The sequence below is a fragment of the Pogona vitticeps genome, chromosome 9 (genome assembly GCF_051106095.1).
Source record: "Pogona vitticeps strain Pit_001003342236 chromosome 9, PviZW2.1, whole genome shotgun sequence".
NCBI lineage: Eukaryota > Metazoa > Chordata > Lepidosauria > Squamata > Agamidae > Pogona > Pogona vitticeps.
This window is the reverse complement of record NC_135791.1, coordinates 7408968-7553146: the sequence shown is the minus strand read 5'-3', so window position 1 is coordinate 7553146 and position 144179 is coordinate 7408968. Positions and strand designations below refer to the sequence as shown.

The window sequence follows — 144179 nt, the reverse complement described above, 5'->3', positions numbered from 1 at the left end:
TTCTACTAAAAGACGCTTGTGTATATTGTAAGTCACCTCAAGTTTCCTCTGTGGCCAGAAATCCTGAATGGAAATATTTGAAATAGATGAGGGAATGAAAAAATCACTTCTATGCCGTCTAGAGAAGAACAGAGTTAAGCCCATTTAGCCTCCATTTTCTGCTTTAGGGAAACTGATCTAAAAGCTACAAAGAATAATGTCTGAAGGAATAATATGTCACTATCTGTAACCCTGCTGGCTTTGGGATTTGGAGAGTCACAGTTTAAAAATTACCTTTCTCCATATCTGAATTTCCTTATAGCAAATTTATTTTTGTGCCCATTTTTCCTGCTATAACATGCAACAGGTGAAGCTTCATGCCTTTATGCCTACTGCTGATTTATTCATAACTATACTATAAAAGCTAAAGGCTGGGAAATAAAAGGTGACATGAGTGTTTTGAAAAAGATGCAGCTTCTAGAGTCTGCTGTGCACGTCAAGCATCAGAGCTGTATCTCCCACTGCACAGTGGCTGTTTGGTTTCCTGAGTCATTAGGATCCTAATTTGTGCTATATCTGGCTCGCTTTGTATCAGGGCACTGTGACTTACCACGTTGCTATTTTAGTTATCGTCTAGCTTGGTTACAGTGCAATGTTGGGTGTTGTTTATGTTGCGGAATACTGTTCTCATTGATTTCCCATTCTGAAGATCCTGGGTGGGTGGCTGTATGGAGTTCGCAGTGCAAAGAGGTAAAAGTGAATGGATGGGGTCCTGGGCTATTGTTTATTGTCGGCCTTTCCCTGCTTTGCTGAAGAACTGGAGAGGCATTCTCTGGCCATGGGGGAAAGAAAACCCCACCTCTGTGATCCAGGAATGTTGCTCTCTCTTCTTGAAAGGCGGTGGCGTATGCTAATTCAAGCAATTAGCAGTGGCAACTTCCTTCTCCTCTCCTCCATGGTCAGTGGTTGAAAGGGGCCCTGCCACTTCAGCACACCCAAAATAATTTGTTGCTTGTACATGTGCCTGAGGATTAAAAAGCTGGATGTGTTCCCAAGCTTTCGAACTTAGTCACACAGACCTGTTTTATCATTTATATATTGGAGAGTTCAGGCATCAAAATCTTGGCTTTTTGTGTGTGGGAGAGAGACAGAAAGAGAGGTTTGAAAGCAAAACGTTGTTTGGAAATGACTCAATAACTTTAAAGACTCAGAATCAACAATGTCAAACAGATTAGAAAAAGAGGCAGAGGGGGAAAGGCTGTGTCCTGGTTTCCTGATGATGATGATGATGATTTTAAAGAAGTGCTTTAGGTTTGCAATGTCCTTTGAACAGCAGCCTTTTCCAATGTGGTCCACTTCTGATATGCCAGACTGCAAGTTCCATGATCCTCGGACAGCATGCCTATGCTGATTGTGGATGATAGGAATTTCAGTACACATCCACAACACAACCCTACCCTTGGAGGTTGGAAAAGGGCCTGTTAGGGTTTGTACATGGAGGTACCTATATATGAAATATTACATCTCAATGGATAGAAATAAAGTGGTACCTCGCAAGACGATTACCCCAAAAAAGTTTTTCCTATGGAGGATTTCGCTGGATGATGATTTGGTCCGTGCTTTGCAGACTGTTTTTTCACAAGACAATGATTTTTACAGCTGATCGGCAGCTTCGCAAAATGGCTTCCCTATGGGTGATCTTCGCAAAACGGGTGTTTTCTGGACCGATGCTTCACAAGACAGCAATTTAAACAGCTGATCGGCGCTTCGCAAAATGGCTTCCCTATGGGCAATTTTCGCTGGATGACGACTATTTTCCCCGTTGGGATGCATTACACGGGTTTCAATGCATTCCAATGGGGAAATGCTTTTTGCTAGACGATGTTTTCACAAGATAGCGATTTCAATGGAATGGATTAACATCATCTAGCGAGGCACCACTGTATTAGTCGTTCCTTGTAAATCCAGCTGGCTTACCCGGGACTGCCAGAAAGATGAACAAGTGGGTCCTAGAGCAAATCAAGCCTGGACTATCTCTGGAGGCAAAAATGATGATACTATCCTACTTTGGGCACATCATGAGAAGGCACGATTCACTGGAAAAGACAGTAACATTGGAAAGGATAGAGAGCAGCAGGGAAAGAGGAAGACCAAATGAGAGAGACGGATAGACTCCCTAAAAGAAGCCACAGCCTTGAATTTGCAAGAGTTGAACAGAACTGTTGAGGACAGGATACATTGGAGATTGTTCATTCACTGGGTCAGCTTAATTGAAGGTGACTTGACAGCACACGACAGCAACAACAAACTAGTCAGTAGATGTATTTATTTATTTATCTGTTTAGTTTCTATACTGCCCATCTGGGAACCCAGGTCACTCTGGTTGGTTTACAAAATGTAGATGTAGATATAGAACATGACCAAGATCCTACTGAACATTAAGCCAGGATTGCTGTCATATCCTGGCTTTTGTTGAACAAGCTTGTATATTCACTCCTTCTGTGTTTCCCCGAAAATAAGACAGGGTCTTATATTAATTTTTGCTCCAAAAATGCATTGGGGCTTATTTCCAAGGGATGTTTTATATTTTTCATGTACAACCATCTACATTTATTCAAATACAGTCATGTCATCTTCTTCTGGTTGCTGCACAATGGTGGAGGATAGAGTTTCACTCAACTGGGGATTATTTTTGGGGTAGGGCTTATATTACGAGCATCCTGAAAAATCATACTAGGACTTATTTTCAGGTTAGGTCTTATTTTCAGGGTAACAGGGTACTTGGTTCCTTCCACTTTCCTGAGTAAGGAAGCAAACCAGAGATTGCTTGCTTCATGTTATATGTGAATGCAGGATCTGGGTTTGTTCCTTCTCAACAAGCAAGGGTTTGCTAGCCAAGAAAGAAAAAGATTTTTTAATTCTTATTTATTTGATTTATGTGCCACCCCATTAGTGTTAGGACTACTTCGGGTGGTTTACAGATTCAAACTAAAACGCTGTACAATTGTGACAACAAACCAGGAATCTGGGGTTAAAAGACAAATCATGTGTCTTTGCTGGCCGCACGCGGCCCTTGGCCTAATTTCACATGCTCTCTAGAAGTGATCAGAGCAGATTCTGACTCGGAATTTTGTGGACCCATTTTGACTACAAATCCCATAACGCCCAGTGGCCAATGTTGGCTTGGGGATTCTGGAAGATGTAAAATTTTCCAACATCTGGTCTCACTGGGAATAAGGGACTTGCTATGCTGTGTTATGTACATTTTTTTTCATTTAGAACAGTAAATACTGTCTCATGAATTTGAGGCATGATGTGAAAATAGATGTGTCATAGGTTAGCTATTGTGACATTTAATGCACAAATTCAAGATACTTGTCATTCTATGGCACAATGCACTTGTTCCTTTGTTCAGTTCATGGTATTTAAATCTGCCCACCGACCCCCACAAACTGGAACAACAATAATACTAGCAGCCTCTGTCACCACTGCTGTTACACGGACTTTGCAACATGTGATCATATGGGATGAATACTTAATGATCACTCTTCTTAATGAGAAATCAGCTGGTGTATGCCACAGGTAGTACAGCCAAAACAGGGACACTTAGAATCAAGATTCCCCCAAACAGACAATGACTGAAAAGGGTTAAGAGATGTGGAATGGTGGAACTGAAAAGAAAAATGAAATAGAAAGGGCTGGTTTGCCTTCCTTGGAAGGAATGACAAGTGAACAGTGAACAGGAACTGTGTTTTTTGCCAGGGACACGTGCTATAACACTTGTTGAAGACCCCAGTTGTAATGCCTAATATATACATAGCATTTTCTCCACATCAATGTTTCCCAACTGGATCCTGTTGTGTCAGAATCCGTCTCTCATTGTGCTGGGTAGAAAGGATGGGCTTGCAGGTCTCTTCCAACTTAATCATTTTATGATCCTCTGGTGGGCTTTATGGTCCCACGCATCTCCAGATCTCTAGATTGACTGTTCTACATTTAAAAAAAAATATTTTGGATGCAATAATATTGCGATCTTTATGATCCTAGTGGCCTGTGAGGCAGGCCAACACGATCACTCCAAAGTGGCATAGTGGGTGGGTTGTGCTGAGTCTTTGTGGCTTGCCCGAGAGAACGTGGCCTATGTGAATTTCAGTAACTGTTGTGATCAGAACAGAAGCCAAAACTATGTTGTACCTTTGGAAAGCAAGTATTTAAATGCGATGGTCATGTTATACATAGTTTCCACTTTTTAAAAATACTACCCTTTTGAAGGCTTAGCCCCTCCTGGGCTTTTTGTCCAAAGTCACCCAGGAAGTTCACATGTTATTGTCTTGATGACTGCACTGGGCTTTTCTCGTTGTTGTTGTTGTTGTTGTTGTTGTTGTTGTTGTTGTTGTTGTTGTTGTTGTTGTTGTTGTTGTTGTTGTTTTTGTTGTTGTTGTTGTTGTTGTTGTTGTTGTTGTTATCCTAGTTATCAGTCAAACAATAAGTAGCTTCTAACACCAAAAGTGGAAAGCACTCAACGGCCAAAAAATTATCAGCATTCTTATGAATTGCACTGACACCCTCTTCTTCCTTCAAGGAGCTCAATGATGATTTTCTCTCCTTGCACTTAAAGGATTCCAACAGTCCTGTGACACAGATTATGATAACAGAGTATGACTCCAGCAACAGATCACCCAGTAGCCCAGTGTGGATTTGAATCTAGGTTTTGCAGTGGTCTCTGAACTTTGGGTGAAGAGTCTTTACTCTTCCCGATATTTAAGACCACAACTTCTGCAATCCCTCACCATTAACCAGGCGAGGTGGGACTGATGAAAACTGTAGGTCAAAATGTATGGGAAACCAATCATTTCTGTTCCGTTCCACTAACTATTGCACTATCCTAGTTGCATCTGTGAAGAGTCTCTAGGATAGGGAGTCTTCTTTGTTTCTAACTAGAATTCTGAAGTCCTTGAAAGAGAACCAGGAGCAAAATAGAGGACCAGGCGGATGTACCTGAATTAAGGATCTGGATGTCTCTGAGTTACTGTATTTTTCGCTCCATAAGACGTACCTTTCCATAAGACGCACCAATTTTTTAGGAGAACAAAACAGGGGGAAAAAATCTGTTTTCTTCCCTCCATAAGACGCACAGATTTTCTACAGCCCTGTTTTGTGGAAAAAAGTGTGTCTTATACTGCGAAAAATACGGTAAGTGCTCAACCCAGAAATGCATGACCCGGACCAGAACACAACTCACCAAGGCTTTCACATAAAAATCTATGTCTGCTTTCCCCATAAGTGCTCTTTTTCATTTATTCAATTTGTAATGAGTCCTGGACGACTTTCTAGTTGGCTTTTGCTTAAAAGTTTGGAGAACAAAAGTGGCAGAATAATGGAGTAGGAATCAAAAATGATGATTTAAATTCCCTAACAGCTACAAAACTTACTGGGTGGTTTTAAGCCAGTTTCTCTCTCTGACTGATCTAACTCACAGGATTATATGGGTAAAATAAGGAAGAGGTGAGCCATGTATAAATTCATTGGAGGAAAGATTAGATATAAATGTGTGTGATTTTTAGGTGTATTGTCATGTGTTAGTGCTTTGATTGGAGTTTTAGTACTACTTTTCTTTTCCATTTTTGGGTTTTTCATTTCTGAGTAACATTTCTCCCCCCCTTTTTAATATTTGTATACTTAATTGTTCTTAGATGTAATATTGCCTTTTAATGATGGAACATGTCTCTTTATACGGACTGTTCTTAGCTTTAAATATTGTCTTAACTACTATTGTATAGTCATTGTTTTCAACTTTAAATGTTGTCTTTCAGTATCGTAAGCTGCCTTGTGTCCTTTTAAAGGAGAAAGGTGGGCTAAAAATATTTTAAATAAATAAATAAATAATAAATAACTACCATCATTGTCATCATCATCATTATAACTGTGTCGTCAAGTGGTGGTGATACGGGAGAGGGCCTTCTCTGTTGCTTCTGCCAGACTCTGGAACTCCCTCCCACAGGAAGCCAGGCTGGCCCCATCTTTACTGTCCTTCCAGAAGCAGACAAAGATCTTTCTCTTCAGGCAAGCTTTCCCTTCGTGATTGGCTGTCTGGGAAGGGTTTTTCAACGGAGTGTTGTGCATTGTTGTTTGGAATCTGTTTCTGGTGTTGATTTTTGTGTTTTTACGATTTTTAAATTGTTTTTTGTTTGATTCTTTTTAATATTTGTATACTTCCTGTATTTAGATTTTAAACATAGTCTTTTAATGATATACACTGCCTTGGGAATTTTTTAGGAGAAAAATGGGGTAAAAATATTCTAAATAAATAAATCAACAGAGTGCTGTCCTCTGAAGATGCCGGCCACAGAGACTGGCGAAACGTTAGGAAGAACAACCTTCAGAACACGGACAAAGAGCCCGAAAAACCCACAACAACCAAATAAATCAACAGTTTCCGACTTGTGATCGCCCTTTCCAGCCTTTTCCAGGTAGCGAGTATTCAGGAGTAGTTCACCATTCCCTTCTTCTGGGGGCATATTTAGACTGTGCAGCTTTCCCAAGGCTACCCAGGCTGTTTTTTTCCCCCCAGGAAGCACAATGGGGGAATCAAACACCCAACCTTTGGCTCCACGGCCAGATACCTAAACTACGGAGCTATCCAGCCAGATAACAACATATGTAATAATTAATGATAGCTATATATCAGCAAGATATGGGCGAGTAGATACCGGTCTGTCTTCTGCTTCCCCTCTGTCCTGGGGAGTAAGCCAAGTTAAATGCTTTCTCAGCGCAGCCAGGCACACAAGAGGAACGTTGAGACTGGCCCCATACATCAGAGGTGGCGGGTTGAGAGATGGCCACATTGGTTGGAGAGAGGGGCCCTCTTAATCACAGGCATTCTCCTCTCCGGGAGAGCGGGCTCTTGTCTCCTAAGGGCAAATGGAGGAGCCAGGCGGTACCTTTTCTTGAAAGGGCAAGGGCTGGGAGAAAATGCAGAGATAATCAAACCATTGTTTGCAGGGTCATCTCTCCCTGAGATTGCTAGTAGTTAGTCTAAATTCCTGGGAAAGGATGGATGGAAGACCACCCTCTTTAACTGCGAAAGAGGATGGAATTACAACAAGTCCCAAGTAAAAAAAGGGGAATCTCCATGCTGTCTATTTCTTAGTGGGCTTTTTCCAGAAATCGTGTGTGATATCTCTGTGATTGGCAGTTCAAGTCTCCAGTGAAATTTTTGAGACCGAGTTCAACTATAGAATGCCATAGCTTGAAATATTTAGCCAAATGCATCAATTTCCATGCCCCCACCTTCCCTGTTTTTTTTAAACCTTTATGAAGCATTCTGGAGCATATTGAAGTGTGCACGTTTTGTGGATTTAAAGTTGATCCAGGCTTCCCGCTCCCACCTATCAGTGCAAATTCATCCAATTCAGAGCTTTAAAAACATTATTATTATTTTTTAAATTGGGCTGGGATCTGAAAGAACTGGAAGATTTTCTGTTTGTGTTCTCAAGTATGCTCAGAACACGGAACAGTTATTTACTAATAAGTCTTCTTTTTAGTACCTATTTTGCTTGTTATGAGCTACAGTAATGTGGTGCAGTAGATACAGATTAGAATACATAAGACCTGGGTTAAAATCACTGCTTGCCCATAGACAATTTACTGGTAAAAACCACTCCTCAAAGATCTCGCATTCCTAAAAACCCTTTTAGGGTTGCTGTGAGTGAGATGAAATTTGAGAACCCACAGCAATAGCAGTGTCTTGCTAGAGGGATTAACAGGGGCTTTAATAATTGTGTGTGTGCCTTGTCATAGGAAGAACCAAATTTAGCGGAATTGTTTTGCTTGTTTTCCTCATTAATTTCTGTATGGCCTAGAAGAGAACTCAGCAAATGTAGGCCATCCAGATGTTTTCAGCTGTCATGATCCTTGTCACTGATTCTTCTTTCTAGACTGATAGGAATTGTAGTCCAAAAGCAGCTGAAGAGCCACTGTGGCCCGCCTTGGGTTAGAGGTCCTTGTAGCATGCATTGAATTCTCTCTTTCAATTTTTTTTGCACTTTTCTGCACAGTAAAATAATGTGGAGATTTTTGTCTGTATAAATTGTGTCAATTGATCTCTGTTCTGCTTCCAGCTAATCCGTCATTCCTTATCTTCTGAATGCATGTCATTTCCTTGCCTTCTCTAACAACTTAAAACCTGTGCATGAGTTTAACCGAACTCTGAGGGGTGTGTCTTCCACTATAGGCTTTCCTGCACTTTTGAGATTCAGATGAGAAGCCCCAGGTCTCCATGGCAAGCTTTCCCTGAGTGACTGGCTGCCCTGAGTGGGTTTTTAAAATGGATTTATTTATTAAATTTATACCCTGCCCATTTAGACCGAAGTCTACTCTGGGCGTCTATCTGGATGGTTGTACCTTACTGCTTTGAATGCGTTTTGCTGTTGGTTAAGTTTTTCTCTCTCATGATATTTGTTTGATCCTTTTGTATTTGTGTACTCACTGTTGTTAGCGTTAAATACTGATTTTTAATGATGTAATGCGCCTTGAGAGAGGCTTCTGAAGGAGAACAAACAAACAAATGTAGTTATACTTTATATGGAGTTGCGGCGGCTTTTCAGGTGTGGCACCTCAACCGTTTCTTCATTTCTCTTTTCTTTTTCTTTTGTGTGGTTGTGGTCTTCTGTTTGTTTGAATAATAGCTGCCTCGTTTTTGTTTATGTCAAAGGCCGTTTACAGATATTTTAATAAACATACACAATGAGGAAAATCACATCTCCCAAGCCTGGCATTTTTCCTAAGAGAGTGTTCTCTTAGGAAATGTTTCCTCATGTTAAAATGCAGTGGCTTGCATGTGGAAATCTAGCATCTCGAGAAGAAAGTTAGGATACGGTCTCTTTATTTACACACTTGCTTTTCAAAGACAGGGTCACATACCTTCTTAAGCTTTCACTGAGCCAGCAATGCTACCAGTGTAAAATGCTGCTTACACAACGGTTGCTGTTGTGCAAGCCATGGCCGTTTTGAAAACCACTCGCCATCTGCACACTGGCAACATGAGAAGGAATGTGCAGTTAGTGGAAGGTCAACAGGATAATGGGGAAGCATTTTTTGATCTCGATGAGTGTGCATTTGATTAGGGGATTATTCAGTCACATTCTGTACTGATAATAGACGGATACGAATCTGTGCCATGTGTTATTTTCTCAGACCAGTTGGAGGCAAACCTTCTGCAGTTTAAAATGGTGGGTTGGCTATGTACGGCTGAAGAGCTGGTGCTACTCTGAGCAACAGGCTGTGTGTCATGACTGAGTCACTACTTAGTACTGTCGTGATGAACCAGATGTGCATTCCTTAAGTATATTTACTCATTGGGGGAGTTCATGAAGGATGGAGAATACTGGGACAAATGAATTTCTCAACTTTCTCTCCCAGTTCTCCCTGGTCTGGAAGGCTTCCACGCAAAAGTACCATATTTTTCCATGTATAAGACTATACTTTTGTCTAAAATCTTTAGACTAAAAATTGAGGGTCATCTTATACACGGAAGTAAGCTGAGGAGAGAACAAAAACAAGTGGAGGGGAAAGCAGGGATCAAAGCGATCCTGCAGCGCTTTGATCACTTTCCCCCTACACTTGATAAGCCCCACTTAGATTTCTTAATATTGGATTTCTTATACACAGAAAAATACGGTAGTTTGTAATATTTATTCTGTGTTGTCTTGTAAGTCTCAGGTACTAGGATTAGGAAACTTGCGTCCTTTGAGTTCTGGAATATTTTCTAACTCCACTGAAGTGTACTGAGGTTTGCATTGTAATTAAGATTTATGTATATTTATTATCTTTCCTGAACCATTGGAAATGGTTCCACTGTCCCCAACCCCAAATGGGGCCAAACCACTCAGAACCAGAGTATGTCACTCTCGTCATAAACCACACATCATCCCACCCTCTTACTGGTCTGAATGCAGCCACGAGTCACCTGGTGGGACAGTCATAAGAAAGGAAGAATATTTTCGGACAGCCATAGCCTTTGCTCATTTTATTGCTGACTAAACATTCATATATCAGTCTAAACTTGGATCCATCTAAATTTAGAGATTATTTTCAGAGCTTGAAAAATGTATCCCCTTGAACTATATATCCCATAATCCACCAACTGGGGATCTGGGAGTTTCAGCCATGCTAGCTTGGAGATTCTGACTTAATGCATCAAAAAGAAACATTTCCAAGCTTCGCCCTCTCTTCTGTGTTAACCAGATCTAGGTCATACATTTTAAATAAGAACAACCAAGAGACTTGTGGGACCTGGAAGATGAACAAGTTTCATTTGGCATATACTTTCACCTTAGCTCATGGTTTCAGGTGTGAATTTTTGTTTTTGATATCCGTATCCCATAACAAGATTTTGTCCAGATGAAGACTTCCAAACAGAGGTGGGTGAGCGGAAGGCCTCAGAGAAGGGCCACTACTTCCACTACTTAGATGACCTGCAGCAAGAAACAAAAACAAATGCAACATTTAATCTCCAAAGGTCTGTAGAAGGACGGAACATTCAAATACAACCAAAGGAAGATCTCCCACTTTGGGGCAGGATTTCCTTAGTCCCTTTTCTTCCTCCAAAGCCATGTTTTCTGATGCAAAGGAAGAAGGAAACACCTCTTTTGTTGTCATGATGGGAAGCAATTTTAGGAACATTTATTCAGGTGGCAGCCCTCTCCCTGTGAGCAGCTTATATTCCCTCCTGGCATGTTCACAAAGCCTGTATCCCCCCCATCAAAACTTTGCTCTTTTATCAGGAAAAATATTAGTAAATTGACCACTAAACAAGGACATTGTAGTTTCGTTATACTGAAGAGTTTGGCTTCGAAGAGCATAAGGCTGTTTCCTGTCCTATGTAGGAGATGACAATAAGACCTTTCCACCTTTCCTCCCATGACTTGGGTGAGATGCATCGTCAATTGACATGGTTGTGTGTCCACCAAACTATGATGGCTCCTACACCCTACCCTTTGGAAACAGAATTGATGAGGCTGCTGGTAATTTTCCACCAGAGACTCTTTGCCTCACAGAACTCCTATTCCCAAGAGTCCACAGGACAAAGAGAAGGACAATTAAATCCTCTGTGGGTTATAGCAAAGGTGGAGAGGGGAGAATGTGTGTATCCCAGGGATTCAGTACCCCATTTTCACACACATACCAGGCTACATCCACACATTCTTTGAATCTGGAAGCTTGTTTCTAGTTGTTCAAAATAAGTAGCTATTTTGGGCCTAAATGAAGGCAGCAATTAAATGGAAAACTCTGCTCCCTGGAGGCCTCGGGAGCTGTGAATCTGCATTTTTTTTAAAAAAATAAAACAATGACAGGGCTGTCCTCGGCCACACACAGCCCACAAGCCACTCTTGGGTTGTACCAAGCCTCGCAAACATGTTTCATCTTTCCTACAAACATAATCGTTGCAGTTCCCTCTTCCAAGGACAGTAGGAATTGTAGTGTGCTGAGAGAGGTAGGGGCATAGCATGATCTTTCTGAACAGAACTACGGTACATTTCCCGGAATTTCCCCTGGAAAGGGAATGGGTGCTAAAATAGCCTGGATACACTTTTTCTGATTTTAAGTGATATTATACAATGATGTGAATTAATCTGGGAAACAAGAGCATCCTCTTGAAAGATGATGCATCCATCTTGAAAGATGATGCTGTTAAGGTGCTACATTCAATATGCCAGCAAGTTTGGAAAACTCAACAGTGGCCAGAGGATTGGAAAAGATCAGTCTACATCCCAATCCCAAAGAAAGGCAGTGCCAAAGAATGCTCCAACTACCGTACAATTGCACTCATTTCGCACGCTAGCAAGGTTATGCTCAAAATCCTACAAGGTAGGCTTCAGCAGTATGTGGACCGAGAACTCCCAGAAGTACAAGCTGGATTCCGAAGGGGCAGAGGAACTCGAGACCAAATTGCTAACTTGCGCTGGATTATGGAGAAAGCCAGAGAGTTCCAGAAAAATATCTACTTCTGCTTCATTGACTATGCGAAAGCCTTTGACTGTGTGGACCACAGCAAACTATGGCAAGCTCTTAAAGAAATGGGAGTGCCTGACCACCTTATCTGTCTACTGAGAAACCTATATGTGGGACAGGAAGCAACAGTTAGAACTGGTCATGGAACAACTGAGTGGTTCAAAATTGGGAAAGGAGTACGACAAGGCTGTATATTGTCCCCCAGCTTATTTAACTTATATGCAGAATACATCATGCGGAAGGCTGGACTGGAAGAAACCCAAGCCGGAATTAAGATTGCCGGAAGAAATATCAACAATCTCCGATATGCAGATGATACCACTCTGATGGCAGAAAGTGAGGAGGAATTAAAGAACCTTGTAATGAGAGTGAAAGAGGAGAGCGCAAAAAATGGTCTGAAACTCAACATCAAAAAAACTAAGATCATGGCCACTGGTCCCATCACCTCCTGGGAAATAGAAGGGGAAGATATGGAGGCAGTGTCAAATTTTATCTTCCTGGGCTCCATGATCACTGCAGATGGAGACAGCAGCCCTGAAATTAAAAGACGCCTTCTTCTTGGGAGGAAAGCGATGACAAATCTTGACAGCATCTTGAAAAGCAGAGACATCACCTTGCCAACAAAAGTCCGAATAGTCAAAGCTATGGTTTTTCCTGTCGTGATGTATGGAAGTGAGAGCTGGACCATAAAGAAAGCAGACCGCCGAAGAATTGATGCCTTTGAATTGTGGTGCTGGAGGAGGCTCTTGAGAATCCCCTGGACTGCAAGGAGAACAAACCTATCAGTTCTAAAGGAAATCAACCCTGAATGCTCACTTGAAGGACAGATCCTGAAGCTGAGGCTCCAGTACTTTGGCCATCTCATGAGAAGAAAAGAGTCCTTGGAAAAAACCTTGATGTTAGGAAGGTGTGATGGCAAGAGGAGAAGGGGACGACCGAGGATGAGATGGCTGGACAGTGTCTGCGAAGCAACCAACATGAACCTGACACAACTCCGGGAGGCAGTAGAAGACAGGAGGGCCTGGCGTGCTCTGGTCCATGGGGTCACGAAGAGTCGGACACGACTAAACGACTAAACACACACACAGAGCATCCTATGATCAGAATAAGGGTCAGATACCCCACCCTTGAGCGAAGTTCTTGTGCTGTGCCCAGAAATCAAAACAGGATGAGGTCAGTCACTGCCAACTATCTTTTTTGTAGTAACTTTTTGCCTTTACCAGAAAATAACGATGAAGCCAGCAAAGACATGAAATGTAGGTAAGGATGCTTCCTTTGGTGCTTGAAGTACTTGCAATATAACTCCACACCAAAAGATACCTGTGTCTTGATCACTCATGTTTCACATTGGCAAGACTACAGTCATTTATTTATATTGGAATAAGTAAATACATTCATTTATTTTGGAAACGTTACTACTTAACAGGGCTTACTTGTCAGTATAGCATTGCACATTGGATCTGCCTCTTATATTTCCTACAAGATGTATACCAAACTCTACAACAGTGTAAAGTTAAGAACAGACACAAGTCTTTGTAGTTGTACTTCAAGAATAAATCTCCCCATCCCCCAAAGGCAGGCTGCTCTATCACTTTTACAGGACTTAAGTTCTGGTAGTATTCATTCTACCACCAGCAGGTCTTTTGTGAAGTCTGAGGATCTTTGTTGCCAATTCAAGACCAAGCCACCCTCAAACACTTTGCATAATGCCATGGATAGATGATATTGTTCCTGGGAAATATCATCTCCCCCTAACTGTTGCATCGGTGCTTGGGGAAGTTGCAGACAATGTCCTGGCAAATCAAAAAGTCCCAGTTTTTATACCTTGCAATCCTTGGCCCCATTACAGTGGGGTCTCTCTTAAGAACTTAATCCGTATTGGAAGGTGGTTCTCAAGTTGAAAAGTTCTTATGTTGAATCTGCATTTCCCATAGGAATGCATTGAAAACCATTTAATCCATATCTGCTCTTTTCTGTCCATAGAAACTACAGTGGAACCTCTACTTAAGAACTTAATCCGTTTTGGAATGGTGTTCTTAAATGAAACGTTCTTAAGTTGAAGCAAAATTTCCCATAGGAATGGACTGAAAACCAATTAATCCATTCTGGCTGTTTTTTTGTTATGTAGAGGTGCGTTTGTACATTGAAGCATTAGTTCCCATAGGAACTAATGCAAAGCTGGTTAATACGTACTCTACCACTAGAGGGAGAATTTTTTTTTTAACCTAAGATGACCTAAGGTTAAAAAAAGAGCAGGAAAGGTTTTTTTTCCTGTTCTTATCTTGGATTTCTGTTCTCAAGTAGAATCAAAATTTAGCAAATGGAGCTGTTCTTAAGTTGGATTGTTCTTAAGTAGGGACGTTCTTAAGTAGAGGCCCCACTGTACATGGCTGGTATTCAGGCCTCAAGTATGCTCTCTGTGTGTTTATTCTCAATCTCTCTCTCTAACAAAAAGGAAAAGCAACATGCTCTCCCAGAATATTGAAGAAACTTGGTCTTGCATTCATTGATATAGGAAGTTGTGATGTTCACTAGGCACCAGTTGATGCAATGGTAGTAGTCCACCTTTAAACCTTTGATCTCTGCCTTCAGACGAATCCTGGCCCAACTTGTCCACATGCTCCAGATGCTTCAAAATATCTGAAGTGATGTTGTGGTGATGTATTCTGATGTATCATGATACATGGCGGTGGTGATGTGTTGATGTATTCTGGGGTAAACAAGTCTGGAACCCTCAGACACCGCACTGCAGTTGCTTTCCACATCATATGCACAGCTCTGAAGGAGATCAGCTTTCTTGAAAAATCTTGCACTGAGCTTGGACAAGCAAGGAGCAGGATGGCTCTTCTAGACTTCCTCATGCTTGGAAAAGCCTCTGAAGCCGTCATCTTGGAATTGCTATGCTAGGTGCCATCTAGAACGTGGACAAGTTCATCTCCTAGACTTCAGCTCTTAGAATTCACCACCACCAACAGGAAAAGGAACATTTTCAAGATTTGGTGTAGTCTAGTGTGGGGAAATTGTAGGTTTTCAAGCTTTTATACATCCTGTGATGTAGAGGTCATCTGACGCCTTTGATGATGAGGTATGGGCTTACCAGACCTCACAGTCTTTTAAGGAGGTATCACAGGATTGCATAAACTTTATCAGGAAGTCTGCTCAAGTCACTAGCCTGAGCTCTTACCTTGGTCATGGGGCAAAGCGAGCGGTTTTCCGTAAGGCGAGCAAGGAAAGGCAAAACTGCTGCTTCCTCTGAACGGGCTCATTAAAATTTTTGACTCCCATTAAGTAAATTGGGGGAAGGCTGGTGTTTCAGAGATGTAAGGGGGCCGAATGCAGTATCCGAGACCTTCTAAGCTAGCACAAAGCTGGCTGGAGATAAATGAATGAGACAAGAGAGTGACAGGAAGCGATGAGGCACAGAGGAATTGAATAAATGCAGGAAGATCAGTGGAGTTTCACATGTTTTAAATGTTGTCAGAATTTTAGGTGCAAAAGGTTTTGAATTCTACAGTTCTCCAGATGGGTATGTTTGTTTATCTGTTTGTTTCTTCGCTTTATGGAGCTGAAGGCAACATATGTGGTTTGTTCTTCTGCCCCATTTTAGCCTTTAAAAAGCCCTGTACGGTCAGTGGCATTGGCAACAGTGATGGAGGCCATCATTACCCAATGGGCATTATAACTGTGTGTGTATGTGCATATATGCCTTTACTTTCAAGACAGAGTCTCTCCAGACCTGGCCTAATATCATACTCACTACAATGCACAGGTTTTAGATTATAACGGGCATGGGAAGAAGAAAACTGGGGGTGATGGGAATATTAGTCCCACATTTTTAGAGGGCTCCTGGTTGGCAAAGCCTACTGTGTAAAGAAAAGTAGTGCTGTAAATGCTTTGAAGTACAGTGGTGCCTCGCTAGGCAGTTACCCCGCGTGACAGTTTTTTCGCTAGACATTGGCTTTTTGCGATCGCTATAGCGATTTTCAAAACAGTGATTCCTATGGGGGAATTTCGCTGGACAGTGTTTGGTCCCTGCTTCACAAACCGATTTTCACTAGACAACGATTTTGACAGCTCCCTCCACGCTCGCAAAACAGGTGTTTTCGAGACCTAAGCTTCGCAAGACAGCGATTTAAACAGCTGATCGGCAAAGCAGCTTTCCTATGGCTGATCTTCGCTAGACAATGGCGATTCTTTCCCATTGGAATGCATTAAACAGGTTTCAATGCATTCCAATGGGGAAATGCTTTTCGCTAGACAATGATTTCGCTAAACAGCGATTTCAGTGGAATGGATTATCATCATCTAGCGAGGCACCACTGTAGTTCACTACACAACTCTTTTGATTCCTTGCGGCACCGCCTGTCTGTCCTCTGCGTTTTGTGGCTTGGCACTAAATTTAGCAAAAATCCTGGGAAGACCTGTTGTTTTTCTCCTGGCTTGTCAAACTGGCAGAGGTGGAAAGCATTTCCACCCTGGCCAGAATAAACAAAGATATGGACCTCCACCTCCTGAACTCATTAGGTAGATGTACATTCCAGAGTGTATCGACAAGTAAAGGAAATACAAAGAGAAAGAGATTTATTAAAAGAGGACTTTAGTATGAAGAGCTAGAGCTAGAAGAACAAGGTACAATACTTGATTGGTGGGAACACAAATACATTCAAGATATACAAGAGACAAAGCAGTAGGCTTTTGTAAGGAACAGATACCATTAGGTAAGATACTTCTGAACGTAAAGGAAAAACTGATTAAAATGTTGTATAATTATCTACTAGAATTAAAAACGCAAGATGAAATAGTTAAAGAATGTATGATAAACGGGGCCCAAAATGTGGGCCACAATATTAACTTAAAGTCATGGTCACAAATATGGGAAGGTAATATTAACCTAACAAAAGCAATTAATTACAAAGAAAATATGTATAAGATGTTCCATAAATGGGAAAGAACTCTCATGTCCTTCTGTGGTGGACTATCCATAGGAAGCTGGTTGGCCACTGTGGGACATGACTGCTGGGCTAGATACTCTGCTGGTTTGAGCTAACAAGTATCTTCCTATGTTGTGACCATATTGTGTGTCTTCCTAGCTCCCAACCCTTGTAGGCAGTTGTTTCACGATCCACTCCATCCTGGTTGAACATCAGAAGAAAAGAGAATACTGTAATATTTTTCAAATCACTTGCTTATTGTTCAACAGAGCACAGCACACTGCAAAAATATTACTTCTTTCCCCAGAAGTAGCCAATGTAGCTTCTTTGTATTGTGTTGTCGTTTGAAACAACAAAGGGTATCAAAATCGCATCCAATGTCCCTCCTGAAGGGAACAGTATTTTTTGAAGTGCACTGAGCATTTCTGAAAAGAGTAAACACAGGGCTTTTGAGAAATATTTTTTTCTCTTATGGGGCGATCCTCCATTTTTCTATTGTCCTGCTAGCAAATGTGAACCCCAAAGGGTTCCTGTATGGGGAGATAGCAATTCTGGACCTCTGAAGTCAACATGTATATTCTGGATCCATAAGAAAAAGTTATTTCTGCAAGCAGCAAGGTTGTGGAGAAATGCAGGTTACATTTCTAGAATTGTAATGTATGGTGCAGCCATTTTATTTATCTCTAAAGATCATTCAGATTTATTTTCTCCCATATTTGACATAAGGTAATTCTGATCCAAAACAAACTGAAACAACATCTTTACCACATTCTTTTGAACCTGGATCTCCCGTGTGTTAGTCAAACACTGTAACCAGCTCTTATTGTGCATGGCTCTCATGGGGCTAGTAGGGATGTTAAAAAAATTCCCCCAAATCTATTTACATTTGACACACTGTCTGCCGAGGATTCTCAAATTACCATGGAGTTCCTGCCTGCAGCGGAAGAGGGGCACCCCAAGCGCCTCCCCTCTGTAGAATGTGTACAAAATGTTTTTAGCAATTGGTCAAGCTGAGTGCTTGGAAAGATGCAAGCTACCTATCTCATGCTTCTGCTTTGAAAAAGTTGATGCAACAGGACAGCAGGTGTTGGTATTTCACATTTTATGCAATTATGCAAAAAAGAAAAAGCAATCAGTATCACAAATTATCTCTTGAGACTGATAAAAAACAAATCGTACACATTTATCATGAGGTGTTGAAATTTTCCTCTTCAATATGGTAGGCCCCATTTAAGTTACTGTATTTTTCGCACCATAAGACGCACTTTCCCCCCACAAAATAGGGGGGGTGAAAAGTCTGTGTGTCTTATGGAACGAAGAAAACAGATTATATTTTCCTGTTTTCTTCTCCTAAAAAATTGGTGTGTCTTATGGAAAGGTGCGTCTTATGGAGCGAAAATAAGGTACATTGCTAGTGGCCATGGATGGAGATGTTTCTTCTCCATCAAACACCATCAGCAGTTTGTATGTAGCCGAGATGGGTATTGCCATATGCAAGTGAATCCAGCTATAAGAGTTATCATCAAACACATCTACGGAAACACAGAATTACAGGCCTGGGTTCCTTAGTTGGTCTGGGCATTTGCATTTAACCACTAAAGTCTTTCTGTTTTAAAGTTATTTTAAAAAGTTTAAAACAGCTCTAATCATAGCGCTGTATTGCAGTTCCTGGATAATCTTGGTGTTTTGCACCATCACTGGGTTGAGTGGCTAAAAACATTTTCTGCCAGGGAACAGATCCCTGCCATTCACACACGGCCAGTTTCTCCTCCTCTAAAATTTTTGGAACTCCTGTAATTTGGTCATCCCCATGAACAGGGCCAGCTCTTTGTTTTCCGGTGCCTAGTCCTGGTGGCTAAGAGCAAAACCCCTCCCCTTTGCATCCCAAATCTCTCTCTCTCTCTCCTGGGTTTTGCTTTGTTTTATTCCTTTTGGACAGGGGGGAAAGGGGGGAGGAGTGGTGGAAGTGTTTTTGGAGAAGGCCTGGGAGTTTTCCTGCTTTGTGTGTGGTGTGTGAGGATGGGGCTTTGGGCCTCTTCCTTTCAGATGCAAGGGGGGGTGCTATTTGACTAATTCAATGGGGCTTCAGTTTGATTACCTATCTGATAACAGAGGAATTTGAACAATGTGTGTGTTTTGGGAAAGAGGGAGGGGAGAGGGGGCAGGGTTTGGGATGCTTGGGAGACCACCAGCTTCTTTTGCAGGTCACTTCAAAAGACCCAGGGCCAAGGGAGGGGGGGAGGGAGGGAGGCAAAGGGAACAGCCTTCCTTGCAACGTTCCCCCACCTTTTCCCCAAGGGAAAAGAAGATTGCTTTCTGTTGTTGGTGGTATTGGTTGGCCGATCTTTCAAGCGCTCCTCAAAATAAACAGTGGTATGCTGTGGCAAGTGTGGAGGGCGATATGCCTTCCCAACTCCCCGTGTTTACCAGAAATGCATTAGGATATTCCCGGCCCTGCAAATTATTCATCTTGTTTTGCCACTGGAGGCGAATCTTTTGATAATGTTGCACATGTAGTTGTATGTAAGCCCTGGGATTCTTTTGGCTTCCTCAGCCTCTCTTGATCGGTAGTCTCTGCGTTTGGGTTGTGTGTGGACCAGAACTTTGGAAAGCTTATTTCGCAGCGCCCTCCCCCCCCCTTGAAATATACCCTAAAAATCCTCAAAAATTTATCAATGCCTTTGTCAATGAGAAGGTCAGTAATGGCGGACAAGACAATTTCCCCCTCAGGTTCCAGACTGGTTTGCGGCCTGAGGCGGATCTATAAATGATCCCCTCCCTTCCAGAAGGTGAAGGTATGTACTGTAATGCACAAAGCCAGCCAAGCTACGTTTGTTACGAGCTCCAGAAATTCCTACAAGCATTTCTCTCAGTTCTTGGGTTTGAAAATACAATGTTAACTAACAATTTTATGACCTTTTATGACACGTCATACCCTCTTCTTGAGGCAACTACCTCACTCATTGTTAGGAGCAGCCTTGTGATAGTATTCACGGGGAAGTTTCTTCTGTGACATGCGGCTCTAGACATTTGTGCAATGCAGCTGATTCCCAAGCCATGGGTAGGCCCCAACGAGTGTGGCCAGTGCCGCACATGAGTGCGTATATATCCTGAAAATGCAACCCATAATCGAAGATATTCTCCATGGACCATTTGATGAGGAATGAATGAGTTCCCTGGAGGTGGGAGTTCTGAAAACCATTGTTCTGATGACACCTGGGAACACGGCTTGCGTTTTTCCAGGTTTTGGTGCTGCAGATAAACTGGTAGATTTATTTTGCATTGTTTTTTGACGGTATTACACAGGAAACTGCTTCAGGTTACTGGTCCATCTGTCCGTTTTTTCTGTTGCTGCCTTTCCTGCCCTGGTGCCTTCCAAATATGTTGTACGACAACTTCCATTGTCCCCAAATCTTACGACAGGAGCCTTTCCCAGACCTATTGTGGGAATTGCTCTGTGCTTCCCAATTAAGCTACTGCCACCCCTCTTTTGTTGTTATTCGATCTGTTATTGCTAATCGTTCCAGATATATTTATATTGAAAGAATAGAATAGAGATTTTTTTTAAATGGTGGTATTGATGGCAAAATAACAACAATCCCTCGGTTTCTTGGGGAGGGAGAAGGGGAACTAGTGAGACACTAGCAGATGCCTGCTATTTCTGAGATCATGGAGGTCCCAGTGCATAAGACCAGTACCAAGGTAGGTAGGCATCCTTCAGTCTCGAAAGTCTATGGTAATGTGCTCTGTATGGAGGACTTGGAACAGTGTCTAGTGTGGCTGAGGAGGCCAATTTGAGAGTGACAATCCCTTCCACACTGAAGACAAGTCCAATCTGTCCCCTGCCCAGCTCCCTGGTTTTGCTGCTTTTGTGACTTCCTCTTTGCCTCGGCCTGCTGGACAAGGGTCTCTTCAAATTGGGAGAGGCCATGATGCAACGCCTGCCTCCAGGCTGAACGTTCAGACGTCAGAGTTTCCCATCTGTTGAGGTCTATTCCTAACACCTTCAGATCCCGCTTGCAGTTCTCCTTGTATCGCAGCTGTGGTCTCCCTCTGGGGTGATCTCCCTGCACTAATTCTCCATACAGACCAGTACCTGACACCTCTAAAAACCATTTAAGGAATTAAACCGAGGTTGGCATGTTACTTGTGAAGTGCCAAGTCTCACTAATCAGTTCCATTGTTAAAGAAGTAAGAGCCAGTGTGGTGTAACCAAGAGAGTCTTGAACTAGGGCTCAGGAGACCTGGCTTCAAAAACCTGTTTAGCTAGGGAAACTCATGGAGGAATAGTAAAAGCAGTCCTTAAATATCTCAGCTGGGTGGATAGCTCAGTGGTTTAAGTATTTGACTGCAGAGCCAGAGGTTGGGAGTTTGATTCCCCCACTGGGCCTCCTGCTAGTAGAGGCAGCCTGTGTGGCCTTGCGCAACCTGCACAGTCCCAAGGCTGCCCCCTAGAGGAAGGGAAGGGGAAACCACTGCTGAGTATTTTATACACAGTACCTGAAAAACCCAGAAAAGGGTTGCCAAATTGATTTGACAGTACATGATTATCGGTTGGCAATCCTTGTTGAATCTTATTTTTAAGCAGCCTTAGAAATGCTTAGAAGAATGATGCATGCAATTGCACATGTACACCAATGCTGGAATCTTGTTTCCTCTTCATGTGCACCCCCAAACCATCCATCCAGGTAGCAAGTATTTGATTATAACTTTTTTAAAAAGGGGTGGGGTGGGGAGACCACTTAATGTGTGCCTTCCAGAAGCTGGGGCGGGGGGCGGGAATCTTTATTTATTTATTTTATTTATTTATTTTTGGACTTATATACCGCCCTATAGTGCTACAAGCACTCTCCGGGCGGTTTACAATTTCATTATACAGGCTACACATTGCCCCCCCAGCAAGCTGGGTACTCATTTTACCGACCTCGGAAGGATGGAAGGCTGAGTCAACCTTGAGCCGGCTACCTGGGATTTGAACCCCAGGTCGTGAGCACAGTTTTAGCTGCAGTACAGCGTTTTAACCACTGCACCACGAGGCTCTTTCTTTGGGACTGGAATCCCCAGACTTTATCTGTCATGCTAGGTGGAGGATTCTGGGTATTTTAGTCTAAAAAGGTGCTTTTCCAAACGGTCTTGTCTCTTTCACAAACTTATGTGGGACAGTTCTTGCAGAATAATTTGTTTACTATAAAAGTTAGTGCTTTCAGTGGCCCTGGGGCTCAGTATGGCCTGAAACCCCTCCGTGGGGCACGGCGGGGCCCTGACATGGCCATTTTAAAATTCTGTACTGAAAATTTTGTTCTGAGCTATGCCTGTAACCTTTCCCTCCAAGTTCTGCCAGTAGACAGGATAGTATGGGAAAGCTGCTTGTGGCCATGGGTGAAATCCATTACAATGGATTTGAAAATCATTTAATTGAACCTTGTGGTTTGACATCAAAGGAGCCAGCTTGATACAGCCTTGCTGACCTTAGTTTGTGAAAACAATGGCGAGATACACCAATCTCCAGCAAAGATTGTGTCTTTGTGGGGCCTCAATAGGTTGGAGATTTACCCCGATTCATGATTAAATTGGAATGATTTTTATATGAACTGATAGGGGAAAAGATTTTTGCCCTGTTTTCTAAGTAAGCTGATTTCCCAGATACTCCTTAAATATCTGGTGAAAGATAGAATAAAAATGTGTGATTCATAGGCCTGCTTTATTACAAGGAGAGACTAATATCCTTGTTCATGCTGGCTCAATGTAAAGTTACACTGGCATAAATGTGTCATTGCGCTTGGCAACAAGGAATTGCACTCTGCCATTGCACAATCGGTCATGTGTCCCTGGCATGACCAAATTGCACAATGCACGGCAGAAGTCCTTAGAGGATAGTACTTCTGTCTCAGCGCATGTGCAATTACCACAGGCTGAGAGCTGATCGAAGTATTTTGCCCACTGACACACTGCCTGTGAGAGGTTTTGAAGCCTACTTTTAAAAAGTCGGTAGTTACAATTACAGCTTAAAGGAATAAATCGCTATAGTTAACAGTTGTAAAATGACTTGTTCCTTTCTTGGTTTTTAAGCATGGTTAACAACCCAGGACGTCATCTCTGTAGTTCCTGCAGTTGCACAGAATATCTCTAGTATCTTTTCCTTTTCTGTAGGTGAGCAACATATACACAGAGCAAGCACAAAGAAGCAGACTGATTGGTCCAAAAGATACAAACAATTAATCTAGTCCTGCTGCTTTCTCTGTTGCTGCTCAGACACTCTGGAACTCCCTCCCACTGGAAACCAGGCTGGCCCCATCTTTGCTGTCCTTCTGCAAGCTGGCAAAGACCTTTCTCTTAAGACAGGCTTTCCCTGAGTGGGGTTTTTTAAATGGATTGTTGTACCTTACTGCCTTGAATGTGTTTGGTGTTGCTTACATTTTTATATGGTATTTGCTCGATCCTTTTTAGTATTAGTATATTCACTGTTGTTAGCTTTAATATTGTCTTTTAATGAAGCAAGCTACTTTTAATTTCTAAGTGTCCATAATGTAACTTCTGACCTGCAATACAAAAGACATCGAAGTAGTGATACCACATATAAGTGAAAATGTATATGTTAGAGGGCGCACACACAGAGAATAACTTTAAAAGTAACTAAAACAGTTATAACGTGAACCGAGGTACACATCCCTTGTGTTACACTATAGCATATAAAATTGCAATGTAACTTAATAGTTACTTATTATTACAACTTATTATTTTATTTAATATTATAAATATTGTTTAAAATATATTGCTTTCAGGTTTTGCACAAAGACAAAAATTCCTGTTTTCCCAAAACTCAATTAAGAATGTCCACTTATTTTAATAGTGAGATTTTATTCTATTTTATAATTTGATAAGGACAATATTTTGGTTCTTAACTAAGGTATCCGGATATTACTTTTGTTTCTGTTAGAAAGTTGAGAGTTGGAACTGAGGAGTGCCCAATTTAAATCTGATTTCAGCCAGAAACAGTATGTCAATGCTCGCATCTCTCACCTCAATGTTTCATCTTTAATCTGGGGAGAAATCATTTTACGAATGCCATTGTGCTGGTACATTCTAAGCAGTCTGAGATAATGTGTGCTGTGGTTTAAGCACTCTAAAACGTGGTTATACTGAGTTTAGCATTCCCGTCTCCTTTTCTCTTACAACAGTAAAATAAGCTTACAATAGCAGGTAAGAAAGGAGAGGTTCAAAAGAAGCAAAGCATGCGTCAGTACATTATTGCAGTGAATAATAAAAATATTATTTCGGTACCAGCAGTAAAATTTTAATTATTTAAAAGTAAGAAACAGAAAACTGCAAACCAGAAGTCAGGTGAAATGTAGTAATTGATTGAAGATGGTTGGAGAGAGAACTTGGCAATTTTCTAGTGGGAGGAAGTTCCAGATTCCACCAGTGGGAGAGGCCTATATTTTTCAGCTTGGCCATTCGAACTCCTGTTTCGAGGATGTTTCTGCTATCTGCTCCTGATCCTTTTACGCTGGAGGTACTAAGTTGCAAACCGAGACCAACAAGCCCACCCCAGGCGTGTTTATTTAGAGCTTTGGGAGCCCTCAGGGTTACAGAAGTGATAAACAAATAATTTTATGAAACAATCAGCACAACAAATGGAATCAATATTCAAAAGTAACCATTTGTAAGCATTAAAGGACTACAGCTGCAATCCTATGCATAATTGGGATACTGTATGAAGTAGGACCTCATGAGACCCTTTTGACAAGAACGCTTAAGGATTCAACCCTAATATCCTAGAAATGGTTGATAGCCACCAAAGAATAATTTATAAAGAATAAACTTGGCACTGACACACACACACACACACACACACACACACACACACACACACACACACACACACACACACACACACACACACACACACACACACACACACACACACACTTTCATAGAAAAAAGGGAAATATATTTTAATGCATGGATTTCCATCAGGTTTCCTGTAAATACGGAAGTGGTTGGTCAAGGTAGAGATTTTTTTTTTGTGTGTAATTATTTTGGACTATGATTCCTATATGTTCTTGCCATTTGCCACTCTGCCTGGGGTTTCTTGTAGTGAAATCTGAAGTATATGGTAGGTTCTTCACCTTAATATTAGATCTTGTGCACATACCCTGAACAAAGCAATAGAACGTAATTGATGGATACTGTGTTGAATGTTTTATGAAGGAACAAGAAAAAAGAAAAAAAGAGAGAAAGTGCCGTCAGCTAATCAGATTTTTAATTGCGTTAACGAAGTCAGATGTTCACTGAGGTTTTTTGATCTTTACCAAAATAAATATATCAATAAATCCTGCCTAATCTGTTTCTTGAGCTTCATCATAACTGATACCCCATTCATGAACAGTTTATGTTGAGATAACTAATTTTAAACCTCAAACTCTGTAAATAAGTAAATACAAAATTATAAGGGAATAAGCTAGCTGCTTAAAATGATTTAATATTATAAATAAATTGAACAAGCTGTTTCTTTTCAAGAAAAATGTATGAGAATTTTTTTAAAAAAATACATGAATAAGAATTCTTTAGATCTTTAATATACATACCAGTTAACCATGTACAGATTTAAAAGCATGTAAAAAATAAAATCATTTCTTGGTGGCTTTGAACATCATACAAATTTTACCATAGCAACTTGAATTTGTGCTAGATATACCAGTTTCTCCAAGGCAGGTTTTGTTAACTCCTCCAAGACAGATCTTATTTAAAACGATAGGTGGGAAGTATTCAAATTTTAGGCCCATGTTAAAGAAAGACAGGATAAGGTTTGCTGGAATCCCAAAATTAATTTGCTTCTGCAAAGAATTTGTGAAACATTCAGACTTCGTATTATTCTTCCCGAACGCTGCCACATGACACTGGAAGACAATAAAACCACTGAGTTCTATAGAATGATTGAGGGAGGGAATGGAAGATAGTGCTGATCATAAAACTGACTTTGTACAGTGCAAGGGGCAATGTAAGCCTCAAAACTGGACACTGTTCACTTTGGAACAATACGTTTCAAGGCAAAGCATCATCTTTGGTTGGCACCCACGCAGAACAAAAGATAGGAGCACAGATTTGAGGGTGCAGACATGGGAGGGAATTGGGCTAATCTAGGGCATATTTGTTGTTGTTCCATCCTGCTTGCATTTTGATTGTAAGGGGCACAATATTTGTGTGTGTGATGATGATAAGCATGTCCTTATGAGCCTACTTAAGGCCAAAGGGATTTGGGGAGTTGTATTTTAAGCAGGTAATTTTTATCTTTCCCATTCTGCGAATGTTGGAAGGTATGTAAGGGTCTTATCCAGTTATGAAATTTGTACAGGAAACAAGGACACTGATTTTTCCTGGCCAATCGGATCTTCTTCTGTCAGTTACACCCCCCCCCCCCAAATATCTCGTTGGGAAAAGCTTAGTTGATAGTTATATTATGGAGTCCAGCCTTTAGACGAGTCTCTTATAAAACTCCCCTTGCCCTCCACCATGAGAGAGCGGTTGGGGGCTGTGCCACTGAGCACTCAAGGGACAAAAACAACATCCCATTGATCCATTTTTATTGCTGAGAAATGGATCGGGGGAAGCGTTAGGGAGTAGCCCATAGAGACCTGATCGGGGCACTCTGCAGATGTTCCAAACGACTGCCGTTCAATCAAGACTTTCAATGAAGCTGACTGAGTTTTAATTAGCTGAAGTGTGTGCCTATGAGTCCATGCACGCATGTATTTTGATTCTGATAGGCCTGGGTTCTGTAACTACAATATGATAGAGAAGGGCGAGCTACTCTCTTCATGCTCTCTAGGGGAATACCATGTGAGTGCATTGCAACATAACCAGGTGTCTCCTGGCGCCTGAAACATGAGCAGATTTAGGCTACGGTCCTGTAACTAGTTCCTATTGAATTCAACAGACCAGAGCCTCTTTTCTGTAGCTGTCCATAGGATCATGCTGTAAGGTTGCAGTCCTCAATGTGTTTACTAGCAAGTAAGATTCACTGGCTGTGTTGGCAGAGCATTCTGGGATTTGTACTCTAAAAAAGTAATTGCTTTGATCTATGTACCTGAGTAGATCATCTAGCAGATCAAGCTCATGAAGAGATCCAGCCATTGGGCATCAATATACATCTCACCACACACTAGAATATTATCATTTGTACTGAGCAAGGTGACCTGGATTGGATTAAGGCCTAAGTAATTGTGCCGACGCTGCAAAAAAACCTGTGGTTTATTAATCCCATTCACATATATGGAGTTGGAAGGAGATAAGATAAATTCTCTGTGTAGGCTGTATTCTCAGGCTATGGAATGGCTCCACCTGCCTTAGTTCCATTCTTTTTTGTCTCAGAAGTTGGAAATAAATACCTTATTGGTCAGTGGTACTCAGAAACTATGGGAGATGTAAGTTGGCACATCTAAACAAATCCAGAAGCTCTTTCTTTATTCTTACAGGAGTTGGAAGGGGCCTGTAAGGCCACTCAGTCCAACCCACTGCTCAATGCAGAAATCCAAATCAAAGTGTATCTGAGAGACAGTTGTCTAATTTTCTTTTGAATGCTTCCAGTGTTGGGGGCACTCACCACCTCCTGAAGCAATTGGCCCCATTATCATACTGCCCTGTTAGAAAATTTTCCTGATATTCAACTGAAAACTGGCATCCTGTAACTTGAGCACTCTGGGATGTTTGAGAACAGATCCTGTCCCTCCTTTGTATGACAATATTTCAAGTGATCTACAACAATTCCAAGATCTTTCTTGCTTGTAGTGTTACTGAGCCAAGCATTCCCCATCTGGTAACAGTTCATTTGGTCCCCCCCCCCCCAGCCACACGCCCAATGTAGAATTTTGCACTTATCCTTGTTAAATTTCATTCTGTTGTTTTCAGCCCAGTGCTCAAGCCTATCAAGATCTTTTTGAATTTTGATTCTGTCTTTCAAGATACAGTATCAGCTATTTTACCCAAATTTATGTCATCCGCAAATTTGATAAATATTCCTTGCATTCCCTCATCCAAGTCATTAATAAAAGCATTAAACAGCAGCAGGCCCGGGACTGATCTTACGGTACCTCACTTGTTATCTCCTCCTAGTTTGAGAAGAAGCCATTGATAAGCAGTTTCTGGGTATGGTTCTGTAACCAACTGCATATCCACCTGACAACTGATCTATCCAGCACCCATGTTATTAGTTTGCTAGTCAGAATATCATGGACCAGTTTGTGAAAGGCTTTGCTGAAGTCAAGATATATTATGTCTACAGCATTTCCACCGTCTACCAGGGAAGTTAACTCATAAAAAAATGGAATAAGATTCATCTTGCAGTATGGTTCTTGACAAATTTGTGTTGGCTTCTAGTTTTTACTGCATTGTTTTCAACGTGATTGCACAGTGATCAGTTTATAATTTGTAGGAATTTGCTACAGTTAGTTACCAAACTGGAGCTTGGTAACTAAAGTTAGTTAACGCTGAACAAAAGCAACCCCAAAAACACATTCAAAGTAAAGAATCTCATTCTGGCAGGTAGTTCCTAAGGGAAAGCTTGCCTGAAGAGAAAGATATTCAGTGGTTTGCAGAAAGCCACCAAATGTGGAGTCAGACTGGTTTCCTGTGGGAGGGAGTTCCACATTCTGGGTGCAGTGACAGAGAAGGCCCTCTCCTGTGTTCCCAACAAATGCACTTGTGAGGGTGGTGGAGCCAAGAGAAAAATGTCTCCTGATGATCTTAACACCCAAGCAGGCTCATAAAGAGAGACATGATCCTTGGGATAACTTGAGCCCAAGCTGCTTAGGGCTTTATAGGTTAGAACCGGGCAGTGGAGCTGCTATAACAGGGAGTTTGCGTGATCCCTGTGACCAGCCCCAGTTAGCAATCTCTGAAAATCTCAACAAGTTTGATCCTATTGTCTCAGGAGCTGATTACAAACTGCCTTATACTGAGTCAGGCCATTGTTTCAGCTAGTCTCATATTATTGATACTGATTGGTAGGGGCTCTGCTGGATTTGTAAGAGTCCAAAAGATTTCCCCCCCCCCCCGAACTCTGCTCAAACTCCATGGACAGGATCCAGCATCTTGCATTACGCCGATCTACCTTGATTCATAGGCATTCAGTGAGGTTTTATTTCATCTGAGTTTTGTTTCATCACTCCGAAGTTTACTGTGGATACCCAACAGGTGATGAGATTGGAATATTCTACCTTGGGAAGTATTAGATGTAAACAACTGTGACAATGTAATCAATTGGATTTGTTTCTTCTCACCTAACTCCAAAGAGAACCACCAAACCTACTCAGCTCCTACCAGCTGACCTTCTCCAAAAAGTGTGTTGAAATTAAAAAGCTTCTGGTCTGATCAGGTAGAATAATTCTTGCCTTACCTGAGTGGACAGCTTTCTCACCGATAAGGCTGCCTTTGGAAGAAAGGGCTACCCAACAGACCGAGCATTAAAATGGGATCAGGAGCACATGGGTTGAGTTCTTCCAGTGATCACATAGCTGATCTTGTTTGGGCAGGTCTCTCATCCCTTTGTCAGTGTCCTATTGTGACCCTTTGACCCTTCCTTCCTGACTCTGAAGTCACTCGAGATAGTAGACCTTGTTCTCACCCTCACTTTTAACCTCACAGAATCTGGAAGGAAAGGTACAGTAGTTGCGAAGGTGACTGGCCAAATCACCCAGTCAGTTTCATGCTTCAGTGGCAACTAGAATCCAACTCTTCCCGATCCTACTTCGATAGTCCACCTTATATTGTGGACCCAAAGAGAAACATGAGTCTTCATTAAGTCTAGCAAGATACCAGTGGTGTGCAGAGATGCACCCAAACATTCTCAACATTCTCCTTTGCAGGTGTTCCTTGCAACGTCTACCGTAGCTGACCTCCTTTCTTTTCTGCTTCTTTTTTTTGGTCTTTCAGAGCAAGCTCCACATGGAAGGCTTTCGCAGCCTGAAGGAAGGAGAGGCTGTTGAATTCACCTTCAAGAAGTCCTCGAAGGGTCTGGAATCCATCCGAGTCACTGGCCCTGGAGGAGTCTTCTGCATTGGCAGCGAGAGGAGACCCAAAGGGAAAAATCTCCAAAAACGCAGATCGAAAGGAGATAGGTAAAGCCCGGCTCGGACACATCTTCAGGAATTTGACAAATGTGTAGGCCTTTCAAGGAAATACACAGCCGTTAAACTTTGCCGATGACTGGATGTTTTGCATGCCCCAGTTGTATGTGGTAGCTGCATGCTAGTGGGACAGAGGTGGGCGGAAAGAGATTCTCTTAGTCATGCTGGCTGAGAAGGGTGGAAGAACAGCAGGATAGTGAAGGCTGCTCCATGCTGGCTCAGGGATTCTGGGATCTATGTTTTGCATATGTATATGCCACAGAGAGCTGCTCAAGGTTTGTACATTTACATAACCACCAAGAAGCTTTTCAGCAGGTTTTGTGAACCATTTCCACCCCGCTGCTAATAAGTGCTGAAATTTGTTTTAAATTCTCCCTTCCCCTGCTTTATTCCTTGTGTGTTGTGTCTCAGATTTGGGTGTAAGCCAAGTCTTATCTTCAGAACCAGTCTGGGGATAAAGAGCAGAATATATGTGCTGTAAATAAATACTGACATCAACGCTGGCATGAAAATCTGCAGGCTAACCAGCCTGGAAGATGCCACTCTGCCCACGTTTGAACCAGGAAGCTCCAGAACCGATGTACCCAAGGAAGCTTCCCTTCACATGCTGTACGTGGGGGACTGTTTTCCCCTCACTTAGCTTTGGATGGGATTGGCTGGCAGTCCATTCTTTGTATGAGATGCTTCCTCCAAGCTTTTTTTTTTTCAAAATGAGCGGCAGATGCAAATTTTCAAGGAAAGGGCAAAAAACTCAAAGTAAAAGGTCACAGGTCAGAAACACCCGGGGCTGAATAGCATGGACCAATGCCTCCATTCTGTGAACATGTGTTTGCTGGATGGCGCCGTGTGGCCGATCGGTAAGTTTTCTGCTACTAACCCCCCCCACCCCAGCCTATTCCTTTTGTGCAGCCAGGTTCTGCAGCTTAGCAAAGAGAGAGAGAGAGAGAAAGATGCCATAATGGAGCCTCTCCATAGGAATATGTATAAAGACATGCCTTGTATTGAGTCTGTTGAGACCTCATTGGAATCTGTTTAGCTCAGTATCATCTCTTCTAACTTGCAGTTGTGTTCTGGTGTTTTTAAGCAGGACTGTCACTACTGTGACTCCTTTTAAGGCATTTGGAAGAAAAGGGAGTATAGATGGGAGAGAATGTTCCCATGCAGATAGGGTTAGAAGGATGTACATCTGTTGTCTTACATTAGCTGCCCATAGCCTTCTAGGAGTGTTGAGTGTCAACTCCTATCATCCCCAGCTAGAGATGATGGGAGCTGCCACCCCACAGATCTCGAGGGTCATGGGATGAGGGAGACTGCCTAAAATTTGCGTTTTCACCATCCTCATATGTGCCTTACCCAATGTCGTTCAGTGTCTTAATGGAGTAGAGCATGATGTGCATCAAACTAATAGGTGGGCCAGACTGGAAGGAGCGGCTAATATCACGCAAGACAGAATCAGGATTCAAGGTTACCTTAAATGGCTGGAGAACTGAGACAACCAAGTGAAAATGAATTTCAGCTAGAATAAATTTAAAAGTTCTGTATGAAGATTGAGAGGGGGAGAGAGAAATCCGTTGTACTAGTACAGGCTTGGTCCCAGTACATGTGAAAAAGATCTGAGGGACTTCAGTAAACCACAGGCTGACTATGAACCAACAGAGTGATATGGCAGCGTAAAAGCTAATGCAGTTCTGGGTTGCATCAACCAAAGTATAGTTTTCTAAATTAAGAATAAGTCATATCAAGGAGTGTCAAGAAGAAGGTAACCAGGATGGTAAAATATCTGAAAATAAAGCCTTACAAGGAACAGTTGAGGGCACTGAACATGTGTCGCCTGAAGAGGAGAAGACGGACAGGTGTTATGGTAGCCGTCTTCAAAAGATTTAAAGAGCTGTCCCATGAAAAATGGAGGGAGCCTCTTTTGGCTGCTGCAGGGGGGGTATGCCCATGCCAATGGAAGAAATGACAAGAAAGGAGACTTCCAACTAAAAGTTAGGAAGGACTTCCTGAAGAAAAGAGCTGTTTGATAGTAGAACAGATTACTTTCTTTCACTGAAAGGTTTTTAAAAGGGGCTGGGTAGCTACCGGAGAAGGATGCTTTAGCTATGGAGTTCATACACTGGTGGGGTGGACGTGATAACCCTAAGATCCCTTATGCCTCTACAGTTCTGTGATCAACATTTCCTCTTGCAGACATGTACCATCAATTTCTGGACTTTTGTCTACAATTTTCCCCCCGCTGTACTTGGGGGAGTTGTGCTAAGCCTGAAGAAGTGGAATTTTATCCACAAAAGTTTGCGATTTGCTTAATTTTTAGCTCTCCAATGAATAAAGGTGTCACCCGCTCTTCCAGTTCTGTGATCAGTCGGTCTGTCTTGTCTTTCCACAAAAGGTGGAAATAAACTGGGATCTGACCTGTTATTAACAATGTCATGGCAAAGCAGGGCTGCCCTCTAGCGGCATTCCTATTCGTACTTCATTTTTTTTCCTATCTAAAGTTTTGAATCAGTTTATTTAAGGAGCAACATGGCATAAATCAAGCATGCATTTAATATTTTTAATTTCAATGGCTGGACCTTAGCAGAAATGGAAAGTGGGACATCCTCAAGGCAGAGTTTTAGAAGGTTCACAGGAAAATGGCGCACACACTTACACAGGTCTGACTTCTGCCTGTCAGAATTTTTATCCATGTGTATATTTGGCAGTGCCTATTCTGGGGTGGGGCTAAATATCGGTAGCTCTCAAAAAATTCTCAACACTCTTGCAAAAAGACTAGTCTGAGGGTGGGGGAGGTTGTGGTAAGGAGGGAATAACAGCAGTTAAATCCGGCATGTTGTGAGAATGGATGATGGTCAGATTCCAAAAGATCTCCTGTATGGTGAATTAGTGCAGGGAAATTGCCCCAGAGGGAGACCACAGATGTGATACAAGGATATCTGCAAGCAGGATCTGAAGGCCTTAGGAATGGACCTCAACAGATGGGAAACCCTGACATCTTAGCGTTCAGCCTGGAGGCAGGCGTTGCATCACAGCCTCTCCCAATTTGAAGAGACCCTTGTCCAGCAGGCCGAGGCAAAGAGGCAGTCCTGGAAGCAGCAAAATCAGGGAGCTGGACGGGGTACAGATTGTATTTGTCTTCAGTGTGGAAGGGATTGTCACTCTCAAATTGGCCTCCTCAGCCACACTAGATGCCGTTCCAAGTCCTCCATACAGAGCACATTGCCATAGTCTCTCGAGACTGAAGGATGCCTAACTAACTATCCCTCAACTGCTGTCACCTGAGAGGTTGTTCCTGGAGTCCTCTGCTTTGGTGCCCTCCATATGTTTTGGACTGCAGCCCCAGCTAATATGGCCAGTGGCAAAGGAGGCCGAGCTCAAGGACATTTGAATTTGGAGAGACTGGGTTCTGTGGCAATGGAAATTCTGCTGTTCTAGTACCCCACAAAATATGCCATGGCCACAAAAGATATGCCAATGCAACTGCCTGGATGTGGCAGAAGAAGATACATTTGGTATGTCTGTGGTGTCTCTTTCCATCCACCCAACCTCAAGCTTAAATGGCATCTATAGGATTGTTTGTTAAAAGTTAGTGCTTATGTGCCCTTCAGTTTATACTGCAATGTTAAATAATGGTTGTAGGCAAATTGCAAAAGCTCATTCAGCCACTGAAGAGAACCAGGATGGTTCTTACGGTAGGAACGGTATCAAAGGAACTGTGGGGCAGTCCATCAACTTAAGAAATAATTAGTACAGCGTTTGCTATTCACTGTGCTGCGTAAAAGTTGACGGAACGGCATTATTGAATGCTCTGGCACTTTCTTTCCCCCCAAAACATTTCCTAAGGAAAGTCAGCATGGTTAGCTATCTTCCTAACCTTTCCGTAGTAGGAAATGTTTGACCATGGGAGGCCTGCAAAGCTACATTCTGAAAAGTCCCAGGCCCAGGAGAACTTCACGGATGTGCTTCTTTTAATTGTGTAGCATGTTCTTTTTAAAATTACGAAATCCTTGATTATTGGCTATGCTGGCCGGGGTTTCTGGGAGCCAGGATCTGAAACATTTAGAGGGACAGTAGTCGAGATTTAAGAGGATGATCCTTCAGCACCCGTCAGTCCTAGCTAGCACGAAAATGAATCAAAACTGATGGGTGTGGCTGTCCAGCAACTTCTGAATGGCCATAGGCTCTTAAGCCTTGCGTTGAGACTTCAAATGAATGGATTTAATAAATTGTCTTGTGTAATCTCATTATGATAGCAAACTACATTACAGCTAGCTTTTAAACAGAAGCGGGAATCATCAGCGTTCCAGGACTGAAATCCCACTTTCAAACAAAGCCTGTGTTTAGCTTGAGAAGACCGGTCATAAAACAGAGCAAACTATGGGAGTTGTGACATGCTCCTGCTGTGACAATTGTATTTTCTTCCAGCCTAGTAACACATCAACTCTAATGTCTAGTTTTGGCTCTTAAGACAACAAGACAGTTGAGGTTTTCCCCCAGTTTCTAATAAGCACGCCTAACCTGCTTCTTCTTCTCCCACCTACCTGCTTTTTTTCTTCTTTACCAGATGCTACAACTGCGGCGGCCTGGATCATCATGCCAAAGAATGCAAGCTTCCCCCGCAGCCCAAGAAATGCCACTTCTGCCAAAGCATTGCCCACATGGTGGCCAACTGCCCTGTCAAAACGCAGCAGTCGCCCAGTTCTCAGGGAAAGCCCGCCTACGTCCGGGAGGAGGAGGAGGAAATGCACAGCTCAGCCCTTCTTCCGGAAACCAGGGAATGATGTCGGGAAACCACTAAGGGGTCAACGGGATTTATAGGCTTCAGGGCATCAAGTCAGCAAAACGGGGGAGCAGTCACCAGCCTCTGCCTCCAGATATAGGGAAGGCAGGCAACGGGAAGGTGGGCAGCAGCTAACCCCAAAATGGGACAAGTATTCAGCAGAGGGGAGACTGGATATTGTTCGCACAGGGTCCCTCTGCCTCATTTAGTCTTGGGACGAGATCTGTGGGCCTCATCTTGAAATAGTCCGTTCTGAGAAATTGGGGAGGCAATAGCACCTTCCACAGCCTTTGCTTTGTCCACCAATCAAAAGATTCAGACTTTTTAAAAAACATACAACCTTGAAGATGTGTGTGTGTGTGATTGAGTGAGAGATAAGAGACAGAGATTTAGCACAGCCATAAGGTAGTTACAGCTTTTTCCAAGTCCTTCAGCCGATTCCTAAGAATTTTCCTAAGAAAACGAGGCAGAACAAATAGCAATTCTGGCAGCCTTCCCCATCCTGGCATTCTCCGGCACATGGTTTCCCTGTACTTAGAGCTTCAGATTTCTTGACCTACACTTCCCAGAAGCCCTGCTTTGAGAACCACTGCTCTCAGTGGAATGGACTACAACCCCGTTGCCCTTAGCTGGTGTGACTTTGCTAGTTGGACTTTATAGGATTGTGGCCCAGTCCATTTGGAGCATGCCAAGCTCGGGAAGGCTGCATTCTGCCTAAATTAAAACTTCTGAACTCTCCTTCAAGTGACAGAAAGAAATGTGTTTTCCCTTCCAGACCTAAGGAGTTAGCAGGCTGTCCGGGACCCTGACTCTCACACTTTGCTTAAACTTCACATCTCTGGTGGGGACAGCACAGTTCAGACATGATATTGTTCCTTTTTCCATCCAGACAGAGTTGGCCAAAATATCTCCTCTCTCCCACACAAACACACTATCAGCTTTACTGGGATTTCCTAGGTCTATATGGACAGCTTTAAAACTTGAGCTTTTGAGGAAATGTTATTGGCTCTTTTGTCAATGGAGAGTTTTAAAACAACTTCTTACTATTTTCTTTTCAGCAGCCTGTTTTCAGTTGTGAGGCCTAAATTTGACCACTGGCACGTTGTGCTTTGTGTGTACACCTCAGTACACCACTATATTCTCCACCTGTCTGTTTCTCTTCTCTCTGTCTCTCTGTCTCTCTCTCACACACAGACACACACAGACACATACAGAGAGACACACAGTAAATTTGTTTTATTGTTGATCATCTGAGGCTTCTAAAATCCCAGAGCCAAATTCAGCACGTGACCCACAGTATTGACTTTAAACATAAGCACAAGGGCTCCGAGTTTGAATCTCCCCTCTCAAAACCAAACCAAACCAACTGCTGCTGCCTTGCCCTGCCTGGTTTCTCTACCTCTGCCTTTAATTTATTTTGCTCCCGCGGACAGCTGGACTTGCCGTGCGAGACATGGGGAGTGGGGTTAGGGCCTCCCTCTCTGCTCTGAAGCTCTGTGGAGTAACCTGCACTACGACGTGCGTGTATGACGTATCTTTGGGTTTGTTTTCTTTTCGTTTTGGTAAATATTCTTTTGGTTGTTGGTTTTTTTTAAAAAAAAGTATAAATATTCTGTTTTGTATTTTTGTATATTTTAATCTTTAAGAGAGAAAAAAAGAAAAAGGAAAAAAAAATAATAGAGGACATGATTCCTGCAATGTATTCTCAGGTATTCTAGCACATCTCAGGGATGAAGAAGCTCAGCAGCCTCTGGGGTGGTACAGTTGGGGACCTCTGCCAGATTTTGTTTTTGATGTTGTTAACTTTCACAGCACAAAGAACAAGTCTAGTGTTTTAAAACTGTCGTTCGGCTTTGCTGTGCTTACATGTGGATGATGTTTAAAGATAATGGCATTTCAGCTTTCTCCAACCTGGTGCCCTCCGAAGGAGACTGGGGAGCATGGGAGTTGTAGTCAACCCATCTGGAGGGCACCCTGTTGAAGAAGGCCTGCTGGGTTTTGATAGCTCCCCCAACCCCATGTTCACATGAAGCTGAAAGGATTTGAGGCACGGTTCATGGGGAAGGGGGTACAATGTCCTCTTAAGCTTTGCCATCGAAATGCAAACTCTTGTTCCTTGCAGAAGGGCTTATGCCAGAGAGCATCCTTACGGGGTTATCCTCGGGGGCAGCTGAAGACAAGTGAGCAAACAATAGGAGAGAATGATTAAGATGTAAATCTAAGGCGGCACTATCTGTGTTTCTTCATAGTTTCAGCGTCTAGGACGGGACACCTCTTCCCCCATTTCTGCTTTCAAAATTCCATCCATTTTTAATGTTTGTAGCATTTCTTGATTCACCAGGTAGTTACGTATACAGTCACTTTTCATTGCCACACATTTGTGAAAGAGCAGGAGTAGGATTTGGATCTTATGCTTCAAGTACCAAAATACTTGAGGGTATTCATTCTGTCCATTTCATCTGTGCCCAAGTACAGCCTTCCGATGGTGTTTCTCGGTGCTGTTAAGAACATCACAAGAGTGTCGTTCTACTGTTGTAGCCAAAGAGTAGACATGAAAGGCAGAAGAAGAACCTGACATGAGAGTATCCAAGGTGTCTGAACCATAAGCCTCCATGTATTGGTGATGTATCATTATACTCTTGCTCCATTCTCTCTTCTACCACTGAGAGCAACTGGCTGAGATTTTCTCTTTAGTTGTCTGTGAAAAATGACCAGGTTTAGCTAGCCCATCTAATAGGCAGAGTTAGGCAGCGGCAGAAAACTGTTGTCTGTCTTTACCTTTAGATCCCTCTTCCATTGGATGCAACCCATTTTTAATTTACCAGCTGCAGCGGAGCTTAAACCAAACTAAATATCAGCTGTACCCATGGGATATCTCATTCTTTCAGCAATGCCTTACTCTTGTCGGGGTTCCACCTAGGCTCCAGGTCAAAAGATTCCACGTGAAAAAACCAAGAAGAAGGAATGGTGAAGCTGTTCCACAAAATCTGTTTGAGCCAGTTCTCCCCATTCTGGTAGGCCAGCCAGTGGTGACACTGTGTTGGCTGGTGATGAAGAAAGTTGTAAGCCCGGACATCTAACAGGCATTGGTCCTTCTCTCAGATGTTGATGCAACAATAAGCTTCCACTCTTTTAAGCCCTGGATAGTTATTTGGCTATGGGAAGACTTTATTTTAACACTCTGAACATAGAGTAAAAGTTTAAGGTCTGTTGTTTGGGAGGAGAGAGAAGAGTAATCAAGTCACAAATTTTGTATTGGATATGGAGAACGTAAAACATCAAAGCCAAACATAGACTCTTGGCTACTCTTGACTCATTTCTCCTGGGTCAATCATCTGCCATGGTCCAGAATTCCTTACCAAAGAGATTGAATGGCTAGCCAGGGTGTAAGACCATGGCCATTACTAATTGCATTGAATTAAGTAGAACTGAGATCCATTAAAAAAAAACACAAGTTGCTTCTGGATTTAGTTGAACTTAAAAAATTGATCCAGTAAATTCTGTGGGGCTTAAGTTAGACGTTGATTTTCATCTTGTTGATTCCCATATGCTGACCTTTAAATCTTTCTGAATCTAGAACCAACTCGATGTCTTGCTCAAACTGGAGTTAAACATTTTCCCCCTTGCTGCATAGACTGCAAATATCTTGCTGATAGATAAGAAGAAAAAAACAACTTAGCTGAATTTGAGAGAAAATACATTGACTAAGATTCAAGTGCCAAAGGCCGGGAATGCCCCTTGGCTGCCCATTTTGCAGGAATAATGCTTGCAGAACGGGGGGACAGGAAACAGACAACATGTTGTTTTTGACAATGTCGTAGGGGGGAATCTTTACCGTATCTACCTCAGGATAAATTCTCTGTGCCATTTGGGTGAAGTGCAGTAGAATACCTTGGTTTATTTACTTTGCTCTGGGTTAACGGAAGACATGATAGTTTCTCTAGGTATAACCAAAGCTGAAAATGCCACCCCTTCTACTTTTGTATCAGTCTCTCTCAAAAAAAACAAAACCCACATATCATTGTTTCCCCTATTTCCTTCTAAATGTTTAGGATGTGTAAATATTTTATGTAAATTTTTCTGGTATCTTTCCAGTTTCCTCTTGGACAATTGTTTACAAACTGGAGAGAAAAATATAGCCAAAGCGTGTGATGGATATTTGCAACAGAATGTAGAGGAGTTGGAAATGTACCTTTATGAAGACTGAATATCATAACATGATGCAACACAAAGCTTGGCCGGGGTGTGTGTGGAGATTACCATTTGGACTACGACTCCCAGAATCCCTAACCAACATGGCTGTGGCTGGGGGTGGATGCTAGGAGTTGTGATCCAAAACCATAAATTTTACGTTATTTTTTTCCCTGTTACCTCAGCAATATTCAGATTAGGCTTTGTGAGCCAGAGCGCGTGTAGCTTAGCTTATCATGATTGATTCCTTGTCCGATGACTACAGCATGATGTTGTATTCACTGTTCTTAAAAGTGAGCCACTTTGTACCTTGCCACTTTTTAGCACTGCCACATGAAAGCTAGTTAGTGGGCCCCTTTCCGATCTCTTCCCGCAACGAGGATGACCGGGCTTCTCAGGTAACAGCGATTTATCGGTCAGCGTTGTTGGGTGAAGAGGTGAATTCTGCTGGTACTGTGACAGGGAGTTCCTCTGCCCTCCAGTTTGCAGAATCGTTTGGGAGTCCTTAGGGATGTATCCTGGGCAGTGATGAGGAAAGTTACTTTGAACAACAACTCCCAGAAGTGATAACTCAAAGGTAACTTCCATCTCCGGCTCTGGGACTGAAAAGAGGATTTCTAGAACTCAGGTCTTTTCAAATCAATCGCTAGCGTTAGACAGTGATGGACACTATGCATTTGGGGAATACAGTGTGAATTGCAGGGGGGGCTAGTGCTGTTCCTGCACTCAGGGTCACTGTGGAATTATGGGGGGCATTGAATGTATGGGGGCGGGAGGGCAGGGGGGGCAGTGATTTCTTGCGTGGCTACATACATGAGTGTGTATTAGGAGACAAAACGAATGTAACTTCATGTTTACTGCTAGCAACCAAAGCTTCTTTTGTGTCAGACTCTTGAATTTTTATGAAGCAAGGAGTGGGAAGGGGAGGCGGGGGGGCGGGCCAGGGTTAGACTAAGAGGGTTGACTGTGTTGGGTTCTTTTGGATGGGGGGGTGGAGGATCGTGTCTGGGCTGCAGGACTCTGTCCGAAGAAGCAGCTTTCCTGCTGATTATGTCTTGCAGTGATGTCAGAAACCCCCGTCGCTGCATTTTATTTCCTCTCCCTTATTATCATTTTTTGTACTAGTAATGGAAAACGATGGAAACCAATAAAGTTTGTGGAGAATGGACTCCGACGTTTCTCTTCCTTTCCGCCAAATGTTCAAGACTCAAAGGCGTCGCCCAGCGTGCAGGGTGTTAGATCTGGGCATAGAATCAAATCTTCAGACTTAATTGGGTAGCCTTTTGGCAGAGCTTGAAGAAGCTCAAGTTTTGGGCTACAGCTCCAGAGTCCCCCTGCCGTGATGGCCAACAATTTTTATTTTAAAGGTAACATTTCCAAGCTTTGTCATTTGGAATGCGGGGGGGGGACACATTAGCAGAAGTACAGTCTCATTTGCCTAAGCTGAGATGGAGCAGCTTCAGTTTATTTTTCAATTCCAGATGGAAGAATCTGGGATTCAGCTACTTCTGTGTTTACAAGTCTTCATCACAGTTTAAAAAAACTTTTAACTCTGTTTCCGAGATGGAGGCTTCTCCTGTTCATTTCTTCTTGTAGTCACCAGAAGTTCCTGGCCTTCTAAATTCTTTTAATTCAAAATGTGTGTCTCTTGCACCAGATACCAGTTGCTTATAGTTGGGATTCTACTAAATGTAGAACCAAACAACTTGTCTTTGAATTGCTTAAACCTTCTGCTTGTTTTGAGATCTAATAACATGGGACTGAGTAGAAAGTAGCTTAAGGTCCGTGCCTGGGTTTGTAACTTTTATGAATTGTGCTTCCCAGTATATCTGTGAAGATTCTCAGTCATCCAGGTGAGGTTACCTGGAAGTTGAGTCATGGCAACTGGACTTCTTTCTTGTCGGGTTGAAATGTTTCACTACTCACCCAAGTAGCTTCTTCAGACTGAGGAGAGTTGATATCAGGGGCCTTCCAGATGTACTTCCCAGTGTCTCCCAGCATTTCTGTTCTGGATCTGCCGGAATAACAATGTTTACAGCCAGCTGGTGAGAGTTACTGATTTCGAAGCCACTGCACAAATACTCTACAGCAGGCTGCCCTTGTGCTCTGTGCTGCCCTGTCGAAATGGGGAAAGCTTCGGGCAATCAGGGGTATTTGCATGAAAAGATGAGGAGTTCTGTTCTATACACATATGTAGCTATAAGTTGGAATCAACTTGACAGCATGTTGTTTTGTTGTCCTTGTTATTATACAAACAGCTACCAGATTTAGTTATTTGTCCATCAAGACCTGCTTGGTTTGCTCAAACTAACAGCAGCTTTCAGAGACCCTTGCTATCATCTACACTGACTTCTTATTAAAGATAGATGCCAGAGGTTGAAGCTGATACCTTCTTTCTGCCCCACATGTGTGAAGGCCGTGAGCTATAGACTCTCCCACAAAACCTGGCATGAAGGGCTCTGCTTGCAGTCATTTTCCAGAGATGTCAAGCCTTGAGGTGTTTAAAAGATGAAACTGTTGCTGTCCACAAAGGGAAGACAGGTGGGGAGAAAGAAGTTAACCTGCCCTGATGCAGACCTTTTGCAGGAGAAAACAGTTTTGGTCCACAATGGACATGAGTTCCAACTATTTCTGCTGTTCTTTGCCATGGGCTTAGAAAAATGACTCTCTAAGACTACAAGCCAGAATCCTCTAGTCCAGTGGTCCCCAACGTTGGGCCTCCAGATGTTCTTGGACTACAACTCCCAGAAGCCTTCCCCACCACCTCTGCTGGCCAGGATTTTTGGGAGTTGAAGTCCAAGAACATCTGGAGGCCCAAGGTTGGGGACCACTGCTCTAGTCAATATGGTTATTAGCCCTGCTGGTCAAAGGATTATGGGTGATGTCAGAGAAGCTTTGAAGCTCTGGGAAGGCCTAGGGTGGAAACTTCCCATGATGGGGCTCAACTTTAGAGGTGGCTAGGTGCCCTGTTTTACAGAAGTCAAATCTCTGCTTGAGAGCATTTCCTTATCCAAAGAACTGTTCAATTCAAAATCTGGTTGTAAAGAAAGACAGAATGTTAAGCAGTAACAGCTGTTCTTTCCAGATGTGAACTTGTACACGGAAATTCATAGAAATTCATATTCACATTTTATTTAGGAGGATGCATTTCCTCACATTTCAGAAAACTGCTTTGTTTTCTCTTAGGTGCAGAGTAGTCTTTGCAGGAGCCTTACAGGTGTCTTATGCAGGAACCTCGTGGCACAGTGGTTAAACTGCATTACTGCAGCTAAAACTCTGCTTACAACCCAGGTTCAATCCCAGATAGCAGGATCAAGGTTCACTCAGCCTTCCATTCTTCTGAGGTTGATAAATTTGAGTGCCCAGCTTGCTGGGGAGTGGGCAATGTGTAGCCTGGAAAATTAAATTGTAAACCACCCAGAGAATGCTTTAAGCACTATGGAGCGGTATGTAAGCAGCATGCTGCAGTTTTTTTAATGCTACCGTTCCACCACCACCACCTATGCTCCGATCTTCCCAGTCTTCTTCTGTGGGAAACGTCTGCTAAAAGGATGTAGCTGCCTTCTGTTCCAGTGATGTGCATACACTCCTGGCAAGAAGCAGCAGCTGCCAGCAGGCGGGGTAACCCCTTATTCTGCCCTTTCACTTAGAGGTAGATCTTATGATCAATGGGTTATTTCGGCTAATCCTGATTACGATTAGGTAACTAGTATCCTATCTGTCTCTCTCACAACATACTATGCAAATCATGCTAATAAAAGACCTCTCGGGGCGTTGCCCGTAGACTCCGCTGGCTCGGACATCCGTTTTTGACTCCTTTGTTCTCTCTATAAGGCAATCAGCCTTCCTTTGTTCCGTGATCACCCACATTCTTCACGCCAAGGTCTGTTCTCACCTATCTTTGTGATGTGCTCTAGATCAGGCTGAGAGACGTGTCTTTTCAAAGCTTGAGAAGTGCCCGCTTGGAACTGACCCCCCCTCCAACCAGCCCCCGATTAGGCTGCTCTGCTCTTGGCCTCTCTCCCAACCAGGCACGCCTGGATCTGTCAGCAGGTGTCACACCTTCACCCGGATCCTCCCCAGGCAGGTGGGACTCCTGAGGCCGAGGGAGTGAAGGCAAACACCAAGTGCTTCTGGCTACACAAAGCAGGTGACAAGGTTTGCCTCAGCTTGCAAGCAGAGCATTATGAGAATAGTTTCGGCTCGTCCTCTGACTCCTTCTCTTTTCCTGCAAATGTTCCTCGGGACCATCGTCAGGATCAGCCTTCACAACGGGTGGGCCTGATGGCCACAAAAGAGGCCCTCAGGCAGCGTCTCTCCCACCTCTTCTCAAGGAGGGAGGTAAGCCTGAGGGAACCGCAGGAGCAGGAACACGAGGAGGGCCGTCCCAGGCGGATGGGAGCGAGAGACCCTCACCAGGAGCGCGACACAAGCAAGAGAAGGAAGTCGCCAAGAAAGCAAAAAGCCGCCCAAGGGTGAGTATTGAGGGGCAGGACCTCAGCTCTCCAGACAGGCCCGGCAAGAGAACTTCTTTGTATGCAATTGAGAGTTCGTTTGATGTAAACACGTGTTGAACAATGCACTCGATCATGTGTCATTGGTGGTTGCACATTTCTAGTGTTGCGGAGTGTGCAGAATTTTGTAACTGGGGACTGACAGTCGCTCATCAGTAGAACACAAGCTGTATATGAATCGGTCCCAAACTCATTCCTCCCATCTCCAGAGTTTCTTGTTTGTTAAATTCATAGAACTGTATAATAATTGAGTTGGAAGGCCATTGACCCCACCCCCTGACTCAATGCAGGAATTCAAATCAAAGCAGATGTGACAGACGGTTGTCTAATTTTCTCCTTAATGAATCCAGCATTGCTCACCACCCCACCTCCTGAGGTAATGCGCTCCATTGTCATACTGCTCTGACAGTTAAGGATTTTCCCCCTGATACCCAGCTGAAATTTGGCTTCCTGTAGCTTGAGCCCATTATTACCTCCCCTGCACACTGGGATGAGAAAATACATAGTTTGAGGTCACCCGATGAAGTTTCACACTCAATGAATTTAATCTCCAACCTCTCTTCCCATATACCTCCCAGCACTCTGTTTACTAACATGAAAAACGGCTGTCAATTTGTATAGCCAACATTGTGTAGGCATTACCTGGTGTAAAGTAGCTTCCTGCAGTCCAGGAACCTTGTGGCACAGTGGTTAAAACTGCTCACAACCCAGGTTCAATCCCAGATAGCTGGCTCTAGGTTCACTCAGCCTTCCATCCTTCCAAGGTAGGTAAACTGAGTACCCAGCTTGTGCAGCATGGGGGCAACATGTAGCCAGCATAATTAAATAATGAATTCCCAGATAATCCTTTAAGCACTACGGGGCAATAAGTTTTGCTTTTTAGTATATACAGTTTAGAAAACAGTGAAATATTTTTTTCATAGCAGTTCCAGTTATGAAATGTTGCAAGTAGGGTCTCCCAGTCATCTTACTTTGGGGGCATCTGGCTGGTTCCTCTGGAGGGCAGGGCAGTGGTAGAAACTTAACAAATGCACATAGCATGCATGGCATGGGGTGCCTGCTGGTGAGCACAGTAAGAAAACTGAATGACAATTAGCTTCCATCCTGATTCACTTGCTAAACTGTTCTCTGTTCCTCTTAGAAGCATATCTTTGCCAGTCTAAAACAGGAAGAAATCCTGATCACACTGACACATAACAGGGCATTGATCTTCCTTGCAGAGCTAAGTATTGTTATGAAGGCAGACAGCAATATCCATATGGTGCGTGGCTGTAATAGGAATGTATGTCTGGATGTTCTTTAATTTGAAACTGGTCGATGACTTTTTTTGTGCATTCAGAAACTCATTGAACAGTTTAAAACTCTCTAAATTCAGACCACTGGAGAAAAAAAAGTTAAGCTATTAGTTACTGTTATTTTTCCAATACCAGAAAGCAGCTAGTGACCTTTCTAATTTCTGCTTATTAATTTTGCATTTATTTCTTAAAATATTCATATCCTACTTGACATCCTGCATCTCATGGACATGTGCAAGCCCTGAAATATTACTAGGTGATTTAAAATAGTTTTAAGACAATGTGAAACCAGAATGTGGAACACTTCAAACAATTTAAAATCATGTGCTTTATATGTACAAAAACAGATGCTTTTGCAAGTGACTCTTTACTTTCACAGTTCTTTAAAGCTGCAAAAATCAGACCTAAACCACTGAGCTATCCATCCGTTACCTCACTCAGCGAATGAAGATCATAGAATGTTAGAACTGGTATTAATTTGATTTTATTCTTGACCATATCTTTACGCTGCCCTCCCCAAAAATGTGATGTTTTCTGGGAATTTAGCAATATAATTTAAAACCATAGAGATTAAGACAAGTGAGAAAGCCCAAATAGAATATAAAGGCTTTAAATGTAATGTAATAATACAAAACAACAAAAATAAAATTTCTAAAGAGATATCTCTGATCGCATACATAGCAAAAATAGAACAGCAAGTACAATAAAAAAGAGAAAAATACGGCATTTTTAGGAGCATTCTGGGAGAACTATATTTTAGCGGCATTCAGAAGCACGAGACTTTTCGTTTTTAACAGCAGTGACAACAACAACAAATACGAAGGGTAGGGATCTAAGAGCTTTTGAAACAAATGCGAACATGGGGGTCTGCATGTGGCCCACACCCAACATACAACTTACAACTGTGGATGAAAGTGTTAGCATGCATGGGTTAAGCAAAGTTTTTTTTCCCAAGGCCGGTGAGTCATATTTTTGTCCTCTTTCCCTTTCTCCAAGCAATTTTTGGCCCTTCCACTTGCCCCACTTCTGGCTCTAATACCTCTTTTTAAAAAATAAATTCACTGCAGGGCAAGCGTGGAGGAGGATGTGAGTTCTGGGCCTCTGAAGGTTGCTCCAGTAGACTCCCCTAATTCCAGCAGATCAAGGAAATCAGGATCAAAGGTGAGAAGCAAAGAACACTCAGCTTGGAAGGATGACTGATGCCGGCTGGGGATGATGGGAGCTGGCACCCACCACCTCTGGAGGGCATCCGGTTGGGGAAGTCTGAACTATATTCTCATTTATATCTGTTTTTGTCGAGGCTGCAGTCTTGTATCCATTTGGATTTAAGGTCTCCTTTTGCCTCTAGAGTTGGAACTGCTTTGGGGCAGATTTAACACAAGGCCTGTTAGCTGCTGACCGTAGAGCAAACTCTTATCTCAAATAAAATAGACAATTACTCCATATCTCTGCATATCAAAGATTATGAGGAGAGAATAAATGGTTTATAGAGTAGATTAACTGGGAAGAAGTAAAATGGCACATTGCAGCGTATTGTCTATAAATGTAATATAAATTTGTGGCCTCCAGGCCCAGAAGATCTATTCTGCACTTGTTAACAACAGCTCTTCAAAGTTTTTGAGAGCAGCCATTCTCAACGGGGGTCGTACGACCCTCCTGAGGGGCCCTAGCATCTTTGAAGGAAGCCACAGACTGGAGACAATTTTTCACACACCACCTTATGAGGTTTGTTATTATGTGACTTATACAAATAGACACACAACCAGGCACACAACACCGATCCAGAGAGGGGAACAAAACTTTGCAACCAACCCAGATGCCACCTGAGTCCCCATATCTACTTTGGCAATCTCTATGCAAGGGAGTAAACAACCACAAATCTGACATCAGAAATGAAAACACAAACAGCCCGTTTCAGAACATTTCAACCTCCCAGGACAATCTGTCGCTGATCTAAAAGTAATTACAGTGGTGCCTCGCTAGAAAATTACCCCGCATGACAGTTTTTTTGCTAGACATTGACTTTTTGCGATCGCTATAGCGATTCGCAAAACAGTGATTCCTATGGGGGAATTTTGCTGGACAATGTTTGGTCCCTGCTTCGCAAACTGATTTTCGCAAGACGACGATTTGCTTTTCGCTAGACAATGATTTTGCTAGACGGCAATTTCAGTGGAACAGATTATCATTGTCTAGCGAGGCACCACTGTACAGTATTGTGGAGAAGAGGGATGACAAAGAAGGGTTTGAGGGAGAATCAGGGACGTGGCTGTATTCACAGATCACCTGGGACTTTGAAAGGATTGAACAAGGACCAAAGATTCCTAACATGCGATGGCCAGAATCCTACTGATGATTTATGTATGCAAAGTGAAATTGTGTAAACAAAGGTACTGACTTGCCACTAATTAATGAGATGCTGGTTGTATTCCTAATCACTCTTCTTGTTGCATGAGAGACACAACCAGCAATGCAACCGACACCTTGTTAATTGTGACTTGTGCGGTTATACAAGTGTAAATTCTCAGTAGGGTTCCAGCCAACTATATACTCATATTCTAGACTCATCCATGTTCTTGGGTATAGCTGTCGCCAAACATTCTCTTCCTTGATATAATTCTAACCATATCACATTTGCTAAAAACCATACACTTTAATTATTGGAGGTGTTAATAATGCCACTGCCATTTTGAAACCCTTTCACGAATATATATATTGCAATATATTTTTTTAAAAATCACACTGAAATAAATCTGTTTGCTTTTACTTGTGTTATACATTTCCTGGAAGGTCTTAAAATTTCACCCCTCAGAAAGTGAAATACTGTCCTAGCCTGACCCATAGGGGGTTAACGATGGTGACATGTCCTTCCATGTTATTCCAGATTAATAAGAATAAGCATGTGTCCATCTGTGTTAGGTTGCCATAGGCAACATGGCTTCTCTTTTCATGGATGGTGCTGCCCTCTGATGGAAGTAAAGTACAACTACAGGCGAGGCTGCCCTTTTCAGCAAACTTCCTTTGGGAACTCTGCTATCCATATTTCTAGTAAAGTCCCTTCAAAAGTAAAGTGTGCAAAACCAAAACAGAAGGAAAAAATGTTTGCCATATCAAAGACATGTATGTTGCATAGAGAAGGAAAAACGCCTGTCACTGGCAACAAGAGGAGCCTCTTTTCTCTGAAGGAGCAGTAAATGGCACAATGCAAAATGTAGCTGTTCCTTTGGAGTAATTGGTAGTTAGTTATAAAGGTTTCCACTGGATAATCCCTTTATTGATTCAGTAAAACATTGTAAGCAAGGCGAGCTTTTGAGTAGCCCAGAACTCTTCACGGGGCCAAAATGGGGTAAAATTTGGTGTTGAGGCAAAAAGTACTAACCTTGGTCCAGATGGAATGACTTGGTCAGCAAGGTAGTTTTATTTATTTGGAGGGTGAACTACTGTATTTTTTCATGTATAAGACACCCCCATGTATAAGACGCCCCCCACTTTTCTAACCCAAAATTAAGAAATCTAAATCAGGTTTAGCAAGTGTAGGGGGGAAGGGATCAAAGCACTGCAGGATCGCTTTGATCCCTGCTTTCTCCCTTCATGCTAAGACCCGCGGGGCATGGCAAAAGGAGGGGGAAAGGGATCAAGCAATCCTGCCACTGCACAATCGTTTTTATCCCTTTTTCCTTTATGCAGCCACAGGATTTCATTGATCCTTTCACCCCTCCTTTTGCTAAACCCCGTGGGATTTAGTAAGCAGAGGGGGAAGCAGAGATTAAAGCCATCCTGCAGCGCTTTGATCCCTGCTTTCCTTTTGCTAAGGCTTAACAAGTGGAGAGGAAAGCAGGGATCACTTTTCACTTTGATCCCTGCTTTCCCCTCCACTTGTGTTTGTTCTCTCCTCAGCTTACTTCCGTGTATAAGACAACCCTCAATTTTTAGTCTAAAGATTTTGGACAAAAGTATAGTCTTATACGCGGAAAAATACGGTAGCTGCCTCCCTCATTAAAGTGCCTGAGGAAGCCCCACCCACCCATCCAAATACAGGTGTCCAAGGATTTTTTTAAGAAAAATGGGCATGAAGGGAAAGGTATTTTGATCTGTTAATTAAACCCAGTAGACACACCAACCACCACAAAAAGGTTTCTGGCTGCTGTAGTTGTCCCTTGTCAGCCACACAGGAACCAGTTGGAGTGGATTATGACTACATGAATTGGAGGCTTTTTGAGTTCTCAGGAAACCCCACCCAGAGTTTGGAGGAAGGTGAGCTATGAACTAATTAATCCAGAGGCTGAAAAAAACACTTTAAAAACAGCTAGCAAATACATGTTTATTTCCATTTTGGCAAAAGGAAGTTTGTAAGCTGCAAGAGGGCTTGTGGCAGCTCTGCCTGAACAAAAAGGTGACACCTGAAATAAGGGAAATCGGCCTTTGTCACAAAGCATGTGCTTTGCAACCAGCACGTCCCATCATTCCTGGCTTTGCCAGGTTGGGCTGGGAAAAATCCCCTCCTAAAATCCTAGAGAAGATGGATTGGCAGCTTCAGTCATGTCAGGCAGCTTCTATGGCTTCTGCTTAAACTAGCGCTTTGCCTACGAGGAAACGTCCTTGGATTTTGCTGTTGTTTTGCAAGAGGAAGACGACAACCCAGTGAAAGAGCACCTCTTCAACGTGGAGTGTGAAATCTGGCTCTTAGCCTCTCTATATCGGGCTAGGAAAGAAGCATACTTTGGTTCCATAAATCTGACCGGGACTACACCTCCCAGCAGCTGCAGCTAGCATGGCCAGTGAGCAGGGGATGAGGGGAGCTGTAGTCCGATGACATCCGATGACCCAAGACAGAGCAAAGCTGCAGAATCTGCTTTATAGTGTAGACAAGACTGAGCCAGGCGGATCATTGCTGTGACTTGGTATGAGGACACTTTCTATGCTAATTTTATATCAGAGCATCCAGGAAGCTGTAAAATGTGACTGGCTGTTCAAATCAATGTGTGATTCTTTACCTCAGCATTATTCTTTTTTTTTTTTTTTAAATCTGTAATCTTTCACACAACTCTCTCTTCACTCTTTACCAGGGTTTTTTTTTAAATTTCTTCTTGAACCGCAACTCTACTGATCCTGCTGACTTGGGTATTCTGGGTTTTGCAGTCCCAACACATGACTTTTCCTAGTTTTCCTCAGATTCCGCTCTCTCGTGGGCTTTTCTTCTATTAGAATAAGTGCAGCAACGTTGGTGTGTCTGTGTATGCGAGGGAGACAGTAAATGGTTATGTGAGACTGGGCACGGCGGCCACTCTTGCCTGTCTGTCGGTGAGCCCTTGTTGATTGCTGCCCCTGAGGCCACTTCCTTGTGGGTCTCCTCGTTTCACCAAGGCAACTGTTGCTTGCTTGTCTCTTGCCTGCAATGGTGGGCTGCAAGATGGTGCTGGTTTCATCCTCCTTGATCTGGAGTGGGGATTTTTGACCGATAAATGTAAATATCTCTCATCTTAGCCCAAGTGATTACACCAAATTCACAGCCACCGACTCCACTTTACTAGCTGGCTGTACTCTGTTGATGTGTTTAATGCCAGTTCCTCCATTGCCTCCGTTCTTCCTCTGGAGAGCTCCCCTTTCCAACCTGCTATTGACGTGGGAGGCTGCAAAGATCCAGGTCTGCCAGACTGAGGCCTGGATCAAGGCATTTTGCAGCCCCGAGAGAACAGACAAGATGGCCGTGCAGGGCACGACCCCATCCCATACTCCAGGATAGAACATGGTTGGACTGGTAGTTGAATCTTCCTTCATTTCTGGTGATGGGATGGCGATTGCCCTCACGCCAGAAGCAAAAGATGAGCTTAAGGATCAAGAACAGGTTATGTGGACACATACATCTGATTCCTCTGAGCGTGGGGAAAAGTTACAGTCTTTGTGAATAGCAACCAAGAGGTTGTTGATCTCCACCAGGTGGTCACTTCCTTATGGTAGAGCCGGCTTTGCTTCTTCTCTTTGGCTGATGGTTTTTTCTATCCTTTCTTTCCTAAGTGCTTCTTCGCTTTACCTCATTAGTTCTATAGGTACAGTGGACCCTTGACTTACAGACGGCTTGACTTACAGACTTTTTGAGTTACAGACTTCTCTGGCCGCAAAATTTAGGTTTGACTTGCAGACTGAGATTTGACTTACAGACCAGAAAAAAACCAAAATGGAACAAAAACGGCCTGTTACGGGATTAATTGGTTTTCAATGCACTGTAGGTCAATGGAGACTTGACTTACAGACTTTTTGACTTGAGAACCGCCTTCCAATACGGATTAAGCTCTCAAGTCAAGACCCCACTGTAAAAGTAAAGGTTCCCCTTGGCATTTAGTCCAGTCGTGTTCAACTCTAGGGCACGGTGCTCATCCCCGTCTCCAAGCCATAGAGCCAGGGTTTGTCCAAAGCCAGTTTCCATGGTCACGTGGCCAGCGCAACTAGACACAGAACGCCGTGACCTTCCCACCGAGGTGGTACCTATTTACTCGCATTTACATGCTTTCGAACCGCTAGGTTGGCAGGAGCTGGGACAAGCGATGGGAGCTCCCTCCATCGTGTGGATTTGATCTTACGATGGCTGGTCTTCTGACCCTGCAGCACAGAGGCTTCTGCTGTTTAACCCGCAGCGCCACCACAACCCCTTCTATAGGATCCAAGAATCTCAGCCAATGGCCTTGCAAACAAGCTCTGCCATTACAAGGCCTCCCAGCCCATCCCAGCTGGAAGCTATACGACCCCAAAAGACATTCTGAAGTGTGTGTGTGTGTGTAGAACATTTCTTTGACTAGGCCTTCTAAGCAGAGAGTTTGGAACAGTTCCTTTTTTTGGATAATAACTCCCACTCTCCCCTTGTTAGTGGTCATGCTAGCTAGGGGATTATGGGAGTTGTAACTAAGGTCCTTGATTGACTCAAGAAAGGAAGCTATGGTCTTTAGTTTGCAAGACCTGTGCACGGCTGTTAACCATAGGGCCACCGTAATATGGAAGCTACATGAAAGCACATGACAATTATCAGCCAAGTTTGGCTCTCGCAACCATGCCACCTGTTCACCCTTCCTCCCACTACCGGGTATATTTGGGCCGTGTTTCCTCTATAACTGGAGGCCACAGCTTCCTTCAACGACCAGGGGGTAGTCGCCCCTCTTTTCAATTGCTGCCCTTTGCAGAGGCCGCCCGCTTGTTAACCCAGGGTGGAGTAGAGGCATGATTGGGTGGCAGCTGTCATCTTGAAAGGCGTGTGTGGAATGTGCACAGTTGGCTGCTTATTATCTAACAATTTCCTCCTTCGTCAGCAGCTCTGTGGGGTGGAGCATCCTTAACCTGTTTTGTGCAACATCTGGAGCCTTGCCCCAAGGGAAGGCGGGGCGGGCATGCCGGGCACGGTTCAGCGGCTGCTGTGAGTGAGACGATCCACTAGCTGGCATGTCAAGGGGGCTAAAACAGTCTTAGATCAAGTGAGATGCAGGTCACGACACAACACAGGGTGAAAAAAAACAACCTCACCCAAATAACCACACACTTCCTCTGGAAACATCTTTCTTATTTTCAGAACTGGAAACTAGAAGCTCCCATATAATTAGGCTGTTGGAATGCCTGAGAAACTTCCACTTTAAGTGGAAAACTCTAAGTGGCTAGTCCTCAGGGATATAAACAGATGGTATGAAAATAAAAAGGCGGCAGGAAGTAGAGTTCCAAAACCTTTCATGGCAATTTGTCCTTCCTTCCTTCCTTCCTTCCTTCCTTCCTTCCTTCCTTCCTTCCTTCCTTCCTTCCTTCCTTCCTACAGTTTAGTTTTCCTTATTATAAACATCTCTCTCCATATTTTATCACAAATATTTTCAGGCACCTTTCAAGGCAAATAAATAAACAAACCCTCCTAAGATGGCCTTACATAGCAATTAAAAATTTCAGCGAAATACCATCACTTAAAATAGCACCTAGAGCTTGGAAATCCAGCCAAACTGTCTGTTTGAAGCCACGGTTGACCTCATTGTTTTTATCTTTCTGCCCTAAACTGCTGTTTAAAAGGAAGTAAATTCTGCAGGCCTACATCAGAGTCAAGGATACTAGCTTGCAGTGTGATCCCATTAAGTTGTTTGTTTTTTTAAGCTGCATGTATTTTTAATTGTGAGTGAAGAATTTAGTGATTTCTTAGAACAAAACTGGGATGAACCTATGTTCAAATTAAGATTCATATGGATGCTGTCCCAAGAGTCTCCCTTCTTCTTCCTGATTTGATGGCTGCTTCATATAGAAACCAGTCTTGTAAAAAAGCTGGAGAAAAGGTAAGCTGATATGCTAGTTGTATGGATGCTGAATAGTGTATATAGACTAGTGAGGGGAATGACTTATTCAAATACCCAGCTCTCTACTTGAAGTTTGAAGTAGCAATTTCCAACGAAAATTTAGAACAGCTAACTGGATAAATCACCTTTGGAAGTTGGTGGCAACAGAAACACAGATCTGTTATAAGTCTGAGAAAAAGAGAGAGAGGGAGGGAGGGACATGGAGGAAGGGATGAAATGGATGAAAGTCTGAAAGGTTATGTGTATTGCAGACATGTAGACCAAAATTTGGAGAAGTTACTATTCTTGGACACTTCCCAGAATCTACCATCCAGCAGAGCCAGTATTGTGGGAGGTATAATCCAGTATGGTCATTTTTTCAAGATCTCGCCTTTGTGCATTTCTCTGAGGAGAGAAAGAGGAAATGGATATTATTGGATGTCTACTTTTGATTCCTGCCCAGTTTGTCCACTTTTCCCCTCTGTCCACCGTTAAGTGGGGTTTCCCACAGGAAACATAGCCCATACGGATGGTCACTGTCCGTCTGCTCCTGTTCCAAAGCAGTCTTCCTAAATGTGGCACCCTCCAGACGTGCCAAACTACAATTCCCACCACCCACTGCAGGGGAGATGTAGACCAACACATTTAAAGAGCCTTGGGTTCAAGAAAAGTGCTTACAAAGGGGCGCTGCAGGAATCACTCATCCTTCATTTGTTGGTTGTAGTCACTGAGCTTTAGGCAACGCTGAGCTGAGATGAAAGCAAAACGAACTCAGCCATGTTGCGAACAGCCATAAACTTCTCCCAGCCTCCCATTATGATGAAAACCATGACTTAAGGGTGGCATTTCAGAATATAAGTTTAATACTCTGCACTTGAATTTAAAGAAAGGGGTGGTTTGTAGATTTTCTTATATTCTCTGCATGTGTTTATTGTCTTCATAAATACCACAGGCTGCATGGAACCGTTGTATTTTTCAAACAAGGCAGTTGGTAAAGAAATAAATAACAAGCAATTGGTTTGGGAATGACCACTAGCCCAGATGTTTACAACGTGTAAGAATGACATCCAGCAGATTGAGATGGAAAGCTAGGCTCCTTTAGCCCACCACCGCAACACACACACTTTTAACCCTTGTTAAGTAACCACCATTGGCAGTTCTAGGGAGAAAGACTGATTAAAAGTTTTACAAGCAATTTTGCAGGTTTATTTGCTATGTTACAGGCCAGTCCCACACAAGAAAATCTTGTTCAGCCATTACAAATTCAAAGTATTTTCTCCTTCCCACTGCATACCCATATGAAATGACCAACATGAATCTGACCCAACTCCGGGAGGCAGTGGAAGACAGGAGGGCCTGGCGTGCTCTGGTCCACGGGGTCACGAAAAGTCGGACACGACAACGACTAAACAACAACAAGCAACAAAAAGTAGATTACTTCTTGAATGGAATTGCTTTCGAGGTAAGAGCAATTCAACACTATGGATGTATCAACATTTGGAAAAGTTGCTTTTCAGGACCATAAGCCAACTGAATGTTTGGCCTTTTAAAACTGCTTTTATTTTTGGAATATTTATAGTGGTTTAAAGTGTTATAAAACAATGCCTGCTCTGGCATCTCAAAATCCCAGTCTCCCTTTTCTCATTGCTTCCTCCCCCCTCACCCGATCCTACAGGCCCGTGCTCTTAGCTACTCCGAGTCTGACCTCTGGCAGAAGGGCCTTCTGCGCAAATTTGGGAGCCTAGCTTGGTGGAAGCAGCGAAGGAGCCATCTCCAACTCTCTGGTGATCCGACGCCTTTGGGGCGGTTCCATAGACCAGCGGTGGGCAGTGATGTTGACCTGAGAAGCAGCTCTGACGTAATCGTGGCTGTGACTGACCCTGGAAAGCTGGAGGGATCCAAGCTCTTCTCTCAACCTACTGAAGGTTCTGCCTGGACCAGCTTGGTACCATCCACATCTTTGGACTCTTCGCTCGCCTGGGAAGATGGGAGCTCACAGGAAGGGTCCTTCTCCCTCAGCAGTTCTTCTCTGTCCCATCTAACGGGCCCTGAAAAGAAAATAGAAGCCCTCAAGCTTCTGTCAGGCCAGGAGGAGAACCCCACGTCTTTAGTGCCTCTTCCAGTGTGGGCTGAAGGTGCCCTTGATGGCTATTTCACCTCAGGGGCTTCCAAACCCACAAGGATAGGAGAACTGGAGAATCTGAGCTACAGCAGTGACTTTGGAGAGTCTGTCTCTGAGCACCTCAGTGGGTTGGAGGACTCTAAGATGGCGACAGAAGGTCCAGACATGGCGCTGTCGCCGAAGATGCCAGAGGTTGCTCAAAGCAGCCAGGCCAGAAAGGCCCCAAAGATCCGCTATGAGATAAGAATCACCCTGACCAAGGAAGAAGAGGAGAAAGTAGAAGACGGGGCAATTGAAGGAGAGCAAACAGAAAGCTGCGGTGAGAAAGGGCTGCTGTGCCACCCCGGTGAAGCGGAAGCACTTTCTCTGGGGGTTGCTGAGTTAGAGAAAACAGAGGAGCGATGTCACCACAAACCGGCCCGACCAGCTCCTTGGCTGTCTGTATGCAAGGAATTCCAAAATTGCACAGGACGGCCCAGGGTGGGAACCTGCGAGGTGTGTGGAGTGACACTGAGTCCTGTTACTGTGAGTCCAGGCGGCGCAGCTCTGCAGCGGGCATCGGAGGCAAACCCAGAGGAGGGAAAGGACCCGCATGAAGCCGACCGGCTGTCTTTAGGGGATGGCACGCTGGCCGAAAGAACGGAGAGCGTAGCTTCGGAGACTTCCGACAACAGGTAGGTTGGGGAACAGGTTTGGGTAGCTTTGCACCGTAGCAGGTGTGCCATCGCAGCCAGCCCTGGGCTGTTGAGGACAGCAGGAGAGACGTGTCTCAGCAAAGGAACAAGGAGGCAGAATCTCTCTCTCTCTCTCTCTCTCTCTCCTCCTTGAAGCTTCTTTCTTTCTTCGTAGTATTTGCTGCACAACGACCCCAAAGGCTGAATTTGCACATGAGTCAGTGGGGCATTTTTGGTTGAGTGCTGCAGAGGAGAAGATCCGGAGGAGGCGAAGGACTGGAGGAAGGAGCTGCCTCCATTCCTGATGCATGGCCATGACGGTATTGGGTTCAAGGCCATTGAGCAAGACAGAAGGAGAGATGGGCAGGGCTAGGAGGCAAGGAGACTCACATCCTTTGCCGTGTTCCTCTGACTTGTTTGAAGAATGCAATGACATTGTTAGTTGTGTGACTGCAGGGAAAAAAAAACTTTGAAACTAAGAGAAGGTGGGTTTTTTTTCATCCGTTGATAGAGTCAGCCAAAGAAAGGGGAGGTAACCTTTTGCGGTTGTAGGGAATGTACAAGAAAATGAGGAGTTTTCTACCTATTTGTGTTCGTTTCTGTTCATTAAATTGCTAAATCATACTTCCTGAGAAAGTGGTCATTTAGGCATCACTTCAAAAGGGGCAATGTGTCAGCCGAGTGGGGTGGGGGAAGAAGGGACAGGCAGATTTGCATATAATTTTCATATGTTCATGTACTGTATATGCGGGGAGGCAAAGTTGAAACTATAGTTTAATGAGAAATGTATCACATTTCATCCTAGCGGCAAAGATGCTGAATGGGTAATTCCAGAGTCCTTGTCCTCCCTTCTGATTTGGTTGTATCATTGTTTTTAATACCGCATCACTTGTGCATTAGCCTGAAAGTAAAGAGTCACAGTGAACGCAGGACTTTTCAATATAACATTCAAAGTTCTGGGTGATGCTACTGAAAGCAAAGATGGGAAGCATCTGGGTTTTGGACTATAGGCTTTAGAAGGGTGTTTCCCAGCCTCTGAGGTCCACACCCCTCAAGAGGGTCACAAAGTGCTTCCTGGGGAGGGGCACACATTACATAATATGTGTCATAGCCCTTGTTAAGTAATTTCATTGATGTTTCGGAGCGGGATATTAACATTAGTGTGTATGCAAGAGAAACAGGCCCTTTCGGGGGTGGAGGTGGGGAAGAAGCCTCTACTTTCTGGGATGACTTTACCCCCATTGGAAATGTGATTTAAGCAAACATGACAGTGTGAGTGTGTGTCACAGGTTACTTGGCTATTATAAAAGTGGGTCATGACTTGAAAAAGGTTGGGAACCACTCTTCTACAATCACGCAGCCCATGTTGCCAGAATGCCCAAGAGAAAGGAGAGGCGATTCCCTGCTCTGATTAAAAGTGGTGTTGCACTAGCTGCCAGCTGTTTGGAGAGAAACAGACCTCCCTGCCAACTTCATTATTGCTGGCACCTCTGGCCCTCAACCCCTAAGGTCATGTAGGTTAGACATGACAGTCTAGGTTCTTGGTTGATAACTCTTGTGTTTGCAAAGGAGATCAGTCTAGATGGCCTTCTAGCTCCTTCGGATGGAATGATCCTATGATCAAAGGTTGGAAAGCTTATTTTGAGAGAATTACAACGCCCCGTGTTAGCTGAAGTAATCAGAGAGTTCTATTTGGCAGAAGATATTTGAAGTCCTCAGCCACAATCCCAGATCTTTCCCATCGCTTCTTGGCATGCTAATCCATGAGTGCTCACACCCAACCCTCTTAAATATTCATGTTGCTGCTTGCACATGCATTCAGTATTCAATCAAAACTTTATCTTGGGCTTTGCTGAATGGCAGAATAGGGTGTTGCAGCATTACTGGTGAACAAGGGCTGAAGTAGGCTCCAAAGACAATGGAAATGAGATGCAACCAATGCACGGGAACATGGTTTACCGCTGGGAGCGCCTGCTGAGGCTGCAGAAGGATCTGCTGAGCTGCGGATGTGCTAAATGATGTTGCAGGACTCTGGGATGTTTCTGCAGCTTATCTGAAGCACGGCCATCATAAAATTAAAAAGAAAAATCGCCTGCATTTGCTGTCTTCCCCTATTTTATGGATCCTCAGCAGAATATTGGTTGGGCGTGTTCTAGCTGATGTGGTCAGGATGTCTAGGGCACGGAAGAAAGAAGATCTGAGCCAACCACCCCAGCACCAATCCTCCTGTTGAGGCATCCACCTCAAGTTGTTTGGGGACAGCAACTGTAGCCAACCTCTGCCTGCTCTCCCTAATCTTCCAGGTCTTCCCTGGCGTTGTGGGTGGTGGAGGACCCTGTTTCGTCATGAGTACTGAAGGAAGAGTCATCTTCTTCTGGTCTGTCATGAGGAAAGCAGGGCCACTTTATCCTTCATTTCAGATGTTTTGGCCCAGGCCTGAACTCTCCCTGACCTGACATCTTCCAGATGGTTTGGACTTCAACTTTCATCATCACTACCTAGCAGGGAGTTGCTGAGGATGATGGGAATTGGAGCCAAGCAGAGCCAGAAGCGTGGTCTGGACAAATGCCCTGCATGAATTTGGACACGTCTAAGAATCCCCTGCAACATGGGACATGTAGTGAAAATGTTAGAGCGTGTGGAAGGCAGGTAAGAAGAGAACAGGAACAGAACAGGAAGTGGAAATTTCTGACTTTCTCAGCATACAGTTAAGTCCAGTGCCACCTACTGACCAAATGATATAATGACACTATCCACAAATATGATTTCAATCAGGCGATTTAGAGATTTCCTATGTTACGGATTTATGTGGGTAGGAATCTCTAGAGGTTGAAATATCTGAAAGTGATATGGTCTTCCCTTGTTTCTTCTATATCTCCTTTCTCCACCACCATTCTGCTCCCTTTATTATTTTAACATTAGAAGACAAGTTATGGATGCAAGGGAGAATTTCTGTTCTACCCCCTTCTGCTGCTTGAAGAGGTTTGTCCCTTCTACTTCCACAAATCAGCAACCAACACAATATTGGCACATACATCCTGACACTTGATGCTTAAATTTTAACACATTGCTTGGGAAACTTGTTGGGTGTCAAAGGTCATCACATTAAAAAGTGGGAACCATGATCTGAATGTCTGATGGCCCAATTGCACATTATACATGAGTAGAATAGGCATCAGCTGGGCAGGAGCTACTCCCTATTGGCAACGTTCTTCTCTTTCGTCCCTGTCTCCCAGCAAATTGCCTTGCCGAGAAGTTTGAGTATTGTCAGTCATCAGAATTAGATTACATTTATTTATTTATTTATTTAACTTATATGCCGCCCACACTACCCAAAGGTCTCTGGGCGACTTACAATTAAAATACAATAAAAAGATAAGACAATTAAAATACAATTTAAATATATATACTCTAAAAATTGCCATCAGGACCCACAGTTGATATTATTTCAATTAAAAGTCTTCTGGAACAGGAATGTTTTGACCTGGCGCCGAAATGACATCAGCGTCGGCGCCAGACGAATCTCAATTGGGAGGGTGTTACATAGTCTGGGGGCAGGTGACAAAAAGGCCCTTTGTCTACAAACCATCCCTCTTACGTCCTTGAGGGACGACTCTTTCAAAAGGGCCCCCTGGCTAGATCTTAACTGCTGGGTAGGTTCATATGGAAGGAGGCGGTCCTTCAGGTATCCAGGGCCCAAGCCGTTTAGGGTTTTATATGTCAAAACAAGCACTTTGAATTGGGCTCGGGCAGCAACTGGTAGCCAATGTAATTTAAACAGAATCGGCTTGATGTGTCCCTTAGTGGCCCTACCACTCACCAGCCATGCAGCTCGATTCTGGACCAGCTGCAGTTGCCGGACCGTCTTCAAAGGCAGCCCCACGTAGAGCGCATTGCAGTAATCTATGCAAGATGTTACCAGTGCGTGTGTAACTGTCATGAGACTCCGCTCGTCCAGGTAGGGCCGTAGCTGGTATAATTTCCGCAGCTGAAGGAAGGCGCCCCTGGCCACCGAGTCCACCTGAGCTTCCAAAGTTAGACTAGGGTCCAGGAGCACCCCTGGGCTGCAGACCCTGTCCCTTAGGGGGAGTGTAACCCCGTTCAGGACAGGGAAACGGCCCTCCAACCTGTCTGGCGAAGCACCCACTAACAGCACTTCCGTCTTCTCTGGATTGAGTTTCAATTTATTAACCCTCATCCAGTCCATTATCAGGTCCAGACATGAGTTCGGCACAGAAACCGACTCACCTGGATTGGTGGAAAATGAGAGATAGAGCTGAGTGTCGTCAGCATATTGCTGACTCCTCAGCCCAAACCTCCTGATGACCTCTCCCAGCGGTTTCATGTAGATGTTAAACAGCATGGGGGACAGTATCGAGCCATGAGGAACCCCATGACATAAACGCCATGGGACAGAGCAACTGTCCCCCAGCACCACCCTCTGGACACGGTCAGCCAGGAAGGAGTGGAACCACCGTAAAGCAGTGCCCCCAACTCCCAACCCAGTCAGCCTATCAAGAAGGACACCATGGTTGATGGTGTCAAAAGCCGCTGAAAGGTCCAGGAGTATCAACAGGGTCACACTCCCCCTGTCTCTCTCCCGGCAAAGGTCATCGTACAGGGCGACCAAGGCAGTCTCTGTACCAAAACCCAAGGTGGCCCTAGAAGGAGCTGAAAATTGACCGTTGATGTGGTAAACAATGTGTTATGTGCAGGTTTGGTTAATGAATACATGAACTCGCCGGGTAAAGAGAAGTTGCTTTGGATAAGAGGGACTTACAGTGGTGTGAGAGAAGGAGGTGTTTGATTCCTCCCCACCCCCTATCCACCTACTTTCCATTGCAATTTGTCCTCCACTGGGTCCCACTGAGTGTTTGTGGGGTAGATGTGCCTCAGGAATCCCACACAACAACATCCCTCCCTCTGGCGCCTGACAGATGTGCTGGGACTGCAGTGCTCAACGTTCTGCGCAGAGCGGAGTTGCAAGCAAGCGCATCTTGAAGGGTGTCTGTTGAAGAAAGCTGTCGCAAAGGAGGGAAAGACCTGGGCAAGCGGGAAGAAATACGTTGTCGTTCAGCCAGAAACCTTGCATGTTCCAAAACATCTCTGTTTTCAGAGGTGCAGATTCACTCCCTGCATTTCTGAAAACAGCAGCGTATTCAGCATAGGAACAATTTGGGAATGGAAGATGGTGACCCACGTTATTAAAGGCTTTAAGCCTCAGCATTTTACAGCCCAAAGTTCCCAGATAAAAATCACAGGAGTTTTTGGTTTTAATTAAAAGAGCCCAGCCATTCTCTCACCCTCAAGGACAGAGAATATGACTAGAGTGTACACCTTAGAAACCAAGAAGAACAAAGTGTTTAATCTTAATTTTAACTTTCAAACCCTAGTTTTGATTTTGAGTGCTGGGTTATGTTTTTTTTTTAACACTAACAATAAGTGTTTGTTTTATGTTCAAGGTTTGGTAGCATGCCCAGCTAAAGAACTGTTGATGTTACAAATCCAAACTTATGTCTGGGGCCATCCAGACTTTGAAAGACAGATATGACATATCCGTTTACACTGCCTTACTGCAATCTCTGGACCTTCCTGAAATAGGGAACATTCTCAACATTTCAATATTCAGCACATGCAAATAAAACTGTGATGGTCAGTAGGTGGGGGCAGAAGAGGGATGGGAACCAGTAAATAGATACCTTCAGAGGAAGAATAAAGCTTGGGAAGGTTAGTTTTTGAATTACAACTCTCAGAATCCCCCAGCCAGCTATGGGGTATTCTGGACCCCATAGTCTGTCACTGTGGCCAATGTTGTCCTCTAATTTTTTGGGCAGCAGGACCCTGACGTTTCAGCTGTGAGGCCTGTTTCCTTACCTCTACATGCATTCCATGTTGTTGTCGTTTAATCGTTAAGTCCTGTGTGACTCTCCGGGACCCCAAGGACCAGAGCACGCCAGGCCCTCCTGTCTTCCACTGCCTCCCAGAGTTTGGTCAAATTCATGTTGGCAACTTCAATGACACTGTCCAACCATCTCATCCTCTGTCGTCCCCTTCTCCTCTTGCCTTCACATTTCCCCAACATCAGGGTCTTTTCCAAGGAGTCTTGTCTTCTCATGAGATGGCTGAAGTATTGGAGCCTCAGCTTCAGGATCTGTCCTTCCAGTGAGCACTCAGGGTTGATTTCCTTCAGAATGGATAGGTTTGTTCTCCTTGCAGTCCAGGGGACTCTCAAGAGCCTCCTCCAGCACCACAATTCAAAAGCATCAATTCTTCGGGGGTCAGCTTTCTTTGCATTCCATAAAAACCTCTAAATGGGAATTGTAGCAGTGCGAGACTTCTCAAAATGTATCAGGGCTTGCTGTGGTGGAAGAGGGAAAGCAACTTGTTGTGGTTATTATGCGCCATCAAGTCATCTCTGAGTGACCGTATGAATGAACACTGAGAAATCCTCTCCTTGACTGTCCCACTCAACTCTTGCAGACCCAAACCTGTAGTCTCTTTTAGGGAGTCGGTCCATCCATATTTGGTCTTCCTCTTCTCCTGCTGCCTTCTGTTTTTTCCAGCTTTATTATTTTGTCCCAGAGAATCCCCATGAGGTGCCCAAAGTAGGACAGCCTTAGCTTCAACATTTTTGCCTCCAGAGATAGTTCAGGCTTGATTTGATCTAGGACCCACTTGTTCATCTTTCTGGCAGTCCAGGGCATCCACAAAGCACTTCACAAGCACCACACCTAAGACAAATCAGTTATTTCTTGTCAGCATCTTCCTGTTTACTTTCTTTGCTGTCGAGCTTTCACACCATACGTGGTGATTAAAAATACAATTACTGAACAAAAAAATCTCCACATTAACAAGGAGTAGTTACGGAAGTTTTGTGCCTTTTTTAAAAATTCACAGCTGTCCAGCTTAATAATATGGTCTACCATGTGGTCTACAAAGGAAAAGTGCAAGCCATAGAATAATTATTTTGTAGGACACTACTACAGCAGCAGCAGCAGCAGTAGTAATGTGCCATACAGACTAGCAGAGCTGGGAGATTCTGAGAGTTGTAGTTAAAAAAAAACTTTTCAAAGTTCTTTGGGAGAGTATGCAAGCTTCAGAGCTCTACAAAGCTCTTTTCTCTTGATGGAAGTAATGAATGACGCAACAACGCTTTGCACAGATGTGTGTCCCTGTGGGGGCCTATGGAAGCTCCAACGGTGCATTCAGAGTTACTGGGGTAACTGGAGCTCTTCTTTACCCTTGTTTGCCTAACCTGCCACCTTGTGATGAAGACCTAGGGTTGACGACATTGTGATTTCTCCCTCGTTTGTCGTGATGTTGGCACGTTTAAGTTTGATGTGTATTGTCTGGCGACCACATTGCAAACCCAACTGATCTTTTTTGATGGGCATTCGGGCCCTTTTGCTTCTTCGGCAGGAGCTCCAATTTTTTTGGGGGGGGGCACGTGATTGGAATCACATCATTTCATTTCCATTTCCAGTGTGTGTAATCATCACCTACATCGCTTCCAAGCCAGCAGTGGGGATGTCTTAGAGTGACATTGACAGTCAGCAGGGTGTGACATGGCAATGTACGGCTTGCTCTTTCAGATATGATGGCCATGCAGAGCTGGTGGGGGTGTGCGTTTCTTAAGAAGCACTCTACTGGCAAGCCTCGAAGAGCTCCCGTTGTTTCCCCTTTCTCTTTCCCCCTTAACAGACAACTCAAACACTGGTTGCCCAGAGTGATGGGAACACTCCCTCCTCTTCTGTGATCTCTGCTCCGAACAGCTTTTTTTTTTAAAAAAAGAACTATTTTATCAGATGCTTCCCTGTCTAGTCACAGTCTCTGTTAAGTGGATGAGAGGGAAGGCAGGGAAGAGGGGGCAGCACAAATAAAAGAGGAGGGTCGGAACTGCATTCATTGGTTTAGGTATCTGGCTGTGGTTGGGAGTTGAATTCCCAACTGTGTGAAGAGCCAGCCTGGGTGGCCTTGGGCCAGCTGCACCGTCCCAGGATGACCCTAGAAGAAGAGTAATGGTAAACCACTTCTGTGCATTCTCTACCTAGAAAACCCTGCAGAGGGTCGCCATAAGTCAGAATTGACTTGATGGTGCACATACACACACACACTCGGTGTGTGTAGTCTCTTGCCTGAGAATATTCTGGGGTAAGTGAATGTTTCTATATGAATGGAGACATTGATCCAAATGATCTGTGAAGGGTCTCGTCACCCCAGTTGAACCCGATCCAAACCGCTTCCATCTCTAGTGGCATCCTAATGGTCTGAGGCGTTCCACTTCTCCCCTCCTCTTTTGCCCGCTTCCCCCTTTTCACCTTACAGCTACTTCCTTAGTAGAGAGCAAGTTACTCTACCTCTCTATTCACAGCGGAGTTTTTGCACTAGAACTGAATTACTTTCGTTCAACCTAGAGCTGGCTTCTCTGCTTCTTAATCTGATCCACAGGCGGGAATCCCTGGACACTTTTCATTACATTGGAGAGTGGGAAAGGTGGTTGGCCATAAACGGTCCACACAGATCTGCTTGGGGCTTTGCGGCTGCTTTTCCTCTAGAATAGAGTGGGATGTGTTTCCACCCCCTTTAAGGGCTTCATTCCTTTTGGGCAAATATGGGGAGGGAGGCATGTCAGCTGTGGGCAGAGCTGCTCCTTACCTACACACATCCCCCCCTTTGTTTCTCCCACTCTCAAACATACCCCCATTGCAAAAACAGTAATAACTATTGCAACCCTCAAAAATACAGTGGTGCCTCGCTAGACAGTTACCCTGTATGACCGTTTTTTCGCTAGACATTGGCTTTTTGCGATCGCTATAGCGATTCGCAGAAAAGTGATTTCTATGGGGGAATTTCGCTGGACAATATTTGGTCCCTGCTTCACAAACCAATTTTTGCTAGACGACGATTTTGACAGCTCCCTCCGCGCTTGCAAACGTGTTTTAAACAGCCGATCGGCGGTTCACAAAGCAGCTTTCCTATGGCCGATCTTCGCTAGACAACAACGATTCTTCCCCATTAGAACACATTAAGCAGGTTTCAATGCATTCCAATGGGGAAATGCTTTTCGCTAGACAATGATTTAGCTAAACAGCGATTTCAGTGGAACGGATTATCATCGTCTAGCGAGGCACTACTGTAACAGACAAATTAAATTAGCTCAAGTTTCCATAGGGGAGGTTGGGGGATCGCCAAAAGAATCTGTATAATTATTACAATATTGAACAAAAGGGAGCCAGGTTTCTGCCCAGTAAAAATCTTGTTGGAATTCTGATACCTTAATTGTGAGTGTGCAGTGATTTTTTTCCACTGGTGCCAATTTCCATATTCTATATTCCCAAGAAGTGCTGATTAAGATTTTTTTTTTACAGCCACTTTCCATGACTTCGCAATCGTTGGTCTAGCTGCTACGCGCAGAAAGGTGATTAACTCTTTGTGGTGTAACGATGCAAGGGAATCCAAAAGAAAATTCTTTGGTCCCAACGCTGGCATCATGATAGTCCTCTGGGCTATTATCTTTCCAATTATGTCAGACACCTTTACCCAGAAATTCTAGCGCAGTGGCGCCAGGACTGTAACTGCATAAGGTACACACAAGGCAGGAGCCAACATGGAAGCTGCTGTAGCTAATTGGCTAGGTATCCATGTGTGCCCGGTTTCAAACTCATTGGCACACCTGAGATGCATGTGGCATGCAGCTGGCACATTGCCAGTTAGCTGAAATTCCTCTTGTGCAGGTGTAACAGTCTGATAGGATCATGGCCTTTGGGTTCCAAGGATCCATTCTCTCCATCCATCCATCCATCCATCCATCCATCCATTGGGTGACAGACTGGAATTTATAAAAACCTGTTAAAGCTATTAGTTTATCTGCCTCAAGATATCCTTTCAATTACTGTATTACCATTTCACATTTGTCATTGCTGGTGCTACTGTTAAATAAGGAAGAGGCAGAGACCTGTACCACTCTGTCACAAACATAGAAATATCAGTTTAAAAATAACTAGTCCTGAATAATGAGTTATTTGTAATTAATTACGTACGGTTTGCATTAAGTATGGCACAACTAGACTATATTATGACTGTAATGCAGGAACAGTTAATTTTCCTTTTCTTGTGGTATAAACATAACTTCATTTCAGAAGTTACTGTTAGTTACAAAAGGGGTGGCCTCACTACTTATTTGTAATTCTAGCACTGACCAATACAGTAGCTTGTAGCATTTTCATGCATTTTTCAAGGAGTAACTAAAATGTAACCATTTAGGTACTTTTAAATAATGAAAAATGAGTTATTTTTTTAAAATAGTAACTATTTTAGAAACTAATTACTTTGTGGTATTCTTAGCATTGTAACTGTAGCTGTGTACTTTTAAAAAGTATTTTTTTAAAAATGTGTGCTCTGAAGAGGTCTACTTGTAGAGCCCGCCCTCCTTTCTGCTTCCCTGTGGCAAACAGCAGTAATTCTTAACCAAAAGTCCATGTTCCAATTGTGGGACACACAAGACAAAACTGGACACAAGGTTCTCATAATAATTACAAAAAGTATATAATTTTTGCATTTACACTTACGGTAGCGGCAAAATGTATTGTTACAGCATTATTACAGCATTTGGCAAGGAGTTCCACAGACGAACAACACGCTGGGTCAAGAAATAATTTTATTTTGTCTGTCCTCACTCTCCCAACACTCCATTGGAGTGGATGTCCCCTGGTTCTAGTATTTCATGAGAGGGAAAAGAGCTTCCCTCTGTCCACTTTATCCACCCCCTGCATAATTTTATAGGTCTCAGTCATGTCCCCCCTCAGGCACCTTTTCTCTAGACTCAAGAGCCCCGAATGCTGTAGCCTTTCCTCATAAGGGAGGTGTCCCAGCCCAGGAATAATTTTAGTCGTTCTCCTCTGCACCTCCATAGCACTTACAGCCAATCAAGTATGAAACGGAGAGATACAGAATGCCGACACTGATAGTTTAGCTGCCAAATGGGGGTCAACAATAAACGTTTGGTGATGCCAGTTTGGTTTGAATTGCTTGTGAGTTAGAACTGTGCACCTGCTATGAACTCAGCACTGCGCCTTTAAACAGAATCACGACCAAGGTGTATTCCTCATCGTGTGTTTTGAGAAGAAACATTCTGCGTTAGTTCCAACAACTGCCTCTGTTTACTTTTTCCCCCCAAGTCACAGGGAATATTTGCTTTAAAGGACTCTTTTAAAGATTAAAAGTTACCAGCACATCTGGTTTACTGTGCTACTATAAGCATTATTTATGCTACTATAAGCATCATTGTTGACCACATAAAACACAAGGAGTGAGTAACTAAGGAATCATTCTCAGTCACCAGCCTTCTTCAGCAAGGGAAACTCACCCCACGCTAAAATTTGGGGCAAGGTACACCCTCTGGGTGCACAATCTGCCCATCCTGATTTCAAAGATGGAATCCTAACCATGAGAATCTGCTCTAAAATGCCAAAGCAGGAGAGAGTCTAATACCAATCAGCAACCTGAAATTTAAAGCACAACAAAAGATGTTCCCTCCAAACAAACTTGCTCTGACGTGCACGTACTCTCCTTCACATGGAAATTTGGCATGGCTGCCTGGCTTCCAGTTTAATAATCTAACAAGAAATGCCTTCAGGTTGTCGAGAGTCAACAGTTGAAATTCACTTGTTTGCAAGTGAAATACCACAGCTGTGACTACACGAGTCCTTTTGGAGTGGGTTGGTGTGGCCTAAATAGGGTTGCCTAACGTTGTGGGGGGAGAAGTGATATACTATTTGATGTGATCCTCACATCCAAATGACATACTGACCTTCAGTGACCCTACTTAGCCCTGATCCCTCCACTGTCAATTTCCGGTATCATGAAGCGGCATAATAAACAAGCCACTTCAGGATATCAGCAAATTTGAACACTTCCTCTGCTCCTCTACAGAGGAGCAGGTGAAGTGAAATTACAATTTTTTTGCACTGCTAGCACATCGCTGATGCATTGAAACACTTAGATTATTTTTATTTAAGTCTTTGTCTTGTGTGTACTGCTGATCAAGAAACTGCCTTCAATGAGCACTTTACTCAAAGGTGAAGAATATATTTTTAAAAATTTAATCTCAGTGCAGAAGAACCATTATGTCAGAGCTTGGTCTCCTGCTCTTCAGCCATATTAGTTCCTCCTTTTGCATGGCTGTGTGCGCAAGAGTTTGGTAACATTCCTTATTTGGGATTAAGCCTCCATAAACCCAGGTAGTAGGGTGACCAGCTAGCAGTGGCTCCACCCTCTGAAAATGGAAACCCTTAACGCAGGGTGTAATCCTGTTCTTCTCCCATAGTCTGTCTCTTATTAATCATTGCCAGACTCGTGTGGCCCATGAAGGGAGGTGCACCAAATGTTTTGGCTTGTTTAAAATGCTGTTGGTTGCTTGGCAGGCCCCAGGTTGTATTGCTGACTCATCTTGAAGGTGAACGCTGCTCCGAACGCTGCTCCATGCCAAGCAAGTCAGGACTCAAGATGCACAGAGTTTCACAACATTTGCTACTCTGCTCCAGAAAGGAAGGGTCATTTCAACAGGGCTTGAATGCCATTCTCAAGCATCAACAGTTTGGGTTGAGAACATAACAGTTGGTCTGCCTCTTAGGAGTGCTACTTTTTTCTTTCTAATGCTATGATCACATTCATCACAGCAATCAAAAGATAAAGCTTTCCTGGATTGACCCAGAGCTTGAACTTCAGTTCCCTCTTACCAACATACTAGACTATGGAGTGGCTGGAAAGCTATAGCCCTGCCGACAAGGATTCTGGGAATTACAGTCCAAAAAAGTACAGTTTCAAAGTTCTGGGTTTATTGTTTAATGATGAAGGATTGCATAGAAATGTTTCAGGAAGCAAGAGGAGTCCTGGCATGTAGAAAAATAGCATGTCAGGGGAAGATACCTGGCTTCCCCCAAAATGCTATTTCTCCACATGTGGGGATATAGAGAAACAACACCTTCATTTTGTAGAAATACTTTGTTGATGTTTTCTTAATGAAACTTTCTAAAACACGCTCAGGGAACATGGAATGTTATTTGACTGAGGTGAGAAGGAAAGAGAAGCTAGAAGAGATATCTGGAAGGGTTGAAAACCTGAACAGGAGAACTCTGCACTGCAACATTTTGTTGCAAGCTCCACAATTTTCAACATTCATTGTTTAAACATATTTGACCAACAACTGGGCAGATTAATTGTTGACCACTTTGAGACTTGGTCAGCAGCTTCTATCACCTGAATTCAGTTTGTATCAGGAATAGACAACTGTGACCCTCCAGCATGTGTTTGTGTGTGTGTGTGTGTTGCCTACAACTGCCATGAACCCTAGGCAACACAGCTAATGATGAAGGACCGTGGGAGCTGTATTCAAACAATATTTGGAGGACCACAATTGCTATCAGAGGTCGTCCTCCTCCTCCTCCTCATCTGCCATGGTCAATTCTGACTTATGACAACCTTTTTCAAAGTTTTCCAGGTAAGTAGAGAGTATACTCAGAAGTGGTTTGGCACTCCCTTCCTCCAGAGGGCGCCCTGGGACTGTGCAGCTTGCCCAAAGCCACACAGGCTGGCTCTACTCATAAGAGGCATGGTGGGGAATTGAATTCCTAACCTCTGGTTCTGCAGCTAGATATCTAAAACAACTGAGCTATCTGGCCAGCTGGTCTATAAGAGAGATGCTACTTTTCAAGTCTGGCCTGATAACCACACCTTTGGGATTTAACACCCTTCCTTTAGCTACTATTATTAAAAAATTGGTGGGAAAGGAAAGACACTTTGCATGTGCTAAGATACATTTTCCTTTACTGTTTCTTCTTATGTTCGAGGGTGAATATTTGCACATAGCACAGAAGCCTTGTTTTTTTTTATTGAGCCTTCATTACTCGTGAAAAAGTATAAGGAATGGACCAGTTAATGTATGTTTTTCTCTTTGTAAAATATCAAAATGTGAACTTGAAAAACCTGCCAAAATATTAAAGTGTTATTTGGAGGTAAGGTTCTCCTCCAGATGCTCCTGCCTGTTTGAATGGGCGAGGCATTTGTGCAATAATAAGGCCTTGGTTAATTATGTTTCGGCTTCAGGTAAAATGTTTTTATTTGCATGTTAAATTATGGTCCTGGCATTTTATTATTTCAGTCGTTCTTAGCACTGGCATCTACTAAGCATTGTACACTGGTTCAGCTGCAGTCTGTCCTTGCAGGATTATAATGTGAAAGTCATGGCACAGAAGGAAAAGAATCAGGAGGGTAAAGGAAACCCCAGTCAGAAATCAGCTGTAAACATGGAAAGGGCATAAAAATGACTATTTTTGAATGTGAACAGTTGAAATGGCAGTAGGTCTCTCAGCTGAGCCAACAGAAGAAGAGGCTATAACAAGCCATACGTCCATAGCTAGTCTCAGAAATGTTACATGTGTGTGCACGTGTGTGTGTGTGTGTGTGTGTGTGTGTGTGTGTGTGTGTCCAGCACCCACCATCCTCAAGTTCTGTAAGTTGTAGTCCCTAAAACAGCGCCTCCCAAGCTTTTTCAAGTTGTGACCCCCTTTTATAATAGCCAAGTAACCCTGCCACATTTTCTTTAAAAGGCATTTTTAATGGGGTAAAGTCATCATCCCTTCTCAGAAAGTAGAGGCTTCTTTCTCTCCCCTAAGGATTTGTTCCTCGTACATACACACACACTCTAATGTTAGCATCCCGCTCTGAAAGGTCAAGGAAGAAATTATTTAAGAAGGGCTACAATGCATATAAGGCGACTTGCGATCTCCCGGAAAACATTTTGTGACCCCCCTCCCTTGGGGGTCATGATCCCCAGGCTGAGAAACGCTGCCATCAAAGCAATGTTTTCCAAGCTCCAATCTTTACTTCCAAACCTGTGAAACTGGTTAGGCAAGAAACCCTTTCTCTCTGTTTCCCAGAGGTAAACTGACAGTGTCCAAATATATTTAATAACTCCTATTTAACTCCTGTTTGATATTTAAGATGGCTGGATAGCTCAGTGGTTTAGGTATCTGACTGCGAAGCCAGAGGTTGGGAGTTTTATTCTCCACTGTGCTGCCTAAAGAAAGAGCCAGCCTGGGTGGCCTTGGGCCAGCTGCACCGTCCCAGGGCACCCCAGAAGAAGGGAAAGGTCAACCACTTCTGAGTATTCTCTACCTGGAAAACCTTGAAAAAAGTTAGAATTCCCTTGATGACAGATAATTATTATTATTTAGTACTTATAATATTGATTAGCAGAAGTAATAACCTAGAGAATTGAGACATATGGATTTTGTATATTGAAAATACTTAGTAGGGTACTTTCGTAGTTTCTTCATATCCCTTAGAACTGAGGTCAGCGTCTTTTGCCAAGCCATCAACGGCCAACCTCCAAAACGGGCAAAGAGCTTAATCAACTCCAGTTTCTAGTTCGGTATACCACTTCAAGAGTCAGGGTGGGGAATGGAATAGAGAAGATTTCAGAAATAGTTGCTTTTCAAAGGAGATAAAAAAATTTAGCAAACTAAAACTTAACTCACCAAAGTGCCTTGCAGCTGGAGAAAGAGATGATGCTGCCCACTTGGAACTCCGGACTTGTCTTGTCTCTTGGCCAGTCGCTCCAAGACAAAGGGAGTTTCTTTCACAGAAGAAAAAAAAATTGGGGGAAGCTTCCATGGAGGGAAATTGAAACCAACCAATCAATAGCCTGGGAAGACCTGATCATCTGCCATCCAGGAGATTCCTGCAGGTGGTGTTCAAGGGAGAGAGTCAACCTGCAGGCTCTGCATCTAAAGCTTCTTAGCTATATGTCTGGACATGTGCTTTGATCAGGAACATCTCCTAGGCAGAGCCACAGGGGAAACAGAAGAGAGGAGAACCTGAGCACTGCTGTCTCATCTCTCCTTCTGCAACAGCCAGGTAGAAGAGCTGCTGCTAAATATTAGCCAAAGAAGGCAGAAGTCAAAAGGCTGGTCTCCTCTCTGAGCACCAAGTTTGGAAAAATGGTCCTGGTGGGTGTGGGATTCTGAGCGTTCAGCCTGGAGGCAGGCGGTGCATAGCGGCCTCTCCCAATTTGAAGAGACCCTTGTCCAGCAGGCCGAGGCAAAGAGGCAGCCCCAGAAGCAGCAAAATCAGGGAGCTGGACAGGGGACAGGTTGTCTTTGTCTTCAGTGTGGAAGGGATGGTCACTCTCGAATTGGCCTTTTCAGCCACACTAGACGCTGTTCCAAGTCCTCCATACAGAGCATGTGACCATAGTCTCTCGAGACTGAAGGATGCCTAAGAAGTCCAAAAAAACCAACACCCAACTTTTTCAAGCTCTTAATAAACCTAAGTGAACCTGTCCCTGCTGTTCTGTCTTATCCCTTCTATTTCCATCTTTATCACTGTTCAACACATGGTCTATTTTCAGAATGACTTGTTTTTTCATGCTTTAATATTTAGGTTTGCTTGTTTTGTTCTTTTTAACCGGTGATTTATTATTTTTCTGGCCACACATCACTGTTTATGGAGGTGACTCATAAATGGTTGAAATGAAATGAAATGAAAATTCTGGCATTTGAGATGAGACCACTCCAAATCTTTATGATCAGTGGTTTTGCTGAAATTCCCAGGGTGGTGCAGTGGATAGAGTGCTGGACTAGGACTCTGGAGAACAGAGTTCAAATCTCCACTTGGCCACGGAAACCTGCTGGGGAAGCGAAACCAGCAAAACCTCTCCTTAGATATCTCAATTACCTTGAAAGCTCTATAAGGGTTGCTCTTGGAGATGGGCAGGGACCATTGTTTCTGCAGTTCATGCCAATTCATCTTTTGGACGAACAGGTGTTCAGTGCTTCCTGACTCCTCCTCCCTTGGTGTCTACTCACTCAAAGGCAGCACCTGGAGGAGGTGGGGGAGCGAAGCTGGGTGCCTGCCAGAGGTGACGGGGTGGGGAAGCGCTGAACGCCTGTTCGTCCAAAGGACGAACTTTGGCACAAACTGACAAACTGGTTCGTGTCCATCTCTTGTTGTTGTAAAGCGGTTCTGATTTCATAGCACTACACACACACACACACACACGCACACGCACACGCACGCACACACACACACACACACACACACACACACGCACACGCACACACGCACACACACCTATAGAATTGCTTTCATTAAACTATTAGTAAATGCTCATGTGTTAGCCACTCCGCAGGTCAGGCAGCTCTGTGGATCTCCAAGTGCTGGCAGGACCAGCAAGTCATTCAGAAGGTTCTGAGTGGGTCCAACACACCATTTTGCAATGACTGGGTCAGGTGGCCCTTTCAGGGTCCCTGTGCTGGTGCTGTTGTTTTGAAAGAACAAAGAGCAGCAATGGAGGCCACATAAATCCTGAGAGATTCATTGACATATCTATCGAAAAAGGCAGGGAGGTTTAACGAGAGAAAATATACAACGGAAGTGCTGTATGCATGTAGGAGATGCATGGGGGTTTGGGGGTCTCTTCTGTAGATCTAACTGTTTACGTCTTGTTCTCTCCCCCCTCCACATCCCCATCTTCAACTTTCCCAAATCAAGTGGAACCCATCTGGCAGCCGAGAGCAAGAACCCCAGGAGCCCATTTGAGATTGGAGGAGGCCTGCTTCACGCCCAGCACACCATGGAGAAAGTCACGGCCAGATCCGGCCAGAACAAGGCAGGGAGATCCGCTGCAAGCATTTTGTTCAGGTGGAAGAAATCAGCCCCTGAGTCGCCCAAGGAAGACGTCAAACCTCCGATCTGCAAAGCGTCGAGAAGCCACGAGAAGGAAAGCGCCCGAACCAACAGTCCTTCTAGAGTTTCGGTGTTGCTTGAGGCTTGGGAGAAAGGGCTTGTAGGAACGGACACCTCGGAGCCACCCAAGTCTTCAGACAACAGGCGCTCCCGCTCTCCAGGGCACGGCCGGCGCTTACGGTTTCCCAAAGATGCTCCTCACTCTCTTTTCCCATCGACTGCCAGGGGGTCTTCTTCCCCGTCCGCTTCCTCCGCAGACGTCAGGCGGTCCCTTTCTCCACCAGACACCAGGAGATCCTTCTCTTCAGCAGATACCAAGCAGCCTCTTTCACCCACCGAATGCCGGAAGCCGCTTTTCCCAGCAGACCCCCAGCCCTCCTTTTCTCCAGCAGTTAACAAGCGACCTTGTTTCCTAGGAGACTCAAGGAGGTCCCTTTCTCCAGCAGATACCCGGCCCTCCTTTTCCCCGGACGAGAGCAGGTGGTCTCGCTCTCCAGCAGATACCAAACGGTCTCCTTCACCAGCAGGCCGTAGGAGGTCCTTTTCTCCAGCAAGCGTCCGGCAGTCCCTTTCCCCCGCAAGCAGCAGGCGCTTCTGCTTCCTGACAGATGGCCCCGGCTTGCCTTCCTCAGCAAGTGCCCAGAATCCACTTTCTTCAGTGGAGAATCCGCACTCATCTCCCACATCAGAAAACCATGGTGCATCTTCTCCAGTGGACAGTCAATATTCCTCTCCTTCGACAGACACCAGGTGCTTCCCTTCTGTGGCAGATATAAGGCGCCTATACTCCTCGGTGGATTCTAGGATCCCATCTTCCCCAATAAGCTCCAGGCAGGAATTTCCCTCAGGAGAAAGCAAGTTCTTGCGTTCCCCATCAAACACAGGGAGGTCACCTTCCCTGGCGGACACCAAATGGCCATTTTTACCAGCTGAATCCACGTGCTCATCTTCTTCAGTGGACACCAGGCGTTCATCTTTCCGAGGAGATCTTACCTACTCATCCTCCTCACCAGACGCTAAATGCTTGTCTTCCACAGAGGATAACAAGGCCTCCTCTTCCTTGGAAGAGTCTGGAAGCTTCTCTCCCACATCACCTGAGACCCATGCCAATTCTCTTAGCCCGCAGAGAGATTTTGCAGCTCACGGACCTGTGTTTGCTCAAGTGTATTCCCCAGCTTCGAAGCCAAAGAGTCTGGGAAAGACAGAGATGCAAGAAGGTCATAGCACTCTCGGATCCATGTCCCAGAAAGAAAACTACTCCTTCGATGCTGCTAAGACCTTTCTGGCTGCAGGACTTCAGGGAGAGAACAATCTTCCAAGCACGGAGATACCCCAGGAGGGAGACCATTCTCCCGGTGACATCAACATGAGGGCAGAGGAATTCCACAGGGAAAGTCCTGTGCCAAACAGTGCCACCATCGTTCCTGAATCTCTGAGAGAAAGTATTTCGCACAATGCCAACGTGCCTAGGTCCCAGACAGAAAGCTACCCCTCGAGAGCTGCCCACACTGCTTTATCCTATGGAGGAAACTATATGCCCACTGCCACCAGCTCAAGCCCTGATGAGTCCTGTGTATTAAGCACCATGCCCTGCGTTGTCAGCTCCAGCACCGTAGCCAGATCCCAGACCCAGTGGTACGGTCCCAACGGCAGTAGCACGGTCGTCTTCCGATCCGAACGGCAGGTCATCGTACCGCAAGCCGGAACTGCCACCATATACAGAGCGGGACGTGAGGTCGTCATGTCCAGCTCTGGAACGGGGAGCGTGAAAAAACCCCAGCCAGAGAGATCTCTCCCCTCCAGCTGTATCACCTGCGTTCCATCCAAAGAAAACTGGCAGTCCAAGGGGGATCTCCCAGAGATCACGTCCCCCAAAGGATTCCTCTCTTCTCTCTCAGAGGCTCACGGTTACTCCCAGAAGTTGCAGCCAGAAAGTTTCATGACTCAGACCAGAAGTGCCGAGGCAAAGGATGCCCAAAGGCAAAGGTGTACACTTGAGCCCAAGCCTGCGTTTGCGTCAAACGGAGATGCTACCACAGTCAGTGAGGGAGTTGCTCCTTTCAGGATCCCCGAGAGAGACTGCAGCCTCCTTGATGAAACTGCCTTTGAGAGGCACAGCAGCCTGTTCCCAGCGAGCCGATCTGAAAGGAACCAAAGCATGCCTCTTCCAGGAGGCCCCATCGCCAATGGACCAGAACAGGACAACAGCGTGTCAAGGGTTGAGAAAGCCAGTACCTGGGGTTGCCAGGGAATTTGGTGCTCACCAGATAATGCTGAAGATCCCGGGATCTGTAGGATGTCCACTGGATCACAGGAAATGGCTCCAAGCGAAGAGGAAGACGCCTGCCAGAGTGAGCTAAGAGATGAACAACGAGGTCCAAGAACGGGCTCCTCAATATTTGCTACAGAATCCAACATTCCCTTTGATCACATGATAGACTCTTCCCAGGAATCTGTGAGCCAGAAAACAGAAAATAGGGACAGGAGAGCCGAACCGGAACCCGAGGAAGCATCAGACATGGTCCTTTTCGTGGATACTCTTCGCAACATGGAGCCTGCTGACCTCCGAAAGCCCTTGAAACTCCTCCCCAGACCTCCACGCCCCTCAGCGCTGGCAAAGCACACACCCCTCCCGCCCATCCATGAGGACCACGTCGCCCCCAAGTCTCAGATTTCCCTCCCAGCATCTCTAGGTGAGCTGTTCACGCTGACCGAGGAGAGGCACCTAGAGGAAGTGCCCAAGAAGGAAGACGAAGCGGTTGCTGAAGAAGACTTGGAGGAGATCGAGAATCCATACCCCAGTAAGGAGGACACACAGGAGGATAAAAACCAGGCTGGGAAAACTTACCCTTGGGAAAACAACACCTTCAAGACTGAGGAGGAGTTTGGGTCCTTCCTGGGGAAGCTGCAAAAAAGCTTTGAGGACCCAGAACCCAGAGGCGTTGCTCCAAAAGCAATAGCTAACCAAACCAACATGATCAGAGCCAACATTCTTAAAGGCATGTCCATTTTGTCTAGCTTCTCAGAACGGAAGGCGGTGGAGGAGAATAAGCCTTATTCCCGCCTGGACAACAGCCTCTTGTACAGCAGGTTCATTTCCCCGGAGAAGGCTCAACTCAAAGATCCAGCAAAAGGGAAAGAAGTGAGATCCTCCCTGATTCCCTTGAACCCAGCTGGAGTGAAAATTAAGAGGGAAGGGCAGGCATCTCCAAATGGCCCTCAGACATATGAACGTCTGAGCTGTGAATCATTGCCATCAGGGCGACCCGATCCTTCTTCCAGGTTGCCAGGGGCCAGCAGAAACTCCAAAGGGATGACTGCTCTGGTCAAGGAGGCCAAGACAGCATCAAGGTCAGAAGTTCAGGTGAGTGGATCTGTGCTGTGCAGCAAAGCATGTAGAGCTAGCTGTTGGGGGCTACCATGATGAGCCCAGATGATCTCTTGATTTCTCTCTTGGGGAGTGAGAGGAATGGGGGCCAATTTCATCCTAAAACCAGAGTATAGTACTGTAGATGGTTTAGTCGGTGTGGCTCGGCTTGCCCACTAGTGTAGAATTAGCAAGTCCCAAACATTTATATGGTCTATTCTAGTTGGGATTAGGAACTGGATTCAGGTCTCTGTCTTCAGCCTTTGCTAGAGTGGCTGGCACAGCATCCGAGAGATGCCAAAAGGCTTGCACAGAACCTGCCTTCAAAGGGCTAATGATTATAGGACCAAAACCTCCTCGGTCTTCACTTATCTGGAACATTTTCTATTGAAGTCACTGGGTGTTGGACTTGAATGAAGAGCGCAAGGGCTTAGCTTGCATTATGTTGTTGTTGAACTCCTTTAAGCATCTGCTGAAGTGTCGGCCGTGCTCATTAAAGAAATGCAAGGCAAGCTGAAGGGCCCCATTTGGGTGGGAATATGAACAAGACCTCTGTGAGCCACAGATCACAATAAGTCTTAAACGTCCATTTATTTGTAGCATCTATAAAACATTGCAAACCAAAGATATCAGGGCAGTTGATCATGTATTTAAACAAACAAATATGAGAAAGTTGCAGTCAAGCCAAATGCATGAATAAAACTGACTGGAAATTATAAGACAGAAAACACTAGACCTATGAAAACTTCATTCAGTAACCACTGATCAAAGACGTTTAAGAAGGGAGTCGATCATACTGAAGAGTCCTTATTACCATATGGATCTAAGACCCACTTTTACCCAAAATGTGGCACCCTTATTTAATTCATTACCATATATACCCAATTTTATATATAGTTCTCTTTATTTGCCTTATTTAAAAAAGTTTATTTCATGACTCATTTTATTCATTAGTTTCAGTGAGTCTGCAACAATGGTAAAGTCTGGATCCAAGCCACTATTTCTGGAGCAAGTATTATATTTCTTGTGGTCCTACAATGTTGCCCAAGTAATCGTGTTTTCAGTCAGATATTTTGAGCTGATTAATCTAACAAAAGACTTAATTAGCTAAAAAAAATAGATGGACGAGGCAGTAAATATGTCTATGTATGTATAAGTGTGCATGCAGATGTATGTCATTTTAAATACTTGCCTCTCCATAAGCGTGTGGTCAATCCACTGCCCCAAGCTATTTGCTGTTAGTTCCAATGTACACATATTTAAACATTGAATATGATGCATAGAGCTGAGTTGTGCTTTGCGTGCCCAAAAGCAGTTGCATAGACTTAAGTTGTTCTTGCATTCTGAAAGATAGCTGGAGATAGTAGAAGTTGCTGGAGGGTTGTTGTTGTTTCCCCCCAACCTTGCATGCTGCCTTTAGTAGATTTGGGCTGGCGGGGACTCTTCTGGGCTGGAGTGACTGTCATCCTATCCAGCACGACCTAATCATTCCTTCCTGCCTCTCCATTTTAAGAGAGAGAGACTTCTCTGCTCAATATTTTTCCAACAGTTTTCTGTTGAGGTCTGTTGCTGTCATGTTTTTAAGTTTTGCTGTAAATAATGGAAGCTTTTTATTCTTTCTCTTACTAATGCCCCAGAGTGAGTTATTGAGACTGTAAGTGCCAGTTGATGAGAAAATGGGTGTTCTACTCTTGAAGCTATTCTGCTCTGTAAATCCCTGCAATTCTGCTGTGCAGCTAGAGGAACTTAACCAAACATTCAAAATTCTGTAAACGAAGTTCATAAACACCACATTATTCTAAAGCCAGTTGTTTTGTGGCCTTCTTCTTCACTGGCGTTCTACTTATTTGACTTATATATATTTGGAAAATGAATTAACAGCTAATTTATAGTATAGAACCATAACTTTGCAGGCCAAATGAAACATTTTCCCCATGGCATTGCAGGATTGAGAGAGAATATTGAGATTTTTTACAGGGGCAAGCATATCACTTAAGGTGGAAGGGAGTTACTTGCATTTAAGAATGTAGCAGAAGTTTTCTTCCTCTGCTTCCTCTTCTTCTTCTTTGAATTATAGCTAAGAGTAGCTGCCATTCTATTCTAGGAAATAAATTTTCTTGAAAAGCATACTGTGCAGTAAGAAAGGAATGGGAAGGAATGACACCTGTTTTTTTTCCCCTGGCTGTTCAGTTCCTGTAAAGCCAGTATGTGGAACCTCCATCTACAGGCTTTGCATGCTTGAAAGCTTTTCTACCGGGGCTTACTCCTGGGTGGCCATGTGTCTAATTGAACTGTGCTTGCTTTGCACGATAGGAAGTGGTCAGGTCGTGGAAAGTTACTTTTGACGCTTCCTGTCCCATACCCTTAACTCTGCCCACTTTTGAACATGGATCTTCCTTGGTCCAAGACCTGTTTCCAAATCAGATCTCAGCCCTTGAGATAAAAAAAGGTTCCTCACGCCTGCTTTCAACATAGTTAAATGGGCACATATCACACTCCCCCAGAGTTTGGGAAATAGTTTGGCATACATCCCTATTAAGTGCAGATTTTTAAAAAAACACATACTTCAAATTGACGGAGTCCAAGATTGTGTGGGGAAAGGGTTTAACTCTTTCATCTCCCACAGTTTGACATGCTGAAAATCCACAACACTTGAGGACAGCAGTGCGGTCATATCCATAGTTCCCTCCATGCAGACCTATGTGGATGTACACAGTTGTGCATGTGTGTCCGCATACACATACTATGCCCTTCCTTTTTTCTTTTTTCAGAAGAAAAAGTGGCTGATTCTGAGCATTTTTTAAAAGTTTGTCATAACTTGTATTTAGCCTAGACCATTAGAATCCAGAGCTGGAAAAGTAACTTTTTAAAAAGTACAGTGGACCCTTGACTTACAGACGGCTTGACTTACAGACTTTTTGAGTTACAGACTTCTCTGGCCGCAAAATTTAGGTTTGACTTGCAAACTGAGATTTGACTTACAGACCAGGAAAAAACCAAAATGGAACAAAAACGGCCTGTTACGGGATTAATCGGTTTTCAATGCACTGTAGGTCAATGGAGACTTGACTTACAGACTTTTTGACTTGAGAACTGCCTTCCAATACGGATTAAGTTCTCAAGTCAAGACCCCACTGTACAGTTCCCAGTATTCCCCAGACAGCATGGTGATTAGCTTTGTTGGCGGCTAGCTGTGAGATTCTAGGATTTATCCTTGAGAAAACCAACTTTTCAAAACTCTGCTGGGAAACAGGAATGATTGGGTTGAAGCAAGAGGGGCCAGAGGAACGACAGCTTTGCGTAGTGGCTAGAATTTGTACTAACATTTGAAAGACCTGGATTCTAAACCTTATTGGGATATGAACCTGACTGGGTAGCCTTGGGCCTCTCCCCCACACTGAGCCTGACCAACCTCAGAAGTCTGTTGTGACAGCAAAAGGAGGCAGAAGGAGAGCTATTTACACGGTTCCGTTGGATAGAACAAAACAAAAAAGACAAAAAAAATTTATAAAGCCAGATATTTGGAAAATAACCTGTTCTCTTTTCTCACATTTTCTGCAGTTCTGGGAAGAAAATAAGATTTTGAAGAAGGTTAACGTGAGGCCTGGAAAGGTATGGAGCAAAAAAGAACGTGTAAGGTTCCTAGCATGGGAAGGATATATTTGTAAGAGAGAGGAGCATTTGGCAGTTAGAGGATTTTCCTGAAACACTCAGAATCCCTCTGCCAACAGGGATAACAGCCATGCTACCTGGGGATTCGTTTTAAAAAAGACACACGTGTTCCCAGTCTCTATGTATTTGATGGCTTTCTATCTATCACTCACTTTAGATCATTTTGTACTCTGAGTCGGGCTTTGGAGGTCAGAAGAGAGACATTTGGGGCGATGTCACCGATGCCACATCGTGGCTTCTCTCCCATACCATTTCTATCCAAGTGGTCCGAGGAGGGTAAGTGAACCACTGTCTGAGTTGCTGTAAATTGAGCCGGAGAGGAGAATTTAGCTGCATTTAGCTGTACTCAGGCAGTAAACAAGGCTCTGAGGAGAAGTGGAAAGAAGGCACTACAACACTACATTCAGTGGAGAAGACAATAAGATTAGGAAAAGTTGAAGGTAACAGGAAATAAGGAAGACCAGATGTGAGATGAATTAACTCCGTAAGGGAACCACAGCCTTGAGTTTGCAAGATTTTGGCAGGGCTATTAATGAGAGGAAAATTTGGAGGCCGCTAGAGTTGCCATGAATCAGAGGCTACTTGATGGCACATCATAACAACAACACAATGTCCTGTAGTAATGATAGTGGCCACATTGGTTTGTTTTAAAGGATTGCCTTATATTGCATTCATATTTCATTCTTCTATAAAGAGCTCAGGAAGGTATCTGTCATTTTTCCTGGCCCAGTATATGGGCTGCACAAGAGTCTTGTGAGATACTGTAGGTTAAGCTAAGAGATACTGACTGGCCCATAGCCTTCCTGAAAGCTTCCTGGCTGAGTGGAGATTTGCCCTATGTTCTCTTGAATAGAGAGAGGTCATTAGTTCCGTTTTCGTACTGCTCTAACAGTTAAGACATTTTTCCTGATATTCGGCATAAATTTGGCTTCCTGTATCTTGAGCCCATTATTACATGTCCTATACTCTGGGATGATAGAGAACTGATCTTGACCTCCCCTCTATATGACTGTCTTTCAACTATTTGGAGATGAAAGTGGGGTAGGTGGCTGTTCTTTTCCTCAGTTTTACTCACAAAAGCACAGTGGGTCGCCTCAAGCTGAGGGAGAAAGACTGGGCCAAGATTGGAGTGGACGACGTTGCAGATAAAGTGGGAAAGGCAGAATTATTTACCTTCAGCTCATTAGAGGAAAAGTGGGATATGAAAAACAAACTTGTGATCTAATGAACCGAAGCTTAACCTGCACTCACTCTGACATGTCTCTGCTGTTAAAACAAAAAGCCTTGTGGGTCACATCATTCTGGCAAGTGTTTGTATACTGGAGAAGTACAGTTGAGGAAACTTTCTGCCTTGAAACGTGGCCCAGAATACAAATCAGGCTTACGATTCCACTTGAGATGCCTTCACCGAATGAATCCTTTCCTATCCCTTCCAGATGGGTGATGTATGAGAAGCCCCGGTTCCACGGGCGGAAGTGTGTGCTTGCCGAAGGCGATGTGGAGATCAGCAATCCTTGGAGGATATACGATAAAGAAGGGGAAGGAGCTGAGAACGCACCGTTCTGCATTGGTTCGCTTAGAAGAGTTGTGTGTGTAAGCAACAGGAAAGAACTTCCTTGGAGGTTAAGGTGTTTAATCCTTTTGGATTAAGCCACACGGCAATGTGGAGCTGTGCCAAACCTATGGGAACATCAGAAGTGGCTTTCTGCTGGGCCTCAAACTAGAGATCCATAGAGCCTGTCATTAGAAGCAGGGATTCCTTAAGTGCCAAAAGACCTCTGATTATCCCAGCGCACACTTTTCTCGCCTTCCCAAGCTTGCAGATCAGCTTGTTGTGCTTTGTGAAGGGGAGGTTAACGCGAGCTTCATGGGTGACCCTGATTGCTCAGATGGAATCACCCTGGGACGACACTAAAGATGCTTTCAGCTTCTAGTGATGTGCTTTCTGGATCGTATAATTCAACTTCCCATCAACTGTTGGTGCACCTAGATGAATATTCCCTATTCTGAGAGGCAGCAGCTCTCCCAGAATCTTTCTGAACCCCCCTCCCCTGAAAATACCAGGGTTTAAACCCAGGATGTTCTGCATGTGACGCAGGTGCTCTGCCATTCAGCTAGGGCTCTTCCTCATGAAATGCCAGTGAAATGTATAAATAGAGGAAACTGTCATTACTCCTGATACGAGCTCAGTGTTATTGTACACTGCATGACACTGATCTGGGATCTTTTGCATCAAAGTCTATGCACCCCCATTGCACTGCGCAGAAATAATAGGCTGTATCATGGATAGGGAATGTCTGGCCCCCTTGATGTTGCTGGGCTTCCAATCCCATCTCTCCCCATGCCCCACACCCATACTGGATATCCTGGCTGCAGCTGGTGGGATGTGCAGTCTTAACACTCCCCCATTTCTGTTTCCTAAAATTTGTGGCTATTATCAGAGTGAGCTGGGCATCTCTGAATGCTGGAAATGGTCTTGGCCAGAGTTGTCTAGCTCTTTCCCCACTTAACAGCCCGATTCCCTTCTGTTCCAGGACTACAGGATCCCTGAGATCAGTTTGTTCTCCGAGGAGAACGGAGAAGGCACAAAGCAGAGGTTCACAGATTCCTCGGAGGACACGCAGATCCACGGCCAGCCCTTGAAGGCAGCTTCCATCATTGTACACTCCGGCCTGTGAGAGAAATGTTTATGTTGCCTTTTTAAAATCAGTTTAGACATTGCTTACTCAGAGCTTTGGGAATGTGACTTTGCTGGACAACAACTCCCAGAATCCCCCACCAGGGTTGCTAGCTAAGTGGATTGTGGGGACTGTAGTCCCCCAAAGTAAGATTTCTAAGCTCTGCACTTACTTGATCTAAAATGGTATCTCTGAAAGTGTGAAGAGAAATAAATAAATGTTTTTTTTAAAAAAAGAATCAAAGCAAGCATTAAAAAGTACAAAACTAGTCATCAGTTAATATACTGAATATTATGGGCTCAGAAGGCAGTTCTCAGATTGGATGGTACGATCAGCCAGGAGGCCTGATGGTAAAGAGCAGGTAGGTTCCTTATCATGCATTCAGAGATACACTGAGCACAGTGTTCTTGGAGCTGCATTTTAAAAAAAAAACACCAAAAAGCCCTTTTGATTTCTGATTATATCTTATCTTTAATGTAAAGGTAAAGGTTCCCCTTCACATTTAGTCCAGTCATGTCCGACTCTAGGGCGCGGTGCTCATCCCTGTCTCCAAGCCGTAGAGCCGGCATTTGTCTGTAGACAGTTTCCGTGGTCACGTGGCCAGCGCGACTGGACACGGACATGGTGGGACCTATTTATCGCATTTTTACATGCTTTCGAACAGCTAGGTTGGCAGGAGCTGGGACAAGCGACAGGAGCTCACTCCGTCGCGTGGATTTGATCTTACGACTGCTGATCTTCTGACCTTGCAGCACAGAGGCTTCTGCGGTTTAACCCGCAGCGCCACCACGTCCCCATCTTACTCTTAGTCCCTTCCATATCCTGCAGGTGGCTTCTTTACTCAAAACCATTCTTCGATGATGACCCTTACGTGTTGGAACCAGGAGGGTATCCCAACCGGCATGCCTGGGGAGCAAAGGACCCCTCCATCTGCTCCATGCATCCAATTAAGCTGGTAAGGTTTCTTCAGACACCCTTTCCTCTTGTTGTAAACTGTGCCTGTGCACAGCTGCTGTGTCTTTCTCTTGCCTGTCATCCCTTCACTTAATGTTTCCATTTTCTAGTTCAGGATGGTCATAACTTTGGATGTGTTTCTACTAAGACTCCCTCATTGGTGCCTGGTGCAAAAGAGGAGTTCACACAGGCCAATAAGATATACGATAAGAAGGAAGGAACAGAGTCTCCCCGAGCACATGCTCACCCTAGGAATTTGTAATCAGTACCAAAACCCAGTGTGGTGCAGTGGATAGAATACGGGATTATGATCCAAGAAACCTGAGTTTGAATCCTCACTCAGCCAGTGGGGAGCTAATAATGGTAAAAACACTCCTTGAAAACCCTTTAGGGTTACTATAAGTTGGTTCAACTTGATGGCACATAACAACAATAACAATGAAAACCCAATTCAGAAGCTTTTATGCGAATCATATAAGGTCAAAATGTAAATCAGCTGAAATTCTGTAGTTCACCTGCATGTTGCTAATCCAGTTGTGAGCCCAACATTGCTGATGACTGCTGGATAACTCAGCGATTTAGGTATCCAGATGTTGGGGCTTCTATTCCCCATTGGGCTTCGTTGACAGGGGCTGGACTCGGTGATCCTTAGAGTCCCTTCCAGATCTGCAGTTCTAAGATGATGATGATGATGATGATGATGAGTGGTCTATGGATTGACTTGTTGCAGAGCTATGAGCTGGCAAGGACGAAAGGTCTGGCTTCTCACCAAGGCTGATGGCCACACCCATGTCTTCTCCTACCCTCTAGAGCAATGGTCCCCAACCTTGGCGCTCCAGATGTTCTTGGACTTCAATTCCCAGAAACCCTAGCCAGCAGAGGTGGTGGTGGTGAAGGCTTCTGGGAGTTGTAGTTCAAGAACATCTGGAGGCTCAAGGTTGGCGACCACTGCTCTAGACTCTTGTCTTCCTCAGCCTTGGGGAATGACAGCTGACAGAACTGACACCATTTTGAACTGGAAAGGAGGACAGGTCAGAATTGTTCGTGGAATTTTCACTTCCGTTTATTCTCTTTTCAGGGCAGTCCTGTTGTCGAAAATCCTGGCGAACCCAAGGTGAGACAAAAGCTGATTCTCCCTGCGCTTGATCACAGAGCAGATGGGAGCGGGCGGGGGAGACGAGAAGTAAATCTAGTTGCAGAATCAGTTCTCTTATCAAAATGCATACTTTCTGGATCTCAGCACTTTAGATCTCCACTTTAAAGGCAGAATAAAAGAATACCAAACATTCCACTAAGTTGGTTTGGCAGGAAAAATGCACAATAAATAGGTAGCGTGGTGTTTTGGGGAGGAAGAGTATTAGAATGTTTAAAAAGTAGCAGCAGTGGAATGGTTGCAGAACATTATATCCAGGAAAGAAGAAACCTTAGAAGTAGCCTGTTCCTTAGGGGGCTTATGAAAGAATAAAAACATTTGGTTTTTATTGCTCATGTGAACATCTATTTTTTTAAAAAAATGTGTGTTGTGTGTGTAAGGTTTATTCATTACTTCCTGCATATTCTGAAAGAAATGTTTAGGGATTTTTGGTTATTTAGGGTTATTTTTCTATATTTCAACATGTATATGTAAATATAAATGCCCTAGCATCAGGAATGTATATAAATATGCATGTATAGTTGCCATAGTCTTTCGAGACTGAAGGATGCCTAATGCATGTATAAAAACTACCTCAAAATGGCTTCCAGAATATGTGGGAGCTCTTGAGAAGCTCAGCTTTCACGTGCTTCCTTACTCCTGAGCTGTAAACTTTAAAGCTTGATAAATTCAAGCCCGATCAAGTAGTTCAGCCATTTTACTCTCTTTAGGTCTAATTTATTCTCCACATTTTCCCTCTCTCTCTCTCTACCTGCAGGCCCTAATTTATGAAAGGCCACATTTCCAGGGCTGTAGCTGGGAAGTGAGTCGAGATATTTATGACTTGAAGAAACCAGAAAACAACCAACACTCCAAGATGCTGAGGGCAGGCTCTCTGAGAATTATGGGTGGCTGGTGAGTGGAAGAACTTGTTGCAAGAAAGAGGAAATGCCCTTGAAATTCAGTTAATTAATTCATGGAAAGACGCCGTGTCCTGAGTCACAGCCTTGATCCCGCTAGCTCACATTCTGATAAGAGTCTCAAGCAGGGAAACTTTATTGGATTAGCTACCCTTTGTCTGGAGTAGACAAAAGATAGCCGTGTGGAGTGTGGAATGTGGAGACATCGTTTTTTCGGCCAGCGTGGCAAATTTCAGCCAGCGTGGCAAATCCGCCGCTAGCTGGGGATTCTTTACAGTCCAAAAGGTAATTTATCCAAGCTCTACCTTTAATGAGCAACACAAGAGGTACACACAAAGTTTTGTGCTGCAAAACAGGGTATCCAGTAGCCAAAATTCTACGTGTTGTCTATTATGGCTGAGATGCTATAACCCTTCTGTAAAGCTGGCTGGCTCCATTGTAAACCCTACAGAGTCTGACCAGTGGGTTTCAGGTCCCCCCCCCCACAGACCCAATCTAGCCAAACCTGGCTCATCTAGGCTCAAGATGCACACAAACTGCAGTTCATGCAAGTTTGGTTTTTATTTCAGTCAAAGAGGTGTTTGGAACTTCTCCTCTTTCTGCACGGACACTGGCAGACTTCTGCTGTTGTGTATTCTCTGCCTTTACAACCTGCTAGCAACATCGTAAGAACAGGAATCTGTGGCAAGCATCCAGAACTGTACTCTTCACATTTTTTTAAAAAAATGAAGTAATATATATTGCCATCTAAAAAAAAGGGGTCCACTTAAGACCCTAATGTTCACTGTCCCGGTCACTTTTTTGGAGATTGCAGTTTCTAGAATCCCCAGCCAACCTGGCAACTTGTGGTTACAAGATTTATCTCTTACCGGCCAAAAAAGGAACTATTGAAAGCTGAGGTAGAGGCCCGTCCAGACTGGCTGTTTGGAGTATGGGGTGGATGGGGCTACGAAGGGTCTGTCGAGGTGGTGTGGGGAGGAGCGATATGCCATTTGGCATGCTCCTCCTGTCCCAACAGCAAATGGTCCCAATCGGCTATCAATTAAGTGCTTCCCCTGATCCTCTGCAGAGGATCAGGGAAAGCAAAAGTACTTTTTAATGTTGCTCCTCTCTCCCTCTGTCCCTGCCATTCTGTTTTCTCCCTCCTCCTCTTCCCTGCTTCTCTTCTCTTTCTCTCTCTCCCCTCCTCTTACTCAGAGGGTGTTATTTCCCAGTTAAACAGAACAGGCCAAAAAGAATGCATGCCCTACTGCTGTGGCAGAAAGGTGTATGACAGCTCTTAAAGGGGAAGGAAGGCTCTATCTAAATAGAAAGCCAAGTAGGCGCAGGCTTTTTTTCTTTCCTCAAGCCTATCCGTACTCTCAACGATCCATAGATCATATCAGTGTGCTTGTATGGATAGGCTCTAAGGCAAGACATGTAGATGGCTCCCTGGCAGACAAACAGAAAAGACTTGTCTTTTGGCGCAAGGGATATTGTCTGTTTCCTGTGGACTTTGAAAAAAACAGCTAAGCAGAAATGACAGTAAATTGAAAAGATGGGGGGAGACAGTTGTGTCTGTTTTTCTTCCGCCTGCCTGTTCTTATGATTGGGCTGCTTTCCTCTCTTCAGCTGGGTGGGTTATGAAAAGGAAGGTTTCCGTGGCCACCAGTACCTGCTGGAGGAAGGAGAATACTACGACTGGACCCAATGGGGAGGCTATGATGAAGAGCTAGTGTCACTTCGGCTGATCCGAACGGTGAGAATTCCTGTTAGTATTTGGCTCACAGGTTAGAGGTAGAAGATTTAAGGCCCTTCTCAAGGATTGGTGTGTGTGTATGGTTCATAGAATAAAAGACTCACAGCCATGGAGGGAGAACGTTTCCCTTATATGTCACTACACCCAAATGTCTGAAGCCAGAAGTGCCAAGGAGCACCAACCCAATCCAAATAGCGGAGGAGAAGCTCAAGGGAAGCAGAAATACCAAAAAGATTTTCAGCAGCTGTTAATTAACAAGTCCCCACTTAGATTCCTCATTGGGAGCCTTTCAGGTGGCTTGAAGCATGGCCGGAAATCCAAGTGGGGACTCTTTAATTAGTGTCAATTTGCCAGTGCAACGTATGCTGTTTACCTTCTGTCAGCATACCTATGCAAAAAGATTTTGTCCAAGAGATCTAAAACCAATCCATATTGACCAGGCTGAGCTCACGTGCTTCTTGCTCCAAAGTTACTTTCTTTGTCGTCCATGAAAGTAACTTAGGTAATCTTGCCTTTCAACCAGAGTTAGAAATAATAGTATAAAACTGTTTTCCAGTTCTGATTTAGAGAGAAAGCATAAACCATTGTTTAGTGAATTGTGGCACAAAGTGGGATTTCTAAACCATCTCATCCTAGTTTGATAAAATACGGATTATTTTTTCAGCGTCTTTGTGTTAACTTTGAGAACAGATTTTGTAAAAAGGCAATACCTAAATTACTGTTGTAATTTTAACACCAAAGTACTGTTCCTTGCTACTGGCCTTTTGATTAGTTATTTCCTTCTCCAAGACCCAGGAGAAGCCCAGTCTCTGTTTGATGCTGATAAAACGGCATACCTTTCTCTCAGAGAGCAAGCCAAGACGGAGCCATGCTGCACAAGAAGAGGTTTTTGTGACTGTTGTTTTTCGCTCCTGAACAGGATTTCTTGGATCCAGCCCTTGTGCTGTTTGAGGCAATGGACTTCGAAGACGGCCCCAGCATTGAGCTCAGCGAAGCATTGCCAGATGTTGAGCTTGCCAGTTATGGGACAACCACGCAGTCCATCCATGTCCTGAGTGGCGTGTGAGTATTCCCAGTCAAGGCGGAGAAAGACGGGCCAAGAGAGAAAGAGAGAGGAAAGGATGCTTGTTTGAAAAACGAAGAGCAAAAAGCAGATCGGAGAAAGGCAAACCTAAACATGTGCAATTGCATGAAGATTGGGATCTATCGTGGTCCAAAAGCAGACTGGTTCAAAAGCAGCAATAACATATCACCTTTGCTAAGGCCAAGTGCGAAATCTTGAAGCAGGTGGATGTTTGGAGATATCAAAATGCTTCGTCCTGCTGGATGATGAACTGGGTCAAGAGTCGTTGAGGTTATCCACTTTCCATTTCCATGTCTAGGTGGATGGCCTACGAAGGCAAGAATTTCACAGGGGAACAATATTTCTCCTGGAATCTGCCATTTTTAATAGGTTAAAATGGAATGGAGGTTGTGTTCCACAAATCTAAGGAAATTTGACCATGCTTAATAGAAGCAGATCCCAGGTTGCATCAAAAGCTAACGCAGCTACGCTTAGCTGGTCACCTTGGATTAAACTAACCATCCCCATCATCTCCCATCAGCATGCTGGGGATGATGATGAGGGTAATGGGTGTTGTAGCCCAACTTATCTGGAGAGTGAGAAGCAGAGCTATGTTGCATGCATTAATATCAATAGACAGAGATAGTGGCCAGTCATTCATGCAGATGTAGTATAACAGATGCTGGCCATTACTCTGGCAACAATGAATTGTGTTGTGCAATTGCACAATCGGCTGCATGTCTCTGGAACAACCAATTGTATAATCGTTCTGCCACAGTACTTTGGGGATCACACTTCTGCTTCAGTGCTAGCACAACTACTGCAGGTGTCGTCCTGAGTTCCATGTGCATAGTTGCACAATGAGATTTCGGACAGTGTGTTTCAAGGCTGCCAGGAGTCCAGAATTGGGAGGTCATGGTTTCAGATGCAAAATACGTGGATGTTTTAGGAACTGGGTCGTGAGTCGTTGAGGTAACCCACTTCCCATTTCCATGGCTAGGTGGGTGGCTTACGAAGGCAGGAATTTCACGGGGGAACAATATATCCTGGAGAAAGGCGTGTACCGCAACTGCGAAGATTGGGGAGCCAGCGACTGCCAGATCTCCTCCGTGCAACCTATCCTGCAGGTAAGGATCCATCCAGAACTCCGTGTTCATTCCTCACAGAAACCGTGTTCCCAATTCTAGCTCCCATTCAGTCTGAGACCACCTCCATCTGCCTTCTGTTTTCCTGGAAATCTTTAAACCTCCAAACAGAAGATTACAAAAAAAGGTTTTTTGCTGGTAAACTACTGCACAGCTATCATGACTATTGGTAGCCAGCTATGACTATGAGCCTTCATGTATTAGTCGAATTGGTCTCTTTTAAGCTGGAGACCATCATGACATCTTGTAGTAATGAATTCTATAGTTTGACATTGTGATTTCCAGGATGATCAGCTCAAAGGTGGAACACTCAAGTTCTCTAGCCAGGCTTGATGGCCGTTTCTCTCTCTTGCTCATTCTCTTTGTCCTTCTGTCCCTCCCAGGTTGGGGAACACAGTCTACACTTCGTTTCTAAGGTAAGTATCTGGAATTTAAAAGCAAGGAATGAGTATTTTTCCCACCCATTAGTACAAGTAGTTCTAATGATACTAAAAGTGAGGTTGCTACAATAAACATAGACAGAATTATTTAACCATTAATAAATATAGCCTTCTTATATTAAGACCTCAAGGTTTGTATGCATTTTTTAAAAAAGGAAAACCTTAATTTTAGTTTTATCATGCCTTTCTTCCAGTCCTAGGATCAAAGACTGCTTACAGTATACCATATTTTTCGCACCATAAGACGCACTTTCCCCCCACAAAACAGGGGGGTGGAAAGTCTGTGCGTCTTATGGAGTGAAGAAAACAGATTATATTTTTCTGTTTTCTTCTCCTAAAAAAATTGGTGCGTCTTATGGAAAGGTGCGTCTTATGGAGCGAAAAATACGGTAATTAAAAACAAGTACTGGAGACCCCCTTATCTGCCGAGTCTCTTATCCACAGTTTGGAATTATGAAAAATATTACAAGAAAAATCCTAGAAATATGCATTTCTAAAGATGAAGTTATCAGAACTGACCACTAGAGGGAGTCAGAAACCATGCTATGTATTGTGTTTGCTATTATTTTGCTATACAGTAATTTGCATTTTTCACATCATCAGGGGAATCAATGTCCCATAGATACAGGGATCTTACTATAGACTAAAGTCAAAATCAGTTATCTGACAATAGAATTAAAACAATTAGAATATTAGCAAACAAGTAAGTTAACATTCAAACTGATAATCAATAAAATACACTTTAGAAAGAGAAAGAGAGGCATGCCAGTGTGGAGTTGAATGTGTCTGTGGCATCTGGGTTCTTGTTAGAAAATGATCAGGAACACTGCAAAGTCCTGTGACACGCAAGGAGTCCTTCAGTCGGGGTGTGGGCCCACATTGATCGTCTTGAACTGTTGAGGTTTCCTCCAGAGAATTTTACTGAACATCGTAACTGGGTGACTCTTCTGAGAGTTTTCTTTTAGAGATTTCTTTATACCTGCATCCTCAGAGATCCACGAGGTTCCTTTGGGAAAAGGAAAGACCACCCTGGTTCCATGTGGCGTGTAGCTATTCCCGGGTTTGTCAACCACAATCCTTCCCTCTTTGCTGGCTCATATCTGGCCTTTGGGTTCTCCAGATCCAGCTCTTCTCGGATCCAGACTTCTTGGGGCACCAGGTCTCTTTTGAGGAAGACCAAGAATCCCTTCCAGAGTATTTCATCCCACGCTCCTGCAGGGTCAATGGAGGCAGGTAACAATGTTTTACCAGTTGGGCAACTAAAATAAAAAGGTATAATATAAGTTGGGAAAGCTACTTTTTGACCAGTTTCTCTCAGAATCCTTGAGGGACTTGCTGGCTGTGAGATTTGTAGTCCGAAAAGGTCACTCTGCTGGGTTCTCTTAAGGATCTGAACAGTCCGATAAGGAATACTTCGTTGGGTCTAAAGATTTAGGATCTCACCAACTTCTTTTTCATTCTCAATATCATGAGCTTGAAAGTGCCATTTGTGAAGTGTTCATCTAATAAAAACACAAAACTTGACCTGCGTTAAAAGCCATTCAGTTTTGTCTTAGTTTGAGGTTGTGTGTCTTGTTCTGACCAATTTTTGGAATGGCTTTTAAAGCTCTGGTTTGTGGCTCAGAGGGACGTGGTGGCACTGTGGGTTAAACCGCAGAAGCCTCAAGTGCTGCAAGGTCAGAAGACCAGCAGTCGTAAGAGCGAATCCATGCGATGGAGTGAACTCCCATCACTTGTCCCAGCTCCTGCCAACCTAGCGGTTCGAAAGCATGCAAAATGCAAAAATGCGAGTAGATAAATAGGTACCACTTCGGTGGGAAGGTAAACGGCATTCTGTGTCTAGTCATGCTGGCCATGTGACCATGGAAACTGTCTGCGGACAAACGCTGGCTCTATGGCTTGGAGACGGGGATGAGCACCATGCCCTAGAGTCAGACACAACTGGACTCAATATTAAGGGGAACCTTTACCTTTTTACCTTGGGGCTCAGAAGTTGTTCCCACAGGATACAGTTATCCTGTAACTTTCCTTTGAATAACACAATTCTCCAAATTTGCTGTGCATTTAAATTCTGTTCCTCTACCATATGTGTACACTAGAGATGGGTGTGAACTGCTGGTTTGGCACTTCGGCCCAGTTCGTTTCCCTGCTGAACAGCTGGGTCGGTAGTTCAGCACCCGACCCCCTCCAGCGGGCACCCACTCTGCAGCAGTACCCTGCCTTGTTTCCTCCAGGCACTGATGCTGAGTGGGTGCCCGCTAGAGGGGGTGGGGTGCTGAACCTCAGATCATCTGTTTGGCCAGGAAATGAATCAGTGATTTGTGCCCGTCTCTAGCAGACGCACGCACACGCACACACACACGCACACACACACACACACACACACACACACACACACACACACACACACACACACACACACACACACACACACACACAAACTATTTTTTCACAAAATTCAGAATGTATAGGCATGTTACCCTCGAAAAAATATTTTTGTATGCATTGACTCAGATATTAACTCATACTTATGCCAGGATGATGCAACTTTCATCAGCGAATTGCCACAAGCCGAGAAATTAGCCTAGGTGTTTGCTGTTGCACATCAAGCCCCATCAAATACTTACGCAGACTTTTTAACTTGCTAAAATTCACTGCTGAGATTCATGGCCATGAAACTATGCCAGAAGGCATAACTAAGAGGATTCTGGCCACTCTATCAAAAAAACACCTTGAAATGTTGCCCATATTTTAATCTTCTAAAAAAATCCCATGGATTTTGGCACGTAACTTACACAAGAACTTTGTTGCAAAACTCAAAGAATGAGAGAATATCATCTAACTTACACTGTTAGTATAGAAAATGAGAATCATTAATAAGGTAGACCAAACAAAATTCTCAAGGATTAGCCACCACACTTCAAGAACGATGCTGACAAATTGGAGCAAATTCACAGGAGGGCAACAAGGAGGATCAGGGGGCTGGAAATCAAGCCCCAAGATAAAAGATTGAAAGAACTGGGCATGTTTAGCCTTGAGAAAAGAAGACTGAGGGGAGATATGATAGCACTTTTCAGATACTTGAAAGGCTGTCATCCAGAGGAGGGGCAGGATCTGTTCTCAATCATCCCAGAGTGCAGGACACGCAACAATGGGCTCAAGTGACAGGGAGCCAGATTTCTGATGAAGATCAGGAAAAACTTCCTAACTGTTAGAGCAGTTTTTATTTATATTTACTTATTTATTAAATTTGTATCCCTCTCCCATTAGTGTCACAGCACTACTCTGGGTGGGTTACAACTTGTAAAATAGAAAACAAAAACAAAAATAAGACAGTGGAACCAATTGCCTCGAGAGGTGGAGAGTGCTCAAACCCTGGAAGCATTCAAGAGACATTTAGACAACCCCCTGGCAGATATCCTTTGATTTGTATTCCCGCATCAGGCAGGGGGTTGGGCTTGATGGCCTTATAGGCCCCTTCCAACTTCACCATTCTATGATTCTGTGATTCTGTTGTTTGGCCACAGGCAACTATTGTCCGTGTTATCATAATAATGCTTTTTTTGAACAGCATTTACAGCACAAAGCGTGAATGTGCTCTTTTGTTTCCTTTCAGCTGGATTCTCTATGACGGCCAGCAGTTTGAAGGGGAACAACACGTCCTCTCCGAAGGCGAGTATCCAACGTTGACGTCCATGGGTTGCCTCTTCACCACAGCCATCTGCTCGCTGAAGAAGGTCCCCATTGTAAGTTCTCAGCATGGAAATCCTTGAGGTGCTGTCTGAGTGTTTATTTAGAGGTCTTTTCCATATTGCCTGACAGTAAGGTCAACAAGGTGAACTGCTGGATAGCTCAGTGGTTTAGGTATCTGGAGTTTGAGAGTTCGATTCTCCCTACAGTGCTTCCTTGACAGAGGCTGGACTTGATGATCCATTGGGTCCCTTCCAGCTCTGTACAGTGGTGCCTCGCTTGACGACATTAATCCGTTCCAGCGAAATTGTTGTAGAGTGAAATCGTCGTCAAGCGAAATAAAAAAGCCCATTGAAATGCATTGAAAACCGTTCAATGCGTTCCAATGGGCGAAATACCTTGTCCAGCGAAGATCCTCTATAGGGTGGCCATCTTCTGCTCCCTGTGTAGCAAAAAATCCATCCTAAAAACAGCGGGGAGCCATTTTGCACAGCAGGTGGCCATTTTGGAAACCCGACAATCAGCTGTTTTGATTGTCGTAAAGCGAAAAATCGGTTCCCGAAGCAGGGGACCGATCATCGTAAAGCGTTTTCCCCCCATTAGAACATTGTTTTGTGATCGCAAAAACCTCATTGTCAAGTGGATTTGTCGTTTAACGAGGTAATCATTAAGCAAGGCACCACTGTAGTTCTAAGATTATTATAAAAGAAAGGACCATTTTTGGCAATATAGAATTAACCTACAGAACACCTTGTCATAATATATGACATTGGCCGATATAGTCTTAAAAAAAAGGTTTAAATATGTATATGAATGACAATATCAGTGGCCATGAGCTTTGATGGCTAAGTGGAACCCCCAGTTTCAGAGCAGTATTGCACTGGCCAGAATCCCTTTGGTGTTTCTAGAAGTTTTGTGTATCTCAGTACAACTAATTGTGATAAACTGAAGAGGTGCTGAAGAGTACGCCTCAATTGCATGCTTTTTTCAGATATCTGATTGGGTGACTGAAATACATCCTGGCACTTTGTCAGTTAATCACAATTAGCTGTAAACCTTACATGAACATTGGTATGATGCTGGTCACTGAACGAATATGATCAGCAGTGGATGTTGTGGGAGGGGTGGGGAGGGCTGATGCTTTATGGTAAGAATCTCTTTTGGCCCAAAGGCCAAATTCAGTTTGAAGGAAATTCTTGGGTTCCATGTTTCAGAGACAGGCGGGCCAAAGCAAACTGGTGGAATGGATTAAACTAGCATAATTGAGTGTAGTCCTCTTACTGCCTGTAACAAAATATAAGTAGCCCCCATTCAAAAGCTTGGAAAACATCAAACTGTGGGAAGGCAGATTCCCTATGTGCATGTCCCCAGGGGCATCTGACTGGCTAACTGCAGGAAGCTGGAATAGAAAGGCCCTTGGTCTAATCCAGCAGAAGAATCTAGGGAAAGGATAATCATAATAGCAGTAGAGCCAGTGGCAGCAGTAGAGGCAACAGCGTGGTCTAGTGGTCACTGTGCTGGTCCGGGACTTGGGAAATCCAGGCTCAAGTTCTTGCCACTTAGCCACGAAGATTCATTGCACACATTTGAGCCAAGGATCCTTCTCTCAGTCTGACCTGTCACGCAGAGATGTTGTAAGAACGAAATTAGAAGATCCATGCATGTGACTTTGAGCTCTTTGGAGAAAAAGGTGGAATTCAGAGAGAGAGAGAGAGATTGGTTCACAGTCTTCAAAACGTTCAGATACCTGCCATCCTAACTGGCCTTAACGTCGCCCTGTGTTTTGCTTCCTCCTGGTCTTCGTTCTTCTTCACTCCCTGACTCTGCCTTTGCTCTCTGCCCATCTCCGATGATCTCTGGATCTCTGCGTTGCCACCCATCGTCCCTGTCCCTTTTCCCTCACAGTTCTTCTCCGAGCCCTCCATCTTCCTGCACGGACTGGAGTGCTTCGAAGGGAAGGAGATTGAGCTGAACGGGGAGGTGCGCAGCCTGCAGGCCGAAGGGTTCAACAACCACGTGCTCTCGATACGGGTGAAGGGAGGAATGTAAGTAAAAGAGAAGAGGTGCCTTATGTTGAAGGTTCAACCTGTCCGCTTCCTTTCTGGTCGTCTGCTAGCCGGACAAAGGGGGCCGAAAGAGATGTCCTAGACAGACCGTCATCAATGCTAGATCACATTATTGCTGGAGGGCCTGGTTTCAAACCGGTTTACATATCTGAGAAATTAGACTTCAAAGGAATCCTGTGCGGAAGTCCCAAAAATCAGCCACAAAAAAACCAACAAGATTTGCACATTCCAAGAGGTGAAAGAAGCTCAAGCCTACATACCATCAGCCATGAAGGATTGCCTTTTAATTAGGGACTATCAATTATTTCTGTTTCAGCCCTAAGAATTCCCTTCAGTTATTGCCAACAGTATTGTTGCATTTCTTTTTTTTTTTAACTCGGAAAGGGACTGAGTTTTTTTTTTTAACTTGCTAGTGATTTAGTCATAGCAATGAAATTTATTCCCAAAGATACTGCTGCAAGAACAATGTTCCTTATTTATTACCTTTATGTTTTAAAATCCCCAGAGCTGTAAGATTTGTACTGAGTACAAATTCCAAGTACTAATAACTGAATTATTTCTTTGTGTTCATTCCCAATAAGAGATATTTCCGTCTTAACAGCATATTTATGACCACGTGAGTGTCCTCCCCCTGCTAGAGTGGGCATTCTGTCATGGTGGGACTTGGGTTAGTAGATGGAGTGATGGGTGAAATATAAAATACAGAAGGCTGAAAACCACTGCCCTAGGCCAGTAGAATCGGATATCTCTCACCTACTGTACTAGTGATACCCCGACCACTTGATACTGTAACACTGGTGACACATCCATTAGGCAGGAGTTTCAAAATTAATTGGGCACCTTTGTGGTGCTAAGGATGCAATCCCCCGATAGCTGGTAAAGGCCGGTTGAAGAAAAGACCAACTAAATAATGAAGAATATAACCTGTAACTATGAACATAACTAAAACATACAGTTATTCTGCAAAAGTATTTCCACAGTATACTTGTGTTAGGCTGTTTGAGAATTTGTAAAAATTAATTAATTAATTAATTAAAACCAATGATTTTATTATATTACATGATTAAGTTATTCATTTAATTCCTTAATTGACCAATGATTTCATTAGATTACATGATTAAGTTGTTCATTTAATTACTTAATTGACCAATGATTTTATTATATCACATGATTAAGTTATTCACTGAATTACTTAATTAATCAACGATTTCATTATATCACATGATTAAGTTATTCATTTAATTACTTAATTGAATATGCTGCAAAAAAGATGAAGTTATTCCCCAGCAAGTTACAACTCTAATGTGATGTTGTTATAAAAAAAAGGATTAATTGCAATAAACTCACGTGTAAGTGATTACTTCCAAGCTGTAGATACAAGGCAACTCCTTTTGAGTTCTGCTATAGATCCCTCCCACCCAGCCAATATTACCTAGGCCAGTGCTCTGAAAGGATGATTGCCCTAGTCAGTGCACTGTTACTCATCATGATAGCTATGGCCAAATGTGATTTGTGTTCCTTTTTTTCAGAAAATGAAGGAATTAAAAGATCTGTCCTCATATTTTTTTTACTCCCGTGGTTTCCTTTCCCAATGCAGTTGGGTGCTGTGTGAACACAGTGACTTCCGAGGCCGCCAGTGGCTGTTGGAATGCATGGAGATCACCAACTGGTTGACATACAGTGGACTTCAGCATATTGGCTCCCTTTACCCCATCAGGCAGGTGAGTGGGTACCCAGCTCTCTGGTTTTCTAAGGGTCAAACTCAATGATAGCTTTTTAAAAACAGAGTATTTCCCAAGTAATGAAAGCTGTCTGTCTGACATTGCATGTTTTTTTCTCACCTGCGTATCTTGCATTTAGCATGCTTTGTTTTGTATGAGTCATTCAACAGCAGATGCAGGCTTGAACTTGGGATGTTCTGGTACATATGGTAGCTCTAATGAAGTTTAGGTGACACTGCTCTGGCTTGCGGTATCAACAGAAGCAATTTAACTAGATATGTGGAGTATATTTTCTTGATCTCTCTCTCTGCCAAGAAAAAACTCTGCGGTTTGTGCAGAGGGGTGATTATAATTCCAGAAAACAGAAAGAACATGGTGGATTTGGGATCGCTGGCAATAATGGATAATAAATCCACAGCTCCTCCTTACTTCACCATGGGAAATAAACATGGAATGGTCCAAATTTGTCAACATTTAATGAAATTTTGCCTTATAAGAGCCGGACTAGATTTAATAGGTTTAAGAGAGAAACAGCTCTCAGTTGAATGTTCGGTACGCATTGCCTGGAGAAGAAAAGGCAAAAAGGAAACATTTGGTTGCAATCTTCAAATACCTGAAGGGTTGCCCTGAATAAGAGCGGTTAGACCAGTTCTGTGTTTGTTCCAATCAGGAAGGAATAGATCTAACAAGCAAAAGTTGGTTTAAGCAAAAGATTAGGAGAAACATCTAATGAAAGGGCCTGTTCAACAGTGGAATGGGTGCTGCCACACTTAACTCTCCTCCACGAGAGATATTTAAGCATGGGGCTGGAAGTTATTCTGTCAGCGGTGCTGTGGTCGCGTCCTGGATTTGAACAGGATGATATCATAATGAAATGGTGTTTTCAATCACATCGAAATGGGACAGCGTAGCTAGTGATAAAGGCTTGTAGCAGCTACATTTAGAGGGCCATGCATTGGCTTGACGATCTTAAGAGATCACCAGCCCTCAGTTTTATGATTTTTGTGAAGTCTGCTTGCGCTCTTCAGTCTCTGTGAAACCTCTTCATGGTAAGAGGAGACCAATAACAGATCCAATTACAGTGAGGTCTCTGTAGCATCCAGCCCAACCCGAATGCACACAGTGATGTCGCTTCTACCTCTGTCTCACCTTCTTCTCTACCCTTGGCAGAAACGGATCTACTTCCGGATAAAGAATGTAGAGCTGAAGTCCTTCCTCTCTGTCCCAGACGATGTTGAAGACATGAAAGCTGGCCGCGTTCTGGTCTCTGAGCCCAGTGACAAGAGCAGCTCCATCTGGTACTATGAAGAGGGGCTTCTGAAGAATCAGGTGTGCAGGCTCATTCCCCGATGGTTGCATGCAAAGCAGGGGTGGGGAACGTTCTGTCCTCCAGACGCTGATGAACCACTACTGCTATCCTACCTTTACCCTTGGCTAGGACAAAAATGAAACAAAGCCCTAAAGACCAAGAGTTCTGTCAAACTCTGAAACTAGCACAGTGATTGTGGAATAGGCTTTCATGGGCTACAGCGCTTCCCATCAATGGAGTGGTCTGGATGCTTACCGCCTTTCTTACACCTCCTTCTCATAATTGACGTAGAAAAGGGAGGGAAACAGAAAAAAAAGACAAAATATGGAAACTGTGAGGCTGAAAAAACAAACCCCAAGCAGTATTACGAAGTAGATGTGTCCCAATCCATCTTCGGCTTTTAAAAATGAAAAATCAGAAATGAGGAGGAAAGGATGCTTTTACTGGGTATCCTTTTCTATGTGAAAATCCCCTTCCTGCTGCTTTTTCCCACCCATGGAGCAAAGCTGGTACCCAGATCTTTCTACAGCTGATTTTTTTGAAACATTAAAATTTGGAAAATTGTTGTGTTATATTATATTATCTTGCCATATTGTGTCACCGTTGATTCTTATCTATCAGTGCTGTAATTATTGGCATTCTGAACGACACCTCCGTACCTAAGACCCCTGGAGGAGGGTCAAAAAGGAGATCACTTGGGCCAATCCTGAGCAACGTGGGCTCGTGGGTGCTCATCTCCATCACGAGCACGTCTTTCCATCCTGATGGGTTTTGGTTCCCAGTCCAGGACAAAGACAGCCCAAGATATTTTGCATGACAACCATGAGAACTTACCACGAGATATTATTACAGGGAACATGTTCCCCTAGTTACTGTGAGTAAGCAGGGAAGCTCTGAGATAGGTAGGGCGTAAGGTGAAATTACTGGGCAATATATGTAAGAAATAAATAACCATGACGGTTGGCCTCCAGAGTGGACTTGACCTTTCTTGGCTTTCAGGTTGCGCCCTACATGAGCCTGCAGGTGATCGGTCCGGCGGGGAAGGGCTGCAAGGTGGTGCTGTGGTCCGAGAGCCGACTGCCCCGTCAGACGTGGCGAATGGATTCCTTTGGCAGGATCTGCAGTCAGATGTTTGAAGACAGGATCCTGGATGTGAAAGGTGATCATCTTGGCTTGGGAGGATGGGTGGTGGAGGAGGATGTCCTGCTAATCAGAGGGGCAGGAGGAAGGTTGGGAGAAGAGGAAGCAAGCAAAATGTGTCAAAAAAAGAGAAAGACACGGATAGCTAGACCAGCTTTAATCCTGTTCTTTCACTTCTTTAGTTCCTGGAAATGTCTTCCATTCATTTTTTTCCCCTGTATAATATCACCATTGGGTTGGTATCTTCACAACATGTCCTTTGCATTATCTAAGTGTAATTCTTGACTGCAGGGTAAGTTTGTACTGAGAGCCCCTGAGAGTTTGGGCACAGACTTAGCGATCCAGGTTCTAATACCCACGGAGCCACAAAGTCCACGTGGCGTCCTTGGAGCGAACCCTTTCTCTGGCTTTCAGTCTGACTCCACCTCAGAGGCTTATTGTGAGGATAAGGTGGGCTAGCAGGCTGCTATATAAACCACTCTGAGTGTACTGGAGGAAATGTAGGTCATCAATGCAGCTAATACATTTTTTAAAAAAATATCCTCCCCAATATTACAAAGAGAAGCATTTAAGCGGTCGGAGAGACCGTGCATTGAGTTCATGGCAGAAGCAAGACCTGAATCACCGACTTTCTGCTCTGCTGATCATGGAAGCCACCGGGTGTGCCAGCGACGCCTCCACTCCTGCTAGGAGGACACCCACTATTTGACATCATCTCTCTTGGGAAGGTGCACCTCATGCCTTTCTAAGTGGAAAACTGGCAGTCTTTATATCTTCCAGGGATATCTGCCTGACCCATTCAATCTTCCCAGGCCTGGCAGTTGAGAACATTGACCTTGAGAGAGGCCCAGAAAGAGAACAACAGATACTGGGCCTTCTTGGCAGTGGCTCCCCACCTTTGGAATAAACTCCCACCTGAAGTACAATTGGCCCCTTCACTGGGAATTTTTAAGAGATCTTCCAAAACATGGCTCTTTAGACAGTGGTGCTTTCAGTGCTTAAGTTTTTTGCTCCGCCACCTTGTAATTTAAAATTGTTTTCATATTTTCATCTTGTCTTCTTTCCTAGTTTTAAGTTGATTGGTATGTTTAATTTGATTTCTTATATTGCTTTTATGTTTGTGAACTTTATTTAAAATGTTATGTGTTTCTTTATTATGTTGTCAGTGGTACAGAGTGGCCTTGGCAGCGAGATGGGCAATACAGTGGTGCCTCGCTTAACGATTGCCCTGCATTACAGCGAATCCGCTTTATGACAATCTTTTTGCAATCGCAAAACGATGGTCTGAATGGGGGAATTTTGCTTTGCGATGATCGGTTCCCTGCTTCAGGAACTGGTTCTTCGCAAAATGATGGTTTTTTAAACAGCTGATCGGCGGTTTCGAAATGGCTGCCGGGTGATTAAAATGGCTCCCTGCTGTGTTTAGGGACAGATTCCTTGCTATACAGGCAGCTAAAATGGCCGCCTTATGGAGGATCTTCGCTGGACGGTGAGTTTTTACCCCCTTGGAACACATTGAACAGGTTTCAATGCGTTTCAATGGGGTTTTTATTTACGCTTTACGATGTTTTCGCTTAACGGTGATTTTCCTGGAACGGATTATCGTCATTAAGTGAGGCACCACTGTATAGAAATTGAATGGATGGATGGACGGGCGAACGGATGGATGGACGAGACTACATGATACATGCAGAGGGATTGAGCGGAGTGTCTGAACTTGATTCAGATCAAAAACAGCACAAACAGACGGGGCCAGTTTAAACCTTCCTAACCACATGCTTTTTCTTTCAAAACACACATTCTGAGGAAGGGATAAAGAAAAGGAGAAGCCCTCCATTGTTCCCTTTTTAACCCTCAAATTGTGGAGAAGAATTGACTTTAAAAATCTGGCTGCGGGAGCGATTACAAGAACAATAAGCACCACTTTTGAATCAGGTTCTGCATGTTTAAAATCAGTTTAAAAAACCCCAACTACATGATGTGCAGTGAATCCAGAGAGGTGGAATGAGTGCAAAGATACCACAAAACATGTGTTTGGCTTCCTCGTGTCACTCGTTTCCCCTTTTCTCTGCACAGGTGGCACGTCTTATGACCGAGATCATGCCATCCTCTGGGACTCATCTGAAGAAAGACCCACGCAGATCTGGGATTTCCAGGTGCTCTGAAAGAAGGCATAGACAGGAGAGCGTGACATGGACGGATCCAGAATTCACTTTGGAAGTTGTTGACGTTCACCCTTTCCAGATCATTCAGCGGTTTTGAGGTGCTAAAAAGATGTATCCTTCTGGCTTGGCATCTGGGCAGCAGGTCCTCTTTTGCCTACTGCTTTTATTGACTCACGGAAAAGGCAGACATTTTCTGTCCAGGTGAAAGACTCCTGGTTCTTCTTGTGATGGGGAAGAAAGCCACAATGGATCCCTTTTTCTGATGCTCACAGTTAAGTTCAACTATCACAAATGACTGAGAATGCTGTAGCGTTTTAAAAGATGATGGACAAAGAGAAGATGAACCCCCCCCCCATACACGCAGAAGGAGTCAAGATCCTGAGGCGTGCTGGTGTCCTTATGCACACAAACACAAATATCCTTGCCCCAGTCTCTCTTTTTTCAAAGGGAATAAGCTATGCTGAAAACTTTGTGTATGCACTTCTGTATGATAGGATGCCTTTTATAAATCCCATCTCTGGCTGGTTTGTTGGGTTCTCTTCTTTGCCATGGGGACATGCTCCTGGGCGGCTGCTGTGTTCGATAAAGTGTCATCTTTCCTTCCCTCCAAGTAGCTCAAGGCAACAGACGTGTTCCTTCTCGCTCTTTTTATCCTCCTAGCAGCCTTGCGAGGTAGGCCAGGCTACGAGAAAGGGATTGCCCCGAAAGTCATCCCATGAGCTTCACAGCCAAGAGGGGGATTTGAATATGGTTCTTCCTAGTCCGGCACTCTAGTGTTTACACACACACACACACACACACACACACACACACACACACACACACACACACACACACACACACACACACACACACACACACACACACACACACACACACACACACACACAGACACACACACACACACACACACACACACACACGATGGCCAAAGGGTGCCTCTAAAACCAAATAGCCATAAAATGTATGGGTTTGCCCACAAGGATTGTGATGGAAAATAGAGATGGGATTTCATTCATTTTTCTGCCATAAATTTACCAGCATCCACATGTTCCTGGATGAACAGGATGGAAACAATGGGAGATTTGGACGATGGGGGGGGGGAGTCAAACGTGGGGGGGAAAGCAAAATTGACAGATTTCTCTTATCTGTCATTGATCCAGGAACTGCCAGATAGCTGCTAGATAGCTCAGTGGTTTAGGCCTCTGTCTGTGGAGCAAGAGGTTGGGAGTTTGATTATACTCCGCTTCCAACTGGCACTGTATTTGTGATCAGCCCATAGCGGCTTCAAGCTTCTCTGTACCACTGAGGGATGCAAGTGTGGAGGGTAAGGGGCCAAGTGGAAAGTAGCTCTGCCTGCACAGGATCATTGCCTCCATGAGGTCTGCGCCATATTGGTTCTGCTTCTTGGGCTACCATCAGTGGAGGCTCTGATTTTTAATTAGCATCATCGCCCTCGAAAGCATCTCCAGCAGCACAGCTGGAAAAAAACAGTGTTTGCCTGCATAAACTGGAGGACAGACTTCCTGGAACTCTGACATGTGCGTGCAAGAGAAGATTTCAGCAGGGGTAGCTTGCCTGAGAAGAAGCTAGACTGCAGATGTTTCTTCTATGCAAGGATCAAAGGCAGAGTGAGGGGAAGCGATTACCTTAGAGCCACGTTGGGTCTGCATCTGTCATCGTAGAACTGAACTTGGGAGAAAAATAGCATATATTTTTTAATTTTCAGCTATGAGTGAGGCCAGGAAGTTATGGTATAAATGTACAGGAGTTTGCTTTTCCAGTGTGCATGTTGTGAAATAAACACATGGTGGTTTCTCTCTCTTTCTCCTTCTTTAATGTAGCACCCAAAGGAACCGGGCTGTAAATCCAATTTAGGGGTGAGTGGGAGTATTATTTTGGTTTGCTTTTGGTAAGAATGCATCCAGAACTTGCACATTTGGATACCTTCAAGGTGGGAAGAATTAGAGAGTATTTTAAAAAAGGGAAAAGGACAGCAGAACCTGGCATAGGTTCATCGCTCCAAGACGAGGGCTTTGGAGTGCTTAACAGTCTGGGGTTCCATCCTGTATAGCTTCTTCTGCAATGAATTAAGGATGCAGGTCTCTTTCTCAGATGTTTCTTAAGGTGATCACATGAAAAAGAAGACATAGGCTCACTTATCTTTAACAGCCATGCAGAAGAGGGATTTCTCGAAAGTTTAGGTTGTCCTGCAGTCCACATTCATTGAAATCCCTTCCCCCCCACATCTATTAAAAGGGCAGAAATCCTCTCTACTTTATCATCTGCTGCCCTTGATCTTACCGTTACCACTTATATAACATGCAAATGCAACAATGAAAAACCCTGTCCATTCTTTCAAAAAAAATTAGGTGTAGTTATTTGGATTTTGCCGGCTGGAATCCGTTAAATCAAAGCGCCATATAGTTACTCCACTGTAAATATGCCGAATGTTCTGTCTTGACAACACGAATTGGACAAGGCAATTGTGCAGTTGGTTGCACAAGGCCAGCGTGACTGACTGTACGATGTGTTGGCAGAAGCGCTTCATTGTAAATATTGTAAATAAATAAATGAAGAGCACTTCAGCCTTAGAGCGATGGAAGTTATTGCAGACATAATGACAAGTTACACCCATATAGCTATGCAGTTGGATTTCAGCAACTAGCAGAAGTTTGGTGGACGATGGGGAAATATTTCCATTTGTTTGAGAAGAGCTTACCAGAATCAGCAAATGTGTTTATATTTAGGACCTAAAGAGAAGTTTAAAAAAATATAGCAATGTCTTAGAGCAGTGGTCCCCAACCTTGGGGCCTCCAGATGTTCTTGGACTACAACTCCCAGAAGCCTTCACCACCACCTCTGCTGGCCAGGATTTCTGAGAGTTGAAGTCCAAGAACATCTGGAGGCCCAAGGTTGGGGACCACTCTCTTAGAAAACAAGAGCGACAGATTTCCCCATCTCTGCTCCATTCATTACAAGCCAGTATCATCAATGGCCAGCTGACTGAGGAAGATGAGAACTGTAGTCAAACACTTCAGGAAGGTGCCTAGGTTGAGAAAAGCTGCTTTGATACATACCCCAAAGCTGACTGTAGTGTGTGTGTGTGTAATGCCGAATTTCTTATGCATGAGCTGCTGAAATTCCTCCTTCTGTTAAAGATGCTGTGTGTGTTCTGTGCCGTCAACTCAGAACTGACTTATAGCCACCCTAATAGGGCTTTCAAGGTAAGTGAGATATTTCAGGAGTGTCTTCACCACTTCCATTTCCCCAGCGAGTTTCCATGGCGAAGTGGAGATTCGAACCCTGAACTCCAGAGTCCTAGTCCGTTACTCTACCCACTGCACCACCCTGGGAGTCCAATGATGCAGTAGCCCTCTCCTTTGTGCACTTGCCATTCTCTCTGAGTGCTAGATCTGCTAGCATAAGGCAGACCTATTCATTTGTTTCCTAATACTTGTTAGCGTCCCATTTACCAGTTCCGTTGATTGCAGTTATACCTGAGATGTCTCAGGAGGACCCACACCTCATCTGTCTTCGGTAAGTTCAGTGGGCTATAGACTATTTGTCTTTTCAACCAGTAGAGGGCAATGTCTGTTCCTGACAATGCCTAATATATGAGCGACAGTGGTACCTCGGTTTACGAACTCCTCAGTTAATGTAATTTTCGGTTTACGAACAAAAATCCATTGAAAAGTATGTCTCAGTTTATGAATTTTTCCCACAATATGAAGCAGGCTTGCATTACACCTGGGAGCTTTATAGTTCCACCCCTGTGCATTCCTGTGGGAAACCGCATTTCGGTTTGCGCATTTTTCGCATTACAAAACGTCCCAGAGAACGCATTAATTTTGTAAACCGAGGTACTCCTGTATTCCCAAATTGACTTCAAGCCATTATTAATCCTTAAGCGCTTCTTTTTAGTTCACACAAACTCAGGACGTGGTCACATGGGGAACCGATTGCATTTTGCGTGGCTTGTGAAATGGTCTGGTACGACCTATTTTCTAGCCATGTAGAACTCCAGCCTGACCCAAATCCATGCCCGAGCTTGACCCTTTTGGTCTACCAGTAGAGCTGCTACTTTCTGGAGTGATTCTCTGGCAGACGGAAATGTCGCTTCAAGAGAGATTGTGGCATGCTGCACTAGCCTTTCCTGTGCAGTCAAATGCCTGGCTTTGGACGCCAGACTGGCCAGACTGATGTTGGTTCTGCAATAGGAATGTGAAATCAATGTGTGTTGCATTCTCCTCACTGGATAGAGTTCACTTCTGGTAAATGCTAATTTCTTTTAAAAATGAAAGTATGGGGGAAAGCGGTGGCGCTGTGGGTTAAACCGCAGAAGCCTCTGTGCTGCAAGGTCGAAAGATCAGCAGTTCGAATCCACGCAATGGAGTGAGCTTCCGTCTCTTGTCCCAGCTCCTGCCAACCTAGCCGTTCGAAAGCATGTAAATGTGAGTAGATAAATAGGTGCCACCTCGGTGGGAAGGTAACGGTGTTCCATGTCTAGTCGCGCTGGCCACGTGACCACGGAAACTGTATATGGACAAACGCTGGCTCTACGGGGATGAGCACCGCGCCCTAGAGTCGGACATGACTGGACTAAATGTCAAGGGGAACCTTTACCTTTTTATGGGGGAAAGTATGAAAAAAAAAGGTTTGGTTTCCTATTTTCTCAATAGTTACGTGGAGGAAGGCAATTCAGGAAAGGCTGATCTACCAGCTCCACTTGCCAAAATATCCCACTTCTGCACGACGATTAAAGTTACAGGTGCCCAAAAATATGATGTGTCCATGCATGAGGAATTTGGCATTCAGACGGATGTTTTTAGAGTAATTGCCCCAGGCATTGTCTCGTATGAGTTGCAGGCTTTTTTGTGGGGCAGGCACAGTGCCAATGGTCTAGGCCTGAGATAATAAAGGGGAGGGCAGATCAACACAGCCACACATGCGGTGCTAGACTCAGTCCGACCACAGAGATACTTTAAAATTACAATATTTCTGTCCAACATTTTCTAACCCAAAGAGCACCGAGACTGGTACCATTCTTTTCCAAACCGTGGCAAACTGGGAAAAGATTCAGATGATTCGATGAGTACTTAATCAAATGCGCTGCACATTTCTCTGCCCTCTGAACTGAAATATTTTCCTCTGATTGTGAGGACAGGTGTTAATATACAAGTCACTAAGTTTGTGGAATGTCTGAGAGTAGTAAAATGCAAAAGAGGTTATTGTGGATGCAGAAGAGGAACTTCACTCAGGTAGTTAGGACAAGCTACTTCTGTTAAAATCCCCTTCTCTACACCACAGGCAGAAGTTCCTCATTTCACTTTTGCATCTGGCCACCAAACACTTTCCCCTTGAGGAAGGAAAACACAGTGATGGCCTTTTTGCAGAAGGTCAGGTCTTAATTTGAGCCTGGGCTAATTATGGCTGAGCTCTTGCAGTTTCTTATCCATCACAGAGTTCAGCTATGGAACAAATAACATATTGATACATTTCTACTCGTGTGTCATGAAAGGATAATCTCTTAGGGACCCTGTCGTCACATTATCTGTCTATGGAATTGTGATGTGTTGGAACAGAGCAGTCTCCAGATACGTTGAACTATAGCTCCTACTATCCTAGCTGGGACTGACGGTAGTTGTTGTCCAACATCTTTGAAGAGTGCCAGGCTAGGAAAGCAAGAAGATATAATAGAATCACTGTCTTTCAACCAACTGAGCCTCTACCCTAAGTAGACTATAGAATGGGAACACCGTGGCTTCATCCTGATGCATGACATATAGGGTGGTCGGGTGCAGAAGATAATGCTGGGGTGGGTGGGTTCTTTCCATAGCTGTAAAAAAGAAGAGTAAATGGTCAACAGGTGTGGCTTGCAGGACAAGACACATTTGATGGAATTCTTTAAACTATGAAAGGTACAGGGGCTTCTTTTTTTATTTCACATAAGGTGAAGAGGGATCCATTTAGTACAGTAGGGAGAAAATGTATACATGTTCAGTCGTGGAATTTGTATTCATCACCAGCACTGAACTCACAGTCTTTTCAACCAAAATTTCTTCCCTCGGTGGCTCTATTTCAAAAGTCTTAGTGAGAGATGGAGGGAGGCCCTGTCATTATTATTAATGCAAAGTTAGAAGTCCTTTGCTGATCTGCTGTACATCACACCGATGGCTGGCATCAAATTCATGACTTTACGTCTGCCCTTGGGTGAAGATTAGCCTTTCTGAAAAGTTGAAAGAAAGCGAGATAGAGGTAACCAAAAGCTGATGCCCATGTAATTAGTAATTCTGTAGATCAGGGGTCCCCAACCTTGGGCCTCCAGATGTTCTTGGACTGCAACTCCCAGAAGCCTTCACTACCACCTCTGCTGGCCAGGATTTCTGGGAGTTGAAGTCCAAGAACATCTGGAGGCCCAAGGTTGGGGACCACTGCTGTAGATGGTTAAGGTCTTTGCCTACTGTAAACAGTACCAGCAAAAATAAATCCATGCATACATCCTAATCAAGGTTGCTCAGAAGGAGTGTTGAGGGGAAACCGGTAGTGGATTTTCATGTGGAAAGGAAATGTGAGCTTGGCTCTGGTACTGATCATGAATTCTTGGGCTGAAAGGAACCCTGTTCCATTTGGCACTTGCATGAACCACTTTTCGGCAACACAACTTGGCCTTCTTGTTTATCCAGATTCTTTCTAGCCAGCATAAGCAATGCTGAGGGATGAAGGAAGTGGCCAATCCAACAACATCTGGAGGGCTACCAGTTGCTCAGTCTTGTGATATAAGGTTGTAGGAGTATTTTGACTAGGCTCAGCTAGACATTGTGTAGATTTCAGGACTGATGAAGGACTGCAGGGACAAACAATGGCCACTCCCCTCCCCCAATGCTATCTGAACATCCTAAACTCTATCAGTTATTTGGATCAAGCTAAAGTGTACAAGGTCTCGGCAGCACAGAGAACAGAGGTTGGAATCAAAATTGAACAGATGACTTTTTATGGACTACACGGTACTGAAAATTTCATCCACTGGCTATGGTGGCCGGGGGATCCTGGGAGCTGTAGTCAAAAAAGTAACTTCCACAAGCTCTGTTGGAGCCAGCTTCTTTTTCCTTCCTCTGATGAAGTGCTATGGAGAATTTGAAAATTCCCTCTCTACTTTGTGATGTCTTGGCTGGTCCTAAGAAAAGTATTGCCTGACGCTGGGCCTGGGTTTTTTGCTTCTGCAAAGGAGGGGGAAGGATTCAAAAATGCTCTCATGCTTTCTCCCACATGAACATTTTAGAGAAGAGGTATAGTTCATAGCGGTGAACAACAGGAAGCCTCTCCCTCCTATCTTTCTTGTGATCAGAAACCGTGGGTTGCCGCTTTTATGTGCTGTGTGGGAAGTGGAACATAGGTGCCCGAAGATCAAGGCTGAGTGAGAAAGTGAACCATGCATGCATCCGGTTTTAAACACTGGGTTTCAGGTGCAAGAGAGCTAACCGTTCACTCTGCTTCCTCGGGATGGGGTGAGGAGAAACCCGGGGAGGGGGCATTAGTTTTTCAACAGTCCCCGTCTATAATTTTGCACCTGGATTTAAAATTCCGTAGCGGCGCCATTTTGCGCCAGGCCAGGAAGGCACGCCTTCGAAAGATGTGTAGTAAAATGGCTGATTTATTTAAGGCAGTAGGTGTAACCCCACATCCTGCCTCATGGTACAAAAAAATTAAATAGATATCTGTTCTGTCATTCCCATGAAATAGGGTTTGACATAGCACCTATAGCTCTCTTCAATGTTATTCGAAAATCAGGAGGTTTTAAGAGTCTATTTTTCCTGCTGCACAAATGTGCCATCTGACACCTACACTGAGGCATTAGCAAAAGCGTGCCTCACTCCTCGCTGACATCATCTGTCAGTACAGTTTTCACCAGTCAGCATCTTACCTACCCTGCAGCAATGATTTTTTAATGAATCTGCCTGAGGTCAACAACAAAGTAAACTACCTGTCACTAGGAATTTATTATTATTACTTTTTAAAAGACAGCACAGCTATGATTCTTGCTGCTTCCTATTAAACGTGCAAGGCCCAGACTTGTAACACGCGGTGCCCACTCCCTACACATGACTGAAATCGGATGCTTTGTCTCCAAGAGTTTCCCAATGCAAAGCAAGTGCCCAATTCTCCTTTACTTTTCCAGCTACATGTTTGTGTCCAAAAGGAACCCCCAGACCTCCTGGAGAGGGTGGAAGTGGCCATTTAGTACGTACAGTTGGAAGGCAACAGTCGGAAAAGCCTCTTAATGTGTTATGAGGAGACTAGATATTGATAGAGAGTAATTGTGGTGTAGAGGATCGGGTGACAGACTGGGACTCTGGAGACCTGGGTTCAAATCCCTGGTCAGCCATGGAAACCCATTGGGGGACAGCAATGGTAAAACCATTCCTTAAATATCTCATACACCTTGAGACCTCATTAGGATCACTGTAAGTTGCATGCTCCTTGATTGCAAATAACATTGCAAGACATAGACAAGGCTTTTCAGGAAGCCTGTTCTTTGTTTAAGCAATTGCAACAATAAAAAGACTGATTTAATGGCTAAGAAGCTTTTGTTTATTCATCAAATTGAACTAAACTGCACGAGGGTTGTTAAAGACACCAACAGAGAATTTCCAGATGCCACTTTCTTCCTCTTGTGTTGCTTTTGTCTTGAGCGGCTCTCAGGAGACAATATGAAGATAACTTCCTCGAGGATTTTACCTTCTTGTTAAAAAAAGGGAGGGACAATGGGACACCACAATATTTTCATGAAGGTGAATTCCAATTTTTCTCTTCAGTAAAGTGCCCGGCTCAGGCCTCCTTTGCATATCATCTGTCATGCATACCATGTTGGTATGTGTGCATGCAGCGAAGATCTACCCTTGATATGTCTGATTTTTTCTTCTTTAGCTTTGTAGGTTTTTGGGCCTTTGTGGTGAAGACTGAGCTGAGTAACCTTGGAGCATGGTGTGTTGGCACATGAAACAGCGCTATGTATTGATTGCAGCTAGAGCAGTAATGCTGGCTGGGTTGTCGAGACTACAAGTTAGCAGTAGAATGGATGGGCATTCCCCAAAGGCAGTCATGGTTCGGACAACTCTCTGGGTGATAACACTCCTAGGAGTGAAGGTCCAGCCTCAGTATACTCGGAAGAGATGAAAGAGGACCAGCATGAGGGACAGCAGAAAGAAAGATGGCCCACCAAGGCTTGCAGCTTGGCCACTTGGCTTTGTAGGAGAAACAGAAGAGGTGCTGAGAGACTCTCCAGCTTCGTTGGTCTCCTGAAAGAGTAATAGGAAAAGATATCTGACACAGTGCAAAAGTTGCATTCAACAAACTGATGACATCATCATCGTTCATCAACTTGGAAGGGCAGAACTAGAAGGGACCCTATGAATCACTGATTCTAGCCCATTTCAAGGAGGCTCAGTGGGGAATCAAACTCCCAACCTCTGGCTCCACAGCCAGAGACCTAAACCACTGAGCTCTCCAGCAGTTCAATGTAGGAGGGGCTTTCCACATAGGCAGAAAACCGAAATGAACGGATCTTCCTGTATCCACACACATCTTGGATTTCCTTTCATCACCAAAGGGCAAGTCAGAAAGTCTGCCCTTTGGATGCTAACATGGTACGCACACATTGAGGATGTTCAACTTTCTCCCAGGCTATAATGAGCATTTGGACACTTCATGGATAGATTTCTCCAGTGTTCTCACCTGATTAGGGCCCAACAAAGTACCCGTATTTTTTCAGTGTATAAGACCAGGAACAACTGGAGACCCACTGCTCTAAAGGAAGAAAGGAAACGGAAGAAGAGTGAGCTCAAGACCCCAGGAGAAAAAGCAAAGAGAGGTCAGGGAAAGAAAATAAAGGAAGAGAGCAAGCAAGTGCATTGGGCTGGTTGGGGACAGGAAGGGAGGAGCACGGGAGAAGACAGCAAGAAGTAAGAGATCATGGGGATGGGGAGAGGAAGGAAAAAACGGAAACAGGGTAGACATATCAGGACAACTGGGTGGGCATTTCATCAGACGTGCCCTTTCTCAAGTGCCATTCCTGGAGCCCTGATGTCCTGTGGTGGACAGCTGTATCATACTGTCATCTGTACTCTGCAAATGTCAGATCTCATTTAGCAGACGGTGAGAAAGATGCTAAAATAATAGGATGGTTCAAGAAAGGATCCTGGCCTGTATGTACCCAAAAGGTTTCATTCTCCTCCTCCAGCCTTTGAAAACCAGAAGCATCTCTTTACTGAGAGGTTTTTACCGTTATTGTCTGCCTTTCTCGCCTCCTCACCCCAGAAACCACATTCACTAAGGGGTCTACCCACCCTGAGGAAAGCAAGGCCAGCATTTTAAACCTGTTTCCTGTTATTTGTAAGCCATTCTTCCTTTAGCATCTGCAGGGAAAGGAAGTTCACGGAGAAACAGATGGGAAACCACGGCCACAAGAAGGGGAACGTGCCTCAGACACCAAGGGGATTGTTTTATTTGGGGAACACAACCAGATCCAAGTTATGAATAAATTTGATCAGGTTTCTCTTTCACCCGTCAAGGAAATGATTCAAGACTTTACTGGAATTACCCAGCATAATATGTTAGAGGCAGCCTTCCTAATTGTGGCAGAGTTTCCAGGTATCTCCTTTGTTAGGCAAATACAGGCAATGTATGGGATTAAACAATGTCATAGCCAATTGCTTCTTGTAGTCGGACAGGTCTAAACGATTAGACCACAACAACAACAACAAGCTCATCGGTTAGGCAAATGCTGACAATCTGCCCCTATGGGAAACAGCCACACCTGACTCAAAGTCAACCTGGATTCTAGTCTTCGCAGTGAAGGATGGAGGTGCCTGCTTGTGAAGAAGGGAGCAGTGTGATTTTAGTTGCTGTTGTTTAGTTGTTTAGTCATGTCTGACACTTCGTGACCCCATGGACCAGAGCACGCCAGGCCCTCCTGTCTTCCACTGCTTCCTGTTAGGTCAAATTCATGTTAGTTGCTTCGATGACACTGTACAACCATCTCATCCTCTATCGTCCCCTTCTTCTGAATTTAGTTAGGTTGTGTGAAATGGAGAAAAGATTGAGAAAATTAAGTGCTGGGATTGGAATGCCAGGAGCATTTTGGGATGCTAGCTGTCTCCTTAAAACTCAAAGTCCTAATGATAATCTTCATTACACAGAAATTGATTTAAAGGTTAGAAAATACCCTGCAGCTCATACAATGGAATTTTTAAAAATTAAATCCAGTTCCATGTGTGTTATACACTTGCAGAAAGACAGTTCATTAAATCCTTACATACCTCTTGAAACATGATGCCCTATTTGACAATGAGGAGGTCCTCAAAGAGCATGTAAAGGAGAATACCAGTTCTCAGTACAGCATGAGGTTACAAATGAAAGGTCTAAGACAGGATGGGAAGCTGTGCCCTTTCATGTGTTTAGACTACAGTGCCCATAATTCCTCCTAGTCATGCTGGTTTCGGATTCTGGAGGCTGAAGTCCGAAACATATGAAAGGCCAAATTTATCCCCCATATATGTATGTATAGAGACTACGTACAGTCAAGAAATCAGAAGACAGAGACTAGGAAAGGCAGCAATGAAAAGATCATCAAGTTTAAGGATATGTCACTGGAGATCAAGACCAAGATCATCCATACTGTACTATGGGTGTGAAAGCTGGACATTTAAGAAAGGTGAGAGGGGGGAAATGATTTGTTTGAAGTGTGGTGCTGAAGGAGAAATTGGCTGATTCCATGGACTGCCAGAAAGATCAGCAAGTGAGTCGTAGATCAAATCAAGCCTGAACTATCTTTAGAGGCAAAAAAGATTGAAACTGAAGCTGACCTACTTCGGGTACATCATGAGAAGACAGGATTCTCTGGAAAAGACAATAATGCTGGGAAAGGTGGAAGAGTGAAAGACCAAATATATGAGATGGATTTATTCCTATTTGGCTTGAGTTCACAAACACTGAGAAGGGCTGTTGAGGACAGGACATTTTAGAATTCACTCACTCATGGGGTTGTCATGAGTCAAAAGCAACTTGACGGCACATGACAACAACATTGTAGGACAGTGATTCCCAAACTTTTTTGGCGTCACGCCCATTTTGATTTCTCGGACCTTCTCATGGCTCCCCATCACTCCTTGAACATCAACAAACTCCCTTTAACAAAAACATCAGTATGTAATTTAACATAAAAAAATAAACATAAACACTTGGTAAAATATTTTAAAGTTAAAAAGACCAATATTAACTGAAGAAATTTGTTTGAGCTGCCTTACTTCCAAAATTGTCAAGGGGAACCTTTACCTTTACCTTTACCTTACTTCCACAGAGGAAAAAAGGGAATGAAAAATTAAATTAATAATAATGAGGAGGAGAAGAAATAGCTGATTAAAGGTTTTCATTCTTTATGATAAACTTAGTTTCACCATCACCTGCTTTCACTACGCCATTGGGAGAGGGGATAATATCTTGTTTTGGGAACAAATCGTCTAGAAGATATTGAAAGGATAAAAAACATGTATTATATGTCTGGATAAAAGAGGAGCATTGACTATTGCATGTAGAGTTTTATATAGTCGAGATGGAGAAGTGTGTGTTACTAAAACTGAGATTTGACCGTAAGTGATCAGACTGTGCATTTTAACATTGTGCTCCTTTAAGAATCTCTGACGTTGAAGATCCCGGGACGGTTACATATTTCATCCCAAAGATTTGAAAGCTTCACAGAGGAATTTCTACACATCGAGATACTCTTAGAAAAACAAAGTACTGTAACTGACATTATCCACTGGAAATTGCTGTAAGTGTATCTGTTCCTTTAAAAAAAAGCAATAACGGGTGAACGGAAATGTATTGACACCGTCTGAGATATGCCACACATATCAGAAACATCAGAGGAAGGTGGCCAATCGTATAATGAGCTCTTGGTGTCCTGAAATATGATTCTGAACATCACATTTCATGAGTACAGCTCTGACTTTTCACTTGTTTTGGACTACACCTCTTATAATTACTCTTGATAATGCTAGCTAGGGAATCTGGGGATTAAAATCCAAAATGTGTGGAGGGCCAAATTTATTCTGCTATGTAATAAGTTAGAAGCAGTACACAAGGAAAGAACAGGTGATGGGGTACTAAAATGGGCTCCTTCAGAATCAACTTTGAAGTTTAAATGCTTTGGGCCGTAATATTTATACAGTATATGTGTGTCTACTTCAGTTTTATTGATAACAAATGGTTTAAATGTTACAGTGTATCTCTTTTCTTACAGTTTTAAAAAATAAATAATGTAACAAATAGTTCACAAAGAAAGTACATTAACTGCATTCATCCTTATATAGATTCCAACTGAATCAAATTTGATTTTATGCTGTACATGTTTGAGTATTTCTGTATTCTCAAATTGTTTGGAAAAGATCCTTTTGCACCCTTATATATCTCATGATACGTCTCTCTAGAATTTTCTGTGTTGTATTTGTAGTGCTATTTTCACTTACTGGAGAGTTTTTCTCACTAAATTTAATAGGACATACCTGAAAAGGAAAATAAGCATTGCAAAACACAAGCCTGTCTAAGACAGAATCCAAATGATGGATGCTTACTTAACTGGGCACCCCACTAAATTCCAAATTACACAATAGATCAACTAGCAACTTTAAACCACTTTCATCTCAAGGGAAAGTGAAGCATACACAGAGATCTAATTACCAAAACCAACTGGTTGCATCACGGCACTAACTAGAAACTATGGTCGCTTCAGGATCACAGAATCATTGTAGAGTTGGAAGGGACCTTGGTGGTCTTCTAGTCTAACCCCCTGCCCAAGGCAAGAGACCTCATACCATCCTGGACTGATGGCTGTCCAATCTGTTTTTCAAAACCTCCAGCAATGGGGCACCCACAACATCGGAAGGATGGAACATTCTTTTACAGAACAACATTCTAAATCTGATACTCATTATAAAATGTGCGTTCTATGTTCCAAATGCAATTTGGGTTGCACTGCCATATGCTCTTACTTTCTAGCACAAACTTTTAAATCCAGCAAAGAGTTATCTGATCTGTTCATTGCAATAAACCAAGTGGCCCCACAGCATCTTAAATACTAACAAGTATATGATGGCATTTGTGGACCAGAGTCTTAATTCATCGGATGAACAGACCATCACCCTAAGTCATCAGACACACAGGTAGATGTGCAGACACGCACAGTCACATGTGACTGAACACATTTAATGCCACTTGTTCATGACTTCAAAGTCACGGATCTGCATTTTCATTAGCCACTTAATTGCATTTCAGTTTCTACTTCTGTCAGCTGAGATGACCCTTACCTTGTTATCAGCCAGAGTCAAACTAATCAACAGAAGAGTGCCAAGGATGAGCAGGAGGGCCTTCATGATGCAATTGAGGGTAGCTCAGTGCGATCAGACTTTAGCACAGGATGGTTTTTCTCTCTCTGCAAGAAGAGACTCAGAGGTTTCACACTTTTCATGCATAGAGGGAAAAGAAACGGGACAAAGCTCACGGACCACAAACTCCTCCCTCCCCCATTGCTTCCTGTTCTTCTCATGGTGCAGTTGCAGGGTTAGGTGATGCTTTTTGGAACAGACTGATAGAATAATACTGCCAATAACAAGCCTTCCAACACACTCTTGAAAATTCTGGGGGTTGGTGGGTGGGTATCCTATTATTGAATGGGACATAGGAACCAGTGTGCAGGGCCTGAATTTTACCCTCCCATGGAAATGAATCCTCTTTATCATAGATGGGCAACTTGTCATATTGTGTATGTTCTGTTTCTTTGTAGCCTAACCTAATGCAAGGATGTACAATCACATTTTCTCTTGAAACTTCATAATCTAAGCAATGCTTTTAAAGTGTTTTTTATAAATTGTTGTCTCACAAATTATTAAAGGAAGTTGTGATGATTTTGCAGAAATTGTACAAGCACTTTTTTGACATTACCATCTGCCTTTGCAGCCCTTCTGAGTTGTGTTTTATTTTGCATAACTCTCAGGAAATGGCTGGCCTTCAATTTCAGGTATGCATGTGGATTACTGCTTGCATAAGACAATACAGGGGAAGGGGAATAAAATCTACAACTGGCAATACCTTTTTAAGAGGACTCAAACCTGCCAGAAAAGTGGCAAGCATTTAAGTCCTCTGGAGCTCTTCCTTAGGTTAGGTGGGATGCTCCCCTAATTTGATGAAGAGCTTTGGAGGATCTGAAAGCTTACACCCCTTTAACTTGGTCTTAAGAAAGATAAATCCCAATTATGGATTTTGTTTGTTTCTTTTGATGTGCCAAAATGATTAGTTCTTTTAAAAACTACTTAAAAATAAGGGTATAAAGCAGAAAATCCCCCCCCCCCATTCCACTTCTTCTTTATGCCAACCTAATATGCAAAATAACAGTGCTTAGAGCAGTCATAGCAGGGTAAAACAGGTTTCTTCCTATTTCTTCTACCCTGTCCTCCTTGACCCTAATAAAATCAAGTTCAATTAGCTACAGGGGTTTGCCAGCCTTGTGTCCACCATCTGGTTAATACATGAGAAGCTGATTTAGGGGATCTCCTCAACCTTTCAAACATGTGGTGTTAGACCACAACTCAGGATTGCCACCAAATTACGAAACTCACTATAAAACCTTAGGCCACTCTCAGTTTGATCACAGGATCAACCTGTGATCAACCACAGGGATGATGTCAGATAAAGTGGGGAGGAAGAGAATGAAATATGCCACTTTACGATCACTGAAGAAAAGGCAGAATATAAATGTAACTGTCATTAAATAATAAAATTAAGTCAGTGAGCAGGCGTTAAATAATAAACATGGATCATTAAAAAAAGATCAGGAAAAAGTTGTGTGCTCCCCAAAACAATTCAAAAGGAGGAACACTATTGGGCCACTAAAAAACAAAACAAACAAAAAACAATCGGCTGGCTTTTGATGATAATTCATCTTCTTCAGGCAGTGCACTAAGTTCTTGTGAGTAGTTCCAAAATGATATAGTTTTATTCAAGTCCCTTTTTGGGGGGGCTTGGTTTAGCTTCTTAAATGGAAATAGCTGCAGCCTGCAAGAGGAAATGAGGGGGGATCATGTTTAACTTTTCGATAAAAGCAGAGAGACGCCTCTTCCTGCAGCTGCTCGGTTTCAAAAGTGAAGGGCCAGGCGACGCAAGCATGGGGGAATCCTGCCTCCAAACATGGATCCTGCCCCCGTGCAAAGAAATAACACACGATTTATTTTATTTTATTTTATTTTTGAGGCAGAAAGCATCTCCCCCTGCAGCACCGCTTGCTCAGAGCGCAGGTCGGAAACCCTCCCGCAGGCCTGGGAGCGGTCGCCTAGGCAACCGTTTGTCAACATGATGGCGGCGCCTGCTTCAAGCCTTCAGATGGGCGGGTAAGTGGCTGTACCCGTCGAGAAAGGGCGAACGCCCTCCAGGCGGGAGATGATTGTCTGGGTTGCATCCCGAACCCCAAGCCTCTTTGTGGGACGACATAAAAGACAATGCAACATTTGCTCGCAAGTAAGACGAGTGAAACGTATTTCCAAGGAAGCGTGTGTGTGTATATAGGATTGCAGCCTAGCAGTGTCGTCTTGTGTATTGCATGGCTCCTCAGAAGTAAATCCCGCCCGCTTATTCCCATGGGGTTTGCTCTTTCAGTCCGCCCGCCCCCCCCCTTTACCTGCAACACCAATTGAATTGGCCTCATTCGATGCTGTGTCAGAATGAAGTGGGCAGGTGTACTTGGCCAAAGGTCCGTGTGAAGCTGTGAGGTTCATGTTTTGCGTGAGCACAGTCAAATGCACACCTTTTTAAAGAATGACCCATGGTTTTTCATGCTCCACACGGTTGTTACTCCTGGAGCTTGGTGTCTTAGTTAATTTTATTTAGCCAAGTCTTGAGCAATAATAATAAGCGGACAGTTTATTGGAGGAAAGGGCAACAGGTTTATTCAGATAAAACAAGTGTGCACTTCAGTGCCCAGTAGGGTGGGGACCATGAGATCAACAGCGTTCAAGTTTTTCTACAGTTCTAAAAAGGAAACAAAAGTATGCAGCCGTTCCTTGGTCCTTGAGGAATACATATGCATTGGTTACAATTTCTCACATCTCAGCAAAGCAGTTACCCATGCACAGAGCAGCTTATCTCTAAGGAATGTTGAGTCTTCCTTACAAAGCACTTCCTCTTCTTTGGCATTTGCCCCGTCCTTCACAGCCCCTCCTCTAGAAGCTGCAATAAGCATGTAGCATCAATGTCCATGAAGGTGTTTTCATTTCATAAAAAGAGGGGCGTGTTTGGCGAGGCCAAATACATTGCATAATGGCAGGGGTGGCCTGAATACAGCAACAGATCAGAACACACAGGGCCAGGAAGATGGCCAACCCAAAAAATAGGGATTATACCCATCCAGGGAGCCAATCAGTCAACCATCCCCATAAGGCAAGGTCTCTGGTGGCATCTGGATCCCACTGCATGCAAAGGGCAGCTAATGGTCACTCACAGTCAAAGGCTTTGCTCTAATCTAGAAAGCAAAGAGTAATATATTTCCACGTTGATTTTTCAGCACCCCTAAACTAGGTTTCAATTTTCCTCTTGGATTTTATGGAAAATATCTTTTGTTGTTCTCTTCTATTTTTTAGCACTGATTATTTCATTAGTTTTCATAGAGACAGTTGCAAACTGCTGTATTTAAGATTTTAACCATATACCTGTCACCACTCACTTTTCCTTCTTGACTGGTTTTAACAATTTTAAGGGTTTCATCCGTTATCTGTGTATAGGAATCATCTACTCGGATAATATCCCTTGTTTCAATTCGCAGTTCTTCATGGTTAGTTACATTTAGTACAGTAGGACCTGCATATCCAGGGGAATTGGTCCAAGCCACCCCCGAGGATGCTGAAACACGCAGATTAAAGCAAACACTATACATAGCGGGATCTCTGGTCTCCTTGTAATGGCCAGTTCTGGTAACTTCATCTCTAGAAACACATATTTCTATTTCTATGGTATAGATAAGCCCTAAGTGCAATTCTCAGTTCAATATGGTAACAACAAGTTATAATACAGCTTTTATCTTCTCTGCACTACAGGATATGAAACTGTGTTCAAAATAAATCATGACATCTCCTCTCTCCTCTTTGGGAAAGATTCGCAGAATGCCACTTAAGTTGCAGACATCAGAGTAAGTGAGTTCATGCAACTATCTGGCCCAGTGGTAGCAACAGAACAAGCTTGGGCTTCTAGCCCATAATGACTGGTGGCTCCTGTTTTTTGTCATCATTGACTCACTTTTGTTGCCAGCAGTTTAGATATTAATGGCTGTGTGTTGCGTTATTTTGAGGGGACAGCACATTTACACAGTTATACAAGCTGTATATTCACTGTTTGACATTGTAGCCAAATGTCATTTCTTCCGTTTTGTCCCATGAAAAGATATACTAAAATATTTATGAAATGTGAGAGGGGTGTACTCATTTCTGTTACATACTGTATATTTAAAGCAAATAGTTCACATAATTAATAATTGATTTCCTGTTTGTTATATATATGAATGTTACATCCTATTTTCCTCTGGATTTCAGGAAAAGGACAGTGCCATTCAAGGAGAGTATCCAGAATGGTATGTAATAGGGATGGAAATTGTGGCAGCTGGCCACTCAGACAAGGAGGCAGGGCAGGGATTCTTGCAATGCTGTCTTTGAGTGGGCGGCTGCTGGAGGAGGTGGAGGAAGTAAGTCCAGGCTCCTGCCCAGACTGGAAGATATCATGACAGGGAGCGAAGGAGAAGTGTGCTGCCAGATCAGTGGGCAAGCTGGCGGAGGGAGGGGGAAAGCAATATGTGGCAGCTGTGCTGCTGTACACGTGGCCCATTTCTACAACTGAAGGTTGACTCAGCCTTTCATCCTTCTGGGGTTGATAAAATGAGCTTGCTGGGAGGCAAGGTATTGTCTACATCATTTTGTTGTAAACCAAGCAGAGAGTGGTTTTGCACTATGGAGTGGTATATAAGTTGAAACAACAATAACAACGTAGGCATGGAAAGATATATAGAACTAAGCTCTGATATCCCACCTAGGAAGGTGTTGTATGAGGCTGAGCTGTGATTTCAGGCTAGAAGGATGCTACTTGGAACTGAACTTTGGTTTATTAGGTTATTGTAATGTCAACCCCCCTTCACCCCGGCCATCCCTTCAGCAGGCATATGTTTCCTTTTTATAGGCAGAAAATGAGGGTGTGTGACTTAAACAAGGTCTGTTGAAGGGTAGGGAATTCAGCTTTGTTCCAGGATGCTGGATGCCTTTAACGGTGACCTGATGTATCCATGTCTGTTGTGTTAAATTTCCACTGGCCTTGGTAAATAAGGCTTGGACCCCTTCTGCCAAATATTCCATTTATTTATCCATTAAAAATTGCTTTAATTTTAATACTATACCATTTCCCATATAATAATGAGCAACTGTATAAGCTAGTTTTTTAAACTAGTACCCATAGTTCCCAGCCTCTGTTAATTAAAACAGAACATTTGAAACTCTTAATATATCCCTTGCGGAAACTGAAGGTGCAATTTCGTGTCATGGAAATATATAGGGCGTGGGTCAGCTTGTTTTGACCCAGGCATAGGCTTTTAAAAAAACTGAGTGTATGTTTCACTTCTCGTAAATCTGCCTTCACTAGAAAGTTGTACTGATGGCACTGCAAGGAAACAGGCCTCTATTTCATAAGAACAGAGCAGAAGCTGCAAGATACAATCTTTGTTTAGGACTTGATAATGGTTTTGTATTTTTGGTTCACAGAGGATGAAGCTGTTATGATGAATGAAATTCTGGGGCCAGGAGCACAGATTCCAGTCAGTAGACCTTCCTGTTCAAATGGAACCGCAACAAAAGCTGGTACGCTTGATATGAGTAGAAGAGCTAGAGATAAGATTGTTTACAAGTGATGCTAAGAACTTGTGCCAGCTTATGGGTTCTGTATCTGGGCTAGACAATAGCACAATTCCTTTCCATTAATTGAAAGTTTTCCCTTTCCTGAAGAAACTCAGAGAATATGTACCCTTTGTTCTTATTAAGTGGTGTGTGTGTGTAAATCTTTTATTGCTCTTCACAGCATAGGAATTTGCTGTGTGGCACCAAATATCAATCTGTGCCAACCTCACTTTTGCATATTAGAACAAAAACATACATTTCTAAGCCTAATGCTTCTTGAGATGCATGTGGAAACAAGCTTGGATTACACAATCCACATGTAGGAAACATGATATCTTTATTTAGACCCATAAAAATCAAACTTCTAGTGCAAGCTTTTGTGAATAAAAAAATCATTTCCTCGGGCCTAGCATAGAAAAATTATAAATGAATATCCCAAAATGATCATGGCATGAAAACATGTGAGCAGTGATCAAAGAACCGTTGAATATAAGGGGCCTTTAAATCTTTTCCCACCCCCTCAGGTAGGGAGTACCGGAGCCAATTAGAAAGCTTATTTTGAAACTGGTAAGGTTGAACGGTTTAAAGAGTCAAAAATTCCATGGGGCAGGGGTAAGCCCTATGGGGGTGGGGTGGGACAAGCCAATTTGAAAATATATTATGCTGTGGCTTTGAATGTGTTTCAGAATTTGAGGTTTATTTATTTATTATTTGAGGAGAGGGGACCAAATGTACACTTTGTTCCTATTTCTATCTCACAAACAACTGGACTTCATCACATCACTTTTAAGCTAGCAAGAAGTTGCCTGATGAATTTTGCCTTGCGTTTTCTTCTTTTGTTTGTTTGTTTCCTGTATTCTGGTGGTTGTAGTCTGCATCAGGCGGTGTCCCTCGTGTCTGCTGCCATTTTCCAGAGAATCCTGTCTTCTCGTGACTTTCCAAAAGAGGGCAACCACAGTTTTAACATTTCTGCCTCCAGATCAGGCTTGCTTTGATCTGGGACCCAATTGTTTTTCTGGTAATCTGTCAGACATACTTTGATTTGGATTCCTGCACTGAGCAGGGCATTGGACTGGGTGGCCTTATAGGCCTCCTCCAATGCCTTTATTCCATGATTCTCTCCTTGACATTGACTGTGCATGTTGTAAAACAATGTGAGGACCGTGGTTGATCCTGGACTCACAGTTTGATTTCCCAAGGCCTGGTTCTAGACTTCTTTTGGATTAACTGTGTGCAGTCCCTGACATGATGGAAAGGAGAAATGATATTATCACGAATTATCCCCACCACTTCATCACTCCAGGGCATCAACATAATGTGGCAAGTGACACGCACAGAGGCTCTGGAACTTGTCTTCACCTCCTGAGTACTGTAACGTAGGAGTGGCAGAGTACAACAACATGCAGAAAGTTGTAAGACTAAAGAAGGAAGGGAGGGGAAAGAGGAAAAAATTAAGACTAGCGTGGGTGGTAGATGTGAGAAGTTATGATAAGAACAGAAGTGAAAGGGGGAAAATTAACATAGGGTGGGAAGCAAACTGATAACAACCAGCTTCTGTTTTCTACATATAACTTTTTGGATTGCAGCCAGCGTCTGTATGTTTTCTTTATTTAGGGATCCCACCTTATTTAGGGATTCCACTTTATGCCCATTTGTTTTTGTTTTTTTAATAGTCCTTAATGAACAGAGTAGACCTTTGGTCTAGATGGGCAAGGTATAAATTTAATAAAATAAAAATAAATAGGTAAATAAAATAAAACTGTCTCCCATGGATTGGGATCTGCTCGCATAAATGGATCTTTTTTTCTTGCTAACTATCACTTGCAAACAACAGCAGACAAACAGGGATGTTCACAAGGGTCTGAGTCCCAAGTCCAAGGCTTTGGTTCCAATCCAAACTTCCTTTTAAAAATAAGCTCTTTCCCCCAGGAAGCAAGGGAAGGATGGGTGGTTTCTGTGTGAGGTGTCTGTGGGGGGCGGAGGTCTGAGGCTTGTGAACCAGCTTCTACTGGGTTTATGGTGTCCTTCATTAAAAGAATAGGGACTCACAGAAGAGAATAGCTTCAAGTTCTCCAGAGTCCACCCCTTTTTCATTTAAGGTCTTAATAACTCATTCTGAGACATTGGTAGGAGAAAGAATAAAAATCCTTCATTACTTACAGTTGAGAACAGATGAACAGCAAACTAACAAACAACACTGCTTCCAACGAACTAAAGAGAAGGGAAAAAAGAGAAAGCACTCAGCAGAGAGGCAGGACTTTCTATGAATTCAGAGGTGGGAAGGAATGATTGATCAGTGCTGAATAGATTGACAGTCACTCCAGGCCAGAAAAGTCCCTCCCAGCCAAACAAACTAGAGGCAGCATGTGAAGTTGTAACACTCCCAACAGTTTGAAAGAGGTTTATTGATCATAGTGTGAACTTACAAAAGTTGTCACTTTGAAGACAACCCCCACCCCCAAATTAAAAAGTCTTTTGCTGGAGATAATGCAAGAACAGCAGAACAAAATGAGCATACTTAACTTTTACGTTGTACTGTCTGTTCACAGCCTAAGTATAGATAGGATCATGCAAGAAGAGGAAGTGCATGAAAAATTAGACCTCGTAAACAAAAGGACTTTGATTTACAGAATGTGTTTTGAAAAGATAACAGATTGACCAGGGTATGAACTGTGTTCCATATAAAGATGGCTCTGAAATTACACTTGCCCAAAGTTTTTGTCTCTTAGATTAAAGGATGCAGGTGTTCAGTGCTTAACCAAATTATGTGAAATTTCACTTTTCTCTCCTGTAAATCCACAAACACAAACAGCCACATGCAAATGATGTCACGTCTGCAGCCTTTCTCCCCGGTCATCAGTTCTCCCTCCCCCCCACTGCCTTGGCTCATTTGCAGGCAAAATGGGTGGAGTTTATGTCATGTGGAGTTCCTTCGCCTCTCCTGCTGTCCAGTTCTGCTGTGTTTCCGCCTGTACATGCTCATGACCTAAAACATCTGGAGAGACATCTGGATGGACCATCGTAGTATTCCTATCTTAACCAAAATGTTCATCTGCCTAAGAGATGGGGATTCTGTGGGAACGAAGCCTTAAGAATGCCTACTGAAAGGTCACTCTGAGTTGAAGGTATCCAAAATCTAATTTTCAACCCTATTGACTTACATCAGGTGTGGGCAACAGATGGCAACCCCACTCCTGTGTTGAGCCTGCCCCAACACCATGCTGATGGAGAATCTGTCAGTTCTGAAAGAGGAAAGAGAATCGTATCTTGCAGACCTCTGTGGTGTCGGATGATGCTGTGGGCCTCCCTTGTACCACTGATGTTGTTATAACAAACTCACCAGTTACTACTGAATTTCAGTGGAAACTTTGGTGCAGCCTCCAGTGTGTTCAAAATTCATTACCCTTAAACCTGAGAAGTTGACCATTCCAACAAATGATTACAAGGGAATTCTTGGTTATCTGTTAAGCCGTTTTCTCCTACTGGTGAGCCACAAACTGGCTGTTCCTTATTTCTGCCAGGGAGCTGGACAGAGAATCAACATCAGTAACATACCAAGCATTCTGGCACTGTGTAGGAGCACAATGTGTCATTGTCAGACTGGCAGCTGAAACTAATGTGTAAACCTCCATTGTTCTCATGATGTGTTGCTTTCGTGCCTTTAGGGGTTGCTCCCACTGATATGGAGCTGATGTCATGCATGATGCAGAAGATCGCTTCTTTGGAGCAGCAAGTCAAGAACCAAGCGCAATCCATTCAGCGCAGGGTGAATATTGCGCTTCAGTTGCTTATGGCAGTTCAAATTGATGCCAGTTGAAGTCCGATTGGCATCAAGATTTTATGGGTTTGTGATTTGTGACTCATTTACTCTATTTATAGGCTGTCCTGCAACAAAAAAAATTCTCCGGTGACTTGCAGAGCAAAGTAGCAAAATCAGCAAAATGAAGCAGGAGGATTGGTAACATAGTAAAATGCAGAAGGTCAAAAACAACCAAATAGGGTTAAAGCAGTCACTTAAAAGAGTACCAGGGAGTAAACATCCATTGAACTAAAACAATAAGAATCAAAAAGGGATTTAACCTGGGGGAATGAAAAGATATTTAGCTCTAAAAATGCAAAACCAAACAAAAGGGAACAGTAAGGCCGAAATCCTGTAGGGAGGCTTCTGCCTGCACAGTGGAAATGGTGCCATTGCCAGCTGCAGACTGCTGCTGATTAAAGACTTTATTTCTCATCTTTAGACTGCACATTTCATTGTGTACCATGTGCACTCAGAAAGTGAAAAAAGAAGTCTTCAATCAGCAGCAATTTGCTATTGGTGAAATTAGTCCTGTTGTGTATGCAGAGCTGTGTAGCAAGATATTGGCCAAAATCACAACGTGCCTGCTTATTTTTGTACCACCTTAAAATTTTGAGACATCTGTTTCTCCTTTGGGTACCCAGATGGACTTGTAGGACTAATTCTTTGGTTCTGCAGCAAGGTGGAAGTAGGTGCACATTGGCAGAGAGAGACATTTGGGTGTCGAATCTTGAAGAGGTTTAAAGTTCCAGTCAAACACATGGAGAGAATTCAGAGCAGTTATCAAGACATGCATCTTGGATGCTGTGCCCATTGCTATCCATAGCTGGTGTTCCTGCTTATGCCAGTGAAAAAGGAGCTATAGAGGAAGCCTGAGTAGTTATTCAACATGAGAGCTGCTTCACATTGGTTATAAATGGACCAGTGTACAGGAAACATACATCAAAAAAAAATTGTAGCACCTTAATGATGAACAAATATATTCTTTTTTCATTTATCTAGAAATATTTATGACTTGGAGCATGCATTTACTTGCCCAGATATCACTCAGTTAAAGATGGGCACATTTTAAAAAAATGAACACCAACTTCAGAACTTAAATTCTGCAGCCGGAATAAATGTTGCCTTCATATCTGGTGCTGAATGCATGGAAAAACCAGCTTTGCCCAGCCTATGAATAGATAGCTGGAAGCTGGAAAAACAAATCTGACTCTTCAGTAGCCACATAAAAATGAATGATTAAGTGCTGTTGTTTTGTTTTTTAAAGATGTTCTGTTGGTTTATTGGGCTGTGGGTGGGTGAGTGTATATGTATGAGATGGAGGGCTAAGAGCAATGCAGTTTCTTCCTCTCATCATTTTCAGATCTACCTGCATGAACAATCAGACATGTAAATACTGTAGAGCCCATTCACCCTATGACCTCCCAATGACCAGTTAAAAAAAAGAAAAACAAGCTAATTTACCAAATGCCAACTGAGGCATGGTTAAGTTAGAATAAACTCACAATCTTAAAGGAGCTCTGCTTCACTTAATTCAGCCCTCCGAGAACATAGGAATGCTTCCAACCAGCAGAAAATTATCTTGTTTATTTATTTATTTATTTATTTAATTTATATGCCGCCCACACTACCCAGAGGTCTCTGGGCGGATTACAACAATTGAGCTGCAGTTGATTATGGTGTTGGATTTGAAGTTATCCTAAAAAATTACAATGTTTTTGTCTTTTCCCTTTGGTTCTGTAGGATAAGAAGATCAAAGAGCTTGAGGAGGAAATAAACATCCTTCAGAAAGGGAAAGGTAATAGGATACCATGTTTACTTTTATTCCTTTTTTTCCCTTTCCTCAACAGCAACCATGGGCCATGACTCACTAGGGATGAGGGTTTTGTAACTAAAAGGTATCCTTCCAGACAAACCAGTGAGCATGTAAAAATGTAAAAGGGACATCTGTCAGAATATGACCATAAACTTTGAAGCGGTCTGATAGTTTTATGGCCTTAATGTTTGGAATTGGCTAGGCTTATATGTGGAATTGTCCATTTGAGTGATACATGTCTGAAATAAAAACTTTTTCTTTTCTATTCTGTGCCAGAATGTTAATCGATAACAGAGACTAATAAGAAAGAAGAAAACGATGTAGTCCTTGTACACAGTTTGAAGGTGGGGTGGGTGGTACCTTTATTGGAGCACTTAAACATCTCAAACATAAGCCAGCTTTTGACTGTTGCATTTCAAGTCCTCATCAGGCTTGGCATTACAGAGCTGGAAGTAATGCAGAAGAAACATAACTTTCCAAAATCCCTGAGCAGATGTACGGGCCAGGTTTCCTTGTTTAAAGCAAATTCCCAAGCTCTTCTGATTTTTTTTTTCCATTAGAGGAATCTCCAGGGTCAAGCAGAACAAAAGAATTGGAAAAGTTATGCCTTAAGCTACAGCGTCAGATTTGGGAAATGGAGGTAAGATTAATTGAAGGGGCTAGAGTTTATTTCTTTTGGTAGAAATCTGAGCTTTTTCATTAGGTTCTACATTGGTGAACAGTCCTTAGGCTTGAACAAGAATCTTTGAGCAAACATGTGTTCTCAAGTGCTTCTAACACCAGGGAGGGTGGGGAGAGAGGTGGAGGGAGTTTTCCTTTTGCCTCTTGATTTCTCTTCTATTGAGGGAAAAAGGGGACATTAAAAGGGGAAAGTATGTCTGGGCCTGTGGATTTGATGGCTGTAGTGGAGGTACAGGACTTTTCTCTCAAGCCCTTGGATTTTGAAGTTTATGTGTTTGGTCAGAAACAGACATTACAGATGATCCATCATTAGAAGAGGGAATTTCTTAACAACTGGAAGTATCTGAGTAATTAGCAAAAGCTTTTTTTCTCAGTTTACCTTACAGCAACAGGTGATACTTTATTATTTCTCTATACAAGAACAGGTGATACTTTATTAGCCACTAAAAATAAAAAAAATTTAAAAAGAATGAAGCAGACAGCTAGTTTTTGATGATAGTTAATCTTCCTGAGCCTGTGCACCAAGATCTTGTGGGTAGTTCAGAAAATTGTATATTAGAGTCCCAAAGTTTTATGGCCATTGTTCAGACCAAGTGAGCTTTTTAAGATGCTTTCAGAGGCAGTCTGCAACTGGCTTGTGACAGTGGCTATGCTTTCAAATTCTTCCCCAGCTGTTTGGAGTTTTTCACCCAACTCTTTAAACAGAGATTGTCTTCAGGACTGAATATGGATTTCTACTGAAGTCTGACTGAACCACATTTCTCCAAACATTTTTTTTGCCCTAAACTATGCAAACCTCTTTGGATTTGCATTTTCTGAACCCCCGTGTTTAATTTGACTCGGAATCTGTCCTCCCTTCCGAATTGCTTTAATTGGGTTTCAGTTCCAAACTAAAATCCCCATTAGAGGAAATATAAATGTTCTTTTCTATCATGTTGCCTCTTAACACCCCTTTTAATTTTCTCACACTGGCTTGGGCTCTTCATTCTGGTGCCCTGTTTACACTGCTCACATTTCTCCTCCTGCAGCAGTTTTTGAATGACTATGGACTGATCTGGGTTGGAGAAGGGACGGATTCTCCAGAAGCACTGGAATCTCCAAAGGAAGAAGGAAGTCAACCACCCAGGGGTTTCTGGAAACCAGGTTGGCTGGGACAAATGACTGTCATTTATTGTGGTCCTGTCTTCCCTCCCTCTGTGAAATCTATGCCTATTGAAATTTGAGATTGTACATACCATGGGGACACGAAGAATCAGACACGACTAAATGACTAAACAATAACAACGAACATACCATAGGAAAAAGACCTGGTTTTTTTTCTTTATAAACCTCCATAATATGTACATTAATGATACTGTGCACATAGTATAAAGGTAAAGGTTCCCTTTGGCAATTAAGTCCCGTCATGTCCAATTCTAGGGGCCAGTGCTCATCCGGATTTGTAAGCCAGAGACCTGGCATTTGTCCGTAGACACTTTCCATGGTCACACGGCTGGCATGACTAGACACAGAAAGCTGTTACCTTCTCACCGAGGTGGTGCCTATTCACTTATTTGCATTTGCATGCTTTTGAACTCCTAGATTGGCAGGAGCAGAGACAAGCGACGGGAGTTCACTCCCTCACACGGATCCAAACTGCCGACCTTTCTGTTGACAGCCCAGTGGCTCAGCAGTTTAACCTGCAGCACCATCCGTGTTCCAGTATGGTGTTCATTAAATAACCATAGCAATTATTATTTATCATGTACTTTATTTTTATCCCCATTTTCTCCCAAAATGAGATCCAAGCCATAATAGCCATAATAAGGGTTCCAGGTCCAGGTCGGGTCGGATCCTTTTCGAGCCTTGTCTTGGTGCTGGAAATGGCTTTGGAGTTAAATTAGATTGGCTAGATGTTGACCGACTCATTGCTTTCTCCTCTGTCATTTCTCATTTCTTTGTCCTAGGTGACTCTGTGTTATTGGACTCGTAATGTGTTTCTCTTGTTTTTGATTAAATTGACTTTTCTGGTTAATTTTTGTTTTAATAAACTGCCATCAGTTAAACCCTTGACGTTAAAGGGTAAGCCACCTTGTGAAGCCTTTGCATTAAAAAGTAGGGTATAAATGATGGGGAGGGGGGGAAATTGCCATACTTCCCTCCTAGTTTTGATAACGCCTGTCCTGTATCTTTTATATATGCCACTGGAAAAGAAGAAGAAACCATCCATGATAGGAGTTCAAAATGCAAACCTAACTACAGAAATGTCACTCTAGCAAGACTCTTCCATTGCTTTGCCACAATCTGTTTCCCTAGTTTAAAAAGGCATTTGCATTTGAACTGTTGTAATTTTCAGAAATGATGCGGTTCAGAGCATGGGCTTATATGGGAACAATAGGTTGCCGGTTCCCTTGTTAATTTTCAGCCACGTCTTGTCCTGAATGGCGTGCAGCTACTCAAGCTCATCGCTGGCACACTTGCTGATCCTACCTCACAGGCCGTCTCTTGTGGTCCTGGTGGGGAAAACGTTCTGCAAGAAAATCGGGTCAATGGCTGTGGAGATTTCTGGTCCTGTGGCAGTCATGCAGAATGTGGAAGTCTGGTGGGTTGACCTGTTCCCTCTGCTTATCATCTGAGGGAATCCTGAGTTTTAGGTCCAGGTAGGGTTGAATCCTTTTCTAGCCCTGTCTTGTTGCTAGAAATGACTTTGTAGCTAAATAAGATGGGCTTGAAGTTGCCCTACTCATTGCTTTTCCCTCTGTAATTTCTCTTTCCTTTGTCCTAGGAGAGTCTCTTGTTTCAGGGACCCCAATGAATTTTGACTTAATTTTTGAAAATCTGAAAGATTTGAATGCATTGGCTGGGGAAGGCACGTCCCAAATTGAGCACACTGCTGTCGGTGCGAGGCTGAGGGAGTTGGACACGATCCCCCTCACCTTCTATCAGAATGGGATCGTCATGTTCAACGGGCCCTTCCGGTCTTACGAGGAGTCTTCTACACAGGTATTAGTCACTTCTTGGAGAAAGGGAACTGCTGACCGACAGGTTTCTGCTGATGTGCGCTACGTGATATAAGAGAGACTTCCCTGACAGCACAAATCCCCGCTTTTTCTCCAGAAACCACTCTGGAGTAAACATGCCTCTTAAGAGTAAACCTGGCATCTTGTCAGTTATTGTTAAGCAACTGTATAAGAGGGCAGATACATGCCAACACTTGACTCATAATGAAAGTAGTCAAGCTTTCCTGGGATAAACACTCCTTCCACATTAGTCAGAGTTTGGGCTCTGCAGGATGAAGTGCAGAAAAAAAACTGGCTCTGCTTGTTTCCAGCAGACTCTGGCTATCCACAGCCCTGATTTGCTGGTTCTTATCACATCATTTCCCGGTGCCCTATAGAATATTTTTCTACATTAAAAAAAACTGGCTTGTAATGATGATAGTTATAATACTATGGCCTCTGAAGGATCCAGCTCATAAAAAATGTTTAAACAGATACAGTTGCAGGATGCTTTAAATTTATTAAAGATGTTCCTGCAGGAAGCAGTGTCATGAAAGAGAAATGGAAACCCTTGTCGTTTGAGGAGTAAAGATGTGGTGCAGAGATCCAAGCTCACCCTATAACAGGAAAAAAAATGGTCCGGCTCCCAAATGCACCACATGTAATGCATGGTGGTAGGATATTGAGGGTTGTTGTGCCTCAGGATGACCATCCCTGGATCTTCAAAACGCAGGCCAGAACCAGTAATGTCTACAAAGCTATGCTCTGAATAGGCCAATCCACCGTGACTTGCAAACACAGGAGGCCACCCATTAAATATGATTGGGAAGGGATGAGGCAGAATGAAGACAAACAGCCTGAAAGAGCAGAAAGTCAATACAGTACTGGGAAGGGTGAATATTCAAGTCTGCTGCACACCAGTTGTATTCAGTATTACTGAAGACAAAGGGAACACTGCTGGGGGCGGTCTTCCTCAATGACCATGAGAGACAGGATGCCCGATAAGAGACAAGGGATGGGAATTCAGCCCCAAGTAGATATTAGGGTCCTGGCGAGTCTAAACTGAGAAAGGACAGAGCCATGCCTCCCCGAGGATTCCCTCTCTCCTTGTGGAAATGGGAACGTTCTGCCCTGCGTCTCTTCATATCTGAAAAAAGGCTCTGAATGGAGATATTTCAGCCATGAGGCAGGGAATGTAGAATGGAGATACCCCGCCCACGAACTCTTTTTGACTGGAGAATCAGATTCCCCCATCCTTCTCTTTCTGTGCCTTTTTGGCTGACAAACCTGACAGACGGCTGCCATCCTGCTGTTATTTTAGAATTGATTTACAGCTTAAGGAGGAAGTAACGCAAAGTGAGAACGAACACGGGGCTGTTCTGTTTCTGGTGGTGAAAACCCTGCCGTTTTCTCATCCTCGAATGAACACCAAGTCCCACGCGTTGCCTTTGCAGCTGTTCGAGGGCTATTCCACCCAACCGTCCTGTGGGTGTTGATCGTGTTACTTGTGCCTGTTGCAGGGCTTCACACACAATGAACAAGTTGTGTCACCTCTTTGGGACTTACAAAGATGCCTTCAGCCCCCGCAGGGCCTGTGGTGACATGTAGAATTCAAGGTTCTCCTTCTGGTGAATGAGTCAGACAACCGTTTGCTAAAAATATTTTTAAAAGCAGTGTGTGTGTGTATCTGGGAAACTTCTGCTTAAAGGTTGTAGCTGCCTTCTGTTCCAGTGACGTGCAGACACTCCTGGTAGGAAGCGGTAGCTGCCAGCAGGTGGGGTAACCCCTTATTCTGCCCTTTCACTTAGAGGTGGAGCATAAGATCAAAAGGTTATTTCAGCCAATCCTAGTTGCGATTAGATAACTGGTATCCTATCTGAATTTTAACAACATACTATGTAAATAATGCTAAGTAAATAAAAGAGCTTTCAGGGCGTTGCCTGTAGGCTCCGCTGGCTCGGACATCCATTGTTGTCAACTCCTTGGATCTTTCTCTAAGGCAATTAGCTTTCCTTTGTTCCGTGATCACTCACATATGTACTTTTCAGCTAGCAGGTGTTTTTTTTTTACTCTAATAGTTAAGCAAGGAAAATTTGCTCAGTGTTAGTATCTCCCCATACTAACAGATACTTGAATAAAGCTTGATTTAATAATAATAATAATTTATTGTCATTGTAAGTATATATACTGTACATACAACGAAATTCACAATAACATGATTTTCATGTTAATAAGAGTTGCTAGTCCTTGTGTTTGACAAGGTGGTATAAGTTAAAGTCCCTGCTTGCACAGTAAAAGCCCCATCTTTTGGGTGAATAGACTGGATGGGAGTATATACCGTTCTCTCTTTATATGGTTTACAACCTTGTACAATTTGGGTACAGATGTTACTGATAAATTAAATATCCCCCTTTTTGGTGTTGTGGTGGAAGTCAAGCTATGGTGGCCAAGATTTCTGGGAGTTATAGTCCAAGAACATCTGGGGACCCAAGGTTGGGAACCACTGGTTTAGATTAGGATAGGGATTCTAGAGACCAAGATTCAAATCTCCATTAAATTTATTGGACGGTCTTGGGTCAGCCAAACCCTTTTGGCCTTACCTACCGCACAGGGAAGTTGTGTGGATAAAATGGCATGGAGGGCAGCCATATGTCAGACCCTATTAACATACACACAAGTACAAAATGATAGTGTATCATTCACATTTCAAAACTGAGCCCCGGCTTAAAATTTTGCAGTCCAAATTGGATAGGGAAATGAAAACGTTGAGACATTATTCATCTTTTTATAAAGACAAAAATCCAACTCTGCCTTTGAGCCTTAGTAAGAAAGTATGCTTGAAGTTGAAATAAAGAGGTTCTGGTCACTGGGAGTGAAGGTGCATCTTGACCGCTGGACTACGGGGCTTCAGTCATCATCAAGGGGGATCTGATAACAAGCACCCTGCTTTGTGGTTTCAGCAATGCCTGCGAGATATCATGGATGGCTACTTCCCTTCCGAGCTGCAAAGGCGCTATCCAGAGGGTGTTCCCTTTCAGGTATGGCACTGCGGCTCTCTTAAAGCTTCCTCTTATCTTGAGTTCCTGGTTTGCAGGCGTTTCCTTTGCTTATAAATCAGATGTGGTCTGAAGGTGCGACAGCTTATCGAAAGCATCAAAAACTGCTTTGTGCGGAAACACTTCCGATTAATCTTAGCCAGGAGAACTGCTCCGTTTTTGAGGAACCGAGAATAGGTTGAGCATCAGGAAATGGAACAGTTTGCTCTGCTAAGGAACGAAGGATGTGATCACGTGGGGAAATCTGATTTCTTTGTTTGTTTATTTTTTGAAGATGCATACATGTGTCTCAGTAGGCATAATTTTAGCTGTGGCCTCTCTCGAAAAGGCAGAATCTCCCATTTAAATGCTGTCAAGTTGGAGGCAAAAAATCTGCTACTCTATTAAACAGTTGAATAGGAGACTCCCCATGGCTAGTTAGTAACTCCTTCAGATTTGGTGTGGGGAACACTCCAATAAATGAGGACCTGTTCTCATCCCTAGACCTGCAGCATGGTGTGTGCCGAAAGCACTAGACCTTCTGTTGCTCAACAGAGCATCAACGACATCAAAACACAGATAACACAAATCTATTGATAAGGCTACCGTATTTTGCCATGTATAAGATGCTCCATGTATAATATATTCCCCCACTTTTCTAACCCAAAATTTCTTTATTTGCAAGAAAATGGAGGGGGAAGGCACTTTGTTCCCTTTCCCCCTCCTTACTACCATGTATAAAATGACCCTCATTTTTTCCTCTCATTATTTTAGGAAAAAGTGTCGTTTTATATGCAGAAAAATACAGTAATTTTCCTGCTGGATCTCTCTGTCCCCTAGTAATAAGATACCATTTAGTCTCACTTAACATGCCCATATAAAACCCTCTGCAGGATTTGGTTCATGCAAGATGATTATTACTTGTCATTGATTTACAGTGGTAGAACTTCCAGAGATTGCCCAGCATCTGTGATGTCATGATCAGGTGATTTTGACGCTCCAGATTAACACCTGCTATTACGTCTGTCTCTTGAACAAGAGGAACTCCAGCAGTTGCCACTTAATTTTCACCTTGGAACTATAGCTCTTGTTAGATGTACAGGTGGGGTTGGTGGCAAAAGATGCACCTTTCTCAAGCATCAACTGACTTGCCAAGTACGACCTTTCTTGATGAATCTTGCTAAGCCCATGCACAAGCTAATTGTCCTTAGACTGGACTACTGGAGTGCTCTTTATTAAGTGGGACTTACTTTGCAAAGTGTTCAGAAATTGCACCTGGTACAAGGATTGCTGACTGGAACTAAGCTGTTTTTAGTATGGTATTGTTTTATTTGTACTGGCTACCAGTTTGTTGCTGGGCTCATTCTGAAGTGCTGTATTTTAACTAGAGATGGGCATAAACTGCCAGTTTGGTGGTTTCTGCTGGCTAATTTTTTGGCCAAACAGTTGTTCATCACTTTCCAGCTCTGCCTCCTCCAGCAGGCACCCACTCAGGGGCAGTGCCCAGAGGAGGAAGAGTAGGGAAGCCAAGGTGCTGCCTCTGATACAAATCTCCCTTCGGCTGTGGAAACCCACGGAGAGGTGGAACTGGTAAAACCATTCCTTAAGTATCTCACTTATCTTGAAGCTCTACTAGGGTCACTGTGAGTTGGATGTGATTTGACTGCACTTCTGGGACAGACAATGAACCTTTGTCCCCCTCACCCCCATGGTTTAGAGGTGATACCATACATTTGCAACCAACACCCATCTGTGTGGGTAATTTCTTTTGAGTGTCCACAGAAGGTCATGGAGATTGAGTTATTTTTCATTTCCTACTTTTTCAGGAGCTGACATTTTAAACTGTTGCCTAGCTTAATACTGACCTCTGGAGTTTAAGGTCCAGCAAGACACTAAATACCAATCCTGGTTTACTCAACAGGTCACAGACAAGAGAGATGTCTTCTTTAAGGAGAGGGAGATACCAGAGAGTTTCCCTGGCATGGGCCATGTCACTGGCCACTCAAAACCAACTAGAATAAAGGAGACCAATGAGATTCTGGGTGAGGTGGTTAATGGTGGTTGCTTTTTAAAAGTGATATTTTGGCTGCCTTTTCTTTGAGACCCTGGCTAAGCCTTTCTCAACCTGGCATTCTTTGACTGTGTGAGAATAAAATTCCTATAATCGTCAAGCAACATTGGTCACACTGGATCAGAATGTTAAGGAGGTGCGTGTAGGCCATCTCATCTGGAAAGAACCACATTGGAAAGCTTCAGGAGTTACACTCTAAATTATATATTTTTTTTCAATGATTCTGGTTTTAAACTTATTCCTCTGTTTTCTCCTACCTCTTTCAGCCCCATTCTATCCTCGTGGCTTAACTGGCAACATTTTTAATGAGCATGGGTTGGATCCATGCTTGGTTGTGTTCAGAAGAGATCCATTCAAATGACTGGGTCTCAAGTTAGTCCTGACTAAATTGTCATTGATCTCAGTGGCTCAGCTCTGACTTAAGTGGGAATCCAAACCATTGTTCTTAAGGAAGGTTGCAAGATACTTTGAGAGAATTCTAGTCTAAAAGATGGAGTACAGATTTTAAACAAAATGATTAAATGTGGACCAATCTAAAGCTAATTCATTCTACAGAGAATGGAGGACAAAGAGTGGGATTCATGTTGATAATAGCAGAAGGTAAAAATGTGTTTTAATACACACATTTAAATCAATTTGGGCCAGATTGAGCTCCCTTGGCTGGCCGTTGTTGTTAATTTGGTACAACTCTGTGGCATGCTTTTCAGCCAATGGAGCAGGCCAGATTGCTTCTCATGCAATCTCGGGTCAACTGAGAATTGGGTCTGAGTATCTGCTGAGAAAAGCAGAAATGAGCTCCCTGTGACTGGTCACTTTTTGCCCAATGACTTAGGCGGGGATTGATGCGCATGTGAGGGCTGAGATGTTCTTCCTGTGAGGAAACTCCCATAGGTCTTTCTTTCTCTTGCAAGTGGCAGGAGTGGGGCTGCTGTGGAACACACGGCTCTCCTGATACTGTGGGGATGCAGCTCCCACACTCCCTCAGCCAGCATGACAACATTTTTAGGTTCTGGCTCATTGACTGTTTAGGACTGACAGGTGTCACAGGCCCATGAGAGCTACACATTCCTATAGCTGGGCGAGAGAATCCTTGGCCTGAGCTCTGTGGCCACACATTGAGAAGATCTTAGGGTACAAACCCATAACTTCACCATTGGCCATCTCTTTGTGCATGCATTCCATAACCTGTCAATTTCCAGCATCCTCTCTTATGGCAGGTCCTAAGCAAACGGTGGAGCAGTTTTTGAACAAGCTTCCAAAATCGCTGATCCAAGGTGGGCAAGTGATTGATATTCGGGGAGAGATCAGGAAAATCCTGAAGGTATGATAGAGACCCTCTGCCAGGGCTGCATGTTTATAAGATTGTTTGTAAGGGCTTGTTTATAAGATTGCCTCTACCAATATCCCATTCCTCACATCATTGATGTGGATACTTGGGTGCTGCACTCTGACACAGAGCCCTTCTCTCCACTTCCCACCAAAGAAAAACACAGCAGTCAGGCAGAATCCTTCTCTCTTTCCCCCTCATCCATTAATTCATCCAAATCTGGCAGGGAAATATGCCAAAAACAATTGCTAATGATTTTATGCTCATTGCCTATTAAGAGATACAGATGTAAGAAGTTGATGATCATCAATGACCCTGACTTGTTGGAACTGATAAGAGAATTGTAATCCAACACAACTGGAAGGTCCTAGGCTGGGGAAGGCTGATCTAAGGACTGGGTTTAGAGGGCCAAGAAAATGGATCCAGTACTAGACCATATTCTCAAATGCTCAACATTTCAAGTGTAGACTGCTCTTTTCTTCCCTAGACGTGGGAATGCCAGGGTGACATCTTTCAGAACAGATAGATCCTGATCCTGATTTACCTCTTTGGTTCCAGGGTTTGGGTGGAGCACGAAGCCATGAGGTGGTTCTGGTGGAGACACCCAGCCTTTCAGAAATGAAAAAGAGGTCAGAATCTATCACTGGTTCTCTTTATATAAGTAGTGATATTGAGTCTTGTTGCTGGGACAACAGTGGCGTTGAAGTGCAATACATAAAGTAATAAATAATTAAAATAGTATTTCTTACTAAACTAATATTTCTTTTATTCAATTTTATTCTATAAAGAAGTGTGGCATTTTGTTTTCCCATTTTACATGTGGACAAAGGGTGGATCCCAATTTGATCTGAATTGGCTTCGCTTTGCAAACTCCATATCTGGGCAGGGATTACACCTTAGTGACAGAGTTGAGCACTCTATGACAGTGGAAGAGATTGCACAGGGAAGTGGCAGTCTTCCCTTTCCCTTACTCCCTACTCCCTGTCCCTACTCCCTTCCCCTATTCCCTCCTTTTCCCTGGAGATGCTTAAACCAACTTGGGTGGTCCATTAGTCAGTTAGCTGGAGATAGGACTAGATTATCTTTAAGCTCCATTTCAACTCTGTGATTTTATGACTCTCTGCTAAGGTTCTTTAGTGGTGAGCTAGCTTGTCTTTTAGGAATTGCTGTGTGCTATTACACCCTTTTGTATCAAGGACCTCTCCTCCACAGTGCCTTTCTTAGGAGACAGCCTGTTCGTTTCTGTGGTCCCCATTCCTGATAGCTCTGCTCTCTATGCCTGGTATGCAGCCAAGCATGTTTTGCAAAGGGACCACTCACACCTGCTAGCGTACCTTAAGTTTCTCATCTGCCTGCCCTGACTTTCAGATTGGAAGAACACAGAAAGGAGGAAGCATCCGATCTCAAAGTCTCCACTCTTCGGATCAGGTCAGAGAACGGTGAGAAGACCTACGTCATCAAAATGGCATATGCGGAGACTATTGGAGACCTGCGGCGATACCTTGCCCAGAATAGGTGAGAATAATAGTCATTCCAGAGCTTGAGAAGGAAACCTGTGTGAAACTAGCTTGTTGGGAAGAAAAAGGGGTCCCCGCTTTCATTCCTGCACTTCACACTCCCCAACCACACCCCCCCCCGGATGTTGTTCATCAGTAAGCAAAAGGAAAAAAGCGGCATGTGCTCGGTTTTAGTGAGTCATTCAAATTTGGGTGGGGGCAGAGTGGAAGAGGATAAACCCAGGAAAAGAGGGATGAGGAGTGAATGCGTGTGGATTAGTGGTTAAGGCAAAGGTCTTTAGGGGCATGGCTTTCAGATGGCAGAGGAAAATAAAATACCCTGTCAGATGGCGTGTCCTGTGCAGGCATCTGGGTTCCAAGTCAGGTACAGTGGTGCCTTGCAAGACGATGTTAATTCGTTCCGTTGAAATCGCTGTCTTATGAAAACATCGTCTTGTGAAACAAAAAAGCCCATTGAAATGCATTGAATGCATTCCAATGGGCTGAAAACTCAGTGTCCAGTGAAGATCCTCCATGGGGCGGCCATTTTCGCTGCCTGTAAAGCAGGGAATCCGTCCTGAAAACACAGCAGGGAGCCATTTTGCACAGAGGGCGGCCATTTTAGAACCGCCGATGAGTTGTTTCTGAACCATCGTTTAGCGAAAAATTGGTTCCTGAAGCAGGGAACCGATCATCGTTAAGTGAATTTTCCCCATAGGAACATCGTTTTGTGATCACAAAAACATCATCATAAAGCGGTTTCGTTGTTTAACGAGGCAATCGTGAAGCGAGGCACCACTGTACAAGAAAGATCCAGAACTTCCAAAAATTACTTTCCAGGGCTACATCTCTCAATATTCCTCCAGTCAAGGATGCTGGGAGTTGTAAAATGTTGACATTCTCATTTCTTGCCTGCCCAGATCCTTGATCTCTCCCCTTATAAACCATTTTATATTCTGCTTATGTGGCTACAGTCAGAGAGTCGAGCTTTGCCCAGAGAATGGTTAAGGGTGATAATATAACAATGTGCCCACAGATAAGTTCCTTTCAGTCTGATGTAGTGAAATGCCATCAGTGCATCCAGACTTTTCATAAGGCATGAGATACGAGGGTCTTAGGAAAATCCCCTCATGTCCAAAAGATGTGGCTGACCGAGGAAAACATCATTGATTTTAACTGGGCAAAGTTATATTCCAGAAATCCGAAGCCATTATCTGCAAATGTTTGTGTTAAACTATCTCTGAAACTGGAGTACTTGGTATCTTATCGCTAATACTGGATAGGTGCTGAGAACTGATTTGACATGTAATGAGTTGCCTTATTGGGAGAAAGGCAATCTAATTAGAAATAAGAGAAATGTATAAAAACCCTTGCATGACATGCAGCAGTCTCTAATGTGACCATTTAGTGAGGTTTTCTATTTGATTGCCCTACCCAGAGAGTGAAGAAATGCCACCTATTCTGGAGCATGTGTGGTTGAAAGCAAAATTTCGCATTCAAATTGTCCTTCGCGTGTGATGTAAAATTTCCCATTCAAAATACATTCCCCATTTGAATGGCAAATCCTGAAGATGTGCAAACCCTGGAGCCAGTCGACTGCATGCATTGTTCTCCTCTTTTCCAGGGGAGAAGAAACAGAACCCTATGAAATCCTGAGCACCTTTCCCAATCGGGTGTACGATGACAATTTGATGACCCTGGAGGAATGTGGGCTGGTCCCCAACGCCTCCCTTCTGCTGCGGAGGAAAGCCCTTTCCGCCAAACTGCAAGGACAACCGATGTAATGGTTCACAGTGGATGACTCATCAGGGTTGGCTGCCACTCAGCTGAGAAGTAGTCTGCCTTCTTCTTCCGCACCATGCGCATCATGCGTGGGCCACACTGTAATGCTCACAGCAGAGGCCATGGTTAGGTACAGCTAGGGCAGCTTCAATATGGGAATGTGGCAGCACACAACCCACCTTCATTGGTGTTCTCAGCTCTGTAGCTGTAAAAGGAGATCATGTTCCTTCAGTTGAAGATGTTGTGCATTAAACCCCCTGTTTTCCTACCCAACAGGAGTGGGACACCCTTGAGCTCTTGACGCAGCTCCCCACTTCCAAGCAAATTATTCTGGCTCTTGTTGAGCTTTCTCCAGAAGCATTAAGGCGTCGCTCCAAGGAAAGCACGGCTGGATTTCCGGTGCAAGCGCCTGCTTCTTCAGCTGTCGTAAGCTTCTCCAAAAATGTATCGCCAAGTTGATAAATCACATGTAGTTTTCCAGGCCATAAGTTAGAGCACACCGTGTTCTTGAGGCTTCTCCTCCCCGTCCCCTTTGTATAGTAAGTGGTGTTAAATTCACCTATGCTACAAGCCTGTTAACCCACAAAATAGGGGTATGGCCAAAGGGCAGCCCTCCAGATATTGTTGGACTGCAAATCTCATCAGCCCCCCAGTAGAAATAGTAAGGAATGCTGGCGTTGAAGAACCAGAACATCTGGAGCTCCGTTCTTTGACTGCATTGGATAGAACAGGAAATAGCTAACAGGAAACTCTGCCTGTTTTGAAGCAAAAAGATATCACCAGCCAGCTTGCCAACTATTGTTTCCAAGAGGCTGCGGCTGCATGGGCAATTCAAGAACTTACACATTATAATGCACTGCAAATACTTACATCTGGGCTAAACAGCGCATGGCCTTCTAGATGCTGCTAAACTCAAAAAGCCATGATTTTTCAGCGTTGCCTGAGCTGGCTATGGCAAATGGGAGTGTAGTCTAACAACATCTAGGAAATACCTGCTAGAAAAGAGCAACGCCCCACTTCTTAATGGAAAGTGGTTCTCTCTCCCTAACACGGATGTGGTGTCAGAACATCCTGTTGAACTTCCATGACTAAATGAGATTCTCATCCATTTAAACTAGCTTGATTTAATAGTAACGGTGCCCTTTGCCATTTCTGGGATTGGGCCAAGGCAAAGATCGACTCATTTCTCTTTTGCACGGCTAGGTTTAGGTTCACTCGACTCAAACTTCTGGAAGAGCCACCAAGTTCAGTCTTTTGCTCTGTGTTATTGTTTCCTCCACTAGATCCAAGCCTACAGCAACAGGCAAATGATTTTCCCTGGATCTCTGCACTGGCTCAGAAAAAGCTAGACAGGCATCTTTCCCCTAGTTTCAGGTTCTAAGCACCTTACTCTCCTTGGGTTTACAATGCAGGGCCAGATAGAATTGTCTATCCTGAGCTTTCCCGAGCCAAAATTTTTCGCTTTATGTATAAACCTAGCATGGCAGAGAAGGCTTGCTTAAAAATCACCAAATCACAGTGGCCAATAATGCCACCCAAAGCGGTCCACGGCAGTCATCCTGCTTGCTTTTCTTTTCTCCTGCTAACCTCCCTCTTACGATGGAGGACTCGAACATCTGCAGCTCTCCTTTCCCCCACCTCTTTGCCTTTGTCAGTTATAAAAATGTACCATTCTGTGAAAGCTCTGCCAGGTGCACTTTCTCAACCTTAAAATTTGTTCTGAGTGTTAGCAATCCATAACCGCTTTATTTGTTTACTTGTCCCTTCACAGCCCAGTAGCTCACTGCCGCTGGACCCACAGCACGGTGGTATGTTTTAACAGGTGTCATACAACACATCCAACTATTAAAATTGCCAGCAGCCCTCTAGGTTGTGCAAGAAGGCTTTAGGAAGCGGTTGAGGTCCTCCCTTTCCATCTTCATCACCTGACCCAGGCCTTTATGAATGTAGCCCTGGGACCTGCAGCAAGGTATGGCACTCTGGAATCTTCTTGTTTGGGGTCCCAGCTGACCACTCTGTTCCATGTCATCACTTTAGTCCCTCCTTCCTACTATCCTCATTGGGCTGTTCTGAGCTTTCTCCTTCCTTACAGACCCCTCCAGTGGTTAAAATGGTTTTGTACATCTTCAGGTTTGCCACCTGAGATCTCCCCCTTGGGCAAGGGTTAGAGCAGTTTGGAGTTGGTGAATGAGTATGATACTAGTTAAGCACAGTTGAGCAAAAAGGAGGTATATGGTGGTCTTCTAATCGTGGAAGGAGTTACAAATAACCACATTTTAAAAATTGTGTCAGATCTGCACTTCAGCTGATCCCCAATTCCCAAGCCTTCAAGTAGTCAAGGGAAAACCATCCAAACAGCTTTGGAA

The 144179-nt window shown here is 43.6% G+C and overlaps 3 protein-coding genes and 1 long non-coding RNA gene across 7 annotated transcripts in view; 3 read left to right on the top strand and 1 right to left on the bottom strand.

Moving 5' to 3' along the window:
* LIN28A (lin-28 RNA binding posttranscriptional regulator A) overlaps positions 1-38833 on the top strand; it is a 60145-nt gene extending 21312 nt beyond the window's left edge. The window contains exons 3-4 of the mRNA XM_020803274.3: positions 29853-30037; positions 34608-38833. Of these exons, the coding sequence (XP_020658933.1) occupies positions 29853-30037; positions 34608-34824 (402 nt within the window). The 3' untranslated portion in view covers positions 34825-38833. The remainder of the gene's footprint in view (positions 1-29852; positions 30038-34607) is intronic.
* Positions 38834-51865: 13032 nt separating this feature from the next.
* On the top strand, positions 51866-112108 carry CRYBG2 (crystallin beta-gamma domain containing 2). The gene is made up of 21 exons (XM_072980014.2): positions 51866-51898; positions 54790-55910; positions 73461-77019; positions 80584-80634; positions 80852-80970; positions 82131-82287; positions 83229-83368; positions 84201-84327; positions 85405-85440; positions 86237-86373; positions 87990-88116; positions 89036-89178; positions 90180-90306; positions 90708-90740; positions 91885-91997; positions 94381-94510; positions 96360-96499; positions 98118-98241; positions 99412-99570; positions 100550-100709; positions 102767-112108. The coding sequence occupies exons 1-21, from the start codon at positions 51866-51868 to the stop codon at positions 102853-102855; spliced, it is 6825 nt and encodes a 2274-aa protein (XP_072836115.2). The 3' UTR covers positions 102856-112108.
* Positions 112109-112642: 534 nt separating this feature from the next.
* Positions 112643-142086, top strand: UBXN11 (UBX domain protein 11). Of its 4 annotated transcripts, none has more exons than XM_020803247.3 (15): positions 112643-119294; positions 120993-121084; positions 121485-121522; positions 122697-122792; positions 126494-126594; positions 128371-128425; positions 129004-129083; positions 130153-130267; positions 131889-132106; positions 135063-135140; positions 137059-137179; positions 138426-138529; positions 139094-139164; positions 139904-140050; positions 141656-142086. In XM_020803247.3, exons 2-15 carry the CDS (start codon positions 121020-121022, stop codon positions 141813-141815), a joined length of 1449 nt encoding a protein of 482 aa, XP_020658906.3. In that variant the 5' UTR covers positions 112643-119294; positions 120993-121019; the 3' UTR covers positions 141816-142086. The 4 variants fall into 4 exon arrangements, with proteins under 4 accessions (XP_020658906.3, XP_072836240.2, XP_020658907.3 ...); XM_020803248.3 differs by having other exon boundaries at positions 119293-119421; XM_072980139.2 differs by lacking the exon at positions 120993-121084.
* Positions 122188-125196, bottom strand: LOC144584267 (uncharacterized). The gene is made up of 2 exons (XR_013538398.1): positions 124989-125196; positions 122188-124068 (listed from the first exon to the last, which is right to left on the bottom strand). It is a non-coding gene; the product is annotated as an uncharacterized LOC144584267 (long non-coding RNA).
* Positions 142087-144179: the final 2093 nt, after the last annotated feature.

What these genes read in the sequence shown, in the direction of transcription:
- UBXN11 (XM_072980139.2), top strand. Translation starts at nt 119,095, where the DNA reads ATGGATCCTGCCCCCGTGCAAAGAAATAACACACGATTTATTTTATTT. An exon ending in CGCAATCCATTCAGCGCAGG is followed by an intron (nt 126,595 to 128,370) that starts GTGAATATTGCG and finishes TTGGTTCTGTAG; the next exon opens with GATAAGAAGATCAAAGAGCT. An exon ending in CAGAGGGTGTTCCCTTTCAG is followed by an intron (nt 135,141 to 137,058) that starts GTATGGCACTGC and finishes TTTACTCAACAG; the next exon opens with GTCACAGACAAGAGAGATGT.
- CRYBG2 (XM_072980014.2), top strand. Translation starts at nt 51,866, where the DNA reads ATGCCACCTGTTCACCCTTCCTCCCACTACCGG. An exon ending in TCGGAGACTTCCGACAACAG is followed by an intron (nt 55,911 to 73,460) that starts GTAGGTTGGGGA and finishes TCCCAAATCAAG; the next exon opens with TGGAACCCATCTGGCAGCCG. An exon ending in GTCTACACTTCGTTTCTAAG is followed by an intron (nt 90,741 to 91,884) that starts GTAAGTATCTGG and finishes TGGGTTCTCCAG; the next exon opens with ATCCAGCTCTTCTCGGATCC.